General features: G+C 37.7%; 6 protein-coding genes and 1 long non-coding RNA gene across 8 annotated transcripts; 3 read left to right on the top strand and 4 right to left on the bottom strand.

Moving 5' to 3' along the window:
• Window positions 1-1,336: 1,336 nt before the first annotated feature.
• LOC113045808 (cytosolic phospholipase A2-like) lies at window positions 1,337-22,702 on the bottom strand. The gene is made up of 18 exons (XM_026206474.1): window positions 22,601-22,702; window positions 22,262-22,352; window positions 21,754-21,835; window positions 21,517-21,665; window positions 20,684-20,797; window positions 20,518-20,555; window positions 20,280-20,424; window positions 20,034-20,170; window positions 19,286-19,508; window positions 18,066-18,180; window positions 17,376-17,513; window positions 14,281-14,370; window positions 13,599-13,664; window positions 11,888-12,127; window positions 8,675-8,859; window positions 6,886-7,075; window positions 5,196-5,353; window positions 1,337-5,102 (listed from the first exon to the last, which is right to left on the bottom strand). The coding sequence occupies exons 2-18, from the start codon at window positions 22,292-22,294 to the stop codon at window positions 4,962-4,964; spliced, it is 2,244 nt and encodes a 747-aa protein (XP_026062259.1). The 5' UTR covers window positions 22,295-22,352; window positions 22,601-22,702; the 3' UTR covers window positions 1,337-4,961.
• Window positions 22,703-25,964: 3,262 nt separating this feature from the next.
• On the top strand, window positions 25,965-29,298 carry LOC113045805 (prostaglandin G/H synthase 2-like). Its single transcript, XM_026206471.1, has 9 exons — window positions 25,965-26,025; window positions 26,145-26,261; window positions 26,373-26,516; window positions 26,609-26,913; window positions 27,024-27,107; window positions 27,424-27,670; window positions 27,757-28,043; window positions 28,338-28,485; window positions 28,603-29,298. Exons 1-9 carry the CDS (start codon window positions 25,965-25,967, stop codon window positions 29,013-29,015), a joined length of 1,806 nt encoding a protein of 601 aa, XP_026062256.1. The 3' UTR covers window positions 29,016-29,298.
• Window positions 29,299-34,836: 5,538 nt separating this feature from the next.
• LOC113045807 (uncharacterized) lies at window positions 34,837-37,928 on the bottom strand. Its single transcript, XR_003276035.1, has 4 exons — window positions 37,805-37,928; window positions 37,208-37,344; window positions 35,853-36,229; window positions 34,837-35,152 (listed from the first exon to the last, which is right to left on the bottom strand). It is a non-coding gene; the product is annotated as an uncharacterized LOC113045807 (long non-coding RNA).
• Window positions 37,929-58,825: 20,897 nt separating this feature from the next.
• Window positions 58,826-62,043, top strand: LOC113045806 (phosducin-like). The gene is made up of 4 exons (XM_026206472.1): window positions 58,826-58,889; window positions 59,891-59,956; window positions 60,219-60,367; window positions 61,237-62,043. Exons 2-4 carry the CDS (start codon window positions 59,911-59,913, stop codon window positions 61,753-61,755), a joined length of 714 nt encoding a protein of 237 aa, XP_026062257.1. The 5' UTR covers window positions 58,826-58,889; window positions 59,891-59,910; the 3' UTR covers window positions 61,756-62,043.
• Window positions 62,044-62,893: 850 nt separating this feature from the next.
• Window positions 62,894-70,808, bottom strand: odr4 (odr-4 GPCR localization factor homolog). Of its 2 annotated transcripts, none has more exons than XM_026206469.1 (14): window positions 70,731-70,808; window positions 69,062-69,167; window positions 68,835-68,972; window positions 68,645-68,740; window positions 68,345-68,451; window positions 68,204-68,240; window positions 67,979-68,116; window positions 67,746-67,841; window positions 67,613-67,672; window positions 67,390-67,521; window positions 66,840-66,927; window positions 66,290-66,469; window positions 65,492-65,614; window positions 62,894-64,476 (listed from the first exon to the last, which is right to left on the bottom strand). In XM_026206469.1, the coding sequence occupies exons 2-14, from the start codon at window positions 69,158-69,160 to the stop codon at window positions 64,412-64,414; spliced, it is 1,359 nt and encodes a 452-aa protein (XP_026062254.1). In that variant the 5' UTR covers window positions 69,161-69,167; window positions 70,731-70,808; the 3' UTR covers window positions 62,894-64,411. The 2 variants fall into 2 exon arrangements, with proteins under 2 accessions (XP_026062254.1, XP_026062255.1); XM_026206470.1 differs by having other exon boundaries at window positions 67,390-67,515.
• A 92-nt stretch (window positions 70,809-70,900) lies between these two features.
• Window positions 70,901-97,621, top strand: LOC113045802 (nucleoprotein TPR-like). Its single transcript, XM_026206467.1, has 51 exons — window positions 70,901-71,100; window positions 71,578-71,682; window positions 71,776-71,831; window positions 71,927-72,023; window positions 72,877-72,980; window positions 73,097-73,261; window positions 73,354-73,446; window positions 73,536-73,616; window positions 73,700-73,787; window positions 74,204-74,344; window positions 74,428-74,522; window positions 74,598-74,795; window positions 74,887-74,994; window positions 75,392-75,612; window positions 75,720-75,880; window positions 77,967-78,094; window positions 78,381-78,529; window positions 80,140-80,302; window positions 80,386-80,520; window positions 80,608-80,748; window positions 80,855-81,005; window positions 81,079-81,251; window positions 81,331-81,483; window positions 81,561-81,677; window positions 81,783-81,986; window positions 82,345-82,535; window positions 82,643-82,790; window positions 83,097-83,234; window positions 83,419-83,550; window positions 83,691-83,821; window positions 83,924-84,134; window positions 84,233-84,379; window positions 85,169-85,367; window positions 85,745-85,941; window positions 87,875-87,948; window positions 88,060-88,250; window positions 88,337-88,585; window positions 88,842-88,990; window positions 89,972-90,052; window positions 90,141-90,341; window positions 90,413-90,559; window positions 90,764-90,854; window positions 91,983-92,170; window positions 92,245-92,316; window positions 92,403-92,494; window positions 92,581-92,690; window positions 93,862-93,960; window positions 94,053-94,212; window positions 94,300-94,409; window positions 96,995-97,090; window positions 97,350-97,621. Exons 1-51 carry the CDS (start codon window positions 70,950-70,952, stop codon window positions 97,406-97,408), a joined length of 7,041 nt encoding a protein of 2,346 aa, XP_026062252.1. The 5' UTR covers window positions 70,901-70,949; the 3' UTR covers window positions 97,409-97,621.
• Window positions 97,622-103,452, bottom strand: prg4a (proteoglycan 4a). Its single transcript, XM_026206468.1, has 14 exons — window positions 103,430-103,452; window positions 103,225-103,344; window positions 103,026-103,142; window positions 102,138-102,251; window positions 101,862-101,915; window positions 101,158-101,223; window positions 100,545-100,652; window positions 100,189-100,395; window positions 99,096-99,182; window positions 98,870-99,009; window positions 98,632-98,788; window positions 98,441-98,545; window positions 97,846-97,974; window positions 97,622-97,760 (listed from the first exon to the last, which is right to left on the bottom strand). Exons 2-14 carry the CDS (start codon window positions 103,295-103,297, stop codon window positions 97,654-97,656), a joined length of 1,464 nt encoding a protein of 487 aa, XP_026062253.1. The 5' UTR covers window positions 103,298-103,344; window positions 103,430-103,452; the 3' UTR covers window positions 97,622-97,653.
• Window positions 103,453-107,484: the final 4,032 nt, after the last annotated feature.

Here is a 107,484-nt window from a genome sequence, read left to right as displayed (position 1 = left end):
AAAACGAATTAAATAATTTAATATATATATATATATATATATATATATATATATATATATATATATATATATATATATATATATATATATATATATATATATATATATATATATATATATATACACACATAGATAGATAGATGATATGATCAAAAGGTAAACCAATGTTTTACATTAGTTTGGCAGGCTATACAACTTGATATTTTTAAGGTATGCCAGATTTTGTAAGTTTAACATAATTTAAGTTAAAATGACTAGTTCAGCCATTTTTATTATAAAATAGGCAAATGCATATAAGTAAGAAAAAAAATCTGTTTAGCCATTCTTAAAGACTTGGATTGGGATTGTTTTTTGTTTTGTTTTGTTTTGTTTTTCCACCATTATGACTTCATTATAAATTTAATAGGCCTACTCCCTAACCTATTTATTTTGACTTGTTTTTTACCAGTGAAATTAATGAAGTGATCTGGTTTTATTCTCATCCTGTTTTCCAGCACAGCATTATGATAATGATGTGTTTTCCTGACATATTATTGTTTAGTCATATACATGAGCTAATAGTGAGTAACCGCGTGAGTTTGCACAAAACCAGATGATCCTCTTCTCATACTGACATTTCTCCAGCATGTGGCGATGTAGGCTAAATAAAAACATTTCCAAAAGTGAAAAGAGGCAATTCCATCATTTTGGCGCTAGAAAGCAATGCCAAAATGCACCACCAAAATATAAGTGGATATAATAGGCTGTTCAAGTACATTTGAGTAGGCAAAACATCTTCTGTCACTTCAGAAGTATTATTGTTTTGTATGAATGCGGTTTTTATGGATTATGATTAATAATTACAGGTGAAGTGTTTAAACTAAAGGAAAAGTGTTGGAAGAAGACCAGGAAGGACACTTGTCTCTGATGAGATCGGTGTTATTGTGATTGATAATAGCCCTTTTATGAAATATGAAGTGTATATATGTACAAAAACCTGTGCAGGAAGCCCTGTGTAAGATACAAGATGATAAGGCACAATAAATGTAATTGTACAAAATATTTAAACATAATTTCTGTTATTAGAGATAATTTAGTAGCAGTAGTAGTAACAGCTATACTTTCCCATTATGAAGCTCTGTATCATTGAATAGTGAGTTCACTACTTACAGGAAATTCCAACTACAGTTTTTCCCATTAACTACACATTTCCTCAATTGAGGTGTCCTTTTGCAAAATCCTGTTAAGTCAAATCAGTTATTTCCACGCGTTTTTTTATTTGTTATTTTTTGTAATACTGTCAGTAATCTGATCGTGACTCAGTTTTTTTTAAGTAAAAAGTCCTCAGGCAAATTATCAAGATTAATTTGCTTTTATTATGTTTATGCATAACACTACACAGGCTAGTAACATTACATGACAGCTAACTCTATTGTGTATACATGAATCATACAAAATTACAGTAGGCTAAAGACTCTACATTGTTCTTAACATAATGATTACATAAAATTCTAACTGTACAGACCACAAACAGCAATGAATGTGTAATAATAACATTTATTGTGGACCTAAAGTGCACTCTAAGGCTCAGCTCTATTTGTTTTTACCACACAACCTGTCTATCCAGTATCTACCTGCCACCTTTATCCTAACCTCAGTTCAGTTTTATGAATGAGCTCAACTGTTCCGCTTTACGGACTTTTTTCTCATTGACATTTACTTCAAATGTTTGATTCTGAGATGTCCAAATCGTAAAATGCATTTGAAATCACAACAGATACGCAATAAGCATACAAATAAATAACCTTGTATACAATTTCATCATAAAGTATGTAAACCAGAGGAATGATTATGTGTGAAGTTACAACTGTATGTGCCACAGATATATCTGATACAAACAGGAAATGAGATTTTCACAACATGTCTCATCATGTCATTGTTCCTGATGCCTCACAATGATGTGGAGTTCTGCGTGAGAGGTGTAAGAGGGCATTTTACCTTCTGCCTTTCACCCCTTGGGCAGGAGACCACATTTGTAAGAAGAATAAATAGATGCAGCTGAATCTAGTTCTTAAGCAATGAATCATTCCCTAAAATATGAGATGAATCCTGTCCTGAAGACAAGGCTAACCATCGACCATCTACTGGTCATAGGTGCGTCACAGTAGAACTGAATGGAGAACAAACACTGGCAGAAGCACATGAGGAACAGCATGTCCTGAGGCTCAAGCCACCACACTGAAACCGTAAATTACTCTTAGAACAGTATTTACTGCTTAAAGGTCAAGTGAAAAGAAAGCTGCCTGTACTTGACTCCTCGGAACCCGTAGAGAAGTGAACAGGCAGATTCATAAACACTTTAACATGCAGATTCAAGAACCGTTTTGAAATGAAGTTGAGAATGTTCTGAATGGTCCTGATGTTGAATGTTGTAAAGTTCTGAATGCCACCTGCCCATTGCATTTGTTTATGAACTATTTTGGCTAATTTGATCATGTTTTTAGTGACTAATAAGAGTGCAGTTTTCTCAGATCATTTCACCATACGCAACACATTTTTACCGTATGTGACCCTGGACCACAAAACCAGTCATAAGGGACAACTTTTTGAAATCGAGATTTATGAATCATCTGAAAGCTGGAATCTGAGGCTGCAAAAAAATAAAAAATAAAAATAAAAATATTGAGAAAATCGCCTTTAAAATTTTCCAAATGGTTAAGGTATACTTTATTGTCCCTGAGGGAAATTTGTCTTAGGGTTAAAAAATACAACCACCACATCACATAACACATAACAGTAAGAAAAGTGGGAAAAAAATAATAAATAACCCATAAATACATAAACTCACATAATGTTATTTAATATCTTAAAGTCCCCTTATTATGGATTTTCGAAAATGACCTGTCATGCATTGTGAGCTTGAATGCATGTCAACCTGTTGTTGGGGACTTCCAAAACCAAAATATGAACCTTTCATTATAGGGGCACTTTAATTGTAGAAAGAATAAACAAGTTCTTGAACCAATTTAATCTACATCTTGGAATCCTTAATCTCCTACCTGATGGCAGCATTACAGACTCACAGTTCAAGATGTGTGTTGTACCATGCAAAATCTTATCTGCCTCCCTCAGCATAGTCTGGGGATAAAGAGGGTCTATCCTGCCCATGATTTTCATGGTTGTCTGAAGAATATCTAGCCTAGATTTCAACTCTACTGTCAAATTACTGTACCAAAGATGTATTCCATATCTGATCACATACTCTAGTTCAACTTGATAAAACAACATCATAATCCTGCTACTGACACCATAAAGTCTGAGCCTTCTCAAAAAAGACATCCTTTGTTGAAGCCTAGTGCACAAACTGTCAACGTGAACATGCCATGTAAGAAAACAATCAAGATGAACACTGGGGTATTTATATGAGGACACCTGTGTGATTGGAACATCATGAATATATACAGGGCAATGGTCCCCAATTGACTTCGGATCGAATATCATCTGCTCATTATTTTTCGCATTCACAATTAGGTGGTGGGCATCACACTTCTCTATAAACGGACTGATTTCAGAGTGGTAAGACAAAATGTCTTGATCTTTATACAATACGTTAAAGATAGCGGTGTCGTCAAAAAATTTCAAAATTTGATTATTAAGTATTTTTGCTCACACAGCCATCTGTGTATAATGTAAAGAAAACAGGGGAACTCACACACCCTTGAGGTACTCCTGTACTAATGTATTGTAAGTCAGAAATCATCTTATTGACTTTAACCTGTTGGGTTCTACCAGTAAAAAACAAAACAAAAAAACATCTTATGATATAAGGATTTAGATCTACATGTTTCAGTTTCTCCAAAAATAAATACGCTTGCACAGTGTTAAAAGCTGAGCTAAATCAATAAAAATAAAGATATCATATGCCTATGAGTCCTCCAGATGTTTAGAAACTAAATGGATAATACTCCCTACAGCATCTTCTGCACTCCTGCCCTGTTTATAAGCAAACTGCCATGGATCTAGTTTTGAGGATACTTCACTTTTCAATATAGACACAATGTATTTCTCAAAGCATTTCATTACAATAGAATTTAGTGCTACAGGTCTAAAATCATTGTTCTCAAAAGGACGGTTTTTTTTTTGGGATTGAAGTAATCACCGATCTTTTGGTGTGCAGGGACTTTATACATCCAATGAACACTGAAAAAGCATACCCCACACCGGAGTTAGTCCTTAGCAATGCATATTACTAATTAAAAAAAGAAAACTAATATTACTAATCTTTACTTAATATCCTAGTGATTTTTGGCATAAAAGAAAAAAATAATAATTTTGATGTTGGCTATTGCTACAAATATACTTGTGCTTCTTGTGACTGGTTTTGTGGTCCAGGGTCACATATTCAAATCTATTCCATAGAAGTTCCCCCAAAATCAGTGCAGAAAACACAAAAATGCATGTAGATTGGGTGTTCCTGTGGCTGCATTCTAGATTAAGTCTTTGGAGGGAAGACTTGAACTGAAATTTTCAATTTCCCACCATTACCGAGTGTTCCACTCATGGTGCGTTCCAGACAACCTGGATTTTTAGAACTGTCCACCTCTACTTCAAAATAACCAAAAGAATGCCCTTTTATTTGTGCTTAATATTTCAAATTGTGCTTCTTATTGGAGTTGGGATTTGTAACAGTGTTATTTTAGAATCAATGATAAATGTGGTTTTATTTTTGATAGCCTTGGTTGGTAATAATTGGGAGTCTGACCAAAAAAGCCCCTTTCAAGTGATTATCTTTAAGTAGGAGGTGGGAGAATTCAAAGTTGTCTGGAATGCAGCATACAAATGACCCTGTAATAAGGTCAATCCAGTCTTATCTGATGAATCTGCTAAGTAATTCTCATGAAATGGCTGAATGAGAACCAGCACCAGTGGACCAATGAATTCTCAGACGTCAAGGCTTTTGCATAGCTTTTTGCAGCTATCTGTTAGGTGTGCCGCTTTGCATTGCTGGTATCTCGTTTCAGGAACTTCTTGTTTTCAATCTCATTGAGAGATAAGGAAACCGAGCAGCGTGAGGGGTTCTCTCGTCTCTGTAGAATGCTGTCTTTAATTGCTTCTTTTATAACCTGCGAAAACGAAACAGAGGCATGTTGGAAGGAACTGCAAGAACTGCTGTGAAGGTGACTGAATCGGACAGAGTTTGAAGGAGAAGAACTGACCTCAATGTTGTTGAGCGTGTTGAACTCCATGAGGTCATGAAGCCTCTTGAAGGCCTGGTTGGAATACTGGAAGTTGAAAGTAGAGAAGGGGGAGTCTGGATCGTCAAATATGTCAAAGTCGGCAAACTCTATTTCCTTGTCTGTCTCTCTGGGAACTCCTTCAAGAAAACACAAATGAGAATAAAAAAAAAAAGAAGTTCACATGTCACTAACAATTTATTAGTGACCTAAAAATAGCACAGAATCTGATTCGCTTGACCTAAAGTTTCTTCAATCATCTTAAAACATTATTTACAGGTTTAAATTAGTTTGAATCCCTGCAATTCATTGTCGATCACTCTGTATACAGCACAAATCAAAAGATTGTTTGGGGTTTGTAATATTTTCTTATATTTTTATGCTCACCAAGGCTGCTTTAATTTGATCCAAAATACAGTAAAACAGTAATAACGGTTTTCTATTCAGGGTTATTATAGCTTTATGACTAGTTATAGCTATATAACTAAAACCATAAAAACATTGAAGCTAACATAAAAACATTATATTAATGCTATAAATTAACTAAATAAATTAACTAGCTGTCGAAGCATACATTTTAATTTAGTGTAACTTGATGTACTAAAATAGTTTAAATGTATTTAAAATAACATTTTATACAAATTAAAATCTTATAAAAATGACAAAAACACAAAACAAAAACTATTTCAAAATATCCATAAAAACTACAATGTTGAAAGCATTTGTGCTGCTTGATGTTTTGATGGAAACTGATGCTTTAATTTTCTTTTTTCTTTTTTATAAACTGCATTTATTTGAATTTAGATCTTCTGTAATATTCCAAATGTGAAGTATTTATTTCTAAAAAAAAAAAATTGTTAACCCTAAACTATTGAATGGTAGTGTACTTACAGTACATACTTATATTAAGCTGTGTTAACAAATAATGACAAATGTATTGACACGACTTTATATTGTTTTTCTTGTTGACTGTACACGAAACATTCAAATATACAAACATGCAGTACAATGTCCTTTTTTTATGAATCAGTGGACCCAGTTGGTGAATCAGATTGAACTGAACATCCAGTCGGAACCATGGAGTGTGAATCATAGACTGAATCAGTCAGACTACGTCACAGTACAGGCTAGAATGACTCACTTACTAATTGAGTCATTAAATGAGCTGGGAACTTTTACTATTAGCAAAGTCTCTTTAAGAAAAGTCATGTCACTCGGTGGCCATCTTTGAAGCACTTCTCGGGCATGCAAGTGCAGCTCCTATCTCTTTGAATGGGGAAAGTGTCAAATTCTCCAAAACTGTTCACTAAGTTTAGGATTAAATTTCATATTTGAAATCGCCAAAGAAATCTAACAACAACTGTGTCATAAATGTTGTTACTTTTGCTCAAATAGTGTTCTAAAAAGCTTTTCTCGATCTCGATCAGTCAGAGCGCATGCACAGTCCTAAGCGCTCGAAGTGCTGACTGTTTCTATAGCAACCAGGACGCTTCTAACAGTAGCTGCAGTGACGCGATGACTCTCTCGCAGATTAGCGATTGGCTCTTTCATTCAGAAGGCGGGGCTTCCTGCCATTGAGCGTCCATATTGACCATTGCACTTTTCCCCATTCAAAACTATATGAGTGACACGTCTTGGGTATTCTATAGTCTTTGCTTTTACATGCTCTCACCTGGGGCTTTAAAGTTCCGAAAGTCGATGTTGGCCAAGACAAAATGAATGATGGTGGGGCAGCTCTTGTCCCCCTTGTTAGGTTTGAACACATAGCACTCTTTCAGGCCCTCTCTATCAAATACTTTCGAATCGATCTTAGGGAATGGCAGCTTATTCATACGGGCCCATTTTTCAGCCAACAGTAGCTCCTAAAACAGACAAACAAGGACACAAGTTGATGACATTTATAATATTACAAAATATTTATATTACAAATAAATGCAGTTGTTTTGAACTTTCTTTTCATCAATGACATTGAAGACTGGAGTAATGGCTGGTGAAAATTCAACTTTACCACCACAGTTATTCTATATGCAGTTTATATAACTAAGACTCATTCTGCTATGCTCAAAGGAACTGAGCTTAAAGACAGAAACTGTGAAAACAGTGAAATATACTTTTACTATACTTTTACTGTAACATCAAATTGCATTGTGTGTAATATTGACACTAGTTAGTGTTTGAAATGGGTAATGCATTCCAAATTCAAAATACTGGAGAGAGTTGTTTCTCCCACTCCCCTTCTACTAGACTTGAAGCTCACACGGGTTGCCAGATTGAGGACACGCAACAGGAATGAACACAAATAACAATGGAACATGACAAGCTTTAAACTGGTCATAGAGCTTTTTAGATTAGGTTGGGTAGAATCTGTAAGACCCAGTTTATTTGCTGGTTTCGGTGACCACCTGGCCACAGGGTGTCGAAATACTACTGAGTAAAACAAAACACAAACACATGTTCCGACATGGAATGCAAATTTCAAAGTAGAATAATTAGCTGTAGCATTGTGTTCAGAGAACTTAGCATGTGTCCTAAATATCTACAAATATATTATAGTATTTTTATGTTTTAGTACAGTTAAAAAGTACTAAGAAGAGAAAGAGAATATATTGTTGAATAAAGTCATTATTTTTGTTTTCTTTGCACACAAAAAGTATTGTCATAGCTTTATAAAATTAAGGTTGAATGCAGATGACACATTGACTACTTTAACGATGTCCTTACTGCCTTCCTTGGCCATGAAATGGTAGTTCCCATGCTGTCTATGTAGAGTCAGAAAGCTCTCAGATTTCATGAAAAATATCTTTATTTGTGTTCTAGGGCTGCACGATGTGTCGTTTAAGCATTGATATCGCGATGTACGAATCCACGATAGTCACATCGCAGGATGTGCAATGTAGGCTGTCGTAGTTGATCCGTTAATCATTAACTGTACGAGCCAGTTGCTCCCCGGTCCTTCGAGCGCGAGAGAGAGCGCGCCAGAGAGAGAGAACAAGAGAGAGAGCGCGCGTGCAAGAGAGAGAGAGCTCGCGCTGCGCGAGAGAGAGACAGAGGGAGAGAGATAGAGAGGGAGAGAGAGAGAGAGAGAGCCCTGGCCACACGCTCATTGTCTTCAAACAACATGAGTGCTGTCTTGCTCTCTCTCCCTCGCGCATATTAATCAATTGATACCATGGTGTCGATGTTTAAATCATTAAAAACGAGAATGTATGTGTGCTCACCCCATTTTTGCTTGTAAAAAAAATTTAGATTAGATTTCATATTGCAATATATATTGCAGAAAAATAAAATATCGCAATGTCATTTTTTCCCAATATTGTGCAGCCCTATTGTGTGCCAAAGACCAAAGAAAGAAGGTTGCACGGGTTTGGAAAGACGTAAGGGTGAGTAATGAATGACAGAATTTTCTTATTTGGGTGAACTATCCCTTTAATATGCATGTGTCATGCATAAGCTTCACTTACTTTGAATGGCGGGCTGGAGTCACTGGGCCTGGCTGAGAAGTCAAAGGAAATGACGAGGTCAACTCCTCTCTGTGGCCGCAGAATGAGAGGATAGGGCAGGTTAAAGGTAAGACCACTGTCCACTATGTGGATTTTCTTACTCTTCACATCTAGGGGCTCATAGATTCGCTCAAACTCGTCAGGATCTGCAGGAAAATTTAATTCCAATGTTATCACTGTTGTTTGTCGATGACCTATAAAGAAACTGCAGTCTGCAGTCTGCAATTAAATTCATCTAGCTGCTTGTGAGTAATGACAATTTTATGCAACAATGTCATAATTTATTCAACATTACAAGCACTTATCTTTTTTCCAACACCCAAGTATCAACAGGAAGTAGACTGCTGCTGAGTCAAAGAGACACGCAGTGCTATTACTAACAGTAATTATAAATGAGACTTTGCCTTTATCATCAGTGAGATTAAAAGAATGACACATAAACTTAAGAAAGTGCAGAAATGTAAACCAATCTCATTTAAAAGGATAGTTCACCCAAAAATATAAATTATATGTTATCTGCTTATCCCCAAGGCATTCAAGATGTAGGTGACTTTGTTTCTTCAGTATAGCACAAACCATGATTTTTAGCTCCAAACGTTGCAGTCTGTCACTCTTATAATGTAAGTGGATGGGAATTATGGCTAAAACATTAAAAAAAAACAAAAAAACACACAAAACCAATTTAAACCCTGCTGCTCGTGACAATACATTGAGTGTGTAAAGACACAAAACGATCAGTCTGTGCAAGAAACTGAACAGTATTTGTATACATTTTTACCTTTGATTCACGCAATGTCTGAACTGTTAGAACTCTCCTGAGCACATCCACTTATGCACGTTCTCAGCAGTAGGCCCATGAGGCGTCTTCTTCTTCTTGCTTTATGGTGGACCGCAGACTTATAAGTCAGATTTATAAGTGCATTACTGCAACCTATCTCTCATTGTAGATTGTAGATAGAGGGCCCTATTTAAAGGATCGAAATGCAAAATGTTAAGCACATGGCACAGGTGCACTCAGGATGTGTCCAAATCCGCTTTTGCTATTTTAACGATGGAAAAACGGTCCGTGCGCCGGGGCGCATTTTTGAAATGGGTTGTCCCTATTTTCTTAATGAGTAATGGGCGTAACATTTAATACACCAATCAGAGTGTCATCTCCCCTTCCCTTTAAGAGCGAGATGCACTCGCCCAATGGTGGATCGCTATTTACATGGCAGAATTTGTTGCCGGAAAAGCTGAACGCTTCTCAAGCGAAGAAACCGATCTGCTCATGTGCGAAGTTAAAGCTCACCAAAGCTCCACACGATGAGTCAGTTAATATACATATATATATAGCAGGTGTGTGTGTGTGTATTGGCATGATTGTTCAATTAATTCACCAATTTCATTCATCATTATAAGTAGTAATAGGCTGAATTGCAAATAGGTAGCCTAATTCTGATACACACAATGACTTTCCATCATTACATTTTTATATTCATGTTGCCTACACAATAATATTCTTTTATACTGTAATTATTTTGTTTTTAATATTTGGCATGTTTGTGTGATGCGCATCCTTGTGTGTAATGAGCAAAGTCAACACACACTGTGGACCCGCATAGAGGCGCATTTTCTACCAGCCCGCTCTTTAAATAACAAAAAATATTGCACCTTTGACTTTAGACCAGGTTTGAGTTGGTCTATGTCGCAGTCTATTTTCAGCTCCTTAAAATAGCAATGCGCCTGAACACACCTCTTTTTCAGACCAGTAGGTCCATGGGTGCACAAATGGGCCCAAATGCGTTTGCTAATTAAACGACGTAGCGCTGGACGGGAAAATGCGAACAGCGCCTGACTGAAACTAGCAAACACACTTGCGCTGCACCTTGCGTCACATTGCGACGGGTGTATGATGGGGCCAAGAGTGTCAATGGTCCGCTTGAGATTTAGGTGATGGTAATGTATTTATAAGTCTGCAATCCACTGTAAAGCAAGAAGAAACAGAAGAAGCAGATGTCTCATGTGCCTGCTGCTGTGATAGGAGGACGTGCTCAGGAGAGTTCTAACAGTTCTGACATTGTGTGAATCAAAGGTAAGGATTTATACAAATACTGTTCAGTTTCTTGCACAGATCGTTTTGTGTCTTTACACATCAATATATCGTCACAAGCTGCAGGGTTTAATTTGGTTTTGTTTGTCTGTTTTCTTTTTGCTTTTTTGTATGTTTTAGCCTTGATTCTCATCCACTTAAATTAGATAACTGATAGACAGCAACGGTTGGAGCTGAAAATCTTGGTTTATGTTCTACTGAAGAAACAAAGGCACCTACATCTTGGATGCCCAGTGGCTAAACATAAATGATTTTGGGTGAACTATCTCTTTAACATGATTTTGTAGTGACATGACTGTGTCAAAGATGCTTCCTGTGTGATGTTTCTGCATTTTAAAATCCCTGGGAGAAAGTTCATCCTCACTGGGTGTGTTGGTATTTCTTAGATGTGAGAAGTTTTGATAGTTGACTAACTGACTTCCTTCCCAGTCAGACACCAGAAATGTTTGAAAGCCTATCATCAAGTCTCCTGGCACCTGACCAGATTTCAGCCTTTTGTTCCACCTACAGTTTGTCACACCCATTTTTTTAAATGCATACCTGACACGACCAGGTTAAGCAGAGTAAAATTCTGGACAAAAAAGTTGTCTGAAGGGTGATCCTTGAATTCTCACTATTGTGCCCTTGATTAAGGCGTCTTTAGTTTGGTTCAACTATGAGTGAGGGGTCTTTAAAATGGGGTGTGAAGACCCAAAGTAGGTACTAAGGGGTGTGTGTAAAATATAATTGAACAATATCTAAACTTACCTAAAAATAATAATAATAATTTTGACTAAAAATTTAAATCAAGATTAGTAGATTTTTTTGAAATATAATATGAAAATGATTAAATTTAATAATATTCAATAATCTAGATAAAAAAGTAAAAGTAAATTAACATAAAGCTGTCTTTTATAATAGAGTTTTCCTCATATACAGTAGTACATTATGAAGTCTGTATAAATATTAAATATATAGCTTTTCTAATTAATTAACTTTTTAAGGAAGGGGTCCTTGCAAGGGGTTTATAATATTTGGGGGTCCTTCACATCAAAATGTATCTACATTTGCATAAAAGTGGCAGCTATATGACTAACTTGTACCTGTAACAGCATCAACCTCCTCATCCACTGAGGTCTGGTGCATGAGGCCGCCGAAGGGAGAGAAGGGCACGGAACAGTTTAGGATGAGTCCCAGCATGAAATTGTGCACCTTGCCAGCACGGCCCTCACGTGTGGTGAACAGGGTGGTGTCCCCCATTATGGAGGTCAACATGCGCTGAACCCAGCTAGCCTGGGCATGACGCTGCCGCTCATCTTCTGCCTCTGCGTTCTCTGTGCCTCCTGGATGAAAGAGAGACAGAGACAAAAAATGATTCATTTTCCTCAGATTTTACCTACTTTGCTAATATTATCACTACAACAACCACAAAAATGAATAAAAAATGAATTTTCAGTGATATCTATGTATCACAAGGATACATTGGTAAAAAAAAAAAATATATAAATATTAATATAAATATAAATATATATATATATATATATAAACATTTATTTCATACTTAAAACAGTTGACATATCACTTGAGATTTACTGATAAAATATTATAATTAAACTTTATTTGGAGTACTACTTACGCACAATGAACGTCTTAATATTAAACCCAAAATTTTATAATTTTATAATATCGGTCTTTAAATGTAATATATTAAAGTGTACCTAAAGTATACTTGCAATAGCTCCACTTTATTAGAATCAAATAAACTTCGGTATATTTTCAGTTGGACTTCAGCACTACTTCCACACAATTAAAGTTGTACAAAATTAGTTGTTTCAATTCAGCAGACTTTAAGTGTACCATTCTAGTATACCAAAATTACAACTGCAGGGTATTTTGCATAAATATCTATATGTATTTGTACACTTAGCATGAAATAAATGCATTTCAAATGTATATTATTTTTTCACTTGGGTATACTTGCATGTATTTAGCTTTATTGTATATATATATATATATATATATATATATATATATATATATATATATACGTATATATACATATATATATATATATATATACGTATATATATATATATATATACATATATATATGTATATATATACTTTATATACGTATAACTTTATATACGTATATATATATATATATATACATATATATGTATATATATATATATATATATATATATATATATATATATATATATATATATATATATAATATTTTTTTTTTTTTTACCACAATACATTTATTAGATTTTTAATTTGCAATAATACCTGGAAATTATGTAGCTATTAAGTAAATTTCATAATACATGCAATTTTACTGGAAACTGTTGGCATATTGTGTAAAACATAACACAGATATATGTATAACTTGATAACAATTAAAGCTAACAAACAAACAAATACATAAATAAATAGACAAAACAGTTAGATAATGTTACCTTGGTAGAAATTTAAAAGAATGAATGAATGAATGAAACATATAATGTTACCCTGTTAATAGCAAATGAATAAATTAATAAAACAAAATTAAAATAACAATGTTCAGCATACCACGTAAAACCAAACGTGTAAACATCTAGGGTATAAAAACATGTACATGAAGAAAAGTGTAATGTTGTGTTGCAGTGCAGTGTGTGTGAGAGTCAACTGATCTGATATTCTCACACACTGACCCCAAACCAGAAGGTCATAGTTACTGTTGAGCCCTGAACTGAGTTGAGTGTGTGCACTTGTGTGTGAAAGAGAGAAAGTGAAAGAGAGATAAACGCTCAGACAGGGCTTTCTCACCCCTTTGAGTTTCCTCTTCATTATCTGCTGAATCATCACCCACAATATGCTCGAGTTTAATTTGCTCTGAAAAACAGAAGATGCAAACAGTTTTAGATTGTACCTATGATAAGAGACGATCCCTTCCTTTTCATTGTCTCTAATTTCACCGTGTGGTGAAAAACATACAAAAATGTATTTATTTTGCATAGAAGAGCATTAAGTTTTCTCATTGTGGTCCCCTGATTCTTTTCTACACAAATTAGAACAGGGATGAAAATAAACTCCCCAGTCTGGAAAAAAAAAAACACAAAATAATATTTAATCAAAACTTATATATGGTGGAACATGAATGTTCTGAACTATTACTTATGCAGCTGTACTGTTAAATGTGTTAAATTATGCTTTCCTTGAACTCTGAATGTCAACGGGGGGTTGACTGAGGTCACACATGAAATGTGTGTAGATCAGTGTGACAGTGTGTAAATCGTATCACTTATCACTCATGCAGTGATGTGTGACAACTATAAATGTTAGTACTAGAACAGCTAGTAATGGCACATTTCAGAATGTAACAAGGATAAAACTGACAATATGATAACAATCTAACTTGGCCTAGATTTGGGTTCTTTTGAAATGTGGAGCAATTAGTCTCTTCCGTCAAGTTCTTTGCCTCTGATAGCTAACTCAGAATCTTACTCACCCAGCTCCTCCTCCATTGTGCTTCTGCTGGTTGTCTCCTTCACCCCCAGAACCCGGTTAAAGAGGATGGAGAAAGCACTGCCCCATACACCTGCAGCACATGCACTTACATTAAAATTGCTTAATAGGAAACAATACTTGAAACTGATATGCTAGTAAACAAAATTATGAAGGATTATACAGATGTAGAGCTCATACTCTGACTTTTGTTCAACTGAGAAAATGTTCTTAAAAGCGTGAGAACGCGGCAGCAAGATTAATTTTTAATGAGCCGAAAAGAATACACGTCATACCTCTGTTTATCATTTTGCACTGGCTTCCAATAGCTGCTCGCATAAAATTCAAGGCATTGATGTTTGCCTACAAAACTACCACTGGCTCTGCACCCATTTACCTAAATTCGTTACTTCAGACTTATGTGCCCTCTAGAAGCTTGCGTTCTGCAAGTGAACGTCGCTTGATTGTGCCATCCCAAAGAAGCACAAAGTCACTTTTACAGACTTTTAAATTAAATGTTCCCTCCTCAATCCGAGCAGCTGAGTCCTTAGCCATCTTCAAGAATCGGCTTAAAACACATATCTTCCATCTTTATTTGACCCTCTAACTTCAGCACTCACTATTCTAATTCTATTCTTTAAAAAATCTAACTACCTTTCTAATCTTTTTGTATTCTATTTTCTTTTCATTTATTATGCAATTGTATATGTATGTGTGTGTGTATGTGTAAAGACCTCTAACAAGCCTCTAAAATCGTCTGCTAAATGAATTAATGTAAATGTAAATGTAAATGTGAGATGTTTGTGCAAGAGAAGTGTTCTTTATTCAGCGTATGTAGCATTTATACAAAGAGTTACTCATTAGAATAAGGCATGAAGTGCATGATTGTATCTTCGTTTTTTTTTAGCCTTTTGACTATTATATTTCAATATTCATATATTTGCTTTGAAAAGCTGTCGGCAACTGCTGTTGGTAAAGTCCTTCAAAATCTTAATGTGAGAAGCACAATCAAATCAAAGTTTTCAACACTGTTTTTCACTAAACAAACGCAAGGATGAATGATATATATATATATATATATATATATATATATATATATATATATATATATATATATATATATATATATATATATATATATATATATCATTATTTATGTACACTACCTTTAAAAAGTTCATGCTGAACAAGGCTGCATTTATTTGTAATTTTTATGCCCTCATTTGTAAAAACAACAGTATTATGAATATTTATTCAATTTAAAATAACTTTTCTTGCATTGCACTGTATTCTATAGTATTCTTGTAATGTATTTTCAAATTGCAGTTTCAATGTACATTATATACATAACCTTTTTTTTTGAAAATGACAGATTGTTTCAAAAGAAAAGACTCTTATTGCTCAGCTGGGATTGTGTAGAGCCCTTTGAGGCTGAATTAAAACTGCAATTTGGGTCTTCAACACATTGGTCCCCGTTGAAGTCCAGCCTATAGCATAATGTGCTGAATATGCTCAATAACCTTAATTTCTGTTCGACTAAAGAACAAAAGCTATGAACATCTTCAATGACATGGGGTGAGTAAATGATCAGGAACTAATTCTTCAAACCTTCTTTAATTCTTCAATATCCACAGGTGATTCTCAGTAAATTAGAAAGCTGAGGAAAATTTCATTTATTTCAGTAATTCAACTCAAATGGTTAAACTCATGTATTAAATAAATCCAATGCACACAGACTGAAGTAGTCTAAGTCTTTGGTTCTTTTAATTGTGATGATTTTGGCTCACATTTAACAAAAACCCACAAATTCACTATCTCAACAAATTAGAATAATTCATAAAACCAATAAATAATTTCATTTTTAGTGAATTGTTCTCTATGGAGTTCAGGTCTGGTGAGTTGGCTGCCAGTCAAGCACACCAACACCATAGTCATTTAACCAACTTTTGGTGCTTTTGGCAGTGTGTCAGGTGCCAAATCCTGCTGGAAAATTAAATCAGCATCTTCAATAAGCTGGTCAGCAGAAGGACGCATGAAGTGCTCCAAAATTTCTTGGTAAACGTGTGCAGTGACTTTGGTTTTTAAAAAACATAATGGATCAACACCAGCAGATGTCATTGCAGCCCAAATCATCACAGACTGTGGAAACTTAACACTGGACTTCAGGCAACTTTGGCTATGAGCTTCTCCACCATTCCTCCAGACTCCAGGACCTTGGTTTCCAAATGAAATACAAAACTTGCTCTCATCTGAAAAGAGGAATTTATACAACTGGGCAACAGTCCAGTTCTTCTTCTCCTTAGCCCAGGTAAGACCCCTCTGACGTTGTCTGTGGTTCAGGAGTGGTTAAACAAGAGGAATACAAAAACCGTAGTCAAAATTCCTTGACACGTCTGTGTGTGGTGGCTCTTGATGCCTTGACTCCAGCCTCAGTCCAATCCTTGTGAAGTTCACTCAAATTCTTGAATCCAATTTGCTTGACAATTCTCATAAGGCTGAGGTTCTCTAGGTTGGTTGTGCATATTTTTCTTCCACACTTTTTCGTTCCACTCAACTTTCTGTTAACATGCTTGGATACAGCACTCTGTGAACAGCCAACTTATTGGCAATGAATGTTTGTGACTTAATGTGAGAAGCACATTAAGCACTCCTTGTGAAGGGTGTCAATGATTGTCAGAGACCATTATGAAGGCTCAGGAAACCTTTGCAGGTGTTTTAATTGATAAGCTGATTGCCATGTCATCATATTCTAATTTGTTGAGATTGTGAATTGGTGGGTTTTTGTTAAATGTGAGCCAAAATCATCACAATTAAAAGAACCAAAGACTTAAACTACTTCAATCCGTGTGGATTTAATTTATAAATTAAATAAATTATAAATAAATTAACTTTCCCTCGACATTCTAATTTATTGAGAAGCACCTGTATATATAAATATATATATATATATAGATATAGATATATATATATACTGATGGGAAGTATAAGTAATCACACATTACATGAGTAACTGCTGTCAGTATCCAGTGACCATATATGCTTATTGTGGGGTCTCTTAGCAAAGCGTTCAGTTTAAATTCAGAGAAGTCCCAGTCTTACCCATAAGGAAATGTAAGGGGTTTTCCTCGTATTGTTTCACAACGCTGCCCATAAAGAACTTGCTTCCAAACAGCCCCGGAGACATGAAGGTGCCGTATTTGGCCATGCCAATCTCATACGGGGTGAACTCCACCCAGTCTGATGGAGACAGAGGAAACAAACCCAATATTATTAAATAAAAATGACAAAGGCATTTTTATATATTAAACGGCACTACCAAAATACTACTGAACTATCTGACTCATGTTGCCACAAATACAAAGCATAATGTACAGTAAGTGACTTGCATCGAACTGACAAATACTTCCACTTAACCGTCATCTGTTTAGTTACTATCTCTGATCCCATTCAACAGAAAACAACCTACCCACACAGTGACTAGTGTCTCAAAATAGTGTTTTTACTCCTGTGGGAGGAGTTGTGAAAGTTCATAATGAATTCCCAGTGGGTCAATCATTAGGGCCTATAACAAGTATTTGCATGTTTTCCACAGTATTAAGCAAATGTAAACAAATCGATAGTGTTCAGCGTCCACGGAGGCTGTGTATTATACAAATTAGTACAAATACGGACAGTTGCTGTCTTTCTCATTTCGTTTTAATAATAATTCTAAAATACAGTACAACGATCAATACTAGACAATACAATATAATGTAGCAGTCTTACTGTTTATGTGAACTGTCATCTTACCTGCGAACATGAGCTCAGAGACGTCAGGCTTGACGTGCAGACAGGTGAAGAGAGGAAGTGGGCTCTGACCTTCATTAATTTTCGCCTGCATGGAGCTCAGTTTTGCGTCCATTCTCTGTGCAAAACACACACACACACAAAGTAAGCATAACAATAAAACTTTCTACTTTAGAGCATCAGTGTCAATACACGTAAAACTGATATTCAAATAAGGCATAACATTTTCTGAAAGGATGGTGCTAAAAGTGTAGTTTAATTAAAGGAACAGTGCAACTAAAAATGAAAGTCTCCTCATATTTTACTCATCCTCACGTCACTCCAAACCTGTCTGACTTACTTTTTTACAGTAAACATGAAAAGAGGAAATTTTAAACACTCTGCAGACAGAATTGTTTCTCACGCTAAGCTAATGTATAGCTTAAGTATCTATATAAAGTTGTGTTAGTATCTGACACTTTTATGATGATCAAGCAATAGAAATCTTTTCCTAAAATCAATTGGTCATCATGTATATCAGACACACGTTCAGTGGTTCACTATTGCTAAGCTGCATCTAGATTTCTGACGAATAACTGCCAAGTAATTTAAATGATAAAATGTCACATTTAAATAGTAAATAATTCAATTCTTACTCTAGTGAACAAATAAGCAACATGAATGCACAATATCAAGTGCACACATTTTCTTATACACTACATTTCAAAGGTTTGGGGTCATTAGGAGTAAAAAGTATTTTATGCTCACCAAGGATGTATTTTTTTATTATTTTTTTTAATGCTTTTTTGTGTGAAAACCATCATACTTTTTTTTTTTTTTAGGATTTTTTGATGTTATAAAATAAACCATTTATTTGACATAGCAACCTTTTGTAACATTATTTCACTTTTGATCAGTTGAATGCATCCAGGCTGAATAAAAGTGTTAATTTCTTTCTTTCTTAAACTAAATTTTAATGGTATTACACATTCCTAAATACAGGAGCTACTGCCTTCCTGTATAGAGAAGTATCTTCCTGACCGTCCTCCCCAAGAGAAGGGGCCATTTGCATTGGGATGCATAATAGAGAGACAACATACAAAGGAGTCTTTGTACTTGAACAAATTACATTAGTGTATAAATAGAGTACAGTGCAGCCAAGTGCAGTTCGCGCTGCTCTTGATGGCTTACTGCAGTAAAAACTCTCAATAATCCAGTTATTGCAATTTTTCTGTATATCTCACCCCTGGAATAAGAGTCTCTCCGATCAACATCCCAAAGATGTCAGTGAAGGTGACAGGCTGTCCGGCCGATTTCTTCTTCCACAGCGCTTTAACGTAGCGGTTGATGTTTTGGGGCAGGAGCAGTTTGAGTGGGCTATTGCTGACCCTGTTCATCAGCTCCATATTAATATCTCCTGGGCCTTTGGCGGGAAACTCAGGGTGCGAGTACAGCATGGACATATACCTGCAGAAATATTACCAACATGGAGGTTTACACGATTATTTACTTCGTTTTTTTAATTTAGTTTTTGATGTGAATGGTGATTGATTGGGTTGTTGAGGTGTTCAGAATAGTGTTAACCACATTGTTATGTGGCTGCTAGGGTATTCAGGATTGTTTCTAGGGCATTGCTTTGTGGTTGCTAGGGTGTTTTTCGGATGATTAATTAGTGACCCACATAAACATTTATGGATTTTCTGGTCCCTGCATCTATGGTTCCATGAACATCCCCAGAACCTTCCCACTGTACAAAAGATCCTTTATAGTGGAAAAAGGCTTCGGATTACTAAAATGTTCTTCACTCAGAAAATAAGTTCTTTTGAGAACCGTTTACTGAAAGGTCCTAAGAGGAACCCAAAATGGTTCTATGACAATGCTGTGAAAAGCCCCTTTTGGAACCATTACTGGAATGTTTAAGATTGTAGAAGTCCATAGGGTTTTTGGATCTGTTTTTTTTTTTTTTTAACTAAACATTCAACTTTTACTAACCATGTTGATCCAGAAAGTCCTGCCACGTATGCAGCACAGTCAAGCACCCCAGATTCATACAAAGCCTTCATCACACCAGAGAAACCAACCATTGCACGAAAACCACCTCCAGATCCCAAAATAGCAATGTTGGGAACCTGTGCAAAAATAGAGCTGCTATCAGAACCTTTTCGCTCTCGTTAGAGATAACATTCTTTTTTAGTATAGCGCAGTTTTTTTTGTTTTTTTTTTGGTTTTTGACTTTACTTCTCTAGGTGAGGCTGGAAGAGAGCGTGGGTTTTCCATTTTGAGAAGCTTCTTGATGCTGAGCATAACTCTGTCCTTGCGCGTCCGCATGAAGAGTTTCTCCTGATCACACAGTGCCATGCTGAAGCGCAAGTCTGTGGACGCACTGCACAAAAATGATTCACTTTCAGTCCCTCATTCAATCCTGTATGCATATCATTTACAAAATGTACAGAAATAAAAATTTCTTCATACATACCACACTTCTAAGAACAAGTCGAGGAACACTTTTGTCGTCTAGAAAAAAAACACAGAATAATAATAAAAAATATATATATTAAAATCAGTAGCTGCAAATTTAGATCATGGCAGGTTCATGGTGTAAACCATAAAAAAAAAGAAAAGAAAGAAAGTAAAACCTTTACCTTGCCAATAGATAGGCTCACATGCTCTGTCTGCCCCACTTTGAGCTTTGAGAGGGAATATTTAGCTGTGCCCAGAGTTTCGTCCATGACATAATTAGCATCCATCAATGTCATCTAGATAAAGAGCATCAAAAATGCATTATAAAGTAAGTGCTGATGTATTTTCTAATTCTTTCAAAACTCACATTTAATAATACTTCATAAACCATGCCATATAAACCAACAACAGCAGAGGCACACGTTTAAGGAAAACATTTCATAAATAGAAGTTTAAACATTCTTAAGTGATAAAATACATACTACCATTCAAAAGGATGGGGTTGGTAAGATTGAAATATTTACAATATTAATAGACTGCATTTACTGTAATACTGTGAAATGTTATTAAAACAGTTAAGATATTTGTATTTTAATATATTAAAAATGTAATTTATTCCAGTGATGACAAAGCTGAATTTTCAGCAGCCATTACTCCAGTCTTCAGTGTCACATGATATTTCAGAAATCATTTTAATATGCCGATTTAGTGTATGCCAAATTTTTGAACGTTGGTGTGGGTTTAGTTTGAAATTAAGTGTTTGGGAACTTTATAGCTTCAAGGGCCGCATGTGAAAACTTGACAGGGTTCTGTCTTCCAAAACATCCAATAAATATCACCATGACACCAGCTGGTTAAAAGTCACTGCAAAAGTTAGTCTAGTAAATCTGCCAGCAGATTCTGCTTGATTTGTGCATATGATATGACCGCTGTTTTGAAAAAGATAAATACAGAAAATACCTTTACCGGCAAGTGTACTAATACTCTATAAGTAATAAGAGTAGAAACTGTTCACCTCCAAAACATTGGGTTGATTGGGATCCAATATGAATTCAAATGTTTCATTCCACTTCGGGTTAATGTCGTTATCTATGTGTCGTGTTCGTTTTCTGGACTCTGGTGTGGTTGGTATGGACAGTTCCACGTAAGGGTCTGGGGTGTCCACTGCGAACAAACACACAGTCACTTAACTATCAATCCTCATTTAAGGCTTTATTCAAATAGCAAGAAGACAGCATAAATATATACTCACATAAATCCCCAAATGCTCCTTTTGTCACATTTTCAGCTCTCACAACGTTTACGTTCAATCTATGAGAGTACTGATGCTCAACCTGCGCATAATGATCCACAAAGTCAAGGATTTAGAGCGTATAATGCGTATGTATGTATAAAGGAAGCTCATTTAACTACTGAAGAAGGAAACAGACATAGGTTATTCCCAAAATGTTATTATATCTAGGCAGTAAATGTCTCGAATGTCATAAGTTCAGCAGGTGTCTTCATGCAAATAAATCCAACCACTGCAAAAGAGCAGCAGCTTTACACTTTTCCATTTCTAACATAGAGGCTAAATGTAAATACATATTGATATCATTAACAAATAAATTAATACATCTTAAAATGTAAAAATATTTATTAAAACTATCCAAGTATCATTTCAACACTAGGGATTCATTTACCCTAATAATAATAATAATATATATATTTTTTTAAACTTAAAATTATTTTCTAAGAGTTTTCGTAATGATGAGACTTACTATGATGTACTGATAGGGATCTATGGAGGACATTCTGGCAGCAATGTGGAGGTCGGGAAGGCACTTTATTTCAAGACAGTCTGGAAAACATCTGTGAAATCAGACAAAAAAAAAAGAGGAAGAAAAAAAATATTGCCTACGCACAAGCAGTTGAAACATGATAACGTTACCGCCTCCCCGAGTGACATGCAGAGTTTAAAATTCTGAGACCCAACATTTCGCTCTCAGTTCAGAATGATAGAAACTGTTAAAGCAGGATTTGTTTGTCTATAAGTCTCACACGCGTGGACACTACAAGTTTTACGACTTTACTGGGAAATGAAACATGCAAGAACTTACCATAGCTGGTGGTACAGTGATGTTGGACCCTCTTCGACAAGAAAGTCATTTCAGGAAGCCGAGAGGAGTGCGCATATCGCGCTACTGGGCGGACTAAAGATGTGCGATTCGAACGAGTCGTTCGATTCAGACTGTTCATAGCAGTGATTCAATCGAACCGGTGTTGCACAACGTTTGTAAATCTTAAGAGTTTATAAGTAAAAAACCCTAAACCTACATGACGTGGATGAAGGGTTGACTATAGACATTGCAAATTCTGACACAGTTTTCTTTAAACTACTGAGACAGTTTATCTGCCAAAATTCAGGGCTGGCAGGTTTTAATTTGACTGACTGCACCAAATGTCCGCTAAATACAACTCATATATAAACGTCATAGAAAATATCAGGGATGATATCACAATTGAACAAAATATATAATTATACAAATAAGAAAACGTTAAATCGTTGAATCATTAACAAATGTTGAAAGAGTTTCCTGAACAGGTTCATTGAAATGAATCATTCAAACGAATCGATTCGCTAAAATCAGTCGATTTCAGGGCGGACGCAAAAGTCTTCCTCCGCCCCAGCTATTCAAATTTCACTTGGACTCAGATGGGAATGATTTTAGCGCTATGTTAATATTTGTAAGCATATTTTATGTAATAATGAGAAATGTCATCGCACGCAGGTGTCCAGGTTTTCATTTGAGATTATGACAGACTGATTTAATTGAAACGCATAAAAATAAACCCTGAAACCATGTAAGATTGTGAATGAATGTAATAACCACACCTTCTCTGACACAAGGTGGCGCTCGTGAGTTAAAGTAATGCTATCATAATCTCTGGAATGCCCGTGGCCAATAGAGACTTCTGGTGAAAATACAATTACATATGGCTATCAAGAATTATAGTTTTTACTAGTTGAAATGTAATTCCTGATGTCAAAAATTTTAATTGTTACTAGTGGTAATATAACTGCAGATATCAAAAATAGCAGCTGTTACTAGTAATCTAATTCCTGATATAAAGAATTAACATTTTAACTAGTAAAACTGAATTATTGACATCAAGAATTCAAAATTCATATCTTGAGGATGAACAAAAGAATAAAAGGGCGTAGCCATCATTTCAGAGGTGAGGGGGACAAAAACAGACACACACACACACACACACACACGTTTGTTTTTGTGAAAAGTGGGTTCATCCCATGGGCGTAATGTTTTTTTTTTACTGTAGAAACTGTATATTCTATGGCCCTACACCAACCCTAAACTTTGTGCATTTGTACTTTCTCAAAAAAAAACAAAAAAAAACTAATTCTGTATGATTTATAAGCGTTTTTAAATATTGGGACATGGGTTATGTCCTCATAAGTCACCCTCTCCTTGTAATACCTGTGTCATACCCATGTCATTCTACAGAGTTTTGTCCTGATATGTCACAAAAACAAGAGCACACACACACACACACAGAGAGAGAGACATAACATTACAATATAACATTTCTGTAATCTATAAGTGTACTAACATGTACTTATAGTGAACTTACAGTGTATTTATCTAAGAAAGTTCTGGTAACACAAGGTAACTACATGGGGTAGGGTTAGGTTTAGGGGTAGGTTCAGGATTTGTACCTAGTTATTACATAATTATTGTAATTACTATAATAAGTACATAGTATTTACATTAGGAACAGGACTGTAAAATAAAGTGCTACCAAGTTTTTGTATTTATTTATTTATTTTTTTTATTATTTTTTTATTTATTTATTAAAGCGTCTGCCAAATGCATAAATGTAAATGTTAATTCCTGTGATGTACAGCTGTATTTTCAGCATCATTACTCCAGTCTTCAGTGTCACATCCTTCAGAAATCATTCTAATATACTGATTTGATGATTATCAATATTTAAAACATGAGTACATTTTTTTAAGTGTTCTTTGTTGAATAGAAGGATCCAAAGATCCGCATTTATGTGAAATAAGAAGCTTTTGTAACATTATATACGATATCGTTCAAAAGCGAATCAGTATCATTTTTATTTTTTGGGAAATAAATTATAGAAAATTAATACTTTTATTTAACAAGGATTCTTTGAATTGGTCAAAAATGATGATAAATAGACCATTTTACAAAAGATTTATATTTTAGATAAATGCTGTTCTTCTGAACTTTCTTTCATCAAAGAAACCTGAATAAAATTCTACTCAGGTTTTCAACATTATCACAAAAAGTTTTTTTTTAATAAGCTAGTAAAATATTTAAAAATGTTACAGTTTTTTCTGTACTTTATGATCAAATAAATGCAGACTTTGTAAACAGACATGTTTAAAAGAACATTAACAATTTTACTGTTCCAAAACTTTTGACTGGTGGTGTATACTTAGTTGTTCATATAGCCTACTTTATTTATCACATGCTGGACTTGAAAAAACATATATTTTCGCACTCGTATGTTTATTGTCTTCGAGTTTCAAAAGGTTCTGTTTTTCTGTGAAAAAAATTGTTCTAATACAGCGATAGCTGAACGCTTTGTCCATATTAGGAGTTTCCTGATTTTCTGCGCGAGCTTCGAGAATGAATGAAACACACTGCAGGAGTGTTTAGCGCTCCGTGATGTTCATCTCGCCTTCTGGGTCCGAATAAAACATCAGGTCATGCGCAGACTATTCTGTCTCTTTGAGAATAAATCTATATTTATTCACACCAGCTCTTGAAAACCTACTCGTGTCTGGTTTTGAAAACTACGGAGGTTTACAAAGTGATTCTATCTTTTCTCAATTTAAAGTCATGTGATCAGAATGTATAATAAATATAATAGGCCTAATAAATTATAATGGGCTAATTTATAATTTACTCATATAATAGAATTAGCCTACATATTTTGGAGGAACATAGACTAAAGTAGGCTACTTATAAACACTGGATATGTTATAAACTAAATATACTAATTCAGATTATAGACTAATATAACTATAATTACCATTAAGATTTTACTAGGTTTATTATTTAATATACATTTGTCATTGTAAAAGTGTTTACCAATACCAATTTGATAGGCTAAATAACCTATTTCAAATTAATAAATACGTTTCTATTCGTTTAATAATAAATTATTAGCTATTTCTTCCTGAATATAAATCCTTAAAAAAAGAATAAATCCGTGAAACGTGGAACATATGGAAAAATACAGTAGGCTTCTGACGTTATAGACATAGCCTAAGACGTCGTCTTTGAATTTTTTGAAATTACGCAAGCGTCTCGTTCTCCTGTTTAAAAGGCACGCGAGCCCATCAAGGCGCTCACATTCCACGCGCTCTACCAAAGTAGGCTACGCGCTTCTGCTTCAGAGTAAAACATTCTAGATACAACTTCTGGAATGAATAAACTGATTTGCCTGGTCTTACTTTCAAGCTTTTGGATCTTTCCCGGTGAAGGATGTAAGTTAACTCAGCTTTAGCAATGTTAGATTTACTATTCGTGCTTCTTTCAGAGCTTGATTGTTCTACCCGAAATTATTGTTCTAATCATGCCTTTTCTTTGTGGCTGTTTCCTGCAGACGAACCTTGCTGTGCACAGCCTTGCCAAAACCAGGGTGTGTGTTTATCCAAGGGTGCTGATGCTTATGAATGTGACTGTACCAGGACAGGATATTATGGTGAAAACTGTACTACCCGTAAGTCTGGCCATGGATTGTTTTTCTATAGAAACTTTTATATAGGAGAAGATGTGTGCACTCAACACATTTATTCATATTTATTTATTCATATTTATTCTTTCCTCACAGCTGAACTTCTCACACTTATCAAATCAACTCTGAAACCCAGCCCAAATATAGTGCATTATCTTTTAACCCATTATAAATGGATCTGGGACATCATCAACAACATCTCCTTCCTGAGAGATGCTATAATGAGATATGTCCTGACATGTAAGTGAAATGTGAATTCAAAAGAATTAAATAAATAAAATGTGACTAAATAAATATGTAAAATGTAACTTTTCCTCTTTCCTGGTTTACAGCAAGGTCCCATTTGGTCAACAGTCCACCGACGTACAATTCAGATTACAACTACAAAAGCTGGGAAGTGTATTCTAACTTGTCCTATTACTCCCGCACCCTTGCCCCATTGTCCAAGAACTGCCCTACACCCGATCTCCCAAATGCAAAGCAGGTGGTGGAGAGGGTGCTGGTGAGGAAACAGTTCATCCCTGATCCACAGAGGACCAGTCTCATGTTTGCTTTCTTCGCCCAGCATTTCAGTCATCAGTTCTTCAAGTCAGACTTTAAAAAAGGACCAGCCTTCACCAAAGCCCTGGGCCATGGAGTAAGTGGCATACATTAACCATTTTACCTGGGAACATTTTACATCCCATCAAAAGTCTATAAGGAACAGGGAACTTCAATACAATTTCTAAAATTTCTCTGATGTTTTAGGTGGATTTGGGGCATATTTATGGAGAGACGCTGGAGAGACAACACAAACTTCGTCTATTTAAAGATGGAAAGCTAAAGTATCAGGTTTGTGGACAGCACTTAAAAGATTTTTTTCACCCCAAAATGAAAATTCTGCCATTCGTTTCATTCTTTTCCGGAGTCCATGCAATGAAAGTCAGTAGGGACCAAAAAAACTTTGGATCCCATTGACTTTTATTCAAGCCATTCTTCAAAATATCTTCTTCAATGCTGAAGAAAGAAACTACAGGTTTGGAATGAGATGAGGGTAAATAAATGATGGGGCGAATTTTTGTTTTTGGGTGAACTATCTTTTTATAATGAACACAAGTATTGCTTGTTGGTTTAAACCTAGTATATTAAACATGTATTTGACTCATAGGTTGTGGATGGTGAGGTGTATCCTCCATTGGTGAAGGATGTCCAGGTGGAGATGCACTATCCTCCTCACGTCCCAGAGGAACAGCGATTTGCTGTGGGCCACGAGGCCTTCGGTCTGGTTCCAGGTTTGATGATGTATGCCTCCATTTGGCTTCGTGAACACAACCGCGTCTGTGACATCATGAAGCAAGAGCATCCCGACTGGGACGACGAGAGGATCTTCCAAACCACTCGTCTCATCCTGATTGGTGAGTCTTGGTCTTATCATCTGAAACCTTCCTGATCTTCATAACTTTGTGGAGGAATGAAATATTCCCGCTTTTTTTTCTCCCAGGTGAGACCATCAAAATCGTGATCGAGGACTATGTTCAGCACCTGAGTGGCTACCACTTCAAGCTCAAGTTTGACCCGGAGCTTCTCTTCAGTGAGCGCTTCCAGTACCAGAACCGCATCGCAGCTGAATTCAACACTCTGTATCACTGGCACCCGCTGATGCCCGACAGCTTTCAGATCCAGGACCAGGTCTACGGCCACCACCAGTTTGTGTTTAACAACTCGATTTTAACCAAACACGGCATCCGCAACATGGTGGAATCCTTCACCAAACAGGTTGCTGGAAGGGTGAGTTTCACTTATAGATAGAAAGCTTCCCAGAGAAGCCTAACGTAGTTCCAAATGGCTTTCTTTCTTCTGTTGAATATAAACAAAGATGTGTTTTTTCCCCAAAAAAGTTAATGGGGTCCATTTTTGTTTTAGACCCCATAGGCTTTTATTCTTTGATAAAAAAAAAACGTAGCTCTTCCAAATATCTCTTGTGTTCCACAGTCGTACAGTTTTTGAATTACATGATGGTGAGCAATCCCTTAGAGTTTACTTTGCTGGCTTTGCTAATGTCTCTCATTTTTGTGTGAGCAGGTTGCTGGTGGACGTAACCTGCCTGCTGCAGTTCAAGGAGTGGCTGTTAAAACTCTAGAGCATTCCAGAGAGATGGGCTACCATTCTTTAAATGCCTACCGGAAACGCTTCAACATGAAGCCCTACTCCTCTTTTGAAGATATGACAGGTAAGATCATTCAAAATTGAAAAAAAAAACCCCAACATAAACTACATAGGTTCAGAAATTGGCACATTAAAAAAAAACATCTTATTTAACTGTAACCTTATCTGTATGGTAAAACAGGAGACAAGGAGCTGGCAGCCGAAATGAAGGAGCTGTACGGTCACATAGACGCGGTTGAGCTGTATCCTGGGCTTCTTGTGGAGAAACCCCGACCCGACGCTGTGTTCGGGGAGACTATGGTGGAGATGGGAGCGCCCTACTCTCTCAAAGGCCTCATGGGAAATGCTATTTGTTCTCCTGAATACTGGATGCCGAGCACGTTTGGTGGGAAAGTGGGATTTGACATTGTTAACACAGCCTCATTGAAGAAGCTGGTGTGCATGAATATCAAGGGACCTTGTCCGATGGTGTCCTTTCAGGTGCCTGATGTGAAATATCAGAGTGCAGAAAATGTGAATTCAAGCTCAGTGCACTCCACACAAAATCATATTAACCCAATGGTTGTTTTGAACGAGCGAAGTTCAGAGCTCTAAACGATTTTGAAGGCCTCACTGCCTTCATCAGGATACTTGATGTTATATTTGTTATTTATTTAGTTTATTTAAGTAATTTATTTCAAAGTGTATTTATTGCTGGGTTTTTGTATTGCTATTGACTTGCAGATGCATTTTTATTTATTTATTTTTTTTTTACAAATACTTGAAAGTCACATGAGGTTGACTCCTTTTAGACAGATTTGGATATGCACATTCCAAGTGCAAATGTTGTGAATAATGTGCATTTCTTGAATAAAGACATTTTGATATTTTATTGATATATGTTTTGGGTCATTTCATTGTCAGTACTTATTCAAACAATTACATCTACTCAGCACAATGCTCAAGCATTTAACTTGAAAAAAATAAATAAATCATGAAAAAAAAATCATGAGTTTTATATACAATGTAAAATAAATGTAATAAGAAATTTCTGGGATCTGTGATGGGGAAAGATTACTTTTTAGGACATAGATTAAGAATATAAAGGATCCATGCAAAAATACAGTGTCTCGTTTAAGTTAACTAAAATGCAATAACATATCGGCTGAAAACATTTCTTGAATTCTTACTTCTGGGGTCACATAGATTTTTTCAAAATGAAATAGTATTTTAATTTGTAAGAATGCTTTATATTTATTTAAAAGTAACATATATAAATATATTTACAAAGGATTTCTATTTGAAATACATCAAATAAATGTGAATTTTCAGCTGGCTGCTAAAAATTCAGCTTTGCCATCATAGAAATAAATGAAATTTTAAAATATATTAGCATAGCAAACAGTTGTTTTAAATTATAATTGTATACTATAATATAACTCTTTTGACCGTATTTTGATAAAATATTACAGACTTCTAACTGATTTTAAAAAAATATTTCCAACCCCCAACTGAACAGCATTGTATTTAAAATGTCTTATAAATTTATTCCAACCTCAAAAACTGGACAACAAAATGTAGTATGTGCATGTTAACAATACATATGCATTGTGTGTTTATATGTGTTAAGTGCATTGTGCTGAAAACAGATTATAATAAAATCTTTGTTTTACTATTCTCTGATTCTTTGGATTGTGCTGAAGTTATGATGTATATGACTGCTAAACTTTCCTTTCATGAATTTTTACTAAAAGACTTTCGAGTGAAACTGCTAAACTTGCTGAACTTGCAAAGCAGTATGTCTGCCAAAAATGAGTTTGCAAAAAAAAAAAAGAAAGAAAAAAGAATACTCAGTGAAGCCAATAGTGATTCAGTAGATCCAACTTCCTCATGATGTGATGCATACTGACTGAATTGAACCCAGACAAAATAACACCACTGTACTGACCTGAGACAACATACACTGTCAAGCTCCATAATAATCAAGCTGGAAAAATACACAGCAAGCTGTGCACAATGACGTGCGGGAATGTGTCTCTTTTGTTGCGGGCCAGGAAAATGCAATGGCCACTGTTCTGGGAAAGTAGTTTAGTGCCTAGAACGTGCGAACTGGAAGCTACTATTACGGAGAAGAGTTTACTTTTCCCAGAAGATTGTAGGTTCTCTGTGTGGAGGAAAGATTTCTTTTAACATGTAGATTAAGCACTAAAGGCAAAGCAAAAAATACACTTGTTAGTTTAGGGTATCTAAGTGTAGAATATTGCCTACACTTCCCTAGTGAAAAATAAATATATACTAATATATTCAAAATACATTTATTTCATTTTAAGTACTACAAATACATTTACATTTTTATGTACTTAATTAAAATGTACTTAATTAAAATACTCTGCATCTGTATTTTTATATACTAACCAAAGTCTGCTAAATTGGAACAAATGATTTTGTACTTAATGCAGTTTAAGAAGTGAAGTGAAGTGACATTCAGCCAAGTATGGTGACCCATACTCAGAATTTGTGCTCTGCATTTAACCCATCCGAAATGCACACACACAGAGCAGTGAAAACAAACACACACACACACACACACACACACACACACACACACACACACACACACACACACACACACACACACACACACACACACACACACACACACACACACACACACACACACACACACACACACACACACACACACACACACACACACACACACACACACACACACACACACACACACACACACACACACACACACACACACAAGTCATGGTATTGAAGGTGGAGATAGAACACCCACAATTCCATCCGGCCCGAGACTAGAACCCACAACCCTTCGATTGGGAGTCCAACCCTCTAACCATTAGGCCACAACTTCCCCTTATTTACGTGGAAGCACTGCTGAAGTTTAACTGAAGATATACTGAAGTTTATTTGATTGTGCTAAAGTAGAACTATTGCGCAAGTATACTTCACATACACTTTAAATATATTTAATTTAAAGACTGATATTATACAGAGATCACAATCCTTATGAATAGTGACATTAAAACACGTTATGCTTAATATTAAGAAATGTGCATTGTGAAATGTGCAAGTTTAATTATAATTTTAATATCAGTAAGTCTCAAGAGATATGCAAGTAAATATGTTAATAGATTTGAACTATACTTAGAATGAAAATAAATGTATTCTAATAATATTAGCATTTATGCTAGCTGGGAACATGGAAGGATATTATTGTGGATAAAAAAGCCAAAGGCAGAAACATATTGGCCCATTGCACTGCAATAAAGGTGTGTCTGACAACCATAAACTAAAATAATTAAATGTTGTAAATCAATTGGAGAAACTGGGTTACTTTGCTGAGACAATTCTTTGGGTGTTTCATGGGAACTTGTAAAGGCTGTACAAGCACCAACATGCCAAAGAAAACCAGCTGAAAGGTGTCTTGTTCACTCATGTGGTGAGTCAAATGACCTAACTGACAGAAGAAAGTGAAATGGATGTTTAGTCTAGCTAAAGGGAGAGCAGAAATCACAAAGGCCTGGATGTATCCTGCACATCCCACACAAAGCTCAAAAGGGGTTGTAAATCTATGATGCAATTTAAGTTACAAAACCCATATCACATGCTCACTGCAGTCTGTAGTATAAGAAACAGGAAAGAGCTGGAAACTGGCTGGTAAGAAAACTAATGTTGGCCAGCCCTAAAGAAAAACAAAAAAAAACCCTTGTCTCAGGTCTTAGCTTAGCAACTTAATCTCCAGTGTGTTTATTTATTTAAAAGTGCTGTAGGGAACTTTTGTAAAAAAATATTTTTTACATATTTATTAAACCTGTCATTATGTCCTGACAGTAGAATATGAGACAGATAATCTGTGAAAAAAATCAAGCTCCTCTGGCTCCTCCCAGTGGTCCTATTGCCATTTGCAGATCATGGTCAGTCACGCGCTCCCGGTAAAAAACAACCAATCAGAGCTGCGGTCCGTAACTTTGTTTGTGTTCAAAATGTAGAAAAATGAACATAATAAGCGAGTACACCATGAATCCATTTTCCAAACCGTGTTTTTAGCTTGTCCTGAATCACTAGGGTACACCTATAATAAGTGTTTATATTCAGACTATTTTAGATTGCTTCGGGGGTACCGCGGCGGAGTAACCCAGTACCTTTGTGATTCTTCATAGACATAAACAGAGAGAAGTAGTTCCGGCTACAAATGTTCTTCCGCAAGACGCAAGCAGTTCTGTTTATTAACCGCTAGAGCTTCAAAAGTTCCCTACCGCAGCTTTAACTAAATAAAAAAGTCATTAAAGGGATAGTTCGCCCAATTCTGTAATCATTTACTTATCCTCAACCTGTTTAAAACTTAAGGTTCCTTGAGGTTCTTTCTTCTGTTTAATGTAAAAGTAGCTCAACTTTACTACGGAATTCATTGGGGACCATCAACTGTGTGGTTACCAAGGGTTTGGTTTTGTGTTCAGCAGAAGAAAAAAATTAATGAAATTAATGAAAATAATTATTTGACCCTCTAACTTTAACACTCACTATTCTAATTATATTCTTAAAAAAAAATCGAACTACCTTTCTAATATTTTTGTATTATATTTTCTTTTCATTTATTATGGAGTTTCTCAGGGAAAAATTGCGAAGAGTTTGAAGTTATCATCATCTACAGTGCATAATATCATCCAGAGATTCAGAGAATCTGAAACAATCTCTGTGCCATACTGGATGCCCGTGATCTTCAGGCCCTTAGACGTCACTGCATCACATACAGGAATGCTACTGTAATGGAAATCACAACATGAGCTCAGGAATACTTCCAGAAAACAATGTCGGTTAACACAATGGACATTGGCCGTTGCTGGCTAAAACCTATAGGTCAAAAAAGAAGCCATATCTAAACATAATCCAGAAGCACCAGCGTTTTCTCTGGACCAAGGCTCATTTAAAAAGGACTGTGGCAAAGTGGAAAACTGTTCTGAGGTCAGACAAATCAAAATTTGAAGTTCTTTTTGGAAAACTGAAACACCATGTCATCTGTCCTAAAGAGGACAAGGACAACCTAAGTTGTTATCAGCGCTCAGTTCAGAAGTCTGCATCTCTGATGTTATGGGGTTGCATGAGTGTGTGTGGCCTGGGCAGCTTACACATCTGGAAAGGGACCATCAATGCTGAAAGGTATATCCAAATTCTAGAACAACATATGCTCCCAACCAGACGTCGTCTCTTTCAGGGAAGACCTTGCATTTTTCAACATGACAATGCCAGACCACATACTGCATCAATTACAACATCATGGCTGTGTAGAAGAAGGATCTGGGGACTGAAATGGCCATCCTGCAGTCCAGATCTTTCACCTATAGAAAACATGTGGCGCATCATAAAGAGGAAGATGCGACAAAGAAGACCTAAGAGCAAATAGAAGCCTGTATTAGACAAGAATGGGACAACATTCCTCTTCCTAAACTTGAGCTACTTGTCTCAGTTCCCAGACGTTTGCAGACTGTTATAAAAAGAAGAGGGGCTGCCACACAGTGGTAAAAATGGCCTTGTCCCAACTTTTTTGAGATGTGTTGATGCCATGAAATTTAAATTTAAATGTAACTTATTTTTCCCTTAAAATAATACATTTTCTCAGTGTAAACATTTAATATGTCATATATGTTGTTCTCTGAGTAAAATATTGAAATTTGAAACTTCCACATCTTTGTAATTGGTTTTTATTCACAATTTGTACAGTGTACCAACTTTTTTGGACTATTAGCATGCATATTACTAGCATATTGCAATTTATTAGCTCCCAAACTTAACAACTTCCTTACCAACTATTAATAAGCAGAAAATTAGGAGTTTAGACAAAAGTCATAGTTAATAATTAGTTAAGAGTGAGAATTGGTCGACATCTAGATATCAAACTATGAGGATTTTGTCAAATTAATTTCTACCTAATAAATTATTTTAGAGTTTGGAATATATATACATATATGTATATATATATATATATATATATATATATATATATATATATTTATATATATATATATATACATAAAAAACAGCTGTTGAGGGGGTGAATTAAAAATAGGAACATGTTTTATATATATATATATATATATGTGTGTGTGTGTGTGTGTGTGTGTGTATATATATATAACCTAACTAGTATAATTATATTTAATATTATTATGATATAGTTTACGTATAATTTACACTATAATTTACGTAGCAAGATTTTGGTCAACACAGCAACATTTGTACATCCCATACGTTCACATTCGCACATAAACAAATTCTAGTTTAGACAAGTATCACCGAAACCCACTCAATACACTGCTATCACAGATTTCACAGATTGTGTAAAGTATAAAGTACATTGATATGACTTTACACATGACAAATCGATGATTAATGTGCCACAGAATAGATACATCATGCCAAGCAGTGACAGTGCTGTCATTGTCACATACAGATCACCTAGATCAGAGATGTAAACATTTTAATCACTCACTATGCCTGTGATTGTGTAAAGTAGCACAGGAGAAAATGTACCTCATTTATTTTTGTACTGGCATCGCTGGACCACAACTATGACAAACTCATGATTAATGCTGCATAAAATTTCAATACAAAATTTGACAGTTCAGGCATACATTCATTTAGTATTAGGATGACATAACCATACACTGTTACACTTTTTTGTAAATGCTAGGAAATATGTACAGTCTCCGATATCTCAATTTCTGAAAAAAAAAAAGAAGAGATAAGTATCAGCCACTGTATGAGGACAGAATGACAACAGACTAGACAGTTTTCATTTCACACGAAGCATTGCTCAATATCTTCTGTTAGTAACATTGCTATATCATTACTAGTTAAGCTTGCTGAAGGTCATAAAAGTTCGTATTTTAAACTAGTGAAACACTGTTTATAAACCAAAAATACATAGTGACACAAAAAAATGAAGCGGTCAAAGACCTCTGCACCTGTGTACACATACCATATCTGTTTATATACATCCTCTCAAAGGACTGATGTAATAGAATTAATAATCAGATAGTTATCAGCTCTTTTTCAGTTAGATTTCAGTCTCCATTCTCAGTTCATTATAAGCATTTCTGGTCTGAGTCATAACAAATGTCTCTATCTATCTAATATGTTTAAATATTTGAGACGTTTAAATGTCTGAAGTAAAGCAGACACAGTGGTCGGGTGAGTGGGAGTGTCTTGACCGGATGTGTTGGACTTTTATGGTCAGAAGCACATTTTTTTAATCTCTTAGGCAAGGCCTGTTGCTAAGGACACGGGTCTGTTTATTTGTTTTGAGCGGGGTGTAAAACTCAAGATTTCCTCCACTGATAATATCAGCTCATACTGCCAATACTCAGCTCAAAGTGATGTCAACGTCATTAGCAAACATTTAAGCAGAATATTGTTTCTCACCATTTCTCCGCAGTTTTGAAAAGAATGAACGTCTGAGAATCTGCTTTATTACACCGGTGGGTTTTTCTGTGTCTCTGTAAAGATGACAAAGTGAATCATCTTCAAAACACATTTCTCCAACTGACTCATGGTTTACTGTAAGCCTGCTTGTACCCGCTTTGATAACTGTACTTGTTGGATTTGTAATGACTGTAAAGCCATATTCAAAGAAAAAAGCTGCAGAGATGGAATGATTCACTAAACTTTATGGTCTGTGCATGCGGAGCAGGAATTTCTGAATTGAGGTTTTGTCTCTGTCTATGCATTTCAGGGTTGATGCTTTGCCAAGATGTACACCAGGCATCTGGCACAAGACTGAGAATGGAAAACGTCTGTGGCTGAAAAAGATAGAAATGGAGAGTTTAGACCACCTCTGTAGAGGGGATGATTATGCACAGCCATTAAACTGTATGACAAAGCAGTCTAAGCTGTCAAAACAGAAAAAAAAGTCAAGAGGAAAAAAAACCCCATCAGACTATTTTCTGTTTTTTTCTAACCCTTTAAAGTAATGTTTCACCCCCCAAAAAATTTCTTTTTGTGAAAATATACCCGTAGAACATAGAAGATGAGTTTGATTCTTCATCTTAAATGATTTAGAGAAAATTTCACTCTGCAGTGAATGGGTGCCGTCAGAATAAGATACTCTCTGGTATTTTGGCCAGAAGCGACCGTTCAAAGTTAATGATGGATTAGTTTCTTACAAACATGCAGCTTTTCACTTTGTTAATTGTTGTTCTGGAGTTGTGTGGACTATTTGTGGATTGTTGTGATGTTTTTATCAGCTGTTTAAACTCTCATTTTGACGGCACCCATTCACTGTAGAGGGGAGCCGGTGATGTAATGCTACACTTCTCCAAATCTGCTCAGATGAAGAAACAAACTCATTGTGGATGGCCTGAGGATGAGTAATTTTCTCAAAGTGTCATTTCTGAATGAACTATTATTTAAGGACACTGCGGGAACAATATTCAGTATGTAGGTTATTTCAAATGAATGTAAACAAATGTAAGAATCCACCCGCCAGCAACCTGGTCGAAGGTTTAATGTGTATTCAGTCTTTTACTTGATCTTCTGAATTGATCAGGATTTGGATACAATTTAAGTCTAGCTCTGTGTCCAACCTGACTCAAAATGGATCATAAAGGTTGATTATGTATTCATTTAGATATTTGATTATTCCAGACTCATTGTACTTTCAATTATCCGTTCACTGGGCACCTAATGTCTCTTTTTAGTCATTTTTAGTCTCATTTTGGATCTTATGATCACAAATTCGCCAGTCTGAAGCTATTCAGAGGGTGTAAGTAGACTCATACCTGTTTTGCCTGCTGCCTACTGCTTGATTATGACAGTCCTATCCCATACAAGTTGCTAACACCAGTGATAGACAGGAATCAGAAGGTCTCCGATGACGTGCCTACTGCTCTTATCATTCATGAGCCGTCAGTTTGACCTGGTCATAGATTTGCAGTAACATTTTAATAGTCATTATGATTTAAGGAGAGTTCAGAATAAATCACATATAACATTTTTTTTATTAGTCAGGTAACAATTTATCATGCCAGTTACATAATGAAACAATTAAAAGCCAATTTAGAAAGGATAATGCAACTGTGAATCACATTGTAGCCGCTTGGCAACCCTGCTCCTGTACATAGATACTGTAGCTATGTGGGGAATAGCCAAGTGATCCACATAGGAGACAAACAACTTTAACAGTCACATGTAACAGTTATCCTAATTTAACACAAGACACATGGTCTAAAACTAACAACATTTATGACCTTTTACCTAAGTAATTCAAAGAACACTTACAACAAAGCAACCGTGCGTTTTAGTGAATAAACTAAAACTTTTTTGTGAAAAAGCCTGCCATAGAAGAACCATTCCACAAAGAACCATCTCTTTCTTACCTTTTTTAATCTGAAGACCCTTCTTTCGCCACAAAGAACCCTTCAGATTAAAAATATTTGAATTAAACACATATGCTATTCTCTTTGGAGTGATTAAGGCATAGTGACACATTTAATAGTGAAACCTTTCAATGCTTTATGAATTATTTGGATTATCACAAAGGATTGTTCGGACACTCCCAAACCATGTCCATATAAGGCTATTCCTGTCCTGTTCACTTACTTGTTTTGCATAAACTATGAGTAAACTTTATTTTAAGGTGACCTTGTTACAGTGTAATTACACATTTAAGTAGTGAGCAATATTTATTAACTACATGTACTTATTGTATGGTTAAGGTTAGGATTAGGGTTTGGCTTAGTGTTACTTGTAATTATGCACAGTTAATTCTTATTATAATAGTAATTACATGAAGCATGTGTAACGAGGACAACTTGAAAGGAAAAAAAGTGTTACCAAAAATATTTGAGTAAAAGTATCTGTATCCTTCTCAAAACAAATTTTATTACGGCCTAGTATGCAAGTGATTGTGTTTCAAATTTTATTTGCTAGGTAGTGCAGACACTATACATGCTGTATTTTGTCATGTTATTTTTTAGTTTACGGTTACTCAGAAATAAAGCATTACAAATATGCCATCACTATATCCGCTCATATTTCACTGAGGAAGTAATCAGATCTGATATACGAGTGAACATTAATGGATAACAGCCAGTATAAACTAATGAGGGAGTAGTGGACAATGCTCTTCAGCGACCACTAGCTGAATGTATTATATAAGAGAGTTGCTCATGTAGTGGTTCTTACGACATTTCTGGGAAAGTTCTGTTCATCATCCAACAAGAGTTAAAGAAATTAGAATAATAACAGAGGAACCAAGTCCAGAGCAACCTCCATCGTGTTTTCTCTAGCTGTGAGTTTCCATGCTGGTCTAGGCTGGTTTCCTCTTTCAGCAATGATGTAAGAACAAATGCATCCTGTGGTGACAGCAAAGACATTAAACTGATTCCACTACCTCATTTGAGAAGTGAAGTAACAGTCAGACCTTTGTATTCATACTCACTGCCACAATGAATATTTCTACCAAGTTGTACTGCATTTTAAAATATTCACATTGCTTTCAAGGGATTTAATTGACTAATGGAAGCCATGTTGGATCAGGTATAAGTTGGTTATATAATCACAAACATTCATGCACAGACACACAACACTTGCTTGTTCACATGTCTTTTTTCACCCTGGCTATGGAATATTTTCCAAACTATAGCTCTGTTTCTATGGCAAGCTAATGTCCAACAGAAGATAATAACAGACAACCAGGCATGTCCACACCTGATTCTTGGATTTTCCTTGACAGGATCCAAACAGAGAAATTCAGTGTCTGATGACAATTAATCCTCACCTTTTATAAAACATGCTAGATGGATTCAACAAGCACAAGATTTGATTCTCCCAAAAACTGTATCTCAGACATGCTCAAATTCCTTCTTGTGAAACAGGAGGTACTATTTAATACTGATAAATCGATGACAGATAACAGTGAACTGGATCAACTCCTTAATCCCCACTCAATGAAGAAAATATTCTCCAGCGAGCAGTAGAAATCTGTCAAGTTGAAGGAGCTCTAGATCACCAATAGTATGGATGAATAGTACTGCTGGCTCACAATCCACTAACAGTGATCTGGACCCAGCAACCAAACCCATAGCTGGAGGATGCCAAACACACCCATTCAACTGAGAGAGGAGATAATGTCTGATGGGACACTCCCATGGTTCGCCCTGTAACTTCTCAGAAGAAGAAGTAAACATAGCCTAACTGGCCACCGAGGCGCCACCAGAAGCACTCTGTTTATTAATATTAATAGGAATATTCTTTGCCATGTCTGCCATAACAGGCAATGAGTGGCCAGTTATGAGACAAACATGTCAACCTCTGCCTTGACAAACCAGTACTACTGGCAGGAGATCTCTGGACAAAACATCTGCCACTTTATTGCCTGATTCTGAGAGATGAACTGCTCTTAATGAGGCTATCCATTACAGAGACCATCTTGCTAGATCACCCTAAGGATGTGAGAGTCCTGGTCCCGCCCCGGTGTTTCAAGTCAAACACTGACGATGGACAGAGACAGACCGAATGGAAAAACTCTGAACTGGTATGCTTGTCCCTGAGAGCTGAATCTTAGGAATTTCCAGTGGTGGGGAGCAATGGGAACATGAAAGAATGCAATTACCCTTCAAACCAGTCTCCTTCTATTACAGAGCGAAGAACGTTGACTGTGCGTAACATACATAAAGAAACTTTAAGAACACATTTAAACGGCGAAGATCTTTAGGAAATTATTTTTGAGCATTCTAAAAAAAAAGGTACCAGCTGAGTCAGCTGTTGTGGGGCTTTGGACATTTTCATTCTTTTCTCTAATACCTCAAAGAAAAAAAGATGGGCTAATTGGCTCTTCTCTTAGTGTCTTCTTCAGTCTTCAAGCAATCTTGCCTGAGCAAGCCATACCTGCTGCTCTGTTGAGTGTCCCAAACTCACAAGTCACAATGTCCCATAACCAACAGAGCAGCCAGAAGGAACTTATGATTGGTCAGATCGCCTGTCAGTCAAACTCTTTGCGAAAAGTCAAATAAGATGCAAGTGACAGCGTCAATATAATATCTATCATAAGCAAGGAGGGAAAAAGATGTTGGATTTTGTGACCTTGTTGACATTTTTCTCAAACTACACTAGGTGGCGCTGTGATTATCCACTAGTCCTTTGCACTGCCACCACCTCTGGAAGAATCAAACAGAACATCCATTTATTCAAAATGTCATTTTAGGATCAATTTTCTCAACTAACTATTGCTTTGGTGTAGAGGTCGTTTTAACCCTTTTTTAAATTGGAGAGCTTAATAACTGAAAAATAAATTTTTCTTTTACATTTGAAAAATCTCATAAAACAAATTCACAAAACACACAAATCAGTACAATCCATGATGCAGCCAAAACATTAAAGCAATTTATGACAATTATCATTTATTGTACTCTTAGGGCATGTTTCGAAGATCATATACATGTCATTTTGATGTGTTCAGGCATTCTGAATATACATCTTCACTTCCTATTTGGCATCTTTACCATCCAGTTTGAATATATTTTTGACTATGGTCCAAAGAAGATCCTAATCAGTGTACTATATTTCACAAAATAAACAATAAGCTTCTTTTTATGTTGCCATATCTGCTTTAAAAAAACATTCATTTAAAATGAACTAGGGAATATTGAGTCAGAGTGGTTATTAACTCATACGGAAGTAAGCATTCCTGACGGGTGAAGACTGCTTCAACAATCCAGGACAATCCCACACCGGGGTCTGTTCAGACAGTTATTTACGCAGCAGGTTATGATAAAACCAAATGAGGTCAGGATGTGAAACACTCATACATGTTGTGTATTCAGTGTACAGAGAGTTTTCACTTGGGGCTGTCGAAAGAGTGGGGTTCACGCTTCCTCAAAACTTTCACTTCTTACACAACAAGCTGACTGACTCCTTCATCTGTGCCAAGTGCTTCCACACTGGGGGAGGGTAGCACTTTACTCCCAGAAAGGTCGGTTTTAGTTGAACATAAATACTAGCTTACCATTCAAAAGATTGAGGTAATGTTTTTGAGAAAGTCTATTATGCTCACCAAGGATGCATTTATTTGTTAAAAAAAGAAAGAAATGACTTTTTTTTCTAATATATTCACCCCCCCTCCAACCTAAATAAAAGATTAAGAAGATTTTATTGTATTTTATTACAATTGTAGACCACATAGTGAAGAAAAGGTAGTCAACAAGTTAAAAATGATCCCAGCATGCACCTTGTGAAGTTGAGGTTACAATAGAATAGAGTGTACAGAGCTGTGATTGATGTAGGTCATAAAAGAGGCTGCTGAGGTATTTGTTTAGTGTATAATGGTAGACCTATCAAAGGACCAGAAGAAAAAGTAAAACAATATGTAATTTTACACAGTTCCCACCCCTCGACCAAGTGTGTCAGAAAAGGGTGTGCTTTAACGGCTTTGAAATACGCCAATGAAATGACTGTGCAAACAGTGATTGCCCTGTTCAGATAAAGCATGAGTCTGTTGATATAACATCAGTTGCTGGGAGGTCGCCACTTACACAACAGCTTTTGAAAGACATTTCAATGGATTTTACCACCATCTAGTGATGCATGAAAAACATATTTACTTGTTAACCATAGTGTTTACTTTTCTTTCTTTTTGTTCCATTGTAGAGAGTATGTTAAGTAAGCTGAGATCAGATAAGAAGGACATGGAACAGCATGTTAGAATCACCTACACAAGTCATGTGAGTCAGGAGGGGATATCAATCTCTGTACATCAAGTCTCTAACCCAAGAGTACCCAACCTTCATAAAGCGTCACATAGTTACTAACTGGGAAGATGGCGCCTGTGTGTTTGGCTTGCCGTCTGCAGCTCTCGTGTTTTCTTCTCTTTCTGTCTGAGGTGTCGTTTACCTGCTGTACGCGGCTGGTGTACGCCCGTCAAGCTCTCCTAGACATCCGCATCTCCGTTGGGGATTCATACGCGAACTTTCACTACGCGAACTTTCACACCGTGGACGTGGAATGCCCACTTCACAAACCATACGAGCCTCCCCAAACTATCTTCCTGCACGATATCTGCCGGTGGCCGCTAAACACCGTGCGGAGAAAGCGAAGGAGGACACGAGGTTGCCGCGGAGGTTACATGACGAAACTGAAAGCTTATTTACAAGCTGACATTTCGTTTGGACGCAGATCTGTAGCATGGCACCCGCGGGACGCGGTTTACCGATGTCTTCGTCCTGTTTTCCCTCTACATCTGAGTCTTGCCACTCAGGTTGATCTCCGCAGTGTTGGCCGACGTGCCCGGCGGAACGGAGTAAATCACGAAAATCTGCGCTCATTGAGAAAAGCGCCGTCATCTCACGTGTCTATTCCTCCACCTAAGTTGGCGCTAATAAACGCCCGCTCCGTGGTGAATAAGACCTTTTTATTAAACGACTTCTACTCATCACACAACTTGGATTTTATGTTCATCACAGAATCATGGATAAAGGTCGGTGATTTAACTCCCTTATCAGAACTGGTTCCAGCAAACAGTACATTTTTTAACTCTCCTCGTCCTAATGGACGCGGGGGTGGGATTTTAACTATTTTAAATAACTCTCTCTCCTCACGCTGCCGGCTGGTCCCTGCAACGGCCTTCCCCACCTTTGAAACTCAGCTTCTCCACCTAGATTGGAATGGTCCCATCTGTATTGGTGTGATATACCGCCCTCCACTCTTCACTAAGGATTTTATACTCCAATTCACTGAGTTCATTGGCAACATTGCCACAAATTATGATCGCTTCCTTTTGTTGGGCGACTTCAATATTCATGTCTGCTGTCTTTCAAACTCCCTGTCGCAGGAGTTTCTTGACTTAATAGATGCTTTTAACCTACTGCAGTGGGTCAAAAACTCTACCCACACTCAGGGCCACACACTGGACCTTGTGTTATCTTATGGGATTAATGTCACTGATATTGTTATCTCTGATTTTCCTCTCTCTGATCACAAGCCTATTTTATTCTCACTGTCTCTTCTGGAGCTTTCTCAACCCACTACTGATCCTGTTATGTCACGGTTCTATTCTCCTCAGTTCAACACAAACTTCGACTTGTGCTTTACTGAGTTATGCTCTCACTGGCACTTGGACCAACCTTTATCTGACCTGGATGCAGATCAGCATCTTAGCCTTTTAAATTCTGCCTGGTTTAAAGTAGCAAACGTGACTGCTCCTCTTAAGCCTCACAAACCCAAACCAAAATCAGATATGTGGCAAAATTCTGACACTCGTCTCCAAAGACAAACATGTAGAAAGGCCGAACGCAAATGGAAACGGGACAGGCTAAGTGTCTCCTTCCGCATGTTCAAAGACTCTCTTACAGCTTACCAGAACACTGCTAAATCAGCTAAAGCTGCATACTTCTCAAACTTAGGGTCCCTAAGGTCTTGTTTTCTGTCATTCATTCTGTTTTAAACCCATCTGCTAAATTGTCTGTTGCCTCAGATGCTCTATGTGAAGACTTCCAGAGATTTTTTATTAACAAAATCACTACATTAAGGACCAGTATCTGCCCTAAATTAACTCTCCCCCCTATTAGGCCACGTACCTCCTGTGTTTGGGAGGCTTTTGTTCCCATTAACCTCCAGACACTGAAGGATGTGAGCGCTAAGCTCAAACCTTCATTCTGCCCAAATGATATCATTCACCCGAGATTTTTAAAATTAATCACAAACACGGTGGGTCCAGGTATGGTATCCCTTATTAACAAGTGTCTAAGCACTGGATCTGTTCCGGCCAATCTTAAAGTGGCTACGGTCACTCCTTTGCTCAAGAAGCCTTCACTGGATCCTTCTGTTTTAAAAAATTACCGGCCCATCTCTGTCCTACCTTTCATTTCCAAGTTATTAGAGAAAATCGTGTTGGATCAGTTCCAACACTTTTTGTCAAATAACTGTATATATGAGGTCTTTCAATCTGGGTTTAGGACTGCCCACAGCACTGAGTCCGCTCTCCTGCGAGTGCTAAATGACATTTATCTCTCCACTGACTGTGGAGACACTGTGGTTCTAGTTCTCCTAGATCTGTCGGCGGCTTTTGACACCGTTGACCACCCTACTCTGCTAGCTAGACTGGAGACGTGGGTGGGCATAAAAGGCTCTGTCCTGTCATGGTTCCAGTCTTACCTTACTGACAGAAAGTTTTTAGTAAAAATGGGAAACTTTTCCAGCTCCATGGCACCCCTGAGATGTGGTCTTCCACAGGGCTCTATTTTGGCTCCCTCTCTATTTTCTCTTTACATGCTACCGTTGGGCACAATTTTTAGGAAACACTGTGTATCTTTTCACTTTTATGCAGACGACACCCAAATTTACATTCCAATCAAGCGCAATAATCCTGCAGCACTAAACTCTCTTCATCTATGCTTAGAGGAGGTGAAGGCATGGCTAGCTCAAAATTTCCTATCCCTTAATGATGATAAGACCGAGGTCATTGTTTTCAGCCCGAGTGAAAGGTCCCAGTGCACATGCCCAGACTTGGGAGGTCTATCTCCGTTTAAATCTACAGAAGTGCGGAACTTAGGTGTTCTTGTTGACCAGTCTTTAAAGTTTGATAAACACATCTCATCTGTAGTCAGTTCTGGTTTCTACCAACTTCGCTTACTATCTAAAATCAAAGGCTTTCTCACTCCAATAACTCTGGAAATGGCGGTTCATGCTTTCATCACGTGTCGACTGGATTATTGCAACTCACTATATTGCGGTATATCAGATTCTCAAATCTCCCGTCTTCAGTTAGTCCAAAATGCGGCAGCCAGACTCATCCATAATTGTCGCAAATATGACCATATCTCTCCCATCCTCAGATCTTTACATTGGTTACCAGTCCGGCAGAGAATAGATTTCAAAATTCTTCTCTTTGTCTTCAAATCTTTACACAACCTAGCACCAGTTTATCTCTCTGAACTTATTCATCCGTACATTCCGTCCAGAAGTCTCAGATCCCACGACCAGGCGCTGCTGGTAGTCCCTCGTGTCAGACTTAAGCGTAGAGGGGAGCGTGCTTTTGCGGTGGCAGGGCCTTGTCTGTGGAACACCATGCCTCTAGAGATCAGAACTGCTCCCAACCTCCCTGTTTTTAAGTCTCTGGTCAAAACATATCTATTCTCGTTAGCATATTGATCACTTATCTTAGACTGTTCTTATTATTATTATTATTAATTTTTTTTTTTTTTTTTTTTTTCTACATTTGCTTCTTGATTTTATAATTAATCTTAGCTTAGTTGTTCTCTATGTGTGTTTTTCTGCTTTTATTCTTATATGCTTGTTCTGTAAAGCACTTTGGTCTGTCTTGTGTGGCTGTTTAAATGTGCTATATAAATAAATGAACTTGAACTTGAACTATATGCTCCAAATTTATTATTATTATTGTACTTTTTTTCATCATGCAAAGGCTGTAGTAGATTTGCTTTTACAAGAATGCCGATATATCGGTCGACCAGTGTATATATATATATATATATATATATATATATATATATATATATATATATAGCACACAATTATTTAAGTCCCCAAAAGTTTCTTTCCCATGTTCCAAAGGTTGTAGTGTGTAGGTAGTTACAAGGCCAACTTATTAAATGTGAAATTTGCCAATACCCGCTTTACTAAATGTAAAGTGCACAAATATGTTTAGAAAACAATAACTGCAAACCACCAAAAAGTAATTTTCATGCTCCAAAGATTGGAGTATGCGCTTACAAGACTAACTTACTACAGGGTGGTTTTGCCAATATTTCCCTTACTGTATAAAATGCACAAATATTATATGAAAAACTACTGTAATTTACCAATAGGGTTTTTTTTTCATGTTCCTAGATATAAAATGTACTCGATTACTAATGTAACCTCGGTTCCCTGAAATATGGGGAAAACTCATTTTTCTCCTGAACTGAAGCCTTATTCAATCATGCAGTGAAACTGCACATCCATTGGTTAATGCAGTGTTATAGAAACAAACCAATGGTTCGGCAGTGGTGCTGCACAACCTATGGCAGCAAAGCCTGTCAAAATGGGCAGTGGATCTGGCTATATATTTGCCACTTCGCCACATGAATTCAGGTTCCCTCGACTCTAATGACGAATGAGTTATGACGTTATTTTTTCAGTAACGGGGTAATCTAACTAATTAATTTTCCCGTCGTTACAACGCCGTTAACGTTACTGAACGTTAAATGCAGTGTTTTACTATGCATTGATTTAATAAACTATGTGATCCGAACGCACCCCTGGCTCACACAGCGAGTGAGCAGGTGGGTTAATGACGATATAAGCAATTATGATTGGCTAAGGCAGAGTCATGTGTTTCATGGTAGCCAATCAGAGCCAGTGTTTTTACACACATGCCGGCACACGCGGCTGCGCCAGCACCGCCAAACACACACACACACACGCAACAGCTACACAGCTGTGTCCAAATTCAGGGTCTGCATCCTCCTTAGGATCCTTCCTACCCGGTTGAAGGAGGAGGGGTCCTCCGACGACCCCAAAAACTGGAAGTCGGTGTTTGTGAATTTGGACAGCCTGCCCTTCTTTCAGTTCCCTCCCTTACCAGGCGGCAAGGAAGGCGACCGGAAGTTGAAGTCGGCTGCAAGCTGCCATCTTGTAGCAGAACTTCACTTGCGTTAGCATTCCCATTGACTCCCATTCATTTTGGCGTCACTCTGACAGCGAATAACTTTACATCTGAGGCGTTTAAAGACTCAGTTTGTCCATTATTTATTTCTAAAGATACACGACAATGCATAAAGGGCTACATTCCCTTCTATGTTACATTATGGCCCCGTATAAACAGTTTTTGTAAAAAATAGGCTAACGATTGCGTCATAACCATGCGACTCTCTGTCGCATAACCGTACAGACAGGAGGAGAAGCTCGCAGGCAATTAACTTAATATGCCGTACTGGCGTTACATTTTAAAATACTATGCAAAATAATTAATCAGAATACTTACTCCTGCTCACTCACGCCAAAGAACTCCCCGCTCAAGCTCGCCGTCTCTGTAAGATTAACGATGGCAGTTTGCACGCACAGCTACTAGAACATTTACATCTGTCAAACAGGTTGCTGATGTCGTCAATCTTCGATTGAGTCTGCGCGTCAGAAACGGAAGTGCTAAAAAACGTTAAAAATGGGCTTCGATTGTCTCAGTTGAGTTCCAATGGGGTCGCTGTGTCCATTTCTTTTACTGTCTATGTCCCTAACCCGTAGCTCATATCCTGTCGCCTAGCAACCGTGACAGCGCTAAGCAAGACGCGGGTGAAGAGCTCATCGTTCTCTCCCCGGAGCTGTATAAACACTTCTGTCTGCTCTTTCGTCCTTGGAAGCGTTAAAAACAGCTTCAATCACTAACAAATAAGCTGTGTGTAAGGGGATATTCACACAGGCAGTAAGGAAGAAGCTGAATTTGGACACAGCCAGAAGATTCGCAGCAGCTGCAGAGATGGCGAGTCAGGAGCAAACCGATGAAAAGTTGGAATTTTCAAGGTGGAGATATAAGCACTACTTCAAATTCATTGTGGTCAAAGGCAAGAACGTGCATGTAATGTGTGACACGCATCTACATAGCTAGTGCCAAAAACACTTTTCTTACAAAGATAATACTTGAAGTGCAGGATAAAACTCTTGCTGTCTGTTGACGTGCAATAAATATTGAAAGTTATGTACAAACACCTGTCTGTTCTACTCGTTTCAACTGACTTGTGAAAACTGCAAAAAAAAAAAAAAAAAAAAAAAAATTCTCTGACGTATAGCAACTTTTTTGTTGCCTGGTAACGAGTTACTTTTATTATAGAGTAATTCAGTTACTAACTCAGTTACTAATGCAGTACTCATTCCTGTATTTCAGGGAACAAGGGTTACATTAGTAACAGAGTATGTTCCATTTCAATACTTCACTCATACTGTGTTGAAGATGCTATGGGAACCCAGTTCTATCACGGCGTACTAAGAAGGGGGGAATGACCAACGCAAACATACTTGATTTATGATACCAATATAAGACAATAGCAACTAGGAGCAGAATAAGCTCAATGAGGTTATATCTGGCCTAGCTTTGTCATCCCGTGCTCATATCGCCTTGGTACCAAGGGGACCGAGTGCACACAAGCAGAGTTTGAGTCTTGGGCAAAGAATGGCCAAGAGCATGAGAATGAGGAACAAAAAGTGACCTTTAGACAGAAGGTACCCTAGCATGAAGTGCCGGGATATCTATATTATAAAATCTAGCAAATGTGGGCGGTGAGTTCCAACTAGCTGCCGCACAAATTTCTGCAATAGTCACACCACTAGACCATGCCCAGGATGAAAACACTGCTCGTCGAAGAATAGGCTAGCTGAATTGCGTTCAGAAAGCTTTTACATTGAGACCATAAAACCCTTTGGTGCTGTTCCCAAAGCATACAAAGATCTGTTCTGATAGCCTTATTGTCGCAGAGTGCTCTATGTAGACTTTTAGAGCCATCACAGGACATAGCAGATTCAGCTCTCAATCATCCTCTGTGTTTTGTAACGCAGAGAGAGTAACCACTTGTGCTCTGAAGGGTGTGGAGAGCATCTTTGGTCCATATCCATGACTTGGCTTGAACTTCGGGTCTTTAGGCACGAATTCTAGGCAATTAGGGCTTATCGAGAGTGCTTGCATATCGTCCATGCGCTTAACAGACGCTAGTTCCAATAGCAGAGCGGACTTCTGCCACAGGGCCTTAAGGCAGATGGATTGTAGCGGTTCTTTAGGCTCTCAGTACCACGGGCAGGTCCCATGCCTTCTGGCATCTCTCATAAATTGGACGATTAAGTCGTTTCTGCCCACCAACTGGCCTGCTATAGGGGTGCATGATGCCGCTATAGTCGCTACTTAGACCTCGAGCATGGAGGGGGATTATCCCTTCTCCCAGAGCTCTTGTAAAAAAGGCAGTATCACTGATATGTCACAGGAGGCTGAGTTTTCGCTATGGTCTGAGCACCATGTGGAGAATACAGAACACTTGGAGGCAAAGAGGCGTCATGTAGACAGAGCTCTAGCCTGTGAAATTGTGTCTAGCACACGCTCAGGGAGTCCCGTGGGTTCCTGTTGAGTGACCAAAGGTGCAGAGCCCACATCTCTGGGTGTGGATGCCAAATCGTTCTGTCCGCATGAGAAAGGAGGTCCCATCTCAGAGGAAAGGGAAATGGGGCCGCAGTCAGCATCTGTGACACGTTGGCTATCCATTGCTGATTTTCCCAGGGTGGGGCTACAAGAATAACTCTGCATCTCTGATCCCTGACCTGCCTGATTAGTTGGGGAATCAGAGGAATCGGAGGAAAGGTGTAAAGAAGACGGTAGGGCAATTCCTGGGCCAATGTGTCCTCAATCTTGGAAAAAAATGTTGGGCAATGACAGTTGTCTCAAGGCGAAGAGGTCTATTTCTACTTCATTTTCTGAACTGTCTACAGGTGAAGCCTAAACTCTTTTGAGGGGACTCTGCTTCTTGACAGCATGTCTGCACCCTTGTTCAGTTTGGCCGGTAGGTGCAGTGCTTTCAGGGACCCCAGGTTGCTCTGGCTCCCTTCCAGCAGTCGCAAAGTTAGCCTGTAGAGTCGCGTCGAAGACAGGCTCGTTGAACTGTGATCATCTCAAGGATGTTGATGTGAAGCCTGCTCTCCTCTTTTGACCATTGGCCGAAAGCAGGTTTCCCCTCGTTAAGCGCTCCCCAACCTATATGGTGGACGTGTCTGTGGAGATCACTATCCTTCTGCAAACCATACCAAGCGGGGCACCCTGTTACATCTACTAAATGTTCCTCCAAGGGGTCATGGCTGAAATGCAGTCCTGACTCACCTTGATATTCAGGCGTCTGTAATGCCTAGCATGAGGTGGAACAAGATGTTTCAGCCAATATTGGAGGGGACTCATAAGTAGCAGCCTGAGCTCCAGCACCGGCGATGCTGCTGCCATTAAGCCCAGCAGCTTCTGGAACATTTTTGGGTGCAAGAAGCACTTATTTTGAAAGAGGCCACGAGTTGCTTTAGAGCCGTGTCGCGTTCCTTCACCATTGTTGCCCTCATTGTGACTGAGTTTAGTACTGTTCCCAGAAAAGATGTACGTTGGCTGGGAGACAACGAACTCTTGACAAAATTCACCTTGAGCCCCAGGCATTCCAGGTGGCTGAGGGAGCAGGGTTCTGTAACTCAATGGTTCTCCCTCTGACTGAGCTAGAACTAGCCAGTCGTTGAAGTAAATGAGAATGCAGATTCTATTCTGCCTGAGAGTGGAGAGAGCCACATCCATGCACTTTGTAAACGTGCGAGGAGCCAAAGACAGTCCAAAGGGGAGGACCCTGTATTCGTAAGCCATGCCCTCAAAGGCAAATGTCAATAACAGCCTGTGACGGGGGGCTTGATGTGAAAGTAAGCATCTTTCAGATCCAGCTAAAAGAACCAATCCCCTGAGCATATTTTCGAGAGGATTTGTTTCAGTGTGATCATGTGAGATCGGCACATCAAGGAACTGGGCTCTGTCAGCATCTTTGATCTCTTTGAGGTTAAGCCAAAAGTGGCGCTCCAATTTGACCAGGTTAGCCATCGAGCACCCTATGGCCTGGGCAGTGCTCTTGGTGGCACGCAGTGCCAAGTCTGTTGAGCTTCTCATCCCCTGACATGCTGTTATCTGGCATTTCCTCCTCAGTTTCTCCAAACAAAACAAAATCACTTGCGCCAGCAGAGAGACATTGATCAGGTTGAATGAAAAGAATGGGGGAATCCCCTCTGGGCAGAGAAAGTGAGGGACACGGGTACTGAGCCGTTGTGAACTCACTCTTATCCTGTCCTTTTAATCCTCTGCTCCACCTTTTTGTTCTTGCTGGCTTGGCGGGAGGAAGAAAATGGTAGGGTGTGAGGAGCGAGGTCGCTCTCTGAAAAGAAAACATTCTGTTGAGAGGCCCTCTGCACGCTGATGAATTCCCAGCGAGTACTGCGTCAGTGTGGGGTTTCCCCAAACACGCGTCACACATGCTGTGCTCATTATCAGCATGCCGAGGGGCTCCGCACGAGCTGCAGTGACAAAACGGCATTTAAAACAACGCCGTTAGAAAGGCTCTTTTAGAGAAATTTTCTCTTTTTCTCTCTCGCCGGATGGCCACATAGAAGCGATGTATCTGCAACGAGAACCAGCAGTCGTGTTCTAGTGTGAGGCATGTCAATGGCGAGCAGTTCAGCAGAAATCAGCTTAAATCGGCTAAGAGTTGTAACATCGGTGCTGAAGGAGAAGAAATCGGAATTCCTGTGGCTAAGCAGCCAATATATAGCCAGATCCCCCGTCCATTTTGGTGGTCTTCGCTGCCATATGTTTGTGCAGCACCACTGCCGAGCCATTGGTTTGTTTCTATAACACTGGAAATGCAGATTCACTGCGTGATTGTAAAATTCCCATAGCGTCTTCGACGCAGTATGTGTGAAGTATTGAAAGGGAACTGACATTTTACATGTGTGATCTTGCCCTTATCTAATTTACTGAATGTACAACATAAAAAACCCTATAGTTATTCACCATGTTCTAAAGGTAGTATTATGTTCCTAACCAGACTGAATTACTACAGGTGTGGAATTGCCAGTCTATCTTATAATACAGCACACAGATATCTTACATTTCATTTTGATGTGTTTAGGCATTGTCAAGTGCATCTTCACTTCTTATTTGGCATCTTTACCATTCAGTTTGAAATATTAAAAAATATTTTAGTAATTTTTACTATGGTCTGAAGATCCCTATATTTCACAACATAAACAATAAGCTTCTTCTTTTTATTCTTATTTTTTTTTTTTGCCATATCCGCTTTAAAAAAACATTTACTTCATTTAAAATGAACAATTCACTAGAAGTTTTCACTAGTGGGTCTGTCAAAAGAGTGGAGTTCACGCTTCCTCAAAACTTTCACTTCTTACACAAAAAGCTGACTGACTGTTTCAGCTGTGCCAAGTGCTTCCACACTGGGGGAGGATAGCACTTTACTTGGTTTTAGTTGAACATAAATACTAGCCTACCATTCAAAAGATTGATTTTTTTCATTCCATTATGTGTTTTTGTGTATTTTTTTACTCTTTTTTTTTTTTTTTTGAATCACAAAAATACAATAATGACAACAGTTTTATCTTCACCCACTTTGGCCTAAATATCTGACTTAATTTTTCATATTTTGTTACCTTAAAAGGCTTTATCTTTATGATAGGGAAATTAGTTAGGCTATACTGCTTAAACAGGTTGCATAATAGAAAAACAACATGACAAAGAATCATGATAAAATCATGATATTTCTAAAAGAAATCTTTTGAATGGTAGGCTGACATTTTTGCCTTTTCGCCCACACCTTGCAGAGGGGGAACAAACTTATACAACCACCCAACCCCCCTCCCCCGCCATCTCCCCATCTGTCAAAGAAATGACATGCAACATTTGGTTGGCAGATTGCCCTGCTCAGATAAAGCATGAGTCTGCTGATATAACATCAGTTCCTGGGAGGTCTTTCTGCTCACCACTTACACAAGAGCTTGTGAAAGACATTTCAATGGATTTTACCACCATCTAGTGATGCATGAAAAACGTATTTTCTTGTTAACTATAGTGTTTACTTTTCTTTCTTTTTGTCCCATTGTAGGGAGTATGTTAAGTAAGCTTAGGTCAGATAAGACGGACAGGGAACAACATGTTAGAATCACCTACACAAGTCATGTGAGTCAGGAGGGGATATTTGTCTGTACATCAAGTCTCTAACCCAGGATATATATACACTCAGCCAGGGGCGTAGCAGCCATTTTAAAAGTGGGGGGGGACAGCTGTATGGTGATTTGACCCAAAGCTGATGTTCATAATAAATTCTAAATAGAATACCAATTGGCATTTTACTTTTTCAAATTTGGGAACATGACATGATAGCTTACAGGAACCTATTTTTGTTAAATCATACTCAAAATTTTAAAATACTGCAGGACTTTGAGACCAATGGGAGACCATCTATAAATGTTTTTATTTTTTATGAAATAAAGATATTTTATGATATTTACAATATTTCAGTTGCACTACATTTGAACAATAACTTTTCTTTTTAACAGTTGGACAAAAACAGGTGTTAAATGAGTATACAGATTACATCTACAGTAATTTTATACAACATACATTTTATGAAAAATATGAGACAGATAATCTGTGAAAAAATCAAGCTCCTCTGGCTACTCCCAGTGTTCCTATTGCCATTTGCAGAAATACATCGCTCCCGGTAAAAAACAACCAATCAGAGCTGCGGTCCGTAACTTTGTGTTCAAAATGTAGAAAAATGTATATAATAAGCGAGCGAATCCATTTTCCAAACCGTGTCTTTAGCTTGTCCTGAATCACTAGGGTGCACCTATAATAAGTGTTTATATTCGGACTATTTTAGATTGCTTCGGGGATACCGCGGCGGAGTAACCCAGTACCTTTGTGATTCTTCATAGACATAAACAGAGAGAAGTAGTTCCGGCTACGATGTTCTTCCGCAAGACGCAAGCAGTTCTGTTTATTAACCGCTAGAGCGTCAAAAGTTCCCTACCGCAGCTTTAAGATAGTCGATCTGCTTTTTTTTATACAAATCTCACCTGTACACATTCTGGAGAGGTTGAGCAACTGCCCCCTCTCTCTGCCAGTGACGTCACAGCCTGCCTTTCCTACAGACCAGTTAGGACATAAAGTAACAGTTATGAATTAAAAGAAAAAAATTTGATAAAGTATTTTAAGATATTCGTTGCAAAACAAATATGATTTATTGTGAAATGATAATTTTACTCCGCGAGCAGCACGTAGACAAACAAAAGACAGCAGAAACCAATAATATTGTTACGTCTTTATTAGCAGAAGCTTTTATCCAAAGCGACAATTAGGAGAGCATTTAACACACTGAATCCGGCGCGACGTGACGAGGTCCATACGGGTTCTATAGGTTAAATCATAACATGAAAACTTAATCGCGCGATTCGTTTCATCGCGACATACTGTAACATACTTACAGTGTGTGTTTGAAAAAAGGATGTAATCGTCCTTTGCTTTTTTCTGGGGTGCATTTTATCCCAGACGGCCTAATAGCAAAGTGAACAAACGAACGAACGAAAATTCAGAAGAGCAACAAGAGATTTGAAGCTCATAGCAGACGCGCCCAGGAGATGATTCGCTCTGTGATTGGCTGAATGTTACTTCACTCAAATCTAAGTAACAAATCAGAGAACACTACAGGAAATATTCACGCTGGATCCTAAAAAAAAAAAAAAAATTAGCAGGGGTCAGAATCACCTGTTTCTAAAAGTGCGGGGGACGTGTCCCCCCCGTCCCCCCCCGGTTGCTACGCCCCTGCACTCAGCTATATATCTCAACGAGACCAGATGAAACTTCTAAATTAGGCTAACAGAATGTGTTAAAAATGTAAAAGATTGGATGACTAATAAATTTCTCCTATTAAATTAGGATAAGACAGATATATTAATTATTGGACCAAAAAACACTACACAGAATCTTGTAGATTACAATTTGCAACTAGACAGATGTACTGTTACTTCCTCTGCAGTCAAAAATCTGGGTGTTATATCAGACAGCAACTTGTCTTTTGAAAACCATATTTCCCATGTTACAAAAACAGCATTCTTCCATCTTAGAAACATTGCCAAGCTACGAAATATGCTACCTGTTTCTGATGCAGAAAAGCTAGTTCATGCATTTATGACCTCTAGACTGGACTATTGTAATGCACTTCTAGGTGGTTGTCCTGCTTCGTCAATAAACAACCTAAAGGTAGTCCAAAATGCAGCAGCTAGAGTCCTTACCAGGTCAAGAAAATATGATCATATTACCCCAATTACAGTCTCTGCACTGGCTACCTATTAAGTTCTGTGTCAGTTACAAATTATCATTACTTACCTAAAAGCCCTTAATGGTTTAGCTCCTTTGTACCTAACTAGCCTTCTACCATGTTACAAACCATCATGCACCCTAAGGTCACAAAACGCTGGACTTTTGGTAGTTCCTAGGATAGCAAAGTCCACTAAAGGAGGTAGAGCTTTTCCACATTTGGCTCCCAAACTCTGGAATAGCCTTCCTGATAATGTTCGGGGTTCAGACACACTCTCTCGACGTATTTAAATCTAGATTAAAAACACATCTATTTCGCCAAGTATTCGTATAATGTATCTCTTAAATTGTGACTGCAGTTGCATCTGATCAAAAGTGCATTGTTATTCTTTAGCTTGGGTTAAACTAATTTATTTTACTTTGTTGGAACAGCAGCTAATGATGTCTCTATCTGTTTCTCTGTTTTGCCACGGGATTTACAGTGGTAACAAGGACAAGCTCCAGTCTGGATCCAGAACACCTGAGAAGGGATGATGCTGACCCTCAGAGGACCCCAGATGATGCTAACCCTGAAACATATAACTAACAAATATTGCTACAAGTGTGACTGCATCATATAATAATTGCTGTTAACAATGTTCCTCGTCTGGCTGACTACATCTTGTATTAATATTTCTGAAAATTCCTGTCATATGCACATAAACTGAGTCACCACTTATAAGCTACTACTAAATATTGTAGACACGTAATTTTCTGTAAAGTTGCTTTGAAATGATTTGTATCGTAAAAAGTGGTATACAAATATACTTGAATTGAATACACTGCATAAATGAATACACCCCCTCTCAAACTGAACAAATTCAGCAATAACTCTTTACTTAGAAGACATTATAGGGTTCTTTGGAGATTTAATGTTCCAACAAGCCTGCCTGGTCAATTACTATTGATCAAGCGTGATACTATTATATGTGACTAGAAAATCTGTACACCCGACATTGAATTATTGTCAGTTTCCCTTAGTCCATTTTATTTGCTACGGGAATTTCCCCAATTTTTTATAATGGTTGTGTACATTCATCCAAAAGCTTACATTCATCCAACAGCTAGCAACGTCATTGCATCAAAAATTGTACTTGATGTTGAATATTTCACCAGAGGCAACAAATTTTATTTTGGGAGATTTTAATCATGTGTCACTTAAAAAAGACCCTGCCAAATTTCTATTAATACATCACATGCCCAACAAGACAAAATAAGATGCTGGATCTCTGTTATGGGACTATAAAGGGGGTATATAAGTCTGTACCATTCTCAGCACTGGGATCCGCTAACCACAATTGTGTTAAGCTCCTTCCTATATATACACCCTTATTCAAGAGAGACAAACCTCAGATTAGAGAAGTCAAAATGTGGTCCGGAGACTCTATTGCCCATCTGCAAGGGTGCTTCAATTGTATGGATTGGTAGGTGTTCAAAGACTCTTGAAAACATATTGACAAACTGACTGATGTTGTATGTTCATATACAGTATATAACCTTTTGTGAGGAAATGATTGTGCCCACATGTAAATTGAAGGTTTTCCCAAATACTAAACCATGGATTTCAAAATCATTCAAAAAAGTTTGCAGAACAAGAAGCTAGCCTGCAAGCAGGGGTAAGGTTTAGAGAGGGCAATAGCAAGGAAGGAGGTAAGAACGGAGATCCTTAAAGCTAAGCAAGCATACAAAGTTAAGTTAGAAAATAATTTGGCAGACAACAATTTAGGCTCAGCTTGGTCTGGTATGAAGAAATTTGTGGGATTACAGCATTATGTGAATAAGTGCTCTTTGTGTATTGACGGTTTTAGATCAAATGATGATCTTTCAAATGCTCTTAATAGGTTTTATTCAAGATTTGAAGGTTTTGTAGATTGTAGATTTTAAAGATGAAGTAGAAGAATTGTGATGCCTGTGTAAGGATGATTCCTTAGACCAGTCCTTTGTCTTAAAACCAGGCAGCAGTAGACACAATTTTTCTCTCCACTAAGGTGAATAAGAGTCCTGGTCCAGACTACATATGTGGGAGAATATTAAAGCACTATGCAAAGCAATTAACTTCAATATTTCCTGATATTTTTAATTGGTAACTATGGGCACAGAAGGTACCTAGCCTGTGGGAAAAGTCTACTATTACTCCTGTTCCTAAATGCAATAACCCGAAAGCGAGACCAGTTGCCCTCACCTCCTTAGTAATGAAATCATTTGAGAAATTGGTGAAGTCTGAGATATTGAGTAAGACTGGACAAGCCCTCGATCCTATGCAATTTGCATAGAGCGAATAGAAGTGTTGAGGATGCTTCACTTATGTTGTTAGACTTACTGACTAAGCATCGGGAGGGGAAAAATACCAATGCAAGACTGTTGTACATTGACTTCTCTTCTGCTTTTAATACTATACAACCTAATATCCTAACTGTGACCATGGGGCCCACGTAGAGCGGCCGATGTGATTCCTAATGAACAAGTATACTAAGTATTAAAAGTATACAACAAGTTTACTATGTACTAAGTACTAAGTATAGTTCAAATCTATTTTACTGATATAAAAAATATAATTAAACTGCATTTGGAGTATCACTTGTGCACAATGACAAGCCTGACATGTGTTTTAATGTCACTATTGATGAGGATTATTTAATCTTTGAACAATATCAGTCGTTAAATGTGAGATGTTTAAAGTGTACCTGAAGTATACTTGCAATAGTTCTGTTGTAGCACAATCAAATATACTTTAGTATATTTGTTCAGTTTATCTTTAGTTGAACTTCAGCACTACTTCCACACAATGAAAGCACAAATTTATCAGAGTTTAGTAAACTAAAAGTACAGTTGCAGAGTATTTTATTAAGTACATAAATATGTAAATGTATTTGTAGACGGCTATACATAAATTGAAACAAATGTATTTCAAATACATACGTATTTTTCACTATGGGTATGAATTTTTAAATACATGTTATGTCAAAATTATGACTGTTGAAAAATACTAACTGTTGGATACCAATGAGACATGAAAGTGGCCCCATTTACACTGTAAACAACTCAAGTTTCTCATTCAATTATTACACAAACTTAACCTTAAAAGCAATACAAATCATACTAATGGTGACTTAAATAAAAATAAAACATTAAATAATCATTTTATCTTTCATTACAGAAGTAAACTTAACATACAGATTCTCATTATTCCCCATGTTTTGACCAAGTACATAAAGCTAAATTATTCCAGCACAAGGGATTATGGGTATTCCCACCAGGCCAGTCACAATGCTTCTCAAGTAGATGTAAGCTTTTCAAGCTTTATTAAAAGCAAAGTCAAACTGTCCGTTTGACAAACTGCAGCATGTGTGTGTGACAAAATAGAAGTTTCTTAAACTGTAAGTGCAAGGCTGTGTTTTGTCTGTTTGTGTTTCTCTGTGACAGGCTGGTTTAATTCCTCTACTGTAATCCTATTACATCTTACCATATTATTACCGAGATGTAACCACGATGTCCATGGCATTATTATCTGAGACAGTACACAGCAGACACAGGTACTCACAGCAAACACTCAGGTAAGAATGACATTTATCTACCTGTTCTGTTGTTAACTATACCTTCATTCAACAGACTGAAATATTCAAATTGTTACTTAAATATGTTTCTCTGAGATATTTATTTCAGTATTACTGTACTTTATGTGGTGCTTTTGAAATTGCTATAAGGCCTAGTTCACACAGGACACTATGCAAAAAAACAAACAAACACAAAAAACACACACACAAAAAAAACTGGTGAGCGTTATATTTACCTAATAGTGTTCAATTATGTAAAATGAAACTCAGTAATTTCCATTTTTGGTGTTTAGGTCTATAATACTGAAACAACATATCTAAATACTGCCTAGGCCTTAGATAGACCTGCTGTGCATCACAACTGCAACTAGCGCTTTTGCTAATGGAACTTGTTGAGGACAGTGGAAATATAAGGTAATCAACAAAGCGATCTGTAGGAGCTGGATTGAACAAGATTACTTCTGACGTATTTCTGAGCATGTCTTGTTCGTAGAATCCTGTGTACTAGCTGTTCAGCACATTTCTTAGCTATGCACATTCGTAGTGTTTTGAGAAAAAATACTGCATAAATGTAGGTGGTTTGTTGATGTTCAACATTTCCTTATTCAGGTTTATGTGCATGTAGCATTAGTACAATACTTTTACACACAAGAAGACATTACTCACACTAATATAATCTGATTCAAATTCTAATCCAACACTATAAGAAAGTAATCTGCTAATTCCACCTCAACCTGGATATCTGTAACATACTCTGACAGTGTCAAGAGCTCATGCAACAGAAATAAATTATGAAGACTAACTGCACTGGCATAAACCGTCATAACATAAAACGTCCCATGTGTTTGCACATCTCAAATCATCCGGAAATATAAAGTAGAGCGAGGAAGTGTCAACCACCTCAGGTCATTTCTTAGAGTAAATTGCACAAACTGGGCATATTCAGAGCAACAGCTTACTGAACAAAATGAATAAAGACAAAAACTTGTCTGTGTCATCAGGTCTCCTTAGAGGATTCATCATGTCAGGTTCACCTGAGATTGAGGAACTACCAGCAACACAAACAGGTAAAAAAAAAAATTACTGATTTCGAAACAAGGAAAGATCTACATTTTAGAGTATCACACTGATTGCAGAACACATTCTGCTAGCCCATTCATTATTTCACAGTACTGATGAAGCAATACTGGATTTCTCACTCTTTATGCTTTGATACACCTATGATTATCTGTCATTAAAGGCTGCATTAGACTGTAGATCTGGAAACTGGTTTAACATGATTTATGCATCAATCCACTGATTTAAATGACAAACACCTTTGCATCTCAGGGCCCAAAGGTGTGATCCATGACTGGAGGAAGTTCAAACTTGAGAGTGAGGACCATGAAAGCATCCCTTCAGACAAGAGAGAGCTCCTTAGACAGATGTCCAACCCCAAATCCAGCAATGATGACAGCCGGGAAAAACTCAACCGCAAGGTAACCGTAAAAAATTTCCCAACTGAGGTCTACATATAACAAGCACAATAAAATTTAATTCCTACAGCTTGTACATAGTTACTCATTTTGTATAATTAACATTTCCTGCATTTTAAAATGATAGTAAAGTCATCAATCAAATTATGCAATGATCAAAAAATGTTAAGTAGATTTTCATGAGGTAATCACAGTGCTTTAAAAATCGTGTAACTACATTCTGCACTGGTTTTGATCAGGGAAAAAAAAAAAACCTAGGACTAGTTTGCAAAAGTAGGTTTTCCAAAAAATTCTAAATACTCCCAAAATTTGATCAAATGTCTATTGTGAGCCAAGGATTCTAACGATATAAGACACTCTAGGAACGATTTAGGATTTGTGTGTATTATTGTACTTTTTGATCGCTGGAACGACCCCGTCAGTCCAACTGGGGCGAGCTTTGGTGTCATTGTAGACGATGTGAGTTTTACCATCTCTCCTAGTTTCAAGTCTCTATGACTTACAGGGTTACTCAAATCTTGCCTTGGAGGGCAAGTGCACTGCAGAGTTAAGCTCCAATCCTGATCAAACCTACCTGTAATTTTCTAATGATCCCAAAGACATTGATTTACAGGCTCAGGTGTGTTTGATCAGGATTGTAGCTAAACTCTGCAGTGCACTGGCTCTCCAGGGTAAGATTTGAATAACCCCGACTTACAGTTTGGTCTGCCCAAACAGTTTTAGGTGGAGAATGCTGATCCATGGCCATTCAAACAATTACAATAAGGTTTCAACGCTACTTGCTTGAAACCGATTTTAAGTGTTTGAGTGTTTCAAGTGTTGCTTTGCATGTTTATTAAAATTGCTGTGTTGCTGTGTCTGACCACATGCAGATGAGCATTCAGGAGTACGAAATGATCCAAGAAGAGGATGAAAGGTGTCTGCGTAAGTATCGCAGGCAGTGCATGCAGGAGATGCACGAGCGCCTGAGTTTTGGGCCTAAATTCGATGCGGTGTTTGAGTTGGATAGTGGGGAGGCCTTCTTGGATGTCATCGAGAAAGAGCACCATCTGACCCTAGTGGTTGTGCACATCTATGACGACGGCATCACAGGATGTGATTCTCTCAACAACTGCTTGACTTGCCTGGCAGCAGAATATTCCACCGTCAAATTCTGCCGAATCCGAGCCTCCGCCACAGGAGCGGGCGAGCGTTTTTCAGACGACGTTCTGCCCGCCCTGCTGGTGTACAAGGCTGGAGAGCTGCTGGGCAACTTTATGTGCATTACCAAGCATCTGAATGAGGAGTTCTTCGCTACGGATGTGGAGAACTTCCTAAATGAGTACGGCCTGCTGCCAGAGAAAGATTTTGCAGCCTGTCCCGTTGAGGAAGAGAATGTCGACGTGGAATAATTGAGGAAATTCAAAGGGAGGAAGTGAATTACATTAGTCAACCTGTCAGACTTGTTTCAGAGATAGATTGAGTATGACGCTCTGACTGGGCCATGACTTCAACAAACACGCACACCTCAAGGCATTTGCGAACACGTGATTTATAGCATTTAAATACGTCATAGCTTTATCAAAGGCACACAGTCATGCGGGGTTACATTTACATTACATTGACATTTTACATGTACATTTAATCATTTAGCAGACGCTTTTATCCAAAGCGACTTACAGAGGAGAACAATAAAAGCAGTCAGGTCAACAAGAGATCAACAACAACAGTATACAAGTGCCATGACAAGTCTCAGTCTAGTACAGAACGCAAAGCCAGGCTTTTTTTTTTTTTTTTATAAATGGTTCCAACACATTTTGACTAATGAGTTTCCGTGACTTTTCCATGCTCTTTAGTTTGTGATATCTGGATAAGGATTTAAAAAAAACATTCAAATTTAGATTTACTCACTCATTAATCATTTTGACCGATCTATGAAGCAGATTTGCAGATCCACAGGGAAGTTCTCCACTGTTTCACGACGCAGGGCTATGGTTAAACTCAGGTTTAAGTGATGACTTGACATCCTTTCCCAATCCCGTTCCCCTGCCTCTCCTCAAAACTATTATGTGAACCTGGACCACAAAATCAGTCATAAGGGTAAATTTTAATTTTTAATTTTAATCTAAATATTGAGAAAATTGCCTTTAAAGTTGTCAAAATTAAGTTCTTAGCAATGCATATTACTATTCAGAAATTAAGTTTTGATATCTTTATGGTAGGAAATTTACAAACTATCTTAATATCCTAATGATTTTTGGCATTAAAAGAAAAACTGATAATTCTGACCCATACAGTGTACTGTTGGCTATTGCTACAAATATACCCCTGCAACTTATGACACATATGACTATTTAAGGCAACGATGCCCAAGAAATATTATTTTAAAAGTGTGAGGGAAAATTAGATTCACACAAAAATTTTACATTACATTAATATGGTTTGCAAAGAAGCTGATGGAATATTTATAGAGGAGATAATATGCACTATGTTCACAGGTTTGGGGTCAGTATATATATATATTTTTTTCTTTAATTCATCACAAATTCATTTAATTGATCAAAATTTATTGATTGAGCCATTTATAATTTTACAAAAAGAAAAAGGATAACCTTTTGAAAAGCATCATTCCAAGAATCCTTAATTTTTTTTTAGAGTTTCCACAAAAATATTACGCAACACAACAATTTCAACATTGTCATTAAGAAGTGTTTTGTGAGCACCAAGAATATTTCAATGATTTCTGAATGATCATGTAATACTGGAGAAATGACTGCTGAAAATAGCTTTGCCATCACAAAAATAAACAAGACTTTAAAAAAATATTTAAATAAAAGCTACTTTAATTTGTTATTCACTTAATACGACCGTTTTACTGTATTTTTGATCAAAAGAAATGTCTTTCAGAACATACTGACCTCAAACAAAAAGTAGTGTACATTCATTACAGAAATGGAATTGTTTCTGCTGACATTTTTTCAGGTATAGAAACAGAATTTTTAAATCTTATACAATTGCCTGGTTTTCTGTGATTATGGGAATTCTCATTTGCAGAGAATGAGAGTAGCCTTCTTATTTAAGCATGCTTAGGCTTGCAACATGAAAGTTAAACTGACGAACTGTACTGGTCATCCTTTGTGTATTGAGCCGCTATCTGCTTAATTAATAAAAAATATGAAATAATGTGATTTAATTTGGTGTAATGCTGCACTCCATGACAGGGTGACTTACTTCAATAAAACACAAGGAAGTCCAAAGACACTCCTCGTTCCTTTAGGTCTTCATGACTGGCTTTGTGCTACAAATGCCATTCCAGGTAAAACATGTCTTGACACGTCCTAAACTAAACCACTGCTTAAACAAAAAACTAAATGACTTTGTTAATGATGCAACATTGATGATTAAAAGGTGGTCCAACAATTTACTCTAAATGTTTCAGTGCCCAATCACATTCAAATGTGATCAGTTTTAATGGCTTTGCGATGTAGAAATCATAAAGTATGTTTTAACAGCTGGTCCAAGATCTGAAAAAAAAATCAAATCCCCTGATTTAGAAGGAAGGAGAATCATTACCAATTACATCACAAAAATTATCACAAAAATAGTTTTCAGTGATTATATTTCATGCCAAGGGCATTTCCCATTCAGTTAAAGTTAATAGAACAGTTCCTTTATGCCTTTAATGCTGCGCTGTTACAGAAGCCAGAGGAAACTGGTTTGATAATCACATGACAAATGGCACAGTGACAATATACTGGAGGAAAGAAAAAAAACATTTAATTTCAGAAGAAAATGAACCCATCAGTGAATGTTGGGGACATAATCCTCTAGAATGTATTTGTATTGTGTAACATTAAGATTTGGCTTGACCCAAATAGCCAAGGAGTCTCCATATACTTTTGCCTTATATTGTATTTTATATATTTCTATAATAGTTCAACTTATTATATATTTTTTACAATTATATTTTAAATCATATTTAACATCACAGAGTATAATTATATAAACATACACACTCACTTAGGCATAGTTACACAATCATTCATACAAAAGTTTTAGCCTTTTCCATTAATTGAAATACAGTAGAGATGTGACTGTGGCAAGGAGAGCAACGGCTGCTGCTATGGCCACACCTGCATGTTTGAGAAAGAGAGAGAGAGAGAGAGAGAGAGGTCATCAGTCACCAAGAGGTGGAAATGGACCAATGGAAATGCTAGAATGTCTCTAGGAATTATAGGAATCACACAAAGATAGATATGGTCACATCAGCCCAACTAACAACCAACATGGAGTCACTCACACTGTATCATTATACAACCTACTGTAATCGTTACCTACAGTCAAACCAAAATTTATTCAGACAGCTTCAAAGTTTTTCACATTATCACAGCTTATTCACTGTAGTTTAGAAAATAGTCATAAAATAGAACTCAGAGTTAAACTGTCTCAGAACAAATTGATAATGCCAAAGAACTTTGATAGAAAGGTATGTAATGAATTAAGTTGAACAGCTGTCAGCTGTTAAATTCAAATACATTATTAGATAATACCAATTTAGGTCAACCAATTACCAATCAACCAAACTTAATTTTGCTATCCTCACTTACATGAATGAACCTGGACCCATATAAAAAAAATTAAATATATATTTTTTTTTACAAAAACAAATATGCACAAGGAAAGGCGGACTTATGAGGACATAACCCATGTCCCAATTTTTCAAATGCTTGTAAACCCTACAGAATGAGTTTTATTTTGAGAAAGTAAAAATGCACAAAGTTTTTTCTGAGGGTTTGGTTTATTGGTAGGGTTGGTGAAGGGCCATAGAATATACAGTTTGTACAGTATAAAAACCATTACACCTATGGGATGTTCCCACTTTTCACAAAAACAAACAGGTGTGTGTGTTTGTATAATTATATAATATATATATATATATATATATATATATATATATATATATATATATATATATATATATATATCTGGTGTCTAAATAACTTTTGGTTTGACAGTGTATCGTTGAGCCTCATTTAATGCTGAATTAATTTCATTGCACACATAGAAATAGAGGGATATAATAAATGGGGATATCCATGATATAAATGGGGATATCCGTTTAAAAATTATTAATTCAGAATAACTTACCCGCATAATATTGAGGGGCTTTCTGAATTATGGGATTTTCAGCTTGGATTTCTGAGATGACATGCTTACTGGAATCATCATCATGGCTGTCCGTTATCTCAGATCCAGAAATAGCGGAAAATACTAAAGAAAAAAAACATGCACAAACGTGTAAATAACTTAACTAGGTATCGCAGGCTTATACCAATGAAGATGAGGAAATGACACAAGGGGAAAAATAAAAAGAAGAAAATAGTCTCCTCTTTCCAAGGTAGAGGTTGTGTTGTGGTAAAGACGATTATCCAAAATTCCCAGAAGGGCTTGTTGTTAAAAGGGATCAGACATTCTATAGCCTGTGGCTAGTCATATTACCTCTTCAACATTTTTCCTTCTAACCATACATGGAAACCACTGGTGGGCAAACCTAATCTTGTTTGAACACGAGGCCAGGTGTAGCTGGCTATGATATGAGGGTGTGTCACAAGAGGGCTGTATGCACCTATTTAGACATGGTTTAACCTTTGGTACTCTATAGGCACACACCTATACACATTCTTTAACCATAAAGCTCCTACAGTACTTGAGTTCAGTCATCCCTGAATCCTAAGGACTTTGCAAGGACTTGCTCTACATTGCACAATGCCCTAGTCACACATCTGAGGACCACTTACAAAAGCCCTAGGTGTAATCCTTGTAAACCAATACAAATTGATTTACAAAATATAACATTCAAATAAGCCATGTTATAACATGAGACACTCAAATAAAGTGAGAGCATTAATTAACCCTAAAGTCTCCTAGTGAAATATGGAAACCTACTGCTCTCCAAACTAGTATCTATGTCCTCTTCTGGTGTTTCGCAGTCCAGCATCTCTTTCAGACGCTCGGCCACATCAGCCGTACTTTCGTCTGGGAACATGTAGTCACACACAGACAGGCCAGAGATGGACATCGGTGCAAACACACGTCGAGGAAGAGCCTGCTGCTCACTGCACAAACCTAGAGAAACAAAATGGGAACTTGAATTATGAATACACTGATGATGAACTATGAATACATTTATTTTTGTGCCACGTTCAAACGTTTTTACTCCATGAAGACAATCGTGGCAACCTACTGCCATCTAGTGGCAAGTTTGATGTTTGAAAAAGTTTGTTGTGGAACTGTTTGTTTTGGGATAGTGACAAGATATGTTCGTAACCATTGCAATGGATGTCAATGGGAACCAAAACTGTTTGGTTACTAATATTCTTCAGAATATCTTCTTTTATGCACCTCAGAAAGAAGAAAGACAAACACATTTGGAACAACATCTTTGGGTGAACTATCCCTTTTAAAAGCACATGTAAGACATGATGGACTACTGTACCTTTCTGACTCCCTTCATTTATTAAAAGATCTTCCAGAAACATCTCCACTCTGGAGCAAACCGTGTTTATGAGGTCTCTCTTAATGGCCTACCAGAACAAAGGAGAATTTAAAGCATTATTAATCTTCTCAAAGACGATAAATAACAGGCAAACAGGAAAAAAAAAGTCTAATCATGATAAATATTGTGTGACATAATTTTCATGTTACGGCTCTGGTAACCAATAAATGGCTAGTATTAAATCCTTTTGTCTAAATAAATGAATAGTAAAACAATAAAATAAATGAATTCAGGCATCACAACATTATAATTTACAGTATAAAATAGTATTTACTTAATTGTTAGTGCTTAAAAAAAAAATAGTGTTAGATAATGATAATGGTATGGACACTAAATGTAAAATAAGGGAAGTTAGCAAAAATAATGAAATTTCCCAATATATATATATATATATATATACATATACACATATAATTTTGTCTCAGTACAATATGGTAGTGATGCATTGCAAATCCCGAAGCATAAAGCAAAAGGAGTAGGCATTAATGACCTGTGCTGCATGTCTGACTTTGGGTTTGTTGTTGTGGATGTAGGCCCTGCAGTGAACCACCCCTCGAACCCTCATGGAGCCACTGCACACCTGAACCAGAGCAGTGCTCCGCTCATCCAGCTCTACCTGTTCCTGTGACATTGATGAACCTATTAAACATTTGATAATACACACATATACGTCCCACAGATATGTATACACTATTATAAGATAAGACCCTCACGTCTGAGACAAAGATCCGTGTTGGCAGTGTCTGACGATTGGTTGTTTTGGGGTTCTTCTTCTGAAAAAAGAACAAACATGTGCCTGAGCTCAAACATAGCATCAGCATGACAGAGGAATGAGAGAGTTTTTACCTGCCCTGATATGAGTTCAGAGTCATCTAATGCCTGCCTGCCATTTACGAGACAGTAAGCAGCCTCGATCTGTTTAGCCCACCTCCTGAGACCATCCTGGACAAGGAGGGCAAAGAAGATTCAGTTCACTACATGGCAACTTACTCTGCTTATATCCTTTTCTCAAATCTTCATTCTTTACACAATCGTTCACAGGTAAAACATTATCTTGTTTTCATATATACCCATCTCACCTTCATGCACTTGTCTGTGTTATCAGAAGAAGATCCTGTCACGGGGATCTGCAGATCTACCTCAACAGAGCAGGTCAGCATGGGCCAGGACGATGAGATACCGGTCTGATACTTCCAGTCTGCTGGTTTGGCTGAACTCTAGAAATTCAACAGTATATAAAACACAGCTAAATACACTATTTGCCAAACTATTCTAAGCTTTATGACAAAAAAAGTGTCTCTTACCTTTGGATCTTTTACATCAAATGTTTTGCAGACGAGTCTGTACACTTTAAGTCAAGGATCATGCAAACTTATGTGGTTATTCATATAAAGTGATGCTTTTAGATCACAGAGTTTAATAGCTGGAGGTAGTGTGCAGGATACTTCTTTGTTTTGGAGCAGATATGCAGGGTGACTCGATCAGTCACATCCTCCTCTGACAGTTCCCACAATCTCCCCTTAATTATGTATTTCTCCATGGCAAATATAAGCTATGTAAAGACACCAGCACAAAAATAAGGGATTAACTGATGATGGCCTACTAAATCACCTTTAATGAAACAAGCTCAAATGTGATCCAGTCAATTTCGAAATTATTGCTATAATGTATTTAATTAAACTTAATTAAACAGATAAATAATAAATGAAATATATATATTTTTAATTTTAAACAATACATCATACCCTTTTTAATGCATTTTGGGCATCTTTGGAGAGTTCAGGTGGGGTCAATAAAAACAGGCCAAGAACACTAAGACCCCCTGGTAACATGCGGGACACCTAGAATAAGGAACATCAAAACCCTTTACACTGTAACTAGATAGTAAAACATTTCAAAGCCACCGTGCAAGTGGTAAGACATCAGGCTAATCACCTGCTTGGCATGTTCTGTGACCCACTCCACATCAATGTCATCCAGTGGGCCGACCCCTTTCGAAGCCTTCGGCTGCCCCTCACTCTCCCTGTGAGGAGTCTGCACAGCCAGCACCACAAAATCTCTCTGAGGAGAGGACTACGAAAAGAAAAGGATAGGAAAAATAGTTGTGGGTACTGACATTATAATTATAAATTACTAATTATAAATTAGTTTAGTTTCCTTACTTGACCAGCCAGGAGCCCGGTCACACATGATCCAGGAGCTGCCTGAAGCCCACTAAGATATTCCTCCACAGCTTCATCTACAAAATAACTTCTACCCATTCTGCCTCTAAACATACAAAAGACAAATAAAAAAAAAAATCAATATTGTGCAATATTAACCTGCTTGCAACTATAAAATGACAACCAAACATATGTTACCATTTCAAAATAATGTTAAAATACCTTTATACTGCATTTTTACTGAGAAAATACCAACATTTGGACAGGTATTGGAGTTGTTAAGGGGATACATTTTATTTTTATTATTATCATTATTATCCATGAAGTTCAAATGAGCATTCAAATCAGTGTCGGTCTTCTTAATGACAGTGATTAATAGTGAAATGTATTTAGTCAGCCTTTTGATCATGACAAACATGGCGTGAAATAATTTTCATATTATGGCTGATAACAATAAACTTAAAATATGTGACCCTGGAGCACAAAAGCAGTCTTAAGTCGCTGCTGTATATTTCAAGCAATAGCCAAAAAAAAAAAAAAAAACATTGTATGGGACAAAATTATTTTTATTTTTATGCCAAAAATCATTAGGATATTAAGTAAAGATCATGGTTCATGAAGATATTTTGTACATTTCCTACAGTAAATATATCAAAACATAATTTTTGATTAGTAATATGCTTTGCTAAGAATACACATGGACAAATTCAAAGGAGATTTTCTCAATATTTAGATATTTTTTTGCACGCTCAGATTCCAGATTTTCAAATAGTTGTATCTCGACCAAATATTGTCCTATCTTAATAAACCGTACATCAATTGAAAACTTATTTATTCCGCTTTCATATAATGTATGAATTTCTAAAAATTGACACTTCCGACTGGTTTTGTGGTCCAGAGTCACATATGCTATTTAGTTGAAATAAAATACTTAAAAATAAAAGTAATTGTTTTAAATGCTAAAAGTAAATTTAGGAACCAGGCATTGTAACGAATAGAATGAAAAATGTGACCCTGGACCACAAAACCAGTCATAAGGCCATTTTTTTACAATTAAGATTTGGAAGTCAAATAAATAATCTTTCCATTGATGTATTCTTTATTATTAAGATTTGACAATATTTGTCCGAGATATAACTATTTGAAAATCTGGAATCTAAGGGGGCAAAAAAAAAAAAAAATAATGAGAATTCTAAAGATTGAGAAAATTGGCTCTATAGTTTTCCAAATTAAGTCCTTAGCAATGCGTATTACCAAACAAAAGTTAAGTTTTAATACATTTTCTTTAGTAAATTTATAAAATATCTTCGTGGAACATTATCTTTACTTAATATCCTAATAATTTTGGCATAAAAGAAAAGTCAATAATTCTGACCAATACAATGCATTTTCGGCTATTGCTACAAAATATACCTGCGTGACTTAAGACTGGTTTTGTGGTCCAGGGTCACAAATTAATATAATTCTAATTAGATTTTAGTTTTGAGCAGTCACTGTTTCTGTTTCACTGTTTCATTTCTACTACTCAAAATGAAGAACAGAAGCAGTTGAACTTTCTAATTATGAATGAAATCAGAAAGCTTGCACAACATATAAAATCACGGTATTTTAGAAAACAATATAACAACAGTGTTCCACAAAATATTGCAAAGAAAATCTTCAAATCTACCTTCAGACTACGCACACTTCTTCAGACAGCTGATGAGTTCTCAGTGGACTCAATACGTGTGACATATCGTCGCATCTAATACACGCACCTCAATTCAAGAGCTCTGATTGGACAATACGTCCGCAAGTCCGTGATGCTTTGCGGCTTAAGTTTACATCGCTCAATTATGATGTAAGGGCAGCTAACTGCTAATGCTAACTGTTGCAGTGTGCCGGAGAGATGGCGGCACTTCTTCAGCAAACGCTGGAGAGAACCGAGATAAACAAACTACCGAAAGCAATTCAGAACAAGCTCGAGAAAGTTCTGTCAGAGCAGCAGACGGAAATAGACTCTCTGAAATCCCAGCACGAGCGATATAAAGCAGACTGCGGTGAGTAACGCTAGCAGGCGGGCCAGACAGTCATTCAACAGTCTTCTGTTCTGTTTAGGTATCATAAGTGCATTTATACTGATTCAAGACTTTGAAGAACATGTTGTCTGGTTAATTATTTTGTAAAAGCTTGTTTGTTCCGCACATATGAGCTACTAGATTGTGTCTACTGCAAAATTCTTAATATAAGATAATTCTGAGAGTTGGTGGCAAACCACAGAAAACGTTTGGCTCATGCTTGTTTGTTTTAACGTTTTTTAGCCTTGAACTTCATGTATGCAATTGATCAGATCTCTAGATAAAGAGATGTTATAAATGTAATATAAGTACACAAAGCCTCCCCTTTTAACCATCATTAATTCATTCTTACAGTTAATTCAGTTTTAATAATAAATGCGTTGCCATGAAGTGTCAAAGGAGCTGTCAGTAGGATTTGTCGCAGTAAAATGTTACTTTTTTTCTTTTTTTAATGAACAGAGCAACAGTACTTTAATCTTGAGAAGAAGCTAACTGAGAGTCAGGAGCAGTTCTTGTCCCAAAGCAAAGAGTATCACAGTATTAAAGAGGAGAACAGCCGTCTCGGTAAGTACTATGTGTTGTTTTGTTTTTAATATGGGGATTGTATTGATGTGGCATTAATGTATGTAACATAAGTGTGCTTGTTCTTTCTTAAAGCTGAGGAACTTAAGAAGTTAAAAGATATAGAGGAAGAGCAGGGGACAACGCAAGAGGTAGCTACGATTCTCTCACCTGTCATGCTTCATACGGACCTTCATGCTTGAGCAGTTAAAGATGATGAAAATATCCCAATGTTTTTGCATTTCAGAGTAAGCCACCAAGAGCCAAGTATGAAATCGAGGCAGAAAACCGAGAGCTCTCACGGATGCTTGAGAAGAGATCTCAAGAAGTGGAAAACCTCAGCGGTATTATGAGTTATTTATGACACTGTCGTTTGCATGAGTGATCAAGCTTGTCATTGACTTTGGAGTTTAATGGCGTAAACCAAATAGGATTGTTTTCATTACTTAATTGAACAACTTTAAGCACTTTTGGAGCACCAAAATATCAGTCCAAATAGATGTGAAATTTCACAATTCTCAGTACCATAGCAAACCTTCTATGTTTTGGACCTCAGTTTTTATTTATTTATTTTTTTAAGTTAATTATTAATATACATTATTCAGTAATGTTTTGGTCAGTAAGATTTTTTAAATGTTTTTAAAAGAAGAGTCTTATGTTCTCCAAGGCAATTTATTTGGTTAAAAATAGGCTAGAAACACAAATATTGATTTTGAAAAATGGATAAATATTTCTCTATTTGAAAGTATAAATAAAAGATTCCTGTGTTGGCAAAGCTGAATTTTTAGTAGCGAATACTTCAGTCTTCAGTCACATTCTAATATGCTCAGTTGTGCTGCTTAATTTGTATTTTTTTGTAATTTTATTTATCCCCCGGGATTCATTGAGGAATATAAGGTTCAAATAGCAACATTTATTTGAAATGGAAATATTTTTTAGAATTACTTTTGGTCAGTTTAATTAACCAATTTAGTTTTTTTTTTTTTTTTTTTCAAAAAAAATTATATTGACCCCAAACTTGGTTTAAATGTTAGTATGTAAAATGAAAACAGTGGAATGTAGCTATTAGGTATTTGTAAATGAATAAATATTAGGTATAGTCAAGTAAACCGTTGGTAAAAGTTGGTTTTTAATTTAAAAGTACCAATGCTTTTGACATCCATAATTGCTAAAATGTATCTTCTTTTTATTATACAGAGGATCTTAAACGTCTCAATGACAAACTTGTGGAGACCAACACAATCAAGATGGAGCTCCAGCTTAAATTAGATGAACTTCAGTCATCTGAGGTTTCCATTCAGGTGAATAGTGACTCCCATTCAGTCGTTCTTTCTCTATAATGCAAGAATACATCTGATGACAAGTCCATACATTGATTTGATTGTTTGAAAGGTTTGCTGTGTTTCTTTCTCATTAGTATCGTGAGAAGCGGATGGAACAAGAAAAGGAGCTCCTTCAGAACCAGAACACATGGCTGAATTCAGAGCTGAAGAGTAAGACGGATGAGCTATACAGACTATCCAGAGACAAGGGCAAAGAGATCCTGGGGCTCAAGTGCTCTTTAGAGACCAAGAAGGAAGAGGTGTGAGGAATTTGAGATCCTTAGTTATCAGTTGAGCTATATCCGTATTAGATTCTCTTATATGCAACAGTCTTATGTACTGTCATAATCAGGTGACCAGACTTCAGGACCAAGTGAACACGCTGAAGAAAAACAATGACAACATGCAGAAGAGTACCGAGGACATGATGAACAAGCTGAAAGAGGTTCACTATCCCATTCCTGTTCTTATTTAGTTTACCATTTCACATGGAAGAAAATTTAAATGAAGGTTTTGTTTTGTCTTCTGTTTTAGGCTAAAGACCAGCGGGCCTCCATGGAGGAAAAGTATCGCAATGAGCTGAATGCTAACCTCAAACTCTGTAATTTGTACAAGGTCAGTTAATGTTGATATCTGTTGTGCAGGGTCTAATGTTAACGTATGGTATGATTCAAATCTGAATCCTGTTGTGTTCACAGAATGCAGCAGCAGACTCCGAAGCCAAAAACACTGAATTGAACAGAGCTGTAGAAGAGCTCAACAAACTGTTGAAGGAGGCGATGCAAGGTTCGAAAATTAAGCATATTTAAGTTAATCTACTTTATATATCTTTGTCGTTTATTTTAGTTCATTGCTGTAGCGTAGACATCGGAGAATGGCGCTAACAGTCAAGATCTATCTAATTTTTCACAAATTTCAATTTAATCTCTTCTAATATTTAAAAATAGTTAATGTAAAAGGATGGTTGAGGACATTGCATTGTGGGATATACTATCTAAAATACTGTGTAGTATATTGCATGTTCAAAATATGTTCACAGTATGCATTCTGTAGATGTAGTAGTATTGTAGTATGCTTCCATAAACATATCTATTGTCTTGTTTTAGGTTTAGTTACAAATGTTCTATCATTGCCTCACTGTGAATGTTGTCAAGTTTAGATGTTATGTGGTGTTAAGCAGATACTCTGTCTCTAATCAACAGCTAATAAAGGCACAGAGAAGAAGCTGTCAGAACTGCAGAGTGTGAGGGAGAGAGCAGAGGCTGATCTACAAGAGAAGGTCAGGCATCTGGAGAAAGAGCTGGAGAACGCCAACACACGGCTTGCAGACTTGAAGCGGAGAGGTAATAATGAGCACAGGCTGAAGAATCTCTTCTGGGTAATTACATTGTCATCTCATTCATTTTTTATTTGTGTACTTCAACAGGTGTTCCAGCTCTCACCGAAGAAGAGCTGACAAACCTCTCTCCAACTGCAGCTGCAGTGGCCAAGATTGTTAAGCCGGGCATGAAGCTAATGGAGGTATAGAAGAGGTTTTTCACAAACAACTAATTTTGTGTGTATCAGTATAAGTAACGTTCCTACATTTGCTTTCAGCTGTATAATGGCTTTGTGGAGGCGCAAGACCAACTGCACCTGGAGAAGCTGGAGAACAAGCGTGTGCACAAGGTTCTGGATGAGATAGTTTCGGAGGTGGAGACCAAAGCCCCCATCCTGAAACGCCAGAGGGAAGAATATGAAAGCATGCAAAAGTCCATGAGCAGCCTTTGTGCCAAACTGGAGCAAGCTATGAAGGTTTGCACACATTTGAAGTAGATGGCAGAGGAGAAGAACACATGATGGTGGTTTGGTGTGACATTAATCTGTCTTTTCTCTTGCATATCAGGAAGTCCATCGGCTGCAGAAGGAGACAGATGAAGCCAATAAGAGAGCTTTAGGGCTAGAGAGAGATAAGCAGAGATCAGAGAGACAACTAACAGACATGTCTGAACAGGTAAGCCACTCACTGACTGTCTGTTGTAATAAACATTGAGATGTAACACTTAGGGGTTTGCAGTATGTATCTATAATAATATTGAAATTGTTGTTTTGCCTTAAGCATACACACTTTCTGTGTGATGTAACCTATTAGAAAGCAAAATTCTATATATGGGGGCAAAAATGTTGATTCTGTATGTATATGGCACAAGCAAGTGTGCTGTTTTCCCAAATATAAGCACGATTAGAAATGTGTAAAAAATTTGTAAGTTTATATCGTGTTACATTTTAGTCTGAATATTGTCTGTTTCGTTATCGCACACCCATATCAACACTTAATCTTAGCCTCAGACAACACTGTAATTCTTATGACAATCGACATACGTTTCCACACTCTTTTTTTCATGATTCAGGTTAGTGTGCTGCTGGTGGAGGTGGAGGAAGCACGTGGTAATCTGGTGGTGCGTGAGGATGTGAGCTCAGCGGTGAGCAGCAGCTCTGAGGTCCAGGGCTCACGGCAGGTGGCATTCCGCAGCGTCCAAGAGCTTCAGCAGCAGAACCAGAACCTGCTGGCCCAGATCAGAGATCTGGAGGAGCAGAGAGAGAGGGACCAGAACCAGGCGAAGACTGCCAGGTACTGACCATCTACCTTACATTAGTGCTCATCTTAGAGAGGGTCTTCCAGCACACGCGGCAGTATGGATAAAATCAGTAAAAACTAAAAAGAAACATTCTCACCAGGCAAACAGAGTTGGAGCAGAGTCTAGAGAAGATTCAGAAGGAGCTGGAGCAGATAAAGGAACAACTAAACCACCAGAAGCAGCTGGCTGACTCTGCCACCCGGCAACGAGACATGTACCGTATCCTGTTGCAGACAGCCGGAGTCGAGCTTCCACCACAGGGTAAAGATTTACCCTTTAGGGTTTGCACTCACACTAGGCACAGTTGCCTTGAGCCAAGGTCGAGCGCGATTATCCCACTCCCCTGCTGGCCTGGACTCACTTTGCACTTTTCTGGGCCGGAGCACTAGGGCTGTCGTGGTTAAGAAATTTCCCCTGCGGTTATTATGTGTGGCTCAACATCGGGATATGCGGTTTAACATACCTAATTTATCCTGATTTTGCTGCATACAAGGCTCTATCGTTGAGTTATGTAGCATATATTGTTGCTTTTTTAACTGACAGAGAGACACGTTTTAAAAAATTTTTGTTTATTGTTAAATATTTTTTTTTTAAAGAAATCAAAAAGTTCTAACATGTATTACACACGTATTTGTGCGTGACTTTGGACAGCAGCAGAAATCTAGACTGATTATCGCACCATCACTGGCCCACCAGGACAGTGGATTCGCGTTTGAGTCGATGCACTCCTCAAGCAGATATCGTGTGAGCTCATTATCTGCTCACGCTCTCTTGGGTATGGGCACTGACTCGGAGGTTGTCCGTGACTTCAGCAGGTATGCCTGTTACTTTCACGGCTGTATTTTTACAGATTTCACAAAGGCTTCAGCTACTCCTAACTGTCGGCCGGTACCGGTATCAGCTGTTCTTTTTTCCTCCCATAGAAAACCGTTATAAGAAAACGCTTAATGTGGCTCAATGTACTAAGACAGTGATTTTTAAAAACCAAACTCACTAAACATTATACTTATAAAGTATACTATGTAAAAAAATAAAATAAAAAAAAACCTGATGAGCCCTGATTATGAATGCAAGTCGTTTCATAACACGTTAAGCCTTATGATGGTTTTCTATGGGAGGAAAAGACTTAACGTGTTATTAAACGCATTGAATTCATATTCAGGGATCATCTGATTTTTTGTAGATAGCATACTTTATTCATATGATGTTTAATGAGCTTGGTCTGTTAATATCACTGTATTAGTACATTAAACCACGTTAAGCGCTTTTCATGTTAAGCATTTTAGAATGCCCCGATGACCTCAAATTATATGTATTGCTGCGTCACAGGAACCTTTTTGCCGCAGATATCGCATATCGGCTCATCTAAATTCGCTGGCTCGCCCTTTTCATTGGGTTGAAAGCCGAAATGTTCCCAAACTGGCAACGTGACATTTGGTTTTGGTACAAGATCGACGGCTCGCGAGTCGTAACATTCAGTCGTAACCATATTGTATCATTTATTTAACATTGAATGCACAGTGACAAATTTAAAAAACAAGAACACAGCCACAGCATAAAAAAAAAAATTAAGTTTGCTGTCAATGCTATTCTTTATTATTCTTATTTTAAAAAAATTCAAAACCACAACTACATCACCTTGTCTTGTCCTAGTAGTGCCTATTTACCGTATACAATGGCATTTGAAGCATATTGTATGTATTATAAACAGTGAAATAAGCGTGTATTTCACTGAAATTCCAGAATCGTATCAAGCTATGTAGCGCATAGAATGTTTATGGTTAACCAATTTAATATTCTACATCTTATTCTTTCCGACAACAAGTAACTTGAATGCAGCAAGGTCATAATCATGACTTCATAGGTGGGAAATAGCAGTTTTCGATAGATTATAAAGGGTGTTAGAGAAGCGCTCCCCACTCAGCACAGTGAAGTGCATCATTTTGTGGTTCATTATTTTGAGTCTTTGGGACGCGTTGACACACGACCACCTCACGAAGTTTTCCTCAATATATTGCACTTTTGCTGCTCAGAAAATGTTCATGCAATGGTATACTGCATGTATCAGAAGTTCCATGATCCAGTGCGGTTAGCGCTCACACTAAATGTGTACCATGGCCAAGCCCAACTGAACCATGCTCTGGCCCAGCTCTTCCAAGCTAGCCAGGGCCAGCTAAACGTGCCACGCCATGATCACACTAGTCAAACGATCCAGGCTTTGGGGTCAAACGCACTCGGGCACAGTCCAAAACGCCTATTGTGAGCCAAAACAGTCTCTCTTTTTCTGGCTTTTAACCCAAGTGTTATCTAAAGGAACTCATTTGTCTGTGTCTGTGTCTGTGTTCAGGTTCAGAGGCTGGGTCTCAATCCATAACCCCCAGCAGGACAGGACCTATTGCCACCAGATCTGCACCTCTGAGGGCTGCAGCTACAGAGTCTGTCCAGGCAACTCAGGCTAAAGCAGCACTTAAACAGGTTAGTCATATTGACTTGCTTTAAAAGGTTAAGCTAAAAAATGTAATGTCATTTTATTCCAAGCCTGTATGATTTTTTTTTTATTAAAAAGAGGAGCATAAACATTGTGCTAGACTGCTCTTTTTTCATGTTCTGTGGAAGTAAGTCTAACGGGTTTGGGATGACAAATTTGAGTAAATTACAATTTTAATTTTTGAGAGAAATATCCCCTAAAAATGACTCTAAAGCACAAATCTAATTTGAACCTTTAGTATAAAGCATTAAACTAAATGCTTTCTTCTCACAGATTAATGATGCATTTACAACATATAAAAAGGAGAAGGCAGAAAACGACAAGCTTCTGAATGAACAGATTGAGAGGCTTCGTGGTCAAGTGTCTGATCTACTCTCACAAAAAGCTAAACTTTCCTCTCAGCTGGAATTCGCCTTCAAACGGTGAGCACAATTTGCCTGAAATATCTCCCATTGCAATCTAAATATAAGATGGTTTTTAATTTTTTAACCTGAGCAAAGCGACCCAAATACACAGCTGCACATGTACAGTTTGATGCATGTGGCTTTCATCATTTTCTTTCTTTTTTTGCCAACACTTCAAACACACAACACATGCTCATTGGTTTTCCATGCTACTAAAGAGATCATGAAATGGAGAATCAAAATGTTCTTGATTTTTCATGTATATTAAGAGGTTATACAACAATAAAAAAAATACTGCAACTTGTAATTTCCCTCAACACGCCCCTTAACATGCGTCGTCATTGTCTGGAATAAATTAGTTGTGTTCTACAGACCTTAACTTTGAACCGTTGGAGTTCAGACATATATTGCTATATCACAGCATTTGCAATCTTAAAGGGGGGGTGATATTGAGTTTTCACTCAATATCCTGTTAATCTTGAGTACCTATAGAGTAGTACTGCATCCTTCATAACTCCAAAAAGTCTTTAGTTTTATTATATTCATAAGAGAAAGATAGTCTGTACCGATTTTTCCCGGAAAAACACGAGCGCCTGGAGGCGTGACGTGTGGGCGCAATTAAAGAATCACGAGCGCCAGTAGGCTTTTGCGTTGAGAGCGTTTGGAAGCTGTGACAACTGTGAAGGCTGAAACTGAACGAGAGCAGCAGCAGCAGCAACGACTCGCTCCGAGCGGGGCTCGAACCCGGGTCTCCGATGGGAGGCGGATGCACTAACAAGGAGGCAGAGATATTTTAAGCAGTTTTACTCACCGCCTGTGGTTCCAACACACAATCGTGACCCTTTTTCGTTGGGACTGCATCATCCTTAAGAAATAAACGATACGCAAATCCGTCGTCAAACTGGGCCTTGTTTGTTAAACAAGCATTTTAGAAATGCAGGGAACAAACACAAACACTTGCACAACTCCGTTGATGCTCTGTAAAAATAAACTCCATCCACTGGTCCCTTAATGCTGTTTTTTCTTTGGTAATCTGTGCGGGGTTGTCCTGCCCTGGCAACCAAAAATACACTTCTTTTGTGACATTTCGCGACGCTCTCGCTCTGATCAGTGTGCTCAGCCTCTCAGTGCTCTGCTCTACGGGAGCGCGCGCTCTTCCGGCAGAAGTGCCCTTAGGACCCATATAAGGAAATTCCGCTCCATCTAACGTCACACAGAGCCATACTCGAAAAAAACTTTCCGAAACTTGTGACAAACCGGAAGGAGTATTTTTGAAGGAGTATTTTTGAAACTTTGTCCATGTTTAGCATGGGAATCCAACTCTTTAACAGTGTAAAAAAACTCAGTATGCATGAAATAGCATTTCACCCCCCCTTTAAGTATGAAAGCAGTGGGTGTTTACTTCCACTTCTGCACGAGAAAAAATATTATCATTTTTACGGATACTGGAGATTTTTCGGTGCAAGCTTATTAAACTAACATTGAGAACCATTATATAAAGTGTGATGAGTTTTCTTAGTGGAGAATGTCCAAATACAAATTGAATTTAAATATATGAAATTGAATCCAAATTGCATCTAGCTTCTAAAAGGAATGAAATCGTTCAAATCTAAATTGGTCCATGGCAGGTATGAGATGCTTCAGGAAAATGTGAATGCCTTTCGACGAGAGATTGAAGCCCTCCATGAGAAGAATCAAAAGATGACTGCCACTCATCAGAGACATGAGCAAATCATTCACACGATGACTCAAGACCTAAGGGAGGCCAATGAGAAACTGGCCATGGCTGAGGTAAGAAGAAGGTATAATAAACTGAATGGACTATCAACAAACCATTCAGTTTAAATGAAATTGTTTTTCCCTCTATTTGACAGTTGCGTGTTGAGAACATTCGCAAGGAAAAAGACATTTTGAAGCAAGTGGAGAACAGACTGACCCAGGAGAGAGAGTCCATCCTGACTGAGCAGCGGGGCCAGAGCCTCCTGCTTACCAACCTCAAATCCATTCAGGTACAGCTTGTCCACATATCCCAACCAACTTTGTCAAAGCACTCTTATCTTTGAGCCTTTTCTTTTAACTTCCTCAATATGTTACAGCTTACCATGGACCGCTCTGAGACTGAGACCAAGCAGCGCTACAACAACCAGATTCAGCATTTGGAGAAGGAGATCATTCAGCTTAAGAAGAAGCTGGAACAGGAAGTGGAACAGAGACACGCACTGGAACGCAACCAAGATGTAAGCTCGTAAAATTCACTTCCTTTTTAGTAGGGTCATTTACAATTGTCAACTAGTCGGTGGACCTGTCTACACCTGACTAATGTCTCTCATTTCTATCGACTAGGTTCACCTGCTGGAGGCTAAGAAGCAGTTGGAGACACAGACAGCACTACATCAGAAGACTAAGGAGCTGCTAAGAACTGCTGAACAGCAACTGAAGAACAACGAGAACCAGAGCACGGTGCCTAAGCAGCCTGTTAGGACATTACCCAGAGGTAAACATAGAAGGTGAAATTGTGAGTGTCATATTTTCCAGTGCTGTGTAACTCAAGGTCATGTGATGCACAGTTTCAGCTCCCAGTGTTCCTCAGCAAGAGGTGGATGAGCTCCGTGCACGTCTACAGCAGACCGAAGAACAGAATTCGGACCTGAAGGAGCGTTTGAAGAGCACCACCACCCACGTAGAGCAGTACAGATCCATGGTGCTCAGCTTGGAGGAGTCCGTAAACAAAGAGAAGCAGGTATTAGTCTGCTTCAACCTGATCAGAAGTCATGTGACCATAGTACAAAAAAAAATATTGCCCTGTGTTTCACTTACAGTTGGCTGAGCAGGCACGCACCTCCACTGACAGCCAGCTGAAGACATTGCGGGAGTTGAACCAGCAGCTGGAAGCCCGGTTGGTGGAAGCAGAAAAGGAAAAGCTGGAGCTCCAGCAGGAGAAGATGAAAGCTGTGGAGAGCGTTGAAGAACGGGTATGGAATCCACTCATCCATGTTTTTTGTAGCTATTTTAAATAGGAAAGTTCTGAAGATTAAAACCATTTGTTTAGGTGAAGGAGTTGAAAAGGAGCATGACAGACATTCAGACAGAGCTTCAGGATACCCTTCATAGAGCTTCGGAAGCGGTTGCCCAGGAGCAGAGAGCCACGCAGGACAGCAAACTACAGGTGGATGTGATCCTCCTGGGTCAAGTCAGATAATTGTTTGTTTCTCACAACTACCCACTGATTTTCTTTGATGCTGACCTACCTGTGTCTTACTTCGGGTTTCAGGCTAAGCTGGCTGCAGAGGCTCAGAATAAATATGAGCGAGAACTCATGCTGCATGCTGCAGATGTGGAAGCCCTACAGGCTGCAAAGAAACAGGGACAGCAGTCAGTACTGTCCATGAAGCAGCTTGAGGATAAAGCTCAAAAAGCTGCATCTGAGCTGCATCAGGGCCGTATCGACTGGCAACAGCAAGAAAAGAGACTGCAGGTAAACTCTTGTTGTTGGCAAACGTAGAACTGGAAGATGCATTTCTTGATTCGGCTGAAAACAAAATATATTTTTTTAAGGAATGTTGATAATAGTTTATAGTTTTGGTGCCCATCGACTTTTCTTATTTTATTTTTTGTCTATACAGTGGAAGTCAAATGGAACTGAAACTGTTGAGTTATCAACACTCTTCAAAATATCTTATTGTCCATTCCACAGAACTAAAAGTCATACAGGCTTAGAAAAACGTCAAAAAATGACAACAGATTTTTCAATTTTTGGGTGGATTATGCCTTTAGCGTAATAGCCTTTGTTGAGCTATTACTTGATTGAATTCCTCTACATTGTTCCTCTTCAGGAAGAACTTTCTAAAGAGCAAAAGAGAGCAGAGGAGCTGCAGAAGCAGAACACCATGCTCCACGAGCAGATGGAGAACCTGAGCAGCAAGATAATTGCCTCCACCCAGCAGCAGGCCACTGGAGAGAGCAGTCTGAACATCTCTCTGAATGAAGAAGGCAAATCTCATGAGCAGATCCTGGACATTCTCAGGTAAAAACCTCATCAGTGAACCCTCTCAATGAATGACATGCTATTAAATTGCCTTGCATTACTACACAAGACGTGGTAATAGTGATGTGGCCTTTCTTTCTCAAAAGGTTTGTACGGCGGGAGAAGGAGATAGTTGAGACCCGGCTAGAAGTAGCTGAGGTTGAGACCCTGCGCTATAAGCAGCGCATGGAGTACCTGGAGGGAGAGCTGAAGGACCTGCAGGACAGCCTGAATGCAGAGAGAGAAAAACTACAGGTCCTAAAAAGTGTTTTTGCGCAGTTTTCCCAAACTTGCACTGCACAAGACGGATAGCTTTGCCAGAAACTCATGCCAATGTTATTTTTCCCACAGTGTTTATATTTATTCAATTTAGTTTTTCCTTATTCCTTTTTGTTATAGAAATGCAGTATTTTTTTTACATTACATTTGATTGCTGCTGCATAATTATAGATGCCTATGAGAAAGTATTTAACATCAAGATGTTTAACACTTCACCCATCTTGATCATATTTTGAAAAACATTAGATATTCTTGCAATCAGTTAACCTCTCAAATGTGCAGGTTACAACGAAGACTTTGGCACAGCAGGAAGACATGATGAAGCGAGTGGAGAGTATGAGCGCTCTGACTGAGACCAACAAGATGCTGAAGAATGAGAAGAACAGACTGGAGCATGAACTACAACAGACTCAAGCAAAGGTAAGCCTTTAAGAGCACACAGTGTGCATCAACAGTTATACATAATCAGATCTAGCTAAAGTTTGTGATACATAGACATTGTATTTGTTTCAGACCTGGCCAATCAGATTTTAAAATCTGAGGTTTTTATATATAAGAATAACAAATTTACATGTAAGACATTGATTGTCACATGATGTTGCAGATGCGCAAGCTGGAAGCAGACATCAAGCCCCTGCAGGACTCCAATGCTGAGCTGAGTGAGAAGAGTGGCATGTTACAGGCTGAGAAGAGACTCCTGGAGGAGGACGTCAAGCGCTTGAAGACTCGAACACAGGTCTCACGTGTGAATTTCTGTACCTTGAATGTAGAAACTTATTTTAAACATCACCAGTATGTTCAGTTCAGTTGAATTCAGTCAGACTGGTAGTATGGAGGTTCTTAGTTTTTAACACTTTGATTTAATTGGTCATGCAGCAACTTCTTAGTCAGCAAAAGGACAACGATCAGGAGGAAACTAAAAAGCTTCATTCTGAAAGGGAGGTCCATCTCAAACGCATCCAGCAGCTCATAGAGGAGACAGGGAAACTCAAGAATGAGGTGGCCAGGTCAGTGTGCAGTTGGTTTGAATCATTCTGTTTTTCTTAAATATGTGATTTTATTGTTGGTTTGGCCTTAACAGAACTCTTCATTCTTCACCTACCAAACAGGAGCCAAGCTTCAATCACCACAGCTCAGAGCCAGGTGCAGAACCTGCAGGATAGCCTTGGGAAGCTCACCACTGAAAGGGACAATCTGAAGAAGGACCTGCAGGCAAAGACCGTGGACATCCAGGAGAAAGTCAAAACCATCACGCAGGTCAAGAAGATCGGCCGTCGCTACAAAACCCAGTACGAAGAGCTCAAAGAACAGCATGATAAGGTACACCACAGCATATGGTGCTTCTCCTTTTTTAATTATTACCAGTTTAACCAATGAAGAAAAAGGTCCTGAATTAATTTGTCACACCTCTCTGACAGATGGTGGCAGAGGCTGCCTCTAAGCCAGCACAGGAGCAGGAAGACCGTCAGGCCTCAGTGCAGGAGATTCAAAACCTGAAGAGCTCACTGAGTCAGACACAGAACAGAACCTCAGAACTGGAGACTCAGCTGGACAGCATACAGAAGGTACTCATTTATGGCTTCATGTGCTGCTCTGACAAACAAGCCTACCCCTCGGTGGGACAAACTATTATATGAGATGATCCTTTTTTTGAATTGGTGCCCATAAAGGTTAAAAATGTAAGGTCTGAAACACAAAAGATCAACCATGAACAAACCTCACTGGTTCCTGCGGAAGCTGAAACGTGCTTGTGGGACACACAAGAATGAACCTCATTGGTTTGAGCTTCTGTTTAACATCTGCTCTGTGCATGTCGGTCATTTTTATATGTGAATAAAAGTCTAAATTAAATCTTTAATTTCTGGGTGAACTACTCCTTTGAGTCTACATTAGAATAAAACTCTCAACATACAAATCAAACAGTTAATGCTTCCTCACAATGATTGCTTTTACAGAGCCCACAGCTGTATAGTTCCTCAAAGCCCTGGGACGTCTGGTCTTGTGCTGTAAAAGTACACGGCACACGGTCACAAACATTGCCAATGTGGGCTTCTCTGGTTTGGCTCACATTATATAACCGTAATAAAAGCGCTTAATCCAGGAAGTGAGAGAGAAATAGAGTGTTATTTGTTCATTTACTATTAAGACCGTGAGGTGAGAACTCAGTCTGATGGAGTGAGACAAATGTTTTGTTGGGCTTTTGGAAAAGAGTTTAAAGAGGGTTTTTTTTTCTGGTCCGCCTTCATCGTTGCTTATGAAGTGTTTGTTGACTTCGTAAAAGTGATGAAGAGAATAACCTCAATGAGATTGTCAGCAGTGCGTTCAAAACACATGTGGGATGTTTGTGTGTGCAGACGGTGCAGGAGCGTGAAGCCGAGGTGAAGAGCCTGCAGGAGCAGCTGGCACAGGTGCAGCCGGAGCTCAGCCGTCTGAGAACAGAGCTACAGGAGAAGAGTAACCTGGAGGAGCAGCTCCGACAGCAGATCGCGGAGAAAGAGGAGAAGACCAAGAAAGCCTTCATGGGTGCCAAGCAGAAGATCAACCAGCTCAACAGTTCGTAAACCAGAACAAGCGACATGCACAAATCCTGCTGATACTTTGTCTATGTAGTAAATTATGGCCATTATTTACAAGTTAAAGGGTTAGTTCACCCAAAAATCACCCTTATGTCGTTCTAAAACCTTAAGACCAAATTAAGATATTTTTGATGAAATCCAAGAATTTTTGGTCAGTTGGGCTGAAAGATTTGACTCCTCTTATATGCAGGGGCATTTGTAAATTTTTGCCCAATAAAGTGCTCTTATAGATGCAAATGTCCTTTCACTTTATGCCACATACTGTTCTCTAGCAAGTAGCAAATCATGGTTTTGAGGCTCTTGGCCTTTAGTTACATCCTGCATCCTAACATCCCTATATTCAATGGGTTTAAGGTGCAAAGGAGCAGTTGGCAAAAGAGAATGAGGAGCTGAAGCAGCAGAGGGAGGAGCTGGAGGTGAGGATGAGTGCACTCAAGTCCCAGTATGAAGGCCGCTGGAGCCGACAGGAGAGAGAGCTGAGGGAACTCCGTGAGCAACAGGAGAGACACGGAGATCAGAAAGATGATGCCCAGGAGCCTGGCCAGAGCAAGGTGCAGCACCACAAATGCACTTTGTACACATTTATTTAGAAATACTATGTGTTATGAATGTAGAAAAATATGTATGAACACTTGAGCCGCGTTTCCACCGCAGGAACTTTACCCAGGAACTAGGGACTTGGTCCGGTACTTGGTGTGTTTCCACCGCAGGAACCAGGAACTAAATAAAAGTTCCGGGTAAAAAAATGCCCCCCAGAAAGTCCCTGCTGGCGAGGTGGTACTTTTTTAAAGTTCAGGAACTTTCGGGGGCGGGACTTTGGTGCTAAACATGCTGATTGGTTGAGTTCACGCAGCATTGGTTGAGTTCAACCACCATTTATTCGGATCAACATTTTCAAAATATTACTGTTATTGTGTCATGATATGTAATTTTAAAAGTATTTCAGGCGAGAATGTAGTTGTTTGAAACTCAAATCTGTTGTTTATTTATAAAGACAGCGCCTATTTAAAAATGTGTTTCGCCGATCTCGTAGACGGTGAGCTCCACTCGATCAGCGGGAGCTCAGTCCTCATGTATCCGCAGAGAGCAGCCTCTCCTGGGACAGATCTTCTGATATGTGCCGCTGGCTCTGATGTGTCTTTAGTGGTTAAACATAACATATAATTCAGCTGCGGGGTAAATCTAACAGGTTTTCTTTGGTCTGTATTCAATTTATCTATATGTTAAAATGAAAATAAAAAGGCAAGTCTATATAATATTTCTTTCATTGTAATAGCTGTATATAACGTTACACTTATCCCTGAACTAAGTACATTTCTACAGCTGTTATTATGTTTAAATGAAAATGAAAGGAGGCAGTGGTATTTTATATCCTATTTCGTTTTATTGTAAATATACTGAGGGGAAAATTGCAGTAGCCAAAGCAATCTGAGTTCACGCTGCATTGGTTGAGTTCAACCACCATTTATTCGGATAATTTTCAAATATTACTGTTATTGTGTCATGAAATGTAATTTTAAAAGTATTTCAGGCGAGAAGTAGTTGTTTAAAACTCAAATCTATGGTTTATTTATAAAGATCATGCCTATTTAAAAAATGTGTTTCGCCGATCTCGTAGACGGTGAGCTCCACTCGATCAGCGGGAGCTCAGTCCTCATGTATCCACAGAGAGCAGCCTCTCCTGGGACAGATCTTCTGATATGTGCCGCTGGCTCTGATGTGTCTTTAGTGGTTAAACATAACATATAATTCAGCTGCGGGGTAAATCTAACAGGTTTTCTTTGGTCTGTATTCAATTTATCTATATGTTAAAATGAAAATAAAAAGGCAAGTCTATATAATATTTCTTTCATTGTAATGGCTGTATATAACGTTACACTTATCCCTGAACTAAGTACATTTCTGCAGCTGTTATTATGCTTAAATGAAAACGAAAGGAGGCAGTGGTATTTGATATCATATTTCGTTTTATTGTAAATATACAGTAAGGAAAATTGCAGTAGCCATGACGAGCAGACTGAAGTTATCAAGTACGCTGCTGTTTATAGATTTACCGGACTTGCGTCGTCGCAGATATCACACTCCTGAGACGAATGCACAAAGTCTGAACCAACTACCGAGGATGCACGTCCAAAATCAGCGTACTTTTTTTTAAAAAAATTTTATCAGCGGTACTTTGTATTGAGAAACGCGCGCAAACCTACGTCACCAGTCTATTTGCCTAATCTACCCGGTACTTTACACCGCGGTGGAAACGCAGAAAGCAACAGGTCTGGGGGGAAAAAAGTTCCTGGGAAAAAAAGTTCCTGGTACAAATGTTCCGGGTAATTTCGGTGGAAACGCGGCATTGGTGACTTTATTTGCATTCATGGATTTTTACGGTTATGTTGCATGTGTCTGACAAGAGACTTCCTGGGCTTTATTTGCTGACTGACAGGATTTAAGGAAATATATGATCATCAGAGTACTTGTGAACTCTTCTAGGTTCAAGAGGCACAGAGGTCATCAGATGCTCGGCAGATCACTCTCAAACCCACACCTGCTGCTGACAGAGGAGGGTAATTGTTTAGATCCACCTAATTTTGCACTGCGGAAGGAAGCTATTTTCCATGTACATGCAAGAATTCTAGCGGTGTTAAATAATGTCTTTATATTCTGTCTGTTAACAGCGCCAGTACATCTGAGCCGCCCACAGCTAACATCAAGCCCACACCAGTTGCTGCCGCCACCAGCAAGCCTTCACCGATCGCAGGGAGCAAGTCCACCCCTAGGGCAAGCATCCGCCCAATGATAACACCCGCTCCCGTGACTACGCCCACAGCCACAGTCATGCCCACAACACAGGTGGAAACGCAGGAAGGTATGGCTGGAGTTCAGGCTTTGACATCTGATAGGACTTGTTAGTCCACAAGTTGTAAATTGGTTGTCATTGGTGTGTTCCCTCAGCTCTCCAGTCCACAGAGGGCACAATGGAGCATGTGACGGTCTTCGGGAGCACCAGCGGCTCAGTGCGCTCCACCAGCCCTAACATACAGACCACACAGCCGATTCTCGGTCTGCAGCAGAGCCAAGCCACTGCGTTTGTCCAGCCCACTCAGCAGCAGACCAGTCAGGAGCCAGCAACGACACTAATAGAAGCAGTTCATAGCTCGCAGATGGAGAGGCCGTCCACCTCCACTGCTGTCTTTGGTACAGGTACGAAGAACCATGAAGAAACACATATTCATAGTCTTACTTGACTTATTTAATTCAACAAGGTCAGAAATAATATTAACTAGCCAGGCAGATGATAAAATGAGAAATTGGTGACTATGATATTATAAAGACAGCAATGTAATATTTGATATGTATTAATATTGTCCTAAATTTTTCATTGACCCATCCCCCTCCCTCTTTCCCAGCACTCCCTTTATTAATGAGGTTTCTGACTAACATGTTGTTCTTCTGTCAGTGTCAGCGACAGCAGGCTCATCTGTGTCCAAGCGAGTGCGAGAGGAAGAGCAGGAGAGCTCCACTGAGGTGACCGACACCTCACAGGATGACCCCACCCATCCCCCCATCACGAAGAAGCTCCGCATCATAAGAAGAATGGGCCTGGAGGTGAGCGGCGTACGAAAATCTCCACCTGTCGTCATGTGGGGGTGGCTTGTTATTTAATACGAAATTGGCCTGATTTAAAAAGCAAACTTCTTAGTTTGTGAAAGAGATTCTAAAAATCCTCCTACTGCATTTAGATCAGTTTTGACTGTGAAGAGGTGCGTAAAAATAGTCCATAGTTGTGTAACAAAACTTTTTTAATTAAGAGATAATAATGTTGCAATAACATGAACTTTAAATAGGCATTTGCTCATTAATGAGAAGTTATTGATCAGATACAATATGGTTTTAGCTGAAAAATATTACGTTATGACTTATGCAAGATTACGTTCCACCAGTTCAGATTTGTAAATTGGCGGTGAATGCAGTTCTAGAATGAATTATGAGGGAATTTCACTTGTTTGTTAATCAGATACCCTCATGGCACTGTATGTTTGCTTTTGCTTGAAGCCAGTGAAGGTTCACTGATTCTTATAGAAGGATGTGGTGTCTATTTGCATTCAATTACCGTATTTTAATTGACCGTACTATAAGTCGCACCTGAATATAAGTCGCATCAGTCCAAAAATACGTCATGGTGAGGAAAAAAACACATATAAGTCGCACCGGACTATAAGTCGCATTTATTTAGAACCAAGAACCAAGAGAAAACATTACCGTCTACAGCCGCGAGAGGGCGCTACAGGACTACAGGAGCACTGAGCGGCATAGAGCGCCCTCTAGCGGTAGACGGTAATGTTTAATCTTGGTTCATGTCAAATTAATTTTGATAAATAAGTTGCAAATGACTATAAGTCGCAGGATCAACCAAACTATGAAAAAAAGTGCGACTTATAGTCCGGAAAATACGGTACCCAGGCTTTACAAGCTATTTTTCTGTTGTAGATGCTACACTTGAGGTGCAGGAAAAACTCACTGTGGTTATAACCTTGGCCATTAAAAATAGACTCTCTTGAATTATAGATCATCCCACTCTTTTTGCAGGATGCTTCCAGCACCGAGGAGAGTAACGATGCTATGGGTGAAGCTTCAGGAGAAGGCCAGCAGCCTCCTGATGCCAGTGAGGTACCAGCACTTTATCCCTTAGTAACAGTATCCCCACAGCCACTCATCCCAACGATGAACCACCAGTGCACTGATCGTGTCTGTTCAGCTCTCACAGGAAGCATATCCCGTGTTAGGAGAGGGAGACGAAGAATCTTTGTCTCAGTCTGTCCCGATGGATCAGGTGAGCGAGTCCCAACCCTCAGAATCTCAGATCAGCGGACAGGACTTATCCGAGGAGTATAAGCATGACATCATCGTCATCGAGACTGATAGCGGCACTGAGGAGGAGCAGGAGGAGCCTGGACAAGTCAGTCTGTTTCTCAGAGAAATGGAAGCTGTTCAATTATTAGCACGTATTTACCTCCCTTCTTTCTGCAGTATGAAGAGGATGATGCAGATGATGATGATGATGATGATGATGATGATGAAGATGGTGATGGAGGGATGGCAGAAGCAGCAGAGGAGAGTAATGAAGGCAGTGGGAGTGCAGATGCCAATGAGGCCTACAAGGGGGACGAGGCAGAGGTGACACTACTTTTCTAACACTCCAGGGCATAAAGCTGCTTTTGTAACGAAAGCCAGAGTTGCTTACTAGGAAACAAGTTGTTCCATTGTCTGTGCAAACAATTTTTTTTTTCATTTTTATTGTAAGTTTCTGTGAGCTGATTATGATCCTTTGAATGTTTACCTTTTCTTGTGGTCTTGATGTGATTGTTGTTGTGTTGGCAGGGCGATGGGGCAGCTGATCCAGACATTGACAATGAAGAAAGTCAAGAAGCATCGGATTCAATCCAGAAGCAAGCAGACTCTCAGAGCAGTGGTACATAAACGCACACAATGAATTCGAAAAGTCTGGGGTCACTATGACTTACAAAAAAGTTTTGAAAGAAGTCTCTTATGCTCAGGAAAGGCTGCATTTATTGTTTCAAAATCAGTTTGAAAAAAGCTTTTTTTTTTAAATATACCATATTTTTCGGACTATAAGTCGCACCTGAGTATAAGTCGCATCAGTCCAAAAATACGTCATGATGAGGAAAAAAACATATATAAGTCACACTGGACTATAAGTTGCATTTATTTAGAACCAAGAACCAAGAGAAAACATTACCATCTACAGCCATTTGAGGGCGCTCTATGTCTTCAGTGTAGACTACAGGAGCACTGAGCGGCATAGAGCGCCCTCTAGCGGCTGTAGACGGTAATGTTTTCTATTGGTTCATTTCTCTTGGTTCATGTCAAATTAATTTTGATAAGTCTTACCTGACTATAAGTCGCAGGACCAGCCAAACTATGAAAAAAAGTGAGACTTAAAGTCCGGAAAATACGGTATATATTACAGTCTTCATTGTCTCATGAAGAAAATATTTATTTATATTGTGATTATCTGATGGATAAATGATTCATTCTAAAAGAAAATGTTTGAAATGAAGATTTTCATGAAGTTGCCTTTAGGAAGTCTCCTTCTCTTCAGGCCAAATTTAGTCAGTAGGTCCTCCTATAGCTTTAAAGCTACAACCACCAAACTCAGGTCAGACCTTCAGACTGTTCTGAAGTTAGTTCAGCTTTTCGAACTGTTCTGGTTTATGGTTTTCATTAACAATACTTTTTCATAAAAACCAACAAAAATCTTTCGACCTTCATTTATGGACTAAATTTAGTTAGTTTTTAACTTCTTTTTGCTATATCAGCTGGTTGTTTTATCCCTCTTTCTGTTAAATCAACTTGTTTTAAGCTGTTTTTTTACTAAATTTAGTTTTTTTCATTCACTGAAACGTTTGAATGGTACTGTATAGTTTAACAAAGCTTCCCTGCTCAGTCCACCCAGACCTCGTGGACAAAAGGTTATACAGTGAAGTCTAGACTATAAAAGTGTGCATTATGACACATTTAGGAATAAGTGACAAATCTATGAATAATAAATCTGACGAAGTTTCCTGTGTGTTCACAGGTGAAGCTAGTGTCAGCACCCTGGAGTCCTTCCCTGCTGAGCCTGTGAGAGCGCAACATCCAGTCCCCAGCACCACCACCTCCTCCCTGGGCCTACGTCTTCCCCAATCCCCCCGGAGACCGCATCACACCCCACCCCCACGCCTCAACATCCACCCAGTCCCTGAACTCGGACCCCCCATCATGCAGGTATATAGACCATGTCCTGGATTCGAAAGCAGCTCAGAATAAGAGTTCTGATCAGTTTCTCCTCTTCTGGACAGAGGCAGTCGGGACAGAGCAGACGGACCTCAATGAGTCGTGTACCCCAGCTCACGCCTGGAATCGGAAGCATGGTGACTCAACTTTTTGTTTAACCAATATAAACATCCTACGTCTTTAGTGCTTGATAATTTCTAACACAGTATTTTGGTTCGTTCAGCAACACTTCTTTGATGATGATGACAGAATGGTTCCTAGCACTCCCACCCTCGTCGTGCCACACCGCACAGATGGCTTTGCCGAGGCCATTCAGTGAGTCACAGCAGCTTTTACTCTTTTATAGCACGAAGGGATACATCATTAAACACCTTGATTAATGATGCATCCCTCCATCTCAGTTCCCCCCAGGTGGCTGGAGTTCCTCGCTTCCGTTTCGGCCCTCCTGAGGATATGATGCCCCAGGCCAGCTCCTCTCATTCTGACTTGAGCCACCTGGCCACTCATGGAGGCGAGTACAAACACGACACAGTAATGCTGCTTTTACATAGTTTCCGAATGACCTTGATTACATGATGGCAACCTAGAGTTATGTTCTTGAGCCATTCATGTACTTTGCACGCAAGCATTAGTTTCTTTGGCAACACTGAGCAATATTTTTACAATATTCATTACTATATCATTTTTAATTTAGTAACGCACTACTTTTAAAAGGTTTGTGGTCGGTACAGGTTTGGAAAATTTTGGAAAAAAGTCTCTTATACTCATCAAGGCTGCATTTATGTGATTTAAAAAATATATTATAATTATATAATTAAAATAGAAAATATTTTACTGATATTTTCAATTTATTAAATTTATCTTAATTATTTAAATTGCAATATATATTTTAGAAAGCAATTTATTCATTTCACGACAAGGTTGAAAACTCAAGTCTTCAGTGTCACATGATCCTTCAGAAATATGAATTCTAATATGCTATTTGGGTTTTGCGTCATAATATTTTTGTGGCAACTGTGATGCATTTTAAGGTTTTTTTTAAGGGTCACTTTTCAAACCTTACTGAGCCTATTCTTTTAAATGGTAGTGTACATTTTAAAATTCAATAACAAACATATGTTAATCAAATAAATCAAACAATATAAATTATTATTATATATTAATATATTATTAAAAACTATTTTAATTTTAAACTTACAATCAATCACTTGATTATCCATGTAATATAAATTTTTTGTTTCTTAAAATACATATGGCTGTAATTAAATTATTAATAGTGTTTTTTTAAATAAGTTAAGCAACATCATTGTTAAAAAAATGGAAATGGGCGAAATGAGCGGGCAAAATTAAATATTCATTAGAATAGTCGTTAGATATAATTCATTAAAATAATCTTGCTCTTTGTCTGACCTCTAGTGTTACCGGAATGCTCATAATGCTAAATAAATTCATCTACATTTTAATGATGTCAGCAAAGTATTAAATTGCTTAATTTTGCATCTCAGATTGTCAATTGTGAAAAGTCAGCTTTCATAAAATTCTGAGTTTCCAACTTGAAATTGCAATGTTCTTCTTTTATTAGTTGAAAATGAATTGAATAAATAGTAATGATTCTAATAAATACGATAATTACTGTGAACAAACGTAGCATGATTCCTGACATTCTTCCTGTCATTTTTCAGGGTTGGGCATGTATGAAAGTCCTCTCTTCCTGCCTGCTCATGATGAAGAGTCTGGAGGCAGGAGTGTCCCCACCACTCCTCTACAAGTGGCTGCTCCAGGTGATCAGCAGGAGGAAGTCACCTCGAGTTTGTTTCGGCTGATATCTTTTAGTCAAACCTAACTGCTCTCCTCCTTTCATTTGTGTGTGCAGTGACTGTTTTCACGGAGAACCACCCCTCTGATGTGTCCGAGACAGCCTCTCAGTCGGTTCCCATGGTCAGCACGTCCACCGGCAGTGTGCCCGCACCGGGAGAAGCTGTCCCAGGGGACGATGGAGATGATGTTTTTGTTGGGGAGGCTGAGAGTGAAGGGTGAGCACTCACAACAGTTTAATGCTTCACCTCCGAGCGGCCACGTTTTGTCTGTGGGGTTGTAATGTTTGTGTTATGTGTTTGCAGGGCGAGTAGTGAGGCATGTCTAGAGGGCCAGTCAGAGCTGGAATCTGCACAGCCGACCGATGATGCCAGCCTGCCCTCCACCAGTCAAGAGCCCACGTCCAGCTCCGCAGGTACACACCGTTTACACACTTGCCACTTTGATCAGCTTTTTCTTCTGAATCTGCTCGTTTCAAAAATAGATTAAAAATTTAATTTGACCTAATTCCATCTAAATTAAAATTATTTTTTTTATTTTGTTAGGGGTCCAAAATACATTGGTGTGATGCAACTATCATTAACAAAACAAACCAGGGTTTATGCGGGGTTGTAAAAGGTAGTAAAAGGTAGTAAATTCAATTATGCCAAATTAAGGCCAGTAAAAAGTAATAAACGTCATCTGACGAGGTAGTAAATTTTCGAAGCCCCATCTATCTGGGTCTATATCATGGGTGTCCAAACTACGGCCCACGGGCCAACTGCGTCCCGCGGTCCAGTTTTTATTGGCCCGCAGCCAGGGTCCGAAATTAACAAGCGCCAAGTGCGGTTAGATTTTCCGTTTGGCGAGCAAATACCAAAAGGCTATCCGTCACACTGGCGGGTAAATGTTCATCATACCAAAATAGTAATAAAAAAATATTACAATTGCCTTTTGTAATGTTATGATGCCTGGAAATTAGTTCAAATCTCCTGTGAATCTAGAGCGAGCGAGCAAAAGCGTGCATGCAAACCGTGTAGCGAGCGTACGGCAGAGAGGGAGAGACCTTGAGTGTGTGTGTGTCTCTCTCTCTCTCTCTCTCTCTCTCTCTCTCTCTCTCTCTCTCTCTCTCTCTTATGCAGTGGTGACGCGTTCATATAAACGGCACCTAAACACTGTAAAAAAATATTATGACATTTTAATTGTTTATTAATAATCAAGTGTTTCTGTGTCAGCTGCAAAGATGAAGTTGACACTCGCGATCTTCGCAGTAGTGAACGCACCGGAGAAAAATGCATTTCTTACGGATTAGCATATAGCCTACTTTTATTTACCGTTTTTTTTTTTTTCGGATTATAAGTCGCACCTGAGTATAAGTCGGATCAGTCCAAAAATACGTCATGATGAGGAAAAAAACATATATAAGTCGCACTGGACTATAAGTCGCATTTATTTAGAACCAAAAGAAAACATTACCGTCTACAGACGCGAGAGGGCGCTCTATGTCTTCAGTGTAGACTACAGGAGCAGTGAGCAGCAGCGCCCTCTCGCTGCTGTAGACGGTAATGTTTTCTCTTGGTTCATTTCTCTCGGTTCATGTCAAATAAATTTTGGTAAATAAGTCGCACCTGACTATAAATCATAGGACCAGCCAAACTATGAAAAAAAAGTGTGACTTATAGTCCGGAAAATACGGTAGTTTTGAATGGTTCTGTTTAAAAGTAGAAATTTCAAGCTTTCTGTAGATAATAGATATAGGATATTTCTAATTTGTTTAGGTCTGTGAGGTGAGTAGCCTAGGCTACCTATACACTGAGTTTCGGTTCATGTCTGAACGTGTTGTGATTTATACAAACTAATGAAACATGGATTAAAATTAAGATAAAATTAATACAAAACGAAATTCCTTTCAAAGAGAGGCTTTGTGTTTTCTGTTTGATGTTTTCTCTCTTTTCTCTCTCTCTCTCTCTGTGTTGGACAGTGCTTGGCTTGTGTCCAATGTTGAAGTTATTTGTTTATTAATGAAATACTGTTATTATAGTGTACAATTGAACTTTATTATTACACCTTGTGTAGCTGTTCATTCTAAAGGTCCAGTCTGTCTTTTAATTTTTATGTAATTGTTACTCTTTGACATATTGAGTAAATCCAATGGACCAAGGCCTGTTGTGATCTTGATTAATTCAAGTCCTATGGTAGAGTTCCCTCTTACTTGAATGTAGCTCACTCACTTGCCCTAACACACATGCACACTCACATACACCTACAGAACCTCTCCTGACTTTCTCTTTCTCGCTCTCTCTGGTTCTCTATCTCTCCCTTCCAGTGTTGAAATTAAGTTATAATTGCCTCATTAAATTGTGATTAAATGGTATTCATTAATTTTGGAAAGATATGTCATGTCTTTACTTGTCACTTTACTTAACACTTAACACTGCTACAGTTGAAGTTTGAAGCCGTGTTGGTAGTAAAAAATATTGTGATGGTAGTAAAATAGGTGGTAAAAAGGTAGTAAATTCAATTTAAGAATCCCTGTATAAACCCTGCAAACCTAATTAAAAGAAGTTCTTGAAGTAAAAACCTTGAGTAGTTTAGAATGTTTAGTTAGTATTTTTGAAGCAAAGAACCTGTGTCTCATATATATATATATATATATATATATATATATATATATATATATATATATATATATATATATATATATATATATATAGCATTAGAAACTTAAAACATTAAAACATTTAAAAAACATAAAAAAATCTTACTGAAGCTTCCAAAAACGTTTGACCGGCACTGTATATGTAGTTTTAGATACTACTTTTAGAAAAACAAATTAAACTTAAATTATGCTATTTAATTTAACTTTTTTGTGGTGTTCGAGTTAGAAGTTTACCACAGTTACAATACAAAGTGTAGTTTTCCAAGAACTTGACACTTGTTTTTGTTCACTTGAATTTTTCACTGACCCGTAAGTATTTGACCCTGTTTATCACCCCATTTCTTTTCCTTTTTTTTTTTTAGATACGAGCACCAGCACCAGCACTGGTCAGGCCAAGCCTTCAGGCCGGCTCCTTCCTCAGCAGCAGCCACCCCGCAGAAACCAGATCATCCGGAGAGGTCAGGACCCCATTTCTCACTCCATCCTCTTCCTCATCAGTCGCACACATTCTCACAAAAACTAACAACACAGACTGGATTTGAAAACTTTTCTGTTTTTAATGAAGCAAAGATTACTTGGAATGCATACAGAAGCTTTTCATTTGTCAGTTTGTGCTTGTTTGGATATTCGGTATTTCGGTATTAGGAATTTGGATGTCTACAAAGATCTTCAATGAAACTGGATTGACTGGGTCTGTATCTCGCTCTTGTCCTGTAGGTGGTGTTTTTCCTCGTGGAGGTCGGGGTCGAGGACTAAACAGAGGCACTCCCATCTGAATCCATCCACCTTTACAGTGGCTGCCCAGCAGAAACACTGATCACGACTCACGGAGTACCCAGAATCAACCTACTGCTGATTTACTTTGTTTAATATTTTGTTTCAATGTGCTTTAAAACATGGGATAGATTTATTTTATATTTTGTGAGTAATCATACTGACGCTATGTTCAATGGTTTTGCTAATAAATGGAGAATCTTTCTCGCCATGCAGCTGCTGGTGGTGTTTGTTTCATGCTGCTCTTTCAGGCACAGTTGAGCCACTTGCTGATGTCATTCTGCTGGGAGGAATGGCTGACAGGGGCCGTCAGAGCGGGCAGATCACCGCTAACCTTGACGTTTAGGACCTTAGCTGTTGAACACAGAGATTGTGTTATTAAATGTACTATTACACAGGTAATATGTGTAGTGTTGCAAGAGAAAATGTTGCCACTTACGCCAAGAGAAAACGAAGTAATCGAAACCATCTGACTTCCTTGGGTTGGGCATGGACAATGCTGATGTCACAGGGGTGGGGAAGCCCTTCATTTTGAGCTTGATGTTGATCTCCCCTGACAACTGGATCCCTGGCAAATTAGATTAACAAAATACATCACTTTTGTATCTTATTTTTTCTGTTGCAGCTTTAAGATGAACTAAAATGAATCTTCAAATTTTTCCATTTGAAATAAAGCCGAAAAATGTAATTAATATTTATGAAAGCTGAAAATATGAGAGCATACTGAAAATAAAAGCAAGTTTGAATATAAAAAATCTGTAATCTGACATTTTGATATATTTAGAGGTAGGAAATGTACAAAAAATCTTCATGGAACATGATCTTTTGGCATAAAAGAAAAATCAATAATTTTGACCCAAACAATGTATCACTGGCTATTTCTACAAATATACCTGTGCCTCTTCTGACTGGTTTTGTGATCCATGGATACATTAAAATGACACTAAAATGATATAATTTTAAATGCTCCTTTCAATGCATCGCTGGAGTTTTCTTGCAGTACCTCAATTTAGCATAAAAACAATTCAGATTACCTGCTGCTTTGCCATTTTTTGGAACTTTGTCTGAATTTTTGGATCTCTTTCCACTGCAAGTTGGTGCACTTCCAGGAGGAAAGGTTAACTTCTGCACTGTGCCTCCTGATTCGAAAACACAAATGATGATAAATTTTCTTATTTTGGCCATTTCTAATTATTCAAACCAAACGGAGGGCTCCAGTCAGCACCTTTCTTGAAGAAGTACACAGACTCCGGTCTCTTTCTGGCGGCTGGGATTGGCAGAGCAGCAGTGATCTCACCGGTGAGCCCACCAAAGTCCTGGGACACAGATCTGGGATATCCAGATTCCACAACACCATTCTCCAAACTCCAGTAGTTGTCACCCTTAGTGAGAGAAAATGGACAGTTCAGAATTTACAAGGTTTGCAAACACGGTCAGTGACTGTTTTCCATGTTCTTCAGTACCTTGATGATGTAGGTCTTGCCCTGGCAGTTGCAGCGTGTGAAGGCTGTGTCGATGGGAGATGGAATGCCCAGTTCTTCAGTGATTCTACGAGCAGGACCGGCTCTTCTGGTCTTGGGGTTCAGCATCCAAAAAAAGTGACCTGAGATGGATAGCACTTTTCTTAATTCGTGATATTGGAAGAAAAATGGCACTGTATGCAACTGTACATCTTTACAGAAGATGTACCTCTGAAAACTATGATGGAGTTGTTGGAGAGAGTTGCCATTCCATTAAAGGCAAGGCCAGTGCAGAGATCAGGGTTTGAGTTGGCATCTTAAAAAAAACAAAAAAAAAACAGATATAAATAGTTCAAATATATTCAGATTTAATTTACACTTCTGGTCAAAGGTTAAAAGAATAATCAAGATAATGTTTTTGAAAGAAGTCTCTTGAGATCAGCCTTGCATTGATTTAATTTAAAAAACAGAGAAAAAGAACGGTTTGCTATTTAAATACAATTTAAAAAGTAAGTTATTCCTGTGATGGCATGTGTGAATTTTCAGCAGTCATTACCACAGTCTTTAGTGTCACATGATTCTTCAGAAATCTTTAATATGCTGATTTAGAGATCAAGAAGAATCTCTTATTATTATCAATGTTGCAAAGATCTTTTTGCTGTTTAGAATATTTTCTAGGAAGCCTTTTTTTTGTGATACGCTACTATCCAAAATTTTTGGGTAAATGCAATTAAAAAATACAAAATAATTTGGTATATTATTAAACTGATCAAAAGTGACAGTAAGTTTTATAATTTTAAATAAAATATGTATTATTATAGATGCTGTTTTTAAATCCATCTATTCATAAAAGTATCCTGAAAAACCTTTCACAGTTTTGACCAAATTGTTAGGCAGTAAAAACATATTTATTGATATTAAAAACACTGATAATAATACAAACCATTTTTAATAATTGAGCACCAATAATACAAAATATTTGTGCACCACCTTGTGTAGATCTTTCTTTGCCATCACTGGAATAAATTACATTTTAACATTTATAATTAAAAAAGTTGATTTATAGTATATTGTTATATGACACAATATTGCTGTTTTACAGTATTTTAACCCAATAAATGCGTGCTGAGCGAATTATATTTATTTAGAAAAAAAACAAAAGAAAACTCTGACCAGTAGTGCATTTCAATAAATCAACTGAACAACAGATGTACATAACATAAAAGACTGACAATATATTTTACATGGTTAGATACATACAACACTTTCCATATACACAGGGGGTCATTTCAGGGATGTGAACTATTCTTGAAGCTCCATACCTGGTGCTGCAGGGCTGCTGGCTGCCACGGCCTGGGCGATGTCTGCTAGAGCGCTGGGTCTGTGTGCAGCTGACGGCCCCTCACCTTGTCCGCTGACGGAGAGGGAGACCTGCACCGGGATGGTTAGGGGATTGTCAGAGAAAGGTCCCGCTGCAGGAGCAGGGTCGGATCCTGGCAGAGGGAACCCAGAAGGGTTGGAAGCGATGCCTGCGAGGGCATGTATGTACTTTGGTCAATATTTTGATTATCAACTCACATGTATCGAACTTTCTGTAGATTTTAATTTGGTTGTCTCTTTCCTATTAAAAGTCAAAATAATATTAATTTTAATAGGTTTATTCTTTTTAAGCTGTTACCGGGTATGTCAGAGGGTGTCAGAGGAGCGAAGATGTCCTGGGGCAGAGGGCCACCAGCAGGAAGTGATGCGGCATCAGATGGAGCCATGAAGTTATTCAGTCTTCCACCTGAAAAAACGTATACATACGCTATTATTCAAAGGTTTGCAGTCTGTAAGAATTGTATTTGTTTATTTTTCAACTTAAATGATAACTTTTATTCAGCAAGGACTCATTAAATAGTTCAAAAGTGACAGTAAAGACACTTATAATGCTGACAAATCTTCTGTTTCAAATCAATGCTGTTCAGTTCATCTAACAATCTTGAAAAATAGTATAGTTTCTATGAAAATATTAAAGAGCACAACTGTTTTCTGTATTGATATTAATAAGAAATTTTTAATAAGCAATAAATCAGCATATTAGAATAATTATAAGTCAGTGTCACATGACACTGAAGGCTAATGGTACTAAAATAATGCTTTGCCCGTAAAATCGAAACGAAAAGCAGTAGTTTTAAATAGCAGTACTATTTCACAGAATAACTGTTTTACTTAACATTTTATTAAATAAATGCAGCCTTGATAAGCTTAAGAGACTTTGTATATAATAATAAATGTAAGTCTGAACTTACCATTTCTCATGAGGTCTGGGTTTTGCTGCGCTGCGAGACATACTGCCATACACTCCTCAGTATAATCTAAAAAAACAGCAAATAAACATTCACTTTGTCATTCTCCAATCTGGATTTAATACAAATGAGAACTGTTATAGAGGCAAGGCAAGTTTATTTATACAGCACATTTCGTACACAATGGCAATTCAAAGTGCTTTACATAAAGAAAGTAAAATAATAATGAAGAACAAAAATAAAACAAGCAAATTTAAAACTTTCAAAATTATATAAAAATGGACTTATTTAAAGTGAATTTAAAACAGTTAGAAATAGGGTGGTTGGTTTTATATAAAATACAGTGAATATGTAAAATACAGTGCAATATAAACCACTGCTGTTCACTATTGATTCATATATCTATGTTTTTATTATTATTATTATTATTATTATTATTATTATTATTATTATTATTATTATTATTATTATTATTATTATTCTGCTCCTACTTTTGTGCCATTGAACGGATCTCAACATCCAATTTGTTGTTTAGTTAACATTGGGTCATGTCTAACATGTTGCAGCTTGAGTGAATGAACTTTACGTCTACAGAATCTACAGGCAGTCAGCACCAAAGCGGTTCCTCAAACTGCTAAAGGGGTCACACTCAAAATCTTACAAAAAAAAAAAAAAAAAAGATAATTAAATAGATATTAAAATGATACCTGTAAGCTTGTTTAGTTTTGAGCCTCTTGCAGCTTGCAACTGGGACAAAGCATCTGATGAAGACAATTATAAAGCCAAAGAAGAAATAAACTAAGTAAACAACTCAGTGAAGAACATATATTATTACTATCATAAGTAATTCCAGTGAACATTTGCCAGTGGTCTTCACTATGGCCTATAGGCTACTACTTAAGTCATTTTAGGTAATGTGTTTAAACTGTGGGTGGGTCCCTGAGTCTGTAGTTCACGAGTGGTCTCGTCTCGTGTCATCATACCGCAGTGCGCGCTGTAGTCTGGACAGCAGGAGTCGTGGAGCGCGCAGTCTGAATCACACTCACACTGTCTCCCGCGCCGGAACGCCTCACCACAGCGACCCCTGCAGGAGTCACCTGCCAATTACACACAGCGGCTTATCAAATCCACTGCTTCCTGTTTCATACATGCACTTCAAAGGCCTCTACATTAGCAAAATGATAAAACCTGTACGCAAACAAACAAACTCAGTCATCGTGTTACATTGCGTTACGTTTGGCCCTCACAATTAAAACCAGATTTGATCTAACTAAAATAATAAAATAAAACTTCAGCTATTATCTTACTAAGAGTTTAAGCGATTTTCGACCAATTTGGACCTCTAAATAAAATGTAGGCGTTTTCTCACCCCTCATTTAGTGTAAAATAAAATAATATTATGAGAAGGTTTAAAAATGAAGAAACTCATTATAGAAATTATATATAAAAATGATATACAAACAAATAAACTATTATTCACTATTTGCAGTAATACATTTACAATGCCTGTAAAAGTTTGGACACACTCATGAAAATGTTTGATATTAAGGCTTTTGTTTACATATAATCAATGAAATAATTATATTTATAAAAATATATGCAATTGTTACAGTAATAAAAAAATAAATATATAAAGATAAAATGGATGAATTAGACCAGACAGCAAAGAAAGGCATTAACAAGTATCCAACATTCTAAAATAAAATATTTATTTTTTGGTCACTACAAAAATTCATAGTTTTTATTATTTTAAATTTCTAAAATATTTCTAAACTAAAATATAGGCCTATATATATTTTTGGTCACTACATAATTTCATTAATAATAATAATAATAATAATTTCATCATTAATTAATGATAAGGGTCTTACCAACAGTGCAGACATCGTCAAAATCCTTGCAGCACTCGCCGTGGACAAAACAACTGTAGTCACAGCTACAGACCTGTCCGCGGGTGAACGGCTCACCACATCTGCCCACACAGCTGCCTGCACACAACACCACAAGCTGAACCCCACCGGAAACCCCACCAGAACCGACATGGACAGACCCAGAAATGATCTGACTCACCTTGAGCAGTGCACAGCGGCAGAAGAACACAGGCCAGCGCCAGCAGAAATGAAACCAGAGCAGATCCAGTCATGATAACCCTCGACAGAGCAGCCCAAACTGATAAAAACACCTGTATGTCTAAAAAAAAAAAAAAAAGAGACACAATATGATCACAAAACACTGAAGTTAGTTTTTCATCGTCAAAGTCTTGAGAGGGACTTACCAAAGAGTAACCAAAGTGTCTTTTCTCAGCTCACCTTGTTCTGTCTTTAGGCGCTCGGCTCTTTTATACTGTATGGCAGCTGGATTTCTCCTGTTGGCTAGCAGCTTTAATTAACCACCACAGCCCAATTAAAGCATGATGATGTAAAGACTAACCTCCTACACACACACACACACACACACACACACACTAGACAACAACAGCAATGTGTCCACAGTGCTGACAGAAGTGTCAGTGACCTCTGTTAAAATGTCCTTGGATCTCAATTTTCCACGAACGGGATGAATGGTTAATTAGATTTTTTTATTTTTTTTTATTACAGCTATTAAAATTTCTGTGTCCAGCGGTTCTGATACTGGATTTCAGGGCATAAATGTGCATAATGCGGTCAAATTGAAGCTTTTTAATCAAATTCGGAGAAACCCAAACATGCCACTGCAGAGGTCCTGCACTTTTTCCAGACTTTATGTAGTTGACACAGATGGTGTTTGACCTTTCTAATGTGGTCGTGAAAATGGAGCTATGTACTATTGACAAAAGGCCTCTCAGGTTTCTCTCGTTTGGGTCCAAGAGTTGGTTTCATGTAGGAGGTCGTGGTTGTTTGAGTGTTTGCTGATTGTTTGGGTGGTTGGTAAGGTATGTATGTGTCTCGCCTAGCTGCCAAAACTGATTCACAAACTGAACCCAGAAGGTCGTTGGCGTAATTACCTCCTAATACCCAAAATCAATCCAAATCCAACAATGCAGTCATTAAAAAGAACTATATGTGCTATGTAATAAATGTTTCAGCTTTTCTCTCAGTTCCTGTCACAGTAAAATGAACGTTCGCTGTGAAGAAGCTTAAGTGAGAGAGAAAACATCCTCTTTATGGGAAGTAGTTTTTGTTCTGAAGTAATGTCTTTCAGATGTTAAACAGTGCACCACACCTCCAAACACACTGCAGCGATTATTTCAATCTTCTGGTTTGGTCATGCGCTTCAAAAAGTCAACATTGCCTCAGGGACACCCAACATTCAGACACATTAGTCCACGTCTCCCCAACAGCAAAGGCAAAAGATTTTCTGTTCAGACAATGTTGTTGTTAATGTTAATAGTCTGAACAGAGTTGGAGACAATGAACAGAGCAAAACCTTAGAGACGGATCAAGTTCGCACTGTGTTTTCATTTATTGTTTAGAAAAAGAGAATTTAAGGACATTTTGGGCCACTTCAATCAGTGTCTGGCATCACAATATCTCTGTTGTTCTAGCGCTGTTAGAGCTCAGATCTTACTGACATCGGCCACTTTGAGCTTTCCATCATTTTATGGATTGCTCGGCCATTCAGATCAATCTAATTGGCTGATTTGGTGCTCAAGGAGCCTTTTCTGTTATTATCAATGTTGAAAACAGTTGTGCTGAGCAGTTGTTGTGTAAACTGTGATACAATTTGTTTCAGGACCCTTGATGAATCGAGAGTTCAAAAGAACAGTATTTAACTGAAATAGAAATAGTTAACAACAGTGTTAAAGTCACTTTTGACCAATTTAAATGCATCCTTGCTGGATAATATACAATTTAAAATAAAATTAAACTTAACATTTTGGCTATATATTCAGTACAGACCAAAAGTTTGGAAACATTCCTATTTTTAATGTTTTCATATGACACCTCACTATTTTCAAGCCTGCATTTATTTGATCAAAAATACAGAAAAAAAATTAATATTGTGATATATTATTACAATTTAAAATAATTGTTTTTTAAATGCATTATACTTTAAATTATCATTTATTTCTGTGATGCAAAGCTGAATTTTTAGGATCATTATCACATGATCCTTTAGAAATCATTCTAATATGATGATTCATTATCAAAGTTGGAAACAGTTCTGCTGCTTAATATTTTTTCAGAACATGTGATACTTTTTTAGGATACTTTGATGGATAAAAAGTAAAAAAGAAGCTATGTTTTTAAAATATAAATATTTTGTAATAACAATATACACTACTGGTCAGTAATTTGGGGTCAGTCATTTTTGTTCTTTATTTTTTTTTAAATAAAATCAATACTTATATTCAGCAAGGATGTGTTGATAAAAAGTGATAGTAAAGAAAATATATTAGTAGAATATATATTATTAGAATTTTTTATTTTTATTTTGAATAAATGCAGTTCTTTTTAACCTTTTATTCATCAAATATATTAAACAGCAGAACTGTTTCCAACACTCATAATAAATCAGAATATTAGAATGATTTCTAAATGATCATGTGATAGACTGGATGTTACATGTGACTCTGAAGGCTGGAGTAATGCTTTGCATCACAGGAATACATTTTTTAAAAGTATATTCAAATAGAAAACTATTATTTTAAGTTGTAATAATATTTCACAATATTACAGTTTTTTCTGTATTTTTGATCAAATAAATGCAGGCTTGATAAGCAGAAGAAACTTCTTTCAAAAACTTTAAAAATAGTAATGTTTCTAAATTTTTGGTCTGTAGTGTATATAATAATGTATACTCAGAAAAAACAGTAACAGCTTGTCACTTTAGTACCCAAGGTGTTCATATTAGTACCCAAATGGTACCTAACAGTACTTTTTGAAAAGGTAAACCTGCCTCAGTGACAGCTTGTACCTTTTTTCTGAGATTGTATGTATAAAATACCCTAATATATATATATATATATATATATATATATATATATATATATATATATATATATGAAGAGTTCAGATGCAAAAACCTCTAAATGCCATCTGAAATTTGCATCTAAAATTAGGAATTTTTTCAGACTGCTATATTTATGTTCAGTTATTTCACTTTAATAGCCTGGAAAAGGACCTGCACATTGCCATTGAAGTAAAATGACTCAACCTAAGCATAGGAGCTTGATAAAAATCCTAATTTTAGATGAAAATTTCAGATGGCATTTAGAGGTTTTTGCATCTGAACTCTTCATATATATATTTATATATATATATATATATGCACAGAGAGAGAGAGAGAGAGAGAGAGAAAGAGAGATAGAGATAGAGAGAGAGAGAGAGAGCTAATATATAGATAATCCTCTTGTTCAAGTATAATCTTCCTGTTCAGTAAAAATCCAGATAATGAGCTTGACTTGACTATCCAGTGATGATAAACAGATGTTTAGCAAATACATCTATCTATCTGTCCCCACATATAGTTCCACTTTATGAGTGCCACCCATGTACAGAGATAGATTGTAAATTAAATATACTGTACAGACCAAAAGTTTGGAGACACCTTCTCATTCAAAGAGTTTTCTTTATTTTCATTATTGTAGAATCAAACTGAAGGCATCAAAACTATGAATTAACACATGTGGAATTATATACATGACAAAAAAGTGTGAAACAACTGTAAATATGTCATATTCTTGGTTCTTCAAAGTAGCCACCTTTTGCTTTGATTACTGCTTTGCACACTCTTGGCATTCTCTTGATGAGCTTCAAGAGGTAGTCAACTGAAATGGTCTTCAACAGTCTTGAAGGAGTTCCCCGTGAGATGCTTAGCACTTGTCGGCCATTTTGCCTTCTGTCTGCGGTCCAGCTTACCCCTAAACCATTTCGATTGGGTTCAGGTCCGGTGACTGTGGAGGCCAGGTCATCTGGGGCAACACCCCATCACTCTCCTTCTTGGTCAAATAGCCCTTGATGCCTTCAGTGTGACATAGTCATGAAAATAAAGAAAACTCTTTGAATGAGAAGGTGTGTCCAAACTTTTGCTCTGTACTGTATATAAATGTCCAGGAATTTCAGATTTGGTCAAATCTGTGATAACCTGACACCTGAATTCCTTTTCTTTTCTTTTCTTTTCTTTTCTTTTCTTTTCTTTTCTTTTCTTTTCTTTTCTTTTCTTTTCTTTTCTTTTCTTTTCGGTATGGGTCACATCCAGTGATCAACATCTTTGTTTGATATCTGTGTTTATGTTGTATTCACTGCCATTACTTTGCCCTACAGATGACCATAAATCGAATTAAAGATCATGAAATGTCATGTGACTGAATCAGATCAGCTATATCACAGATGGAAACTTTAATAAGAA

The sequence above is a fragment of the Carassius auratus genome, chromosome 27, assembly GCF_003368295.1.
Source record: "Carassius auratus strain Wakin chromosome 27, ASM336829v1, whole genome shotgun sequence".
NCBI lineage: Eukaryota > Metazoa > Chordata > Actinopteri > Cypriniformes > Cyprinidae > Carassius > Carassius auratus.
The sequence above is the reverse complement of the archived record's forward strand: the minus strand, read 5'-3'. Positions and strand labels throughout refer to the sequence as shown.

Bases quoted from the DNA above. Each gene is read 5' to 3' on its own strand.
- LOC113045808 (XM_026206474.1), bottom strand. From the start codon at position 22,294: ATGTCCTCCATAGATCCCTATCAGTACATCATA. The intron at 20,556-20,683 runs GTAAAGGTTTTA...TTTTTTTTCTAG, and splicing joins TGAGCCTATCTATTGGCAAG to ACGACAAAAGTGTTCCTCGA. The intron at 14,371-17,375 runs GTAAGACTGGGA...CATGTGCTGCAG, and splicing joins CCCCTTACATTTCCTTATGG to GTGTATGGGGCAGTGCTTTC.
- LOC113045805 (XM_026206471.1), top strand. From the start codon at position 25,965: ATGAATAAACTGATTTGCCTGGTCTTACTTTCAAGCTTTTGGATCTTT. The intron at 26,517-26,608 runs GTAAGTGAAATG...CCTGGTTTACAG, and splicing joins AATGAGATATGTCCTGACAT to CAAGGTCCCATTTGGTCAAC. The intron at 27,108-27,423 runs GTTTGTGGACAG...TTTGACTCATAG, and splicing joins ATGGAAAGCTAAAGTATCAG to GTTGTGGATGGTGAGGTGTA.
- LOC113045806 (XM_026206472.1), top strand. From the start codon at position 59,911: ATGTCAGGTTCACCTGAGATTGAGGAACTACCAGCAACACAAACAG. The intron at 59,957-60,218 runs GTAAAAAAAAAA...TTTGCATCTCAG, and splicing joins ACTACCAGCAACACAAACAG to GGCCCAAAGGTGTGATCCAT. The intron at 60,368-61,236 runs GTAACCGTAAAA...GACCACATGCAG, and splicing joins GGGAAAAACTCAACCGCAAG to ATGAGCATTCAGGAGTACGA.
- odr4 (XM_026206469.1), bottom strand. From the start codon at position 69,160: ATGGGTAGAAGTTATTTTGTAGATGAAGCTGTGGAGGAATATCTTAGT. The intron at 67,522-67,612 runs GTGAGGGTCTTA...TCAATGTCACAG, and splicing joins CACGGATCTTTGTCTCAGAC to GAACAGGTAGAGCTGGATGA. The intron at 64,477-65,491 runs GTAAGTTATTCT...TCAAACATGCAG, and splicing joins AGCCCCTCAATATTATGCGG to GTGTGGCCATAGCAGCAGCC.
- LOC113045802 (XM_026206467.1), top strand. From the start codon at position 70,950: ATGGCGGCACTTCTTCAGCAAACGCTGGAGAGAACCGAGATAAACAAA. The intron at 84,380-85,168 runs GTACTCATTTAT...TTGTGTGTGCAG, and splicing joins AGCTGGACAGCATACAGAAG to ACGGTGCAGGAGCGTGAAGC. The intron at 90,342-90,412 runs GTCAGTCTGTTT...TTCTTTCTGCAG, and splicing joins AGCAGGAGGAGCCTGGACAA to TATGAAGAGGATGATGCAGA.
- prg4a (XM_026206468.1), bottom strand. From the start codon at position 103,297: ATGACTGGATCTGCTCTGGTTTCATTTCTGCTGGCGCTGGCCTGTGTT. The intron at 102,252-103,025 runs GTAAGACCCTTA...TGTAATTGGCAG, and splicing joins TGACGATGTCTGCACTGTTG to GTGACTCCTGCAGGGGTCGC. The intron at 98,789-98,869 runs GTACTGAAGAAC...TCTCTCACTAAG, and splicing joins GCAAGACCTACATCATCAAG to GGTGACAACTACTGGAGTTT.